The 142905-nt window shown below is 46.7% G+C and overlaps 1 protein-coding gene across 1 annotated transcript; it reads left to right on the top strand.

Moving 5' to 3' along the window:
• The first annotated feature begins 36174 nt into the window (after positions 1-36174).
• Positions 36175-118737, top strand: tacr2 (tachykinin receptor 2). The gene is made up of 4 exons (XM_069899500.1): positions 36175-36525; positions 68542-68736; positions 80131-80281; positions 118537-118737. Exons 1-4 carry the CDS (start codon positions 36245-36247, stop codon positions 118735-118737), a joined length of 828 nt encoding a protein of 275 aa, XP_069755601.1. The 5' UTR covers positions 36175-36244.
• The last annotated feature ends 24168 nt before the right edge of the window (positions 118738-142905 follow it).

Genomic DNA, 142905 nt, shown 5'->3' with positions numbered 1-142905 from the left:
TAGTCTCTCTGACTGATGTGGAAGTGGGCAGTCTCTCCACATGTTGGGTGAGTGGGTAGTGTCTCTGGGTGTTTTGGGGAGTTTGTGGACTCTTCAGGTTTTTTGGGACTGGGCAAACTCTCCGGGTGTTGGGGGATTGGACAGTCTCTCCGGCTGTTGGGGGTGTGGGCAGGCTCTCTGTGTATTGGGGGAGTGGGCTGTCTATCCGGGTTTTGGGGAAGTTGTCATTCTCTCCGGGTGTTGGGAGAGTGCGCAGTCTGTCCGGGTGTTGTGAGAGTGGGAAGTGTCTCAGCATGTTGGGGGAGTGGGCAGTCTCTCTGTGTGTCGAAGGATAGGACAGTCTCTCCAGATGTTGGGAGAGTGTAAAATCTCTCCTCGTGTTGGGAGAGTGCACAGTCTCTCTGAATGTTGGGGGAGTGTGCAGACTATCCAGTCATTGGGCCAGTGGGCAGTCTCTCTGGGTTTCATGGGACAGGGCAGTCACTCTAGATGTTGGGAGAGTGTAAAATCTCTCTGAATGTTGGGTGAGTGGGCTGCCTCTCTGAGTGATGGACGAATGAGCAGTCTCTCCGCGTTTTCGAGGAGTGGGCTGTATCTCCGGATGTTGGGAGAGTGGGAGTATCTCCAGGTGTTGTGTGAGTGGGCAGTCTCTTAGGATGTCGGGCGAATGGGCGGTCTCTCCAGGTGATGGGAGAGTGGACAGTTTCTGCAGGTGTTGGGGGAGTTGGCAGTCTCTCCGTATGTTGGGAGAGTGGGCAGTCTCCTCGGGTGTTGGACGAGTGATCAGTCTCTCTGCGTTTTGGGGGAGAGGGCAGACTGCCATGTATTCAGTGAGTCGGCAGTCTCTCTTGCTGATGGGGGAGTGAGCAGTCTCTCTGATTGATGTGAGAGTGGGTAGACTCTCCAGGAGTTGGGCGAGTGGGCAAACTCTCTGGGGTTTGGGGGATTGTGTATTCTCTCCAGATTTTGGGGGAGTGGGCAGTATCTCGAAGTGTTGGCGGAGTGGGCAGTCTCTCTGGGTGTTGGGGAAGTTGTCAGACTATCCAGGTGTTAGGAGAGTGGGCAGTCTCTCCATGGGTTGGGTGAGTGGGCAGTCCCTCTGCATGTTGGGAAAGTGCGTAGTCTCTCCGGGTTTTAGGGGAGTTTGCGGACTCTCCAGGTTTTGTGGGAGTAGGCAACCGCTCGTGGTGCTGGGGGAGCAGACAGTCTCTCTGGGTGTTGGGTGAATGGGCAGTCTCTCTGGCTGTTAGGGGTGTGGGCAGGCTCTCTGAGTGTTGGGGGAGTGGGCTGACTATCCGGGTGTTGGCGGAGTGTGCAGACTATCCAGATGTTGGGCGAGTGGGCATTCGCTCTGGGTTCTGGGGGACAGGGCAGACTCTCCAGATGTTGGGAGAGTGTAAAATCTCTCTGGGTGTTGGGTGAGTGGACTATCTCTCTGGGTGTTGTGGGAGTGGGCAGTCTCTCCGGGTGTTGGGTGAATGGGCAGTATCTACATTTGATGGGTGCGTGGGCAGTTTCTCCAGGTGTTGGGTGAGTGGGCAGTCTCTCCGGGTGTTGGGAGAGTGGGCAGTCTCTCCGGGTTTTGGTGGAGAGAGCGGTATTTCCAGGTTTTGGCAGAGTGGGCAGTCTCTCCGTGTGTTGGAGAGTGGGTGGCCTCTCTGGGTGTTGGGAGAGTGGTTGCCACTCCAGGAGTTGGGCGAGTGGGCAGACTCTCCGGGGTTTGGGGGATTGTGTAGTCTCTCCGGGTTTTGGGGGAGTGGGCAGTATCTCCAAGTGTTGGTGGAGTGGGCAATCTCTCTGGGTGTTGGGAGAATGGGCATTCCCTCCAAGTTTTGGGAGAATTGGCAGTATCTCCGGGACTTAAGGGAGTGGGCAGACTGTCAGTGTGTTGGGGGAGTGGGCAGACTCTCCAGGTGTTGGGAGAGTGGGCAGACTCTATGGGGTTTGGGGGAGCGAGCAGTCTCTCTTGGTGATGGGGGAGTGAGCAGTCTCTCCGATTGATGTGAGAGTGGGCAGTCTCTCTATGTGTTGGGAGAGTGGGAAATCTCTCCGGCTATTGAGGGAGGGGCAGGCTCTCCGATTGATGTGAGAGTGAGCAGTCACTGCATTGGTTCAGCGAGTGGGCAGACTCTCGTGGTTTGGGGGAACGGGGAATCTCTCCTGGTCATGGGGAGTGAGCTGTCTCTCCGATTGATTTGAGAGTGGGCAGTCTCTCCAGGTGTTGGGAGAGTGGGAAATCTCTCCGGCTATTGAGGGAGGGGCAGGCTCTCCGATTGATGTGAGAGTGAGCAGTCACTGCATTGGTTCAGCGAGTGGGCAGACTCTCGTGGTTTGGGGGAACGGGGAATCTCTCCTGGTCATGGGGAGTGAGCTGTCTCTCCGATTGATTTGAGAGTGGGCAGTCTCTCCAGGTGTTGGGAGAGTGGGAAATCTCTCCGGCTATTGAGGGAGGGGCAGGCTCTCCGATTGATGTGAGAGTGAGCAGTCACTGCATTGGTTCAGCGAGTGGGCAGACTCTCGTGGTTTGGGGGAGCGGGGAGTCTCTCCCCGTGATGGGCGTGTCCGATTGATGTGAGAGTGGGCAGTCTTTCCCGATGTTGGGAGAGTGGGCTGTCTATTGTCAGAAATACAGACAGGAGATTCTGTGAGCCAGATAGGTATGCCCACATGGTGTGCTGCCTCCCTGGTGCATGGGTGCGGGATATCTCAAATCGGGTCCAGGGTATTCTAAAAGGGGAAGGCGAACAGCCTGATGTCTTGGTACATGTGGGTACCAATGACATAGATAAAAAGGAGGAAGTACTGAAAAAGGATTACAGAGCTAGGACAGAAACTAAGAAATAGGACAGCCAGGGTGGTGATCTCTGGTTTGCTACCTGTGCCAAGTGCAACTGAGGACAAAAATGGAAGGTTAAGAAAAATGAATGTGTGGCTGAGGGGCTGGTGTAAAGGACAGGGTTTTGGCTTCTTGGATCATTGGGATCTCTTTTGGGGAAGGCATGACCTCTACAAGAAGCATGGGTTACACCTAAACTCAAAAGGGGTCAATATATTGGCAGCTAGGTTTGGTACAGCCATCGGGTGCGGTTTAAACTAATTTGGCAGGGGGGTGGGAACCTGTATGATAGGGCAAAGGACAGAAAAGATAAAACAGGAAAAGTTAGGTTAGGCAGTGAAAGTAAAAAATCAGAAAGAGCAAGGAGGGTGAAAAAAGCAAATCTGAAGGCTTTATATCTTAATGCAAGAAGTATTCGGAACAAGGTAGATGAATTAGCTGTGGAAATTGAGATAAACAAATATGATTTGATTGGGATTACAGAAACATGGGTGCAGGGTGGGCAAGCCTGGGAACTTAACATCCTGGGGTATACGATATTTTGGAGGGATCGGCAAGAAAGAAAAGGGGGTGGGGTAGTATTGATGGTGAGAGAAGGGACCGACACGATTGACAGGAAGGATATTAACTCAGAAGATGCGGAATCTATATGGGTAGAACTGAGGAATAGCAAGGGGCGGAAAATGTTAGTGGGGGTGGTATATAGGCCTCCAAATAGTAGTGTAGAGGTGAGGGAAGGCATTAAAAGAGAAATTAGAAAAGCGTGCAATAAGGGAACAGCTGTCATCATGGGAGACTTTAATTTGCATATAGATTGGACTAGTCAAATTGGTAAAAATACAGAGGAGGAGGAATTCCTTGAATGTTTACGGGACGGTTATCTAGACCAATATGTCGAGGAACCAACTCGGGAGCAGGCCATTTTAGATTGGGTCTTATGCAATGAAAAGGGGCTAATCAGCAATCTTGTTGTGCGAGGCCCTTTGGGTGGGAGCGATCACAATATGATCGAATTCTCACTCGACATGGAGAGTGATGAAATTAAAACCGAGACTAAGGCCCTGAATTTAAATAAAGGGAATTATGATGGTATGAGACGGGAGTTGAGTAAGATTGATTGGGTGGTATTTATGGGGGAGTTGACTGTGGATAGACAATGGAAAGCATTCACAGATCTAATGGAGAAATTGCAAAAATCGTTTATACTCGTTTGGCATAAAAATAAACCAAAAAAGGTGACTCAACCGTGGATAACAAGGGAAATTAGAGACTGCATTGGGTCCAAAGAGAGAGCATATCAACTGGCCAAAAAAAATACCGCAACCGAAGACTGGGAGCAGTTCAAGATGCAGCAAAGGAGGACAAAGGGATTAATCAAGAGAACAAAAATAAATTACGAAAGTAAGCTTGCGGCAAATATAAAAACCGACTGCAAAAACTTTTATAAATATGTCAAGAAGAAAAGATTGGTGAAATCCAGAGTAGGTCCTTTGCAGTCGGAATCAGGGGAATATATAATGGGGAATAAGGAAATGGCAGACCAATTAAATTCTTACTTTAGTTCTGTTTTTACAAGAGAGGATACAAATAACCTCCCAAGGATGTTGGGAAACATAGAGACTAATGCAAGGGAGGAACTGAAAGAAATCAGTATCTCTAAGGACATGGTCTTGGGGAAATTGATGGGATTGAAGGCAAATAAATCCAAAGGGCCTGATAATCTACATCCTAGGGTACTCAAGGAAGTGGCCATTCAGATAGCAGATGCTTTATGAATTATTTTCCAGAACTCAATGGACTCAGGATCAGTACCCATGAATTGGAGGGTAGCTAATGTTACCCCACTATTTAAAAAGGAGGGTAGAAAAAAAGCGGGGAATGATCGGCCTGTGAGCCTTACATCAGTAGTGGGCAAAATGATGGAATCCATTATTAAGGATGTAATAGCGGAGCATATGACTAGCAGAGAAGGGATCGGACGGAGTCAACATGGATTTACAAAAGGTAAATTGTGCTTGACAAATCTATTGGAATTCTTTGAGATGGTGACAAGTAAAATAAATGGGGGAGAGCCAGTGGATGTGGTGTACCTGGACTTCCAAAAGGCCTTCGATAAGGTCCCGCATAAACGACTGGCTTCCAAAATCAAGGCTCATGGGATTGGGGGCAAAGTATTGATGTGGATTGAGAACTGGCTGGCAGGTAGAAGACAGAGAGTTGGGATAAATGGCTCGTTTTCTGAGTGGCAGGCGGTGACCAGTGGTGTACCACAGGGATCTGTACTGGGACCCCAGCTGTTCACAATTTACATTAATGATCTGGATGAGGGGATTGGATGTAATATATGACACTTAACTAGGAGGTGTTGTGTGCACGGAAGAGGGGGTCAGGAAGCTCCAGTGTGATTTGGATAAATTGAGGGACTGGGCAGATACATGGCAAATGCACTACAATGTGGATAAATGTGAGGTTATCCACTTTGGTAATACAAACCGGAGGGCAGATTACTATTTGAATGGCAATAGATTAAGAGCTGGGGAAGTGCAGAGAGACCTAGGGGTACTTGTACATCAGTCTCTGAAGGCGAGCATGCAGGTACAGCAGGCGGTTAAAAAGGCAAATGGTATGTTGGCCTTCATATCAAGAGGGTTTGAGTATAGGAACAAGGATACCTTACTGCAGCTGTACAGGGCCTTGGTGAGACCACACCTGGAGTATTGTGTGCAGTTTTAGTCACCTTATCTAAGGAAGGATGTTCTTGCAATGGAGGGAGTGCAGAGGTGATTCACCAGGCTGATACCTGGAATGGCAGGAATGACTGATGAGGAAAGATTGCGCAAATTGGGATTGTACTCCCTGGAGTTTAGAAGATTGAGAGGGGATCTCATAGAGACATATAAAATTCTGGCAGGACTGGACAGAATGGATGCAGATGGGATGTTTCCAATGATGGGAAAATCCAGAAGCCGGGGCCATGGTTTGAGGATAATAGGCAAACCATTTAGGATCGAGATGAGGAGGAATTTCTATACCCAGAGGGTGGTGAATCTGTGGAATTCATTGCCACAGAGGGCAGTAGAGACAGGTTCATTAAATATATTTAAGAGGGAATTAGATATATTTCTTCAGTATAAGGGTATTAAAGGTTTCGGAGAGAAGGCGGGGACGGGGTACTGAACTTTAAGATCAGCCGTGATCTTGTTGAATGGCGGAGCAGGCTCGAAGGGTCGAATGACCTACTCCTGCTCCTATCTTCTATGTTTCTATGTTTCTATCTGGGTGTTGGGGGAGTGGAAATTTCTCTGGGTGTTGGCGAAGTGGGCAGTCTCTCTTGGTGTTGGGAGAGTGGGCAATCTCTCCGGCTATTGAGGGAGTAGGCAGTCTCTCAGAGTGTTGGGGTAGTGGGCTCTCTCTCCGGGTGTTGGGTGAGTTGTCACTCTCTCCAGGTGGTGGTAGAGTGCGCAGTCTGTCCGGATGTTGGGGGAGTGTGCAGACTATCCAGGTGTTGGGAGAGTGGGCAGTCTCTACGGGTTTTTGGGTAGTGGGCTGTCTCTTAGGATGTTGGGAGAATGGGAAGTCTCTCCAGGTGATGGTTGAGCGGGCAGTTTCTGCAGGTTTTGTGGGTGTTGGCAGTCTCTTCAGGTTTTGGGTCAGTGGGCAGTCTCTCCAGGTGTTAGGAGAGTTGGCACTCTCTCCGAGTGTTGGGTGACTCGGCAGTCTCACAGGGTATTGGATGAGTGGACTGTTTTTCCACGATTTGGGGGGAGTGGGCAGTATCTCTGTGTGTTGGGAGGGTGGGCAGTCTCTCCAGGTGTTTGTCAAGTGGTCCGTCTCTTCGGGTGTTGGGCGAATGGGCAGTATCTCCATTTCATGTGTGTGTGGGCAGTTTTTCCAGGTATTGGGTGAGTGGGCAGTCTCTCCGGGTGTTGGGAGAATGGGCATTCTCTCCAGGTTTTGGGCGAGTTGGCAGTCTCTCTGGGTTTTGGTGGAGTGGGTGGTATTTCAATGTGTTAGCAGAGTGGGCTGTCACTCCAGATGTTGGGCGAGTGTGTGGACTCTCCAGAGTTTGGGGGAGCGGACAGTCTCTCTGGGTGATGGGAGACTGAGCAGTCTCTCCGAATGATGTGAAAGTGGGCAGTCTCTCCGCATGTTTGGAGAGTGGGTAGACTCTCTGGGTGTTGGGGGAGTTTGCGGACTCTCCGGGTTTTGTGGGAGTGGGCAGTCTCTCTGGGTTTAGGGAGAGTGGTCAGTCTCTCCAGGTGTTGGTCCTATTGTCAGTCACTACGGGTGTTGGGAGAATGGGCAGACGCTCCGGGGTTTGGGGGGGTGGGCAGTCTCTCTCAGTGATGGGGGAGTGAGCAGTCTCTCCGATTGATGTGAGAGTGGGTAGTCTCTCTGGGTGTTGGGGGAGTGTGCGGACTCTCCGCGTTTTGAGGGAGTGGGCAATTTCTCCGGGTGTTGGGGGATTGGGTAGCTTCTCTGGGTGTTGGGCGAGTGGGCTGTCTATCCATGTATTGGAGGAGTGGGAAGTATCTCCGTGTGTTGGCGAAGTGGGCAGTCTATCTGAATGTTGTAGGAGTGTGCTGTCCATCCGGGTGATGGGTGAGTGGGCTGTCTATTAGGTGTTTGGGAAGTGGGAAGTCTCTCCATGTGTTGGCAAATTGGGCAGTCTCTCTGGGTGTTGGGGGAGTTGGCACTATCTCTGAGTATTGGGAGGGTGGGCATTCTCTTCAAGTGTTTTACAAGTGGTCAGTCTCTTTGGGTGTTGGGTGAATGGGCAGCATCTCCATTTGATGGGTGTGTGGGCAGTTTCTCCAGGTGTTGGGTGAGTGGGCAGTGTCACCGGGTGTTGCGAGTGTAGGCATTTTCTCCGGGAGTTGGGAGTGTTGGCAATATCTCCGGGTCCTGGGGAGTGTGCAGATTGTCAGGATGTTGGGGGAGTGGGCAGACTCTCCATGTGTTGGGAGAGTGGGTAGTCTCTCCAGGTAATGGGAGAGTGGGGAGTCTCTCCAGGTGTTGGACAAGTGGGGAGTCTCTCCAGGTGTTGGACAAGTGGGCAGTCTCTTCGCTTATTGGGCTAATGGGCAGTATCTCCATGTGATGGGAGTGGGCAGTTTCTCCAGGTTTTGGGGGAGTGGGCAGTCTCTCCAGGTGTTGGGCGAGTGGGTATTCTCTCCGTGTGTTGGGAGAGTGGGCAGTCTCTCTGGGTGTTGGGAGAGTGGGCAGTCTCTGTGGGTATTGGGAGAGTGGGCAGTCTATATGGGTGTTGGGGGAGTGGGCAGTCTAGCCGTGTGTAGTGTGAGTCGGTAGTCTCTCGGATGTTGCTGGAGTGAGCCGACACTACAGCTGTTGGGCGAGTGGGCCGTCTCTCCGTGCATTGAGAGAGTGGGCATTCTCTCTGTGTGTTTGGAGAATGGGCAGTCACTCCAGGTGTTTGGCAAATGGGTAGTCTCTCCGGGGGTTGGTCGAGATGGCATTTTCTCCGGGTTCTCGCGGAGTGGGGAGTCTCTCCAGGTATTCACTCCATGTGTTGTGCGGGTAGGCATTCTGTCTTGGTGTTCTCTCCATGTGTTGAGCGAATGGGTTGTCTCTCTGTGTGTTTGGTGAGTGGGCAGTCACTCCAGGTGTTGGGCGAGTGGGCAGTCTCTCTGGGTGTTGTGGGAGTGGGAATTCTCTCCAGCTGTTAGGAGAATGTGTAGTTTTTCCAGATGGTGGAAGAGTTTGGGAGGGTGGGCAGTTTCTCTGGGTGTTGGGAGAATGGGCAGTCTCTTCGGATGTTGGGAGAGTGGGCAGTCTCTTCGGGTGTTGGGAGAGTGGGTAGTTTCCCCCGGTGTTGTGGGAGAGTGCTTTTTCTCCGGGTGTTGGTTGAGGTGGCCAATCTCTCTGGGTGTTGGGAACGTGGGAATTCTCTCCAGGTGTTGGGGGAGTGGGCAGTCGCTTTGTGTGTTGGAAGAATGGACAGTCACACTGGGTGTTGGGTGAGTGGTCATTCTCTCCGGCTGTTAGGAGAATGGGCAGTATCACCATGTGTAGTGTGAGTCGGCAGTCTCTCCATGTGTTGGGAGAGTGGGCAGACTCTCCGGGTGTTGGGGGAGTGGGCAATCTCTCCGGAGGTTGGTCGAGATGGCATTCTCTCCTTGTTCTGGGAGAATGTGTAGTCTCTCCCGGTGTTCTCTCCGTTTGTTGTGCGGGTAGGCATTCTCTCCTAGTGTTCTCTCTGTGTGTTGAGCGAGTGGGCCTTCTCTCTGGGTGTTTGGTGAGTGGGCAGTCTCTCCATGTGTTGGGCGAATGGGCAGTCTCTCTGTGTATTGGGAGAGTGGGCAATCTCTCTGGGTGTTGGGACTATGGGCAGTAACTCCGGGTGTTGGGAGAGTCGGCCGTTTCTCCAGGTGTCAGGGAAGTGGGGAGCCTCTCCGGCTGTTAGGGGAGTGGCCAGTCTCTCTGTGTGTTGGGGTTGTTGGCAGTCTTTCCAGCTGTTGGGAGAGTGGGCTGTCTATATGGGTATTGGGGGAGTGGGCAGTCTAGCGGTGTGTAGTGTGAGTCGGCAGTCTCTCCGTTGTTGCGGGAGTGAGCGGACTTTACAGCTGTTGGGATAGTGGGCCGTCTCTCCGTGTGTTGGGTGAGTGGGCATTCCCTCTGGGTGTTGAGAGAATGGATAGTCTCTCCAGGTATTGTGTGAGTTTGCTGTTTATACGGGTGTTTGGGGAGTGGGCAGTCTCGCCATGGGTAGTGTGAGTTGACAGTCTCTCCCGGTGTTGAGGGAGTTTGCAGACTCTACAGCTGTTGGAAGAGTTGGCATTCTCTCCGTGTGTTGGGAGAGTGGGCAGACTATCCAGGTGTTGGGAGAGTGGGTAGTCTCTCCAGGTGATTGGGAGAGTGGGCAGTCGCTCAGTGTATTGGGAGAGTGGGTCGTCTCTCCAGGTCTTGGGAGGGTGGGCTGTCTATCCGGTTGTTTGGAGAGGTGGCAATCTCTCTGGGTGTTCGGCGAGTGGGCAGTCTCTCTGGGTTTTGTGCGAGTGGGCAGTGTCTTCAGCTGTTGGGAGATTGGGCTGTCATTCCGGTTTGGGCGAATGGGATTCTCTCCACGTGTTGGGGGAGTGGGAAGTCTCTCCGGGGTTTGGGTGAGTGGGCAGTCTGTCCATGTGATGGGTGAGTGGGCAGTCTCTCCATGTGATGGGCGAGGGGGCAGTCTCTCCGTGTGTTGGGTGAGTGGGAATCTTCTGCATGTGTTGGGAGAGTGGGCTGTCTATCTGGGTGTTGGGGGAGTGGGCAGTCTCTCTGGGTATTGGGGTTGTGGGCAGTCCTTCCTGCTGTTGGGACTGTGGGCAGACTCTCCGGGTTTTGGAGGAGTGGGCAGTTTATCTGTGTGTAGTGTGAATTGGCAGTCTCTCCAGTGTTGCGGGAGTGAGCGGACTCTCCAGCTGTTGGGGTAGTGGGCCATCTCTCCGTGTGTTAGGAGAATGGGCAGTCTCTCAGGGTTTTGGAGGAGTGGGCAGTCTCTCCAGGGTTGGTCGAGATGGCATTCTCTCCGGTTAATGGGGGAATGGGATGTCTCTTCAGGTGTTCTCTCCATGAGTTATGTGGGTAGGCATTCTCTCCTGCTGTTTTCTCCATGTGTTGGGTGTGTGGGCAATCTCTCTGGGTGTAGGGGGAGTGTGCAGTCTCACCTGGTATTGAAAGAGTGTGTAGTTTTTCCAGATGTTGGTAGAGTGGGAAGTCTCTCCGGGTGTTGGGGAGTAGGTATTTTCCAACGGTGTTGGGGGAGAGAGCTTTTTCTCCAGGTGTTGGTTGAGTGGGCAGTCTGTCTGTGTGTTGGGAATGTGGGCAGTCTCTCTGTATGTTGGGAGAGTGGGCAGTCGCTTTGGGTGTTGGAAGAAAGGACACTCTCACTGGGTGTTGGAGGAATGGGCAATCTCTCTGGGTGTTCTCTCTGTGTGTTGTGCGGGTAGGCATTCTCTCCTGCTGTTCCATCCGTGTGTTGAGCGAGTGGGCAGTCTTTCCAGGTGTTGGGCGAGTGGGCAATCTCTCCGGGTGTTGGGGGAGTGTGCAGTCTCACCTGGTATTTGGAGAGTTGACAATCCCTCTGTGTGTTGGGTGAGTGGGCAGTCTCTCCGGGGGTTGGGCGTGAGGGCATTCTGTCTGGGATCTGGGGGAGTGGGCAGTCTCTCCAGGTGTTCTCTCCGTGTGTTGTTCAGGTCGGCATTCTCTCCTGCTGTTCCCCTCATGTGTTGAGCGAGTGGGCATTCTTTCCAGGTGTTGGGCGAGTGGGCAATCTCTCCGGGTGTTGGGGGAGTGTGCAGTCTCACCTGGTGTTTGCAGAGTTGACAATCCCTCTGTGTGCTGGGCGAGTGGGTTATCTCTCTGGGTGAAGTGGGAGTGCAAATTCTCCCTGGGTGTTATGAGAGTGTGTAGTTTTTCCAGATGTTGGAAGAGTGGGTGGTCTCTCCGAGTGTCGGGTGATTGGGCTGTCTGTCCGGTTGGTTGGGAGAGTGCGCAATCATTCCAGGTGTTGGTTGAGTGGGCAGTCTCTCCAGGTGTTCGGAGAGTGGGTAGTTTCCCCCGGTGTTGTGCGAAAGGGATTTTTCTCTGGATGTTGGTTGAGTGGGCAGTCTCTCTGTGTGCTGAGCGAGTGGACAGTCTCTCTGGGTGTTTGGTGAGTAGGCAGTCTCTCCAGGTGCTGGGCGAGTGGGCAATCTCTCCGGATGTTGGGGGAGTGTGCAGTCTCACTGGGTGTTGGGAGAGTGGGCATTCCCTCCGTGTGTTGGGCGAGTGGGCAGTCTCTCTGGGTGTTTTGGGAGTGGGAATTCTCTCCGGGTGTTTGGTGAGTGTGTAGTATTTCCAGATGTTGAAAGAGTGGGAAGTCTCTCCGAATTTTTGGCGAGTGGGTTGTCTTTCTGAGTTGTTGGGAGAGTGGCAATCTGACCGGTTGTTGGTAGAGTGGACAGTCTGTCCGAGTGCTGGAAGAGTGGGCAGTCTCTTCGGGTGTTGGGAGAGAGGGCATTCTCTCTGGATGTTGGGGGAGTGTGCAGTCTCACTGGGTGTTGGGAGAGTGGGCATTCCCTCCGTGTGTTGGGCGAGTGGGCAGTCTCTCTGGGTGTTTTGGGAGTGGGAATTCTCTCCGGGTGTTTGGTGAGTGTGTAGTATTTCCAGATGTTGAAAGAGTGGGAAGTCTCTCCGAATTTTTGGCGAGTGGGTTGTCTTTCTGAGTTGTTGGGAGAGTGGCAATCTGACCGGTTGTTGGTAGAGTCGACAGTCTGTCCGAGTGCTGGAAGAGTGGGCAGTCTCTTCGGGTGTTGGGAGAGAGGGCATTCTCTTCGGGTGTTGGGAGAATGGATAGTTTCCCCCGGTGTTGTGGGAGAAGGCTTTTTCTCCGGGTGTTGGTTGAGTGGGCATCTCTCTGTGTGTTGGGTGAATGGCAGTCTCTCAGGGTGTAGAGAATAGGCAGTCTCTTCTGGTGCTGTTAGAGTGGGCAATCTCTCCATGTGTTGGGAATGTGGGCAGTCTCTCCAGGTGTTGGGAGAGTGGGAAATCACTTTGGGTGTTGGAAGAATGGTCATTCACACTGAGTGTTGGGTGAATGGTCATTCTCTCCCGGTATTGGGAGAGTGGGTAGTCTCTTTGTTTGTTGTGGGAGTGCGCATTCTCTCTGTGTGTTGGGGGGGCGTGGGCAGTCTCTCTGGGTGTTGCGCGAGTGGTCAGTCTCTCTGGGTGTTCAGAGCGTGGGCAGTATCTTCGAGTGTTGGGAGAGTGGGAAGTCTCTCCATGTGTTGGGAGAATGGGAAGTTTCTCCAGGTGTTTGGATAGTGAACAGTCTCTCCGGTTGTTGGGATAGTGGGCAGTCTCTCCGAGTGTTGGGAGAGTGGGCAATGTCTCCGGGTGTTGGGGAAGTGGGCAATCTCTCCATGCTTTTGGCGAATGGGCAGTGTCTTCGTGTGTTGGAAGAGTCGGCAGACTCTACATGTGCTGCAGAATGGGTGTGTCTTTAAGGGTTTGGGAGAGTGCTCAGTCTCTCTGGACATTGGGAGAGTGGGCGGTGACTTCGAGTGTTGTGGGAGTGTGCAGTTTTTCCCTGTGATGGGTGAGTGGGCAGTTTCTATGGGTTTTAGTTGAGTGGGCAGACCCTCCGTGTGTTGGGACTGTGGACAGTCTGTCTGAGTGTTGGGAGTGTGGGTAGTCTCTCCGAGTGTTGCGTTATTTGGCAGTCGCTATGGGTGTTGGGTGAGTGGCCAGTTTCCCCGCGTGTTGGGAGAGTTGGCTGTCTCTCTGTGTGTTGAATGAGTGCACAGTCTCTCTGGCTGATGGGGGAGTGAACAGTCTCTCTGGGTGTTGGAGGAATGGGCATTCACTCCATGTGTTGGGAGAGTGGCTACATCCTCCAGGTGTTGGGGGAGTGGGCAGTCTCTCTGGGTGTTGGAGGAATGGGCATTCACTCCATGTGTTGGGAGAGTGGCTACATCCTCCAGGTGTTGGGGGAGTGGGCAGTCTCTCTGGGTGTTTGAAGTGTGGGCAATCTCTCCAGGTGTTGGGCAAGTGGGCATTTTCTCCAGGTGTAGTGAGAGTGGGCAGTCTTTCCGGAAGTCTCTCTTGGTGTTGGAATAGTAGGTGGTGTCTCTGGGTGTTGGGGGAGTGTGTAGTCACTTTGGTTGTTGAGAGAGTGGGCAGTCACTCTGGGTGTTTGGTGAATGTGCAGTCTCTGTGAGTATTGGGAGAGTGGGCAGTCTCTCTTGGTATAGGGAAAGTGGGCGGTGTCTTTGGGAGTTGGGGGCGTATGCAGTTACTTTGGTTGTTAGGAGATTGGGCAGTCTCTCCGGGTATTGGGAAAGTGGTCAGTCTCTCCATGTGATGAGAGTGGGCAGTCTCTGTGTTTGTTGTGAGAGTAGGCAGTCTTTCCAGGTGTTTGGAGAGTGGGCAGTCTCTGTGCGTTTTGGGAGTGTGGGCAGTCTCTCCGGGTGTGGAAAGAAGGGGTAATTTCTCCGGGAGTTGGGGTAGCGGGCAGTCTCTTTAGGATTTGGGAGATTGGGCCGTCTCCCCAGGTGTTGTGTGAGTGGGCAGTATCTGCGAGTTTTGGCGAGTGGGCAGTCTCTCTGGGTGTTTGAAAAAGTGGGCAGTCTCTATGGGTGTTGCGCGAGTGGGCAGTCTCTCTAAGTGTTTGGAGTGTGGGCAGTCTCTTCGAGTGTTGAGAGAGTGGGCAGTCTCTCCATGTTTTGGGGGAGTGGGCAGTCTCTGCAGGTATTGGGAGAGTGGGAATTCTCTCTCAGTGTTGGGAAAGTGGGTGGTGTCTCCGGATTTTGGGGGCGTCTGCAATTACTTTGTTTGTTGGGAGATTGGGCAGTCTCTTCAGGTATTGGGAAAGTGGGCGGTCTCTCCGTGTGATGAGAGTGAGCAGTCTCTCTGTGTGTTGGGAGAGTGGGCAGTCTTTCTGGGTGTTTGGAGAGTGAGTAGTCTCTCCGTGCATTGGGGGTTTGGGCAGACTCTCCAGGTGTTGGGGAGTGGGCAGTTCCTCTATGTGTTGTGAGATTGGGGGTTGTGGGCAGTCTCTCCAGGTGTTAGGAGAATGGGAATCCTCTCCAGATTTTGGTAGAGTGGGCTGTCTCTCTGTGTGTTGAGAGAGTGGGCAGTCACTCCGGGTGTTTGGTGAATGGGCAGTCTCTGCGGGTATAGGGAGAGTGGGCAGTCTCTCTTGGTGTTGGGAAAGTGGGCGGCGTCTCTGGGTGTTGGGGGCGTGTGCAGTCACTTTAGTTGTTGGGAGATTGGGCAGTCTCTCCGGGTATTGGGAAAGTGGTCAGTCTCTCCGTATGATGAGAGTGCGGAGTCTGTCTGTTTGTTCGGAGAATGGGCAGTCTTTCTGGGTCTTTGGAGAAGGGGCAGTCTCTGTGCGTTTTGGGAGTGTGGGCAGTCTCTCCGGGTGTTGAGAGAAGGGGTAATTTCTCGGGAGTTGGGGTAGTGGGCAGTCTCTTTGGGATTTGGGAGATTGGGCCGTCTCCCCAGGTGTTGTGTGAGTGGGCAGTATCTCCATGTGATGTGAGAGTGGGCAGTCTCTGCAGGTGTTAGGAGAATGGGGAGCCTCTCCATGTTTTGATAGAGTGGGCTGTCTCTCTGTGTGTTGAGAGAGTGGGCAGTCACTCCGGGTGTTTGGTGAATGGGCAGTTTCTGCGGGTATTGGAAGAGCGGACAGTCTCTCTTGATGTTGCGAAAGTGGGCGGTGTCTCCAGGTGTTGGGGGTGTGTGCAGGTACTTTGGTTGTTGGGAGAGTGGGCAGTCTTTCTGGGTGTTTGGAGAGTTGGCAGTCTCTCTGTGCTTTTGGAGATTGGGTAATCTCTCCAGGTTTTGAGGATATGGGCAGTCTTTCCGAGTGTTGTTGGAGTGGGCAGTCTCTGCGGGTTTGGAGAAGTGGGCAGGTCCCCTGGTGTTGTGAGAGAGGGCAGTCTCTCCAAGTGTTGTGGAAGTGGGCAGTCACTCTGTGTGTTGGGAAAGTGGGTAGTCTCTCTGGGTGTTTGGAGAGTGGGCAGTCTCTCCAGGTGTTGGGGTAGTTTGAAGTCTCTACGGGTGTTTCGCGAGTGGGCTGTCTCTTCAGGTGTTGGAGCATGAGCAGTCGCTCAGGTAATTGGGTGAGTGGCAGTCTCTCCTGGTGTTATGAGAGGGGATAGTCTCTCCATGTGTTGGGGGAGTGGGCAGTCTCTGCGGTTATTGGGAGAGTGGGAAGTCTCTCTTGGTGTTGGGAAAGTCGGTGGTGTCTCTGGGTTTTGGGGACGTGTGCAGTTACTTTGTTTGTTGGGAGATTGGGCAGTCTCTCCAGGTATTGGGAAAGTGGGCAGTCTCTCCGTGTGATAAGAGTGCGGAGTCTCTGTGTTTGTTGTGAGAGTAGGCAGTCTTTCCAGGTGTTTGGAGAGTGGGCAGTCTCTGTGCGTTTTGGGAGTGTGGGCAGTCTCTCCGGGTGTTGAGAGAAGGGGTAATTTCTCGGGAGTTGGGGTAGTGGGCAGTCTCTTTGGGATTTGGGAGATTGGGCCGTCTCCCCAGGTGTTGTGTGAGTCGGCAGTATCTCCGAGGTTTGGCGAGTGGGCAGTCTCTCTGTGTGTTGGGTGAGTGGACAGTCTCTCCGGGTGTTTGAAAAAGTGGGCAGTCTCTCTGGGTGTTGCACGAGTGGGCAGTCACTCTGGGTGTTCAATGTGTGGGCAGTCTCTTCGAGTGTTGGGAGAGTGGGAAGTCTCTCCATGTGTTGGGAGTATGGGAAGTCTCTCCGGGTGTTTGGGTAGTGGGCAGTCTCTCTGGTTGTTGGGTTAGTGGACAGTCTCTCCGGGTGTTGTGAGAGTGGGAAATCTGTGAGGGTGTTGGGCAAGTGGGTAGTTTCCCTGGGTGTTCGCAGTGTGAGCAGTCTCTCCAGGTGTTAGGGAACTGGGTCGTCTCTTGAGGTGTTGTGGGAGTGGGCAGTTTCTCCATGTGATGTGAGAGTGGGCAGTCTCTGCAGGTGTTAGGAGAATGGGGAGCCTCTCCATGTTTTGATAGAGTGGGCTGTCTCTCTGTGTGTTGAGAGAGTGGGCAGTCACTCCGGGTGTTTGGTGAATGGGCAGTTTCTGCGGGTATTGGAAGAGCGGACAGTCTCTCTTGATGTTGCGAAAGTGGGCGGTGTCTCCAGGTGTTGGGGGTGTGTGCAGGTACTTTGGTTGTTGGGAGAGTGGGCAGTCTTTCTGGGTGTTTGGAGAGTTGGCAGTCTCTCTGTGCTTTTGGAGATTGGGTAATCTCTCCAGGTTTTGAGGATATGGGCAGTCTTTCCGAGTGTTGTTGGAGTGGGCAGTCTCTGCGGGTTTGGAGAAGTGGGCAGGTCCCCTGGTGTTGTGAGAGAGGGCAGTCTCTCCAAGTGTTGTGGAAGTGGGCAGTCACTCTGTGTGTTGGGAAAGTGGGTAGTCTCTCTGGGTGTTTGGAGAGTGGGCAGTCTCTCCAGGTGTTGGGGTAGTTTGAAGTCTCTACGGGTGTTTCGCGAGTGGGCTGTCTCTTCAGGTGTTGGAGCATGAGCAGTCGCTCAGGTAATTGGGTGAGTGGCAGTCTCTCCTGGTGTTATGAGAGGGGATAGTCTCTCCATGTGTTGGGGGAGTGGGCAGTCTCTGCGGTTATTGGGAGAGTGGGAAGTCTCTCTTGGTGTTGGGAAAGTCGGTGGTGTCTCTGGGTTTTGGGGACGTGTGCAGTTACTTTGTTTGTTGGGAGATTGGGCAGTCTCTCCAGGTATTGGGAAAGTGGGCAGTCTCTCCGTGTGATAAGAGTGCGGAGTCTCTGTGTTTGTTGTGAGAGTAGGCAGTCTTTCCAGGTGTTTGGAGAGTGGGCAGTCTCTGTGCGTTTTGGGAGTGTGGGCAGTCTCTCCGGGTGTTGAGAGAAGGGGTAATTTCTCGGGAGTTGGGGTAGTGGGCAGTCTCTTTGGGATTTGGGAGATTGGGCCGTCTCCCCAGGTGTTGTGTGAGTCGGCAGTATCTCCGAGGTTTGGCGAGTGGGCAGTCTCTCTGTGTGTTGGGTGAGTGGACAGTCTCTCCGGGTGTTTGAAAAAGTGGGCAGTCTCTCTGGGTGTTGCACGAGTGGGCAGTCACTCTGGGTGTTCAATGTGTGGGCAGTCTCTTCGAGTGTTGGGAGAGTGGGAAGTCTCTCCATGTGTTGGGAGTATGGGAAGTCTCTCCGGGTGTTTGGGTAGTGGGCAGTCTCTCTGGTTGTTGGGTTAGTGGACAGTCTCTCCGGGTGTTGTGAGAGTGGGAAATCTGTGAGGGTGTTGGGCAAGTGGGTAGTTTCCCTGGGTGTTCGCAGTGTGAGCAGTCTCTCCAGGTGTTAGGGAACTGGGTCGTCTCTTGAGGTGTTGTGGGAGTGGGCAGTTTCTCCATGTGATGTGAGAGTGGGCAGTCTCTGCAGGTGTTAGGAGAATGGGGAGCCTCTCCATGTTTTGATAGAGTGGGCTGTCTCTCTGTGTGTTGAGAGAGTGGGCAGTCACTCCGGGTGTTTGGTGAATGGGCAGTTTCTGCGGGTATTGGAAGAGCGGACAGTCTCTCTTGATGTTGCGAAAGTGGGCGGTGTCTCCAGGTGTTGGGGGTGTGTGCAGGTACTTTGGTTGTTGGGAGAGTGGGCAGTCTTTCTGGGTGTTTGGAGAGTTGGCAGTCTCTCTGTGCTTTTGGAGATTGGGTAATCTCTCCAGGTTTTGAGGATATGGGCAGTCTTTCCGAGTGTTGTTGGAGTGGGCAGTCTCTGCGGGTTTGGAGAAGTGGGCAGGTCCCCTGGTGTTGTGAGAGAGGGCAGTCTCTCCAAGTGTTGTGGAAGTGGGCAGTCACTCTGTGTGTTGGGAAAGTGGGTAGTCTCTCTGGGTGTTTGGAGAGTGGGCAGTCTCTCCAGGTGTTGGGGTAGTTTGAAGTCTCTACGGGTGTTTCGCGAGTGGGCTGTCTCTTCAGGTGTTGGAGCATGAGCAGTCGCTCAGGTAATTGGGTGAGTGGCAGTCTCTCCTGGTGTTATGAGAGGGGATAGTCTCTCCATGTGTTGGGGGAGTGGGCAGTCTCTGCGGTTATTGGGAGAGTGGGAAGTCTCTCTTGGTGTTGGGAAAGTCGGTGGTGTCTCTGGGTTTTGGGGACGTGTGCAGTTACTTTGTTTGTTGGGAGATTGGGCAGTCTCTCCAGGTATTGGGAAAGTGGGCAGTCTCTCCGTGTGATAAGAGTGCGGAGTCTCTGTGTTTGTTGTGAGAGTAGGCAGTCTTTCCAGGTGTTTGGAGAGTGGGCAGTCTCTGTGCGTTTTGGGAGTGTGGGCAGTCTCTCCGGGTGTTGAGAGAAGGGGTAATTTCTCGGGAGTTGGGGTAGTGGGCAGTCTCTTTGGGATTTGGGAGATTGGGCCGTCTCCCCAGGTGTTGTGTGAGTCGGCAGTATCTCCGAGGTTTGGCGAGTGGGCAGTCTCTCTGTGTGTTGGGTGAGTGGACAGTCTCTCCGGGTGTTTGAAAAAGTGGGCAGTCTCTCTGGGTGTTGCACGAGTGGGCAGTCACTCTGGGTGTTCAATGTGTGGGCAGTCTCTTCGAGTGTTGGGAGAGTGGGAAGTCTCTCCATGTGTTGGGAGTATGGGAAGTCTCTCCGGGTGTTTGGGTAGTGGGCAGTCTCTCTGGTTGTTGGGTTAGTGGACAGTCTCTCCGGGTGTTGTGAGAGTGGGAAATCTGTGAGGGTGTTGGGCAAGTGGGTAGTTTCCCTGGGTGTTCGCAGTGTGAGCAGTCTCTCCAGGTGTTAGGGAACTGGGTCGTCTCTTGAGGTGTTGTGGGAGTGGGCAGTTTCTCCATGTGATGTGAGAGTGGGCAGTCTCTGCAGGTGTTAGGAGAATGGGGAGCCTCTCCATGTTTTGATAGAGTGGGCTGTCTCTCTGTGTGTTGAGAGAGTGGGCAGTCACTCCGGGTGTTTGGTGAATGGGCAGTTTCTGCGGGTATTGGAAGAGCGGACAGTCTCTCTTGATGTTGCGAAAGTGGGCGGTGTCTCCAGGTGTTGGGGGTGTGTGCAGGTACTTTGGTTGTTGGGAGAGTGGGCAGTCTTTCTGGGTGTTTGGAGAGTTGGCAGTCTCTCTGTGCTTTTGGAGATTGGGTAATCTCTCCAGGTTTTGAGGATATGGGCAGTCTTTCCGAGTGTTGTTGGAGTGGGCAGTCTCTGCGGGTTTGGAGAAGTGGGCAGGTCCCCTGGTGTTGTGAGAGAGGGCAGTCTCTCCAAGTGTTGTGGAAGTGGGCAGTCACTCTGTGTGTTGGGAAAGTGGGTAGTCTCTCTGGGTGTTTGGAGAGTGGGCAGTCTCTCCAGGTGTTGGGGTAGTTTGAAGTCTCTACGGGTGTTTCGCGAGTGGGCTGTCTCTTCAGGTGTTGGAGCATGAGCAGTCGCTCAGGTAATTGGGTGAGTGGCAGTCTCTCCTGGTGTTATGAGAGGGGATAGTCTCTCCATGTGTTGGGGGAGTGGGCAGTCTCTGCGGTTATTGGGAGAGTGGGAAGTCTCTCTTGGTGTTGGGAAAGTCGGTGGTGTCTCTGGGTTTTGGGGACGTGTGCAGTTACTTTGTTTGTTGGGAGATTGGGCAGTCTCTCCAGGTATTGGGAAAGTGGGCAGTCTCTCCGTGTGATAAGAGTGCGGAGTCTCTGTGTTTGTTGTGAGAGTAGGCAGTCTTTCCAGGTGTTTGGAGAGTGGGCAGTCTCTGTGCGTTTTGGGAGTGTGGGCAGTCTCTCCGGGTGTTGAGAGAAGGGGTAATTTCTCGGGAGTTGGGGTAGTGGGCAGTCTCTTTGGGATTTGGGAGATTGGGCCGTCTCCCCAGGTGTTGTGTGAGTCGGCAGTATCTCCGAGGTTTGGCGAGTGGGCAGTCTCTCTGTGTGTTGGGTGAGTGGACAGTCTCTCCGGGTGTTTGAAAAAGTGGGCAGTCTCTCTGGGTGTTGCACGAGTGGGCAGTCACTCTGGGTGTTCAATGTGTGGGCAGTCTCTTCGAGTGTTGGGAGAGTGGGAAGTCTCTCCATGTGTTGGGAGTATGGGAAGTCTCTCCGGGTGTTTGGGTAGTGGGCAGTCTCTCTGGTTGTTGGGTTAGTGGACAGTCTCTCCGGGTGTTGTGAGAGTGGGAAATCTGTGAGGGTGTTGGGCAAGTGGGTAGTTTCCCTGGGTGTTCGCAGTGTGAGCAGTCTCTCCAGGTGTTAGGGAACTGGGTCGTCTCTTGAGGTGTTGTGGGAGTGGGCAGTTTCTCCATGTGATGTGAGAGTGGGCAGTCTCTACAGGTGTTAGGAGAATGGGCAGCCTCTCCAGCTTTTGGTAGAGTGGGCTGTCTCTCTGTGTGTTGAGAGAGTGGGCAGTCACTCCGGGTGTTTGGTGAATGGGCAGTCTCTGCGGGTATTTGGAGAGTGGACAGTCTCTCTTGGTGTTGCAAAAGTGGGCGGTGTCTCCAGGTGTTGGGGGCATGTGCAGTTACTTTGGTTGTTGGGGGAGTGGGCAGTCTTTCTGGGTGTTTGGAGAGTGGCAGTCTCTCCGGGTGTTGTGTGATTGGGCAGTCTCTCTGTGCTTTTGGAGATGGGGTAATCTCTCCAGTTTTTGGGGATATGGGCAGTCTCTCCGGGTGTTGTTGGAGTGGGCAGTCTCTGCGGGTATGGGGAAGTGGGCAGGTCCCCTAGTGTTGTGAGAGACGGCAGTCTCTCCAAGTGTTGTGAAAGTGGGCAGTCTCTCTGAGTGTTGGGGTAGTGGGCAGTCTCTCTGGGTGTTGTGTGAATGGGCAGTCTCTTCGGGTGTTGGAGAGTGAGCAGTCGCTCAGGTAGTTGGGCGAGTGGGAAGCTTATCCTGGTATTGTGAGATAGCGTAGTCTCTCCAGGTGTTGTGGAAGTGGGCTTTCAAGCTGTGTGTTGGGAAAGTGGGTAGTCTCTACGGGTGTTTCGCGAGTGGGCAGTCCCTCTGGGTGTTGCGAGAGTGGGCAGTCTCTTCGGGTGTTGGAGTATGAGCATTTGCTCAGGTAATTGGGTGAGTGGGCAGCCTCTCCTAGTGTTATGAGAGGGGATAGTCTCTCCATGTGTTGGGGGAGTGGGCAGTCTCTGCGGTTATTGGGAGAGTGGGAAGTCTCTCTTGGTGTTGGGAAAGTGTGTGGTGTCTCTGGGTTTTGAAGGCGTGTGCAATTACTTTGTTTGTTGGGAGATTGGGCAGTCTCTCCAGGTATTGGGAAAGTGGGCGGTCTCTCCGTATGATGAGAGTGGGCAGTCTCTCTGTGTGTTGGGAGAGTGGGGAGTCTTTCTGGGTGTTTGGAGAGTGAGTAGTCTCTGCGTGTGTTGGGGGTTTGGGCAGACTCTCCGGGTGTTGGGGGAGTGGGCAGTCTCTTTGGGAGTTGAGAGATTGGGTCGTCTCCCCAGGTGTTGTGAAAGTGGGCAGTATCTCCGAGTTATGGCGAGTGGGCATTCTTTCTGTGTGTTGGGTGAGTGAGCAGTCTCTCTGGGTGTTTGAAAAAGTGGGCAACCTCTCTGGGTGTTGTGCGAGTGGGCAGACTCTCTGTGAGTTGGGAGAGTGGGCAGTCTTTCTGGGTGTTTGGAGAGTGAGTAGTCTCTCCGTGTGTTGGAGATTTGGGCAGACTCTCCAGGTGTTGGGGGAGTGGGCAGTTCCTCAGTTTGTTGTGAGATTGGGGGTTGTGGGCAGTCTCTCCAGGTATTAGGAGAATGGGAAGCCTCTCCAGGTTTTGGTAGAGTGGGCTGTCTCTCTGTGTGTTGAGAGAGTGGGCAGTCACTCTGGGTGTTTGGTGAATGGTCAGTCTCTGTGGGTATTGGGAGAGTGGGCAGTCTCTCTTGGTGTTGGGAAAGTGGGCGGCATCTCTGGGTGTTGGGGGCGTGTGCAGTCACTTTGGTTGTTGGGAGATTGGGCAATCTCTCTGGGTATTGGGAAAGTGGTCAGTCTCTACATGTGATGAGAGTGGGCAGTCTCTCTGTTTGTTGGGAGAGTGGGCAGTCTTTCCGGGCATTTGGAGTGTGGGCAGTCTCTCTGTTTGTTGGGAGTGTGGTCAGTCTCTCTGGGTGTTGAGAGAAGGGGTAATTTCTCCGAGAGTTAAGGTAGTGGGCAGTCTCTTTGGGATTTGGGAGATTGGGCCGTGTCCCCAGGTGTTGTGCGAGTGGGAAGTATCTCTGAGTTTTGGCGAGTGGGCAGTCTCTCTGTGTGTTGGGGGAGTGGGCAGTCTCTCCGAGTTTTGGCGAGTGGCCAGTCTCTCTGGGTGTTGCATGAGTGGGCAGTCTCTCTGGGTGTTCGGTGTGTGGGCAGTCTCTTTGATTGTTGGGAGATTGGGAAGTCTCTCCATGTGTTGGGAGTATGGGAAGTCTCTCCAGGTGTTTGGGTAGTGGGCAGTCTCTCCGGGTGTTGTGAGAGTGGGAAATTTGTGAGGGTGTTTGGGAAGTGGGCAGTTTCCCTGGGGGTTGGCGGTGTAAGCAGTCTCTCCAGGTGTTAGGGAACTGGGCAGTCTCTCCAGGTGTTGTTGGAGTGGGCAGTTTCTCCATGTGATGTGAGAGTGGGAGTTGTGGGCAGTCTCTACAGGTGTTAGGAGAATGTGCAGCCTCTCCAAGTTTTGGTAGAGTGGGCTGTCTCTCTGTGTGTTGACAGAGTGGGCAGTCACTCCGGGTGTTTGGTGAATGGGCAGTCTCTGCGGGTATTCGGAGAGTGGACAGTCTCTCTGGGTGTTTGGTGAGTGGGCAGTCTCTCCATGTGTTGGGCGTGTGGGCAATCTCTCCGGGTGTAGGGGGAGTGTGCAGTCTCACCTGGTGTTGGAAGAGTGTGTAGTTTTTCCAGATGTTGGTAGAGTGGGAAGTCTCTCCGAGTGTTGGGAGAGTGGACAATCTGTACTGGTGTTGGCAGAGTGGCCAGTCTCTCTGGGTGTTAGGAGAGTGGGAAGTCTCTCCGGGTGTTGGGGAGTAGGTATTTTCCAACGGTGTTGGGAGAGAGAGCTTTTTCTCCAGGTGTTGGTTGAGTGGGCAGTCTCTCTGTGTGTTGGGAATGTGGGCAGTCTCTCTGTATGTTGGGAGAGTGGGCAGTCACTTTGGGTGTTGGAAGAAAGGACACTCTCACTGGGTGTTGGAGGAATGGGCAATCTCTCTGGGTGTTCTGTCCGTGTGTTGTGCGGGTAGGCATTTTCTCCTGCTGTTCCATCCGTGTGTTGAGCGAGTGGGCAATCTCTCCAGGTGTTGGGCGAGTGGGCAATTTCTCCTGGTGTTGGGGGAGTGTGCAGTCTCACCTGGTATTTGGAGAGTTGACAATCCCTCTGTGTGTTGGGTGAGTGGGCAGTCTCTCTGGGGGTTGGGCGTGAGGGCATTCTGTCTGGGATCTGGGGGAGTGGGCAGTCTCTCCAGGTGTTCTCTCCGTGTGTTGTGCAGGTTGGCATTCTCTCCTGCTGTTCCCCTCGTGTGTTGAGCGAGTGGGCATTCTTTCGAGGTGTTGGGCGAGTGGGCAATCTCTCCAGGTGTTCTCTCCATGTGTTGTTCAGGTCGGCATTCTCTCCTGCTGATCCCCTCATGTGTTGAGTGAGTGGGCATTCTTTCCAGGTGTTGGGCGAGTGGGCAATCTCTCCGGGTGTTGGGGGAGTGTGCAGTCTCACCTGGTGTTTGGAGAGTTGACAATCCCTCTGTGTGTTGGGCGAGTGGGTTATCTCTCTGGGTGAAGTGGGAGTGCGAATTCTCCCCGGGTGTTATGAGAGTGTGTAGTTTTTCCAGATGTTGGAAGAGTGGGTGGTCTCTCCGAGTGTCGGGTGATTGAGCCGTCTGTCCGGTTGGTTGGGAGAGTGCGCAATCATTCCAGGTGTTGGTTGAGTGGGCAGACTCTCCAGGTGTTCGGAGAGTGGGTAGTTTCCCCCGGTGTTGTGCGAAAGGGATTTTTCTCTGGATGTTGGTTGAGTGGGCAGTCTCTCTGTGTGCTGAGCGAGTGGACAGTCTCTCTGGGTGTTTGGTGAGTAGGCAGTCTCTCCAGGTGCTGGGCGAGTGGGCAATCTCTCCGGATGTTGGGGGAGTGTGCAGTCTCACTGGGTGTTGGGAGAGTGGGCATTCCCTCCGTGTGTTGGGCGAGTGGGCAGTCTCTCTGGGTGTTTTGGGAGTGGGAATTCTCTCCGGGTGTTTGGTGAGTGTGTAGTATTTCCAGATGTTGAAAGAGTGGGAAGTCTCTCCGAATTTTTGGCGAGTTGGTTGTCTTTCTGAGTTGTTGGGAGAGTGGCAATCTGACCGGTTGTTGGTAGAGTGGACAATCTGTCCGAGTGCTGGAAGAGTGGGCAGTCTCTTCGGGTGTTGGGAGAGAGGGCATTCTCTTCGGGTGTTGGGAGAATGGATAGTTTCCCCCGGTGTTGTGGGAGAAGGCTTTTTCTCCGGGTGTTGGTTGAGTGGGCATCTCTCTGTGTGTTGGGTGAATGGCAGTCTCTCAGGGTGTAGAGAATAGGCAGTCTCTTCTGGTGTTGTTAGAGTGGGCAATCTCTCCATGTGTTGGGAATGTAGGCAGTCTCTCCAGGTGTTGGGAGAGTGGGAAGTCACTTTGGGTGTTGGAAGAATGGTCATTCACACTGAGTGTTGGGTGAATGGTCATTCTCTCCCTGTATTTGGAGAGTGGGTAGTCTCTTTGTTTGTTGTGGGAGTGCGCATTCTCTCTGTGTGTTGGGGGGGGGGGTGGGCAGTCTCTCCGGGTGTTTAAAAAAGTGGGCAGTCTCTGGGTGTTGCGCGAGTGGTCAGTCTCTCTGGGTGTTCAGAGCGTGGGCAGTATCTTCGAGTGTTGGGAGAGTGGGAAGTCTCTCCATGTGTTGGGAGAATGGGAAGTTTCTCCAGGTGTTTGGTAGTGGACAGTCTCTCCGGTTGTTGGGATAGTGGGCAGTCTCTCCGAGTGTTGTTAGAGTGGGCAATCTTGTCAGGGTGTTGGGAAAGTGGGCAGTTTCTCCGGCTGTTGGGGGAGTGGTCAGTCTCTCCGGGTGTTTGAAGTGTGTCCAATGTCACCAGGTGTTGGGCAAGTGGGCATTTTCTCTGGGTGTAGTGAGAGTGGGCAGTCTCTCCGGATGATGGGGAAGTGGGAATTCTCTCCGTTTGTTGTGGGAGTGCGCAGTCACTCTGGGAGTTGTGTGAGTGGGCAGTCTCTTCAGGTGTTGGGGAGTGAGCAGTCTCTCAGGTAGATGGGCAAGTGGGCAGCCTCTCCTGGTGTTGTGAGAGAAGGCAATCTCTCCAAGTTTTGGGGAAGTGGGCAGTCTCTCCTGGTTTTGGGAGCATGGGCGGTTTCTCCGGGTGTTGGATGAGTGGGCAGTCTCTCCAAGTGTTGGGGGAGTGCACAGTCTCTCTGGCTGATGGGGGATTGAACTGTCTCTCCGGGTGTTGGGGGAGTGGGCAGTCTCTCCAGGAGTTGGGCGAGTGGGCAGTCTCTCCAGGAGTTGGGCGAGTGGGCAGTCTCTCCAGGAGTTGGGCGAGTGGGCAGTCTCTCCAGGAGTTGGGCGAGTGGGCAGTCTCTCCAGGAGTTGGGCGAGTGGGCAGTCTCTCCGGGTGTTACGCGAGTGGGCAGTCTCTCTGGGTGTTACGCGAGTGGGCAGTCTCTCTGGGTGTTGGTGGAGTGGGCAGTCTCTCTGGGTGTTGGGGAAGTGGGCAGTCTCACTGGGTGTTGGGGAAGTGGGCAGTCTCTCCGGGTGTTGGGAGAGTGGGCAATGTCTCCGGGTGTTGGGGAAGTGGGCAATGTCTCCGGCTGTTGGGGAAGTGGGCAATCTCTCCATGCTTTGGGCGAATGGGAGAACACCCGGAGAAAAAGCCTTCTCCCACTACACCGACGGAAACTATCCATTCTCCCAACACCCGAAGAGAATGCCCTCTCTCCCAACACCCGAAGAGACTGCCCACTCTTCCAGCACTCGGACAGATTGTCCACTCTACCAACAACCGGTCAGATTGCCACTCTCCGAACAACTCAGAAAGACAACCCACTCGCCAAAAATTCGGAGAGACTTCCCACTCTTTCAACATCTGGAAATACTACACACTCACCAAACACCCGGAGAGAATTCCCACTCCCAAAACACCCAGAGAGACTGCCCACTCGCCCAACACACGGAGGGAATGCTCACTCTCCCAATTCCGTGTGTTGGAAGAGTGGGCAGACTCTCCATGTGCTCCAGAATGGGTGTGTCTTTAAGGGTTTGGGAGAGTGCTCAGTCTCTCTGGATGTTGGGAGAGTGGGCGGTGACTTCGAGTGTTGTGGGAGTGTGCAGTCTTTCCCTGTGATGGGTGAGTGGGCAGTTTCTACGGGTTTTAGTTGAGTGGGCAGACCCTCCGTGTGTTGGGAGTGTGGACAGTGTGTCCGAGTGTTGGGAGTGTGGGTGGTCTCTCCGAGTGTTGCGTAATTTGGCAGTCTCTCCGGGTGTTGGGTGAGTGGCCAGTTTCCCCGCGTGTTGGGAGAGTTGGCTGTCTCTCTGTGTGTTGAATGAGTGCACAGTCTCTCTGGCTGATGGGGGAGTGAACAGTCTCTCTGGGTGTTGGAGGAATGGGCATTCACTCCATGTGTTGGGAGAGTGGCTACTTCCTCCAGGTGTTAAGGGAGTGGGCAGTCTCTCTGGGTGTTGTATCTTTGGACAGTCTCTGTGGGTGTTGGGGGAGTGAGCAGTCTCTTCGTCTGTTCTGGTAGTGCGCATTCTCTCTGTGTGTTTGGGTTGGGCAGTCTCTCCAGGTGTTGGAGGACTGGGCAATCTCCCCAGGTTTTCGGTAAGTTAACAGTGTCTCCATGTATTGAGGGAGTGGGGAGTCTCTCATGGTGTTGTGGAAGTGAGCAGTCTCTCTGTGTGTTGGGAGAGTGTGTGGTCTCTCCAGTTGCTGGGGGAGTGGGCAGTCTCTCTGGGTGTTTGAAGTGTGGGCAATCTCTCCAGGTGTTGGGCAAGTGGGCATTTTCTCCAGGTGTAGTGAGAGTGGGCAGTCTTTCCGGAAGTCTCTCTTGGTGTTGGAATAGTAGGTGGTGTCTCTGGGTGTTGGGGGAGTGTGTAGTCACTTTGGTTGTTGAGAGAGTGGGCAGTCTCTCTTGGTGTTGGGAAAGTGGACAGTCTCTCCGGCTGTTGTGAGAGTGGGAAATCTGTGAGGGTATTGGACAAGTGGGTAGTTTCTCTGGGTGTTCGTGGTGTGAGCAGTCTCTCCAGGTGTTAGGGAACTGGGTAGTCTCTCGAGGTGTTGTGGGAGTGGGCAGTTTCTCCATGTGATGTGAGATTGGGCAGTCTCTCCAGGTATTGGGAAAGTGGGCGGTCTCTCCGTGTGATGAGAGTGAGCAGTCTCTCTGTGTGTTGGGAGAGTAGGCAGTCTTTCTGGGTGTTTGGAGAGTGAGTAGTCTCTCCGTGTGTTGGGGGTTTGGGCAGACTCTCCAGGTGTTGGGGAGTGGGCAGTTCCTCTATGTGTTGTGAGATTGGGGGTTGTGGGCAGTCTCTCCAGGTGTTAGGAGAATGGGAATCCTCTCCAGATTTTGGTAGAGTGGGCTGTCTCTCTGTGTGTTGAGAGAGTGGGCAGTCACTCTGGGTGTTTGGTGAATGGGCAGTCTCTGCGGGTATTGGGAGTGGGCATCTCTCTTGGTGTTGGGAAAGTGGGCGGTGTCTCTGGGTGTTGAGGGCGTGTGCAGTCACTTTGGTTGTTGGGAGATTGGGCAGTCTCTCTGGGTATTGGGAAAGTGGTCAGTCTCTCCGTGTGATGAGAGTGCGGAGTCAGTCTGTTTGTTCGGCGAATGGGCAGTCTTTCCGGGTCTTTGGAGAAGGGGCAGTCTCTGTGCGTTTTGGGAGTGTGGGCAGTCTCTCCGGGTGTTGAGAGAAGGGGTAATTTCTCGGGAGTTGGGGTAGTGGGCAGTCTCTTTGGGATTTGGGAGATTGGGCCGTCTCACCAGGTGTTGTGTGAGTGGGCAGTATCTCCGAGTTTTGGCGAGTGGGCAGTCTCTCTGTGTGTTGGGTGAGTGGACAGTCTCTCCGGGTGTTTGAAAATGTGGGCAGTCTCTCTGGGTGTTGCGCGAGTGGGCAGTCATTCTGGGTGTTCGATGTGTGGGCAGTCTCTTTGAGTGTTGGGAGAGTGGGAAGTCTCTCCATGTGTTGGGAGTATGGGAAGTCTCTCCGGGTGTTTGGGTAGTGGGCAGTCTCTCTGGTTGTTGGGATAGTGGACAGTCTCTCCAGCTGTTGTGAGAGTGGGAAATATGTGAGGGTGTTGGACAAGTGGGTAGTTTCTCTGGGTGTTCGCGGTGTGAGCAGTCTCTCCAGGTGTTAGGGAACTGGGTAGTCGCTCGAGGTGTTGTGGGAGTGGGCAGTTTCTCCATGTGATGTGAGAGTGGGCAGTCTCTACAGGTGTTAGGAGAATGGGCAGCCTCTCCATGTTTTGGTAGAGTGGGCTGTCTCTCTGTGTGTTGAGTGAGTGGGCAGTCACTCTGGGTGTTTGGTGAATGGGCAGTTTCTGCGGGTAATGGAAGAGCGGACAGTCTCTCTTGATGTTGCGAAAGTGGGCGGTGTCTCCAGGTGTTGGGGGTGTGTGCAGGTACTTTGGTTGTTGGGAGAGTATGCAGTCTTTCTGGGTGTTTGGAGAGTGGGCAGTCTCTCTGTGCTTTTGGAGATTGGGTAATCTCTCCAGGTTTTGGGGATATGGGCAGTCTTTCCGGGTGTTGTTGGAGTGGGCAGTCTCTGCGGGTTTGGGGAAGTGGGCAGGTCCCCTGGTGTTGTGAGAGAGGGCAGTCTCTCCAAGTGTTGTGAAAATGGGCAGTCTCTGTTGGGGTAGTGGGCAGTCTCTCTGGGTGTTGTGTGAATGGGCAGTCTCTTCGGGTGTTGGAGAGTGAGCAGTCGCTCAGATAGTTGGGCGAGTGGGAAGCTTATCCTGGTATTGTGAGAGAGTGTAGTCTCTCCAAGTGTTGTGGAAGTGGGCAGTCACTCTGTGTGTTGGGAAAGTGGGTAGTCTCTCTGGGTGTTTGGAGAGTGGGCAGTCTCTCCAGGTGATGGGGTAGTTTGAAGTCTCTATGGGTGTTTCGCGAGTGGGCTGTCTCTCTGGGTGTTGCGAGAGTGGGCAGTCTCTTCAGGTGTTGGAGCATGAGCAGTCACTCAGGTGATTGGGTGAGTGGCAGCCTCTCCTGGTGTTATGAGAGGGGATAGTCTCTCCATGTGTTGGGGGAGTGGGCAGTCTCTGCGGTTATTGGGAGAGTGGGAAGTCTCTCTTGGTGTTGGGAAATTCGGTGGTGTCTCTGGGTTTTGAGGGCGTGTGCAGTAACTTTGTTGGGAGATTGGGCAGTCTCTCCAGGTATTGGGAAAGTGGGCGGTCTCTCCGTGTGATGAGAGTGCGGTGTCTCTGTGTTTGTTGTGAGAGTAGGCAGTCTTTCCAGGTGTTTGGAGAGTGGGCAGTCTCTGTGCGTTTTGGGAGTGTGGGCAGTCTCTCCGGGTGTTGAGAGAAGGGGTAATTTCTCAGGAGTTGGGGTAGTGGGCAGTATCTTTGGGATTTGGGAGATTGGGCCGTCTCGCCAGGTGTTGTGTGAGTGGGCCGTATCTCCGAGTTTTGGCGAGTGGGCTGTCTCTCTGTGTGTTGGATGAATGGACAGTCTCTCCGGGTGTTTGAAAAAGTGGGCAGTCTCTCTGGGTGTTGCGCGAGTGGGCAATCACTCTGGGTGTTCGATGTGTGGGCAGTCTCTTCGAGTGTTGGGAGAGTGGGAAGTCTCTCCATGTGTTGGGAGTATGGGAAGTCTCTCCGGGTGTTTGGGTAGTGGGCAGTCTCTCTGGTTGTTGGGTTAGTGGACAGTCTCTCCGGGTGTTGTGAGAGTGGGAAATCTGTGAGGGTGTTGGGCAAGTGGGTAGTTTCTCTGGGTGTTCGCAGTTTGAGCAGTCTCTCCAGGTGTTAGGGAACTGGGTAGTCTCTCGAGGTGTTGTGGGAGTGGGCAGTTTCTCCATGTGATGTGAGAGTGGGCAGTCTCTTCAGGTGTTAGGAGAATGGGCAGCCTCTCCAGCTTTTGGTAGAGTGGGCTGTCTCTCTGTGTGTTGAGAGAGTGGGCAGTCACTCCGGGTGTTTGGTGAATGGGCAGTCTCTGCGGGTATTGGGAGAGTGGACAGTCTCTCTTGGTGTTGCGAAAGTGGGCGGTGTCTCCAGGTATTGGGGGCATGTGCAGTTACTTTGGTTGTTGGGGGAGTGGGCAGTCTTTCTGGGTGTTTGGAGAGTGGCAGTCTCTCTGGGTGTTGTGTGATTGGGCAGTCTCTCTGTGCTTTTTGAGATTGGGTAATCTCTCCAGTTTTTGGGGATATGGGCAGTCTCTCCGGGTGTTGTTGGAGTGGGCAGTCTCCATGGGTATGGGGAAGTGGGCATATCCCCTAGTGTTGTGAGAGAGGGCAGTCTCTCCAAGTGTTGTGAAAATGGGCAGTCTCTCTGAGTGTTGGGGTAGTGGGCAGTCTCTCTGGGTGTTGTGTGAATGGGCAGTCTCTTCAGGTGTTGGAGAGTGAGCAGTCACTCAGGTAGTTGGGCGAGTGGGAAGCTTATCCTGGTATTGTGAGATAGCGTAGTCTCTCCAAATGTTGTGGAAGTGGGCTTTCAAGCTGTGTGTTGGGAAAGTGGGTAGTCTCTATGGGTGTTTCGGTGTTGCGAGAGTGGGCAGTATCTTCGGGTGTTGGAGTATGAGCATTTGCTCAGGTAATTGGGTGAGTGGGCAGCCTCTCCTAGTGTTATGAGTGGGGATAATCTCTCCATGTGTTGCGGGAGTGGGAAGTCTCTCTTGGTGTTGGGAAAGTGTGTGGTGTCTCTTGGTTTTGAAGGCGTGTGCAATTACTTTGTTTGTTGGGAGATTGGGCAGTCTCTCCGGGTGTTTGAGAAAGTGGGCATCCTCTCTGGGTGTTGTGCGAGTGGGCAGTCTCTCTGTGTGTTGGGAGAGTGGGCAGTCTTTCTGGGTGTTTGGAGAGTGAATAGTCTCTCCGTGTGTTGGAGATTTGGGCAGACTCTCCAGGTGTTGGGGGAATGGGCAGTTCCTCAGTTTGTTGTGAGATTGGGGGTTGTGGGCAGTCTCTCCAGGTGTTAGGAGAATGGGAAGCCTCTCCAGGTTTTGGTAGAGTGGGCTGTCTCTCTGTGTGTTGAGAGAGTGGGCAGTCACTCTGGGTGTTTGGTGAATGGGCAGTCTCTGTGGGTATTGGGAGAGTGGGCAGTCTCTCTTGGTGTTGGGAAAGTGGGCGGCGTCTCTGGGTGTTGGGGGCGTGTGCAGTCACATTGGTTGTTGGGAGATTGGGCAGTCTCTCCGGGTATTGGGAAAGTGGTCAGTCTCTACATGTGATAAGAGTGGGCAGTCTCTCTGTTTGTTGGGAGAGTGGGGAGTCTTTCCAGGTGTTTGCAGAATGGGCAGTCTCTCTGTTTGTTGGGAGTGTGGGCAGTCTCTCTGGGATATGGGAGATTGGGCCGTGTCCCCAGGTGTTGTGCGAGTGGGAAGTATCTCGGAGTTTTGGCGAGTGGGCAGTCTCACTGTGTGTTGGGGGAATGGGCAGTCTCTCCGAGTTTTGGTGAGTGGCCAGTCTCTCTGGGTGTTGCATGAGTGGGCAGTCTCTCTGGGTGTTTGGTGTGTGGGCAGTCTCTTTGATTGTTGGGAGATTGGGAAGTCTCTCCATGTGTTGGGAGTATGGGAAGTCTCTCCAGGTGTTTGGGTAGTGGGCAGTCTCCCCGGGTGTTGTGAGAGTGGGAAATCTGTGAGGGTGTTTGGGAAGTGGGCAGTTTCTCTGGGGGTTGGCGGTGTAAGCAGTCTCTCCAGGTGTTAGGGAACTGGGCAGTCTCTCCAGGTGTTGTGGGAGTGGGCAGTTTTTCCATGTGATGTGAGAGTGGGAGTTGTGGGCAGTCTCTACAGGTGTTAGGAGAATGTGCAGCCTCTCCAAGTTTTGGTAGAGTGGGCTGTCTCTCTGTGTGTTGACAGATTGGGCAGTCTCTCTGGGTGTTTGGAGAGTGGGCAGTCTCTCCAGGTGTTGGGGTAGTTTGAAGTCTCTATGGGTGTTTCATGAGTGGGCAGTCTCTCTGGGTGTTGCAAGAGTGGGCAGCATCTCCGAGTGTTGGGGAGTGGGCATTCTTTCTGTGTGTTGGGAGATTGGGCAGTCTTTCTGGGTGTTTGGAGAGTGAGTAGTCTCTCCGTGTGTTGGAGGTTTGGGCAGACGCTGCAGGTGTTGGAGGAGTGGGCAGTTACTTTGGTTGTTGGGAGACTGGGCAGTCTTTCCAGGTGTTTGGAGAGTGGGTAGTCTCTCCGGGTGTTGTGCGAATAGGCAGTCTCTCTGTGCTTTTGGGGATTGGGTAATCTCTCCAGGTTTTGGGGATGTGGCCTTCTCTCCGGGTGTTGTTGTAGTGGGAAGTCTCTGCGGATTGGGGGAAGTGGGCAGGTCCCCTAGTGTTGTGAGAGAGGACACCCGGAAAGACTGCCCAGTGCCCCAACACCTGGAGAGAATACGCACTCCACCAACACCCGGAGAGACTTCCCACTCTCCCAACACCCAAAAAGATTGCCCAATGCCCCAAAAGCCGAAGAGACTGCCCACTAAGCCAAAACACGGAGAAATTACCCATTCTCTCAATACTCGCAGAGACTGCCCACACTCCCAAAACCCGCAGAGACTGCCCACTCTCCCAACAACCAGAGTGACTACCCACGACCCCAACTCCCGGAGAAATGACCCCTTCTCTCAACACCCAGAGAGACTGCCAACACTCCCAACATATAGATAGACTGCCCACTCTCATCACACGGAGAGACTGACCATTTTCCCAATAACCGGAGAGTCTACCCAATCTCCCAACAACCAAAGTGACTGCACACGCCCCCAACACCCAGAGAGACTGCCCACTCGCCCAACACACAGAGAGAATGCCCACTCGCCCAACACACAGAGAGAATGCCCACTCGCCAAAACTCGGAGATACTGCCCACTTGCACAAGACCTCGGGAGACGGTCCAATCTCCCAACTACCAAAGAGACTGCCCACTACCCCAACTCCCGGAGAAATTACCCCTTCACTCAACGCCCGGAGAATCTGCCCACACTCCCAAAACCCACAGAGACTGCCCACTTTCGCAACACCCAGAGAGACTGCCCTCTCGCACAACACTAGGAGACCTGCCCACTTCCCCAAACTCGGAGAGACTACCCACTCCAACATCACCCGGAGAGACTGCCCACATCCCCAAAACCAGGAGAGATTACCCAATCTCCAAAAGCACAGAGAGACTGCCCAATCGCACAACACCCGGAGAGACTGCCCACTCTCCCAACAACCAATGTAACTGCACACACCCCCAACACCTGGAGACACCGCCCACTTTCCCAATACCAAGAGAGACTGTCCACTCTCCGAATACCCGCAGAGACTGCCCATTCACCAAACACACGGAGTGAATGCCCACTCTCTCAACACACCGAGAAACAGCCCACTCTACCAAAACATGGAGAGGCTTCCCATTCTCCTAACACCTGTAGAGACTACCCATAACCCCAACTCTCACATCACATGAAGAAACTGCCCACTCCCACAATACCTGGAGAGACTGCCCAGTTCCCTAACACCTGGAGAGACTGCTCACACCGCCAACACCCAGAGAAACTGCTCACTTCCCCAACACTCTCACAGATTTCACACTCTCCCAACACTCGAAGAGACTGCCCACACTCTGAACACCCAGAGTGACTGCCCACTCACACAACACACAGAGAGACTGCCCACTCGCCAAAACTCGGAGATACTGCCCACTCGCACAACACCTGGGGAGACGGCCCAATCTCCCAAATCCCAAAGAGACTGCCCACGACCCCAACTCCCGGAGAAATTACCCCTTCTCTCAACACCTGGAAAGACTGCCCACTCTACCAACATACAGACAGTCTGCCCACTCTCATCACACGGAGAGACTGACCCCTTTCCCAATACCCAGAGAGTCTGCCCAATCTCCCAACAACCAAAGTGACTGCACATGCCCCCAACACCCAGAGACACCGCCCACTTTCCCAACACCAAGAGAGATGCCCAGTCCCAATACCCGCAGAGACTGCCCATTCACCAAACACCCGGAGTGACTGCCCACTCTCTCAACACACAGAGAGACAGCCCACTCTCTCAACACACAGAGAGACAGCCCACTCTCTCAACACACAGAGAGACAGCCCACTCTACCAACACACAGAGAGACAGCCCACTCTACCAAAACCTGGAGAGGCTTCCCATTCTCCTGACACCTGGAGGGACTGCCCACAAACCCCAATCTGATAACACAGAGGAACTGCCCACTCCCCCAACACACAGAGAGTCTGCCCAAACCCGCCACACACAGAGAGACTACTCACTCTCCAAACACCCAGAAAGACTGCCCACTCTCATCACACAGAGAGACCGCCCACTTTCCCAATACCTGGAGACACTGCCCAATCTCCCAACAAACAAAGAAATTCCACACGCCCCCAAAACACGGAGATACCACCCACTTTCCCAAAACCGAGAGAGACTTCTCACTCTCCCAATACCCGCAGAGACTGCCCACTCCCCCAACACATAGAGAGAATGCCCACTCGCCAAAACTCGGAGATATTGCCCACTTGCACAACACCTCGGGAGACGACCCAATCTCTCAACTCCCAAAGAGACTGCCCACTACCGCAAATCCCGGAGAAATTACCCCTTCACTCAACGCCCGGAGAGACTGCCCGCACTCCCAAAATCCACAGAGTCTGCCGACTCTCGCAACAGCCGGAGAGACTTCAAACAACTCCAACAAACAGAGTGACTGCCCACTTCCCCAACACTTGGAGAGACTACGCTCTCTCACAATACCAGTATAAGCTTCCCACTCGCCCAACTACCTGAGCGACTGCTCATTCTCCAACACCCAAAGAGACTGCCCATTCACACAACACACAGAGAGACTGCCCACTACCCCAACACTCAGAGAGACTGCCCATTCACACAACACCCAGAGAGACTGCCCACTCCCCCAACACTCAGAGAGACTGCCCATTTGGGGGAGTGGGCAGTCTCTCCTTGTGTTGGGAGAGTGGGCAGTCTCTCCGGGTGCAGGAGAGTGGTTGGGTCTCTGAGTGTTTTGGCAGAGTGGGCCGTCTCTCCTGGTGTTGGACAATGGGTGGTCTGCACTGGGGTTCGGTTATTTGGTGGGTCTCAGTTGTCAATGCTAGTTCCTAAGAGTCATTGCTTCGGCCCGCTAAGAGCGTGGTCAGTGTTAGTCCAGCTGCTGAAGGGAAGGGGGTGCTGCGTGTGGAAAGCCAAGACTGAATCTCCTCCGCTGCGGCGTGTGGCCAGGATTGGACCCGGTGCGGGAAGAATTGGTTTTGCTTCTCTGCAGCCGCAAGGATATAGCTGCGGCTCTCCGTCTCCCGGATAATCGGGGCTGTTCCTCTGGGAGCCTGGATAACCTACTGGTTTGTTCCGAAGCCACGAAAGGTGCATGTTTGTTTCAAGAAGCTGGGTGGCTTTCTTGGAGGTGCCTTTTTTCGAGCTATCTCGCTCCAGGAGCCGGATGATAGAGCGGCTTTTTTCCGGGAGCCGAAATAGTTTGTTCTTGGTTCCGAGAGCGCGGGTCGGATGCCACAGCTGACGGGATAGTAGGTTGTCTCGGGATAGGGGCCGGGTTGTCCAGATAGTGGACTATTTTGACCAGGGACATTGTCCCAGGTGCCGGGACAGGTCCCAGGACAGCGGGTCGGGTTGACCCAGGTGCCGGGAGGGTGGGGTTGGCTCTCCCGGAACGGACGCAGCCTCGGGGTTGTGAGCTGATCCGCCACCCACACCTCCCGCGAAGCGCTCCGGGATGTTAGACCTTTTCTCCACCAGGAGTTTGGCACCGGATTTCTTGCAGCGACAGGAAAGCTCCGCGTCGCTTTGGCTTTGAAGGTTTGACCGTGCGGATGGAGGACGGGCTGAACGAGACGGCGCTCGGCGTCAACTGGACCCTGGGCAACGTGTTCGCCCAGCCGACCTGGCAGGTGTGTCTCTGGTCCATGGCCTACGCCGCGATCGTCCTGACCGCCTTGTGCGGCAACGTGGTGGTGATCTGGATCATCCTCGCCCACCGGCCGATGCGCACCGTCACCAATTACTTTCTGCTCAACTTGGCGGCGGCTGATGCTTCCATGGCCGCCTTCAACACCGCCTTCAACTTCATCTACGCCGCGCACAACGACTGGTACTTCGGCCTGCACTACTGCCGCTTCCAGAACTTTCTGCCCATCACAGCCGTGTTCGCCAGTATTTACTCCATGACAGCCATTGCACTGGACAGGTGAGGTTCGCGGGCTGCCCTCCGCCCCTGCTCGCCCGCAGTCCCCCGTCCCGAACAGAGGGGCCCGGCCCCAAAACCTGTCGAGTCCCTCCTCGAGGTTTTTTTTGGGGGGGGGGGTCTATTTCTCAGGGACAGAGCCCACCGCAGTGGTAGAGTAGGACTGAGCCGTCCATGACTTGTAACCGCGTTAGATCGGCGCTGAGTTACGGCGCCGCTCGCCGCGTTTGTTTGAAGGGAAGAGACCCCCATTCTGTGGCTCCAACCCAGTTGCCAAATTCAATGAAATTTCTCCTGCACATGGGAAACAGGAAAGTCTGCAGACACCACGCTGGGAGGAACTCAGTGTAGCAAAGATAAAGATCCATAACCGACCGTTCGGGCTTGAGCCCCTCATCAAGGTGTCCGTTTATTCCCGCCTGCCTAGAGGTATCCATCTGGAAGCCTCTAAAATGCTACCACCCCGGTAGTAAAATGACCCCCGTTCCAGGTACTTGCCCCTCTCACAAAAAGGCCCCACACATCGCCTCCAAACTTAAACAAGAAATCTGGTAGTGATGGTGCAGTGCACAGAAGTGCCGGGTAAACTCCGCAGCGTCCATCGGCAGTAAAAGGCAGCGGACATTTTGTCCGGATCCCCCTCTCGCTTTAAACGCATGTTCTCTTGTATATGAGTTTTACTCTTGGGGGAAAACCCCCGACTATCTATCTATCTATCATAATGTTATAAACTTCTCTCAGGCCTTCCGTCGCCTTCCACCCTCCCAGTCCTGCTAAATAAATTCTCATTGTACAGTTCCCACATTGCTTTCTTTAAAGGATCGGATTCTGCTTGTTAAGGGAATGGATACAGTTGTTGATGTCATCAGAGATCTCCCCATTCTTCAAACAACGCGGTTTCCCCTCTACCACATCAACTCGGCCCTCACCCGCATTCCCTCCCTTACTCGCACATCTGCCCTGGCCCCCTCCGCCCCCACAAGGACAGGATTCCTCTTGTCCTCACCTACCACCCCACCAGCCGCCGCATACACCACATCCTCCTCCTACTATGTGATCCCACCACATATCCTCCTCACCTCCCCTCTCGCCTTCTGCAGGGACGGCTCCCTCCACTCTTTGTCCACTCCACCCTCCCCACCAATCTTCCCTTTGGCACCTACCCCTGTGATGCTCCACTTGTGACCACACCTCCTCCCTCACCACTGCTCAGGGCCCCAAACAATCCTTCCATCCAAATGAAGCAATATTTCACTTGTGAATCTTTGCTTTGCTTGCCGCATTAGCCATCTCCCAGTGGCCATCCATTTCAATATCCCACCCCATTCCCTTTGCTGACATGTCTGTCCATGGTCCCATACACTGCCAGACTGAGACCACCCGCAAATTGGAGGAACAACACCTCACCTTCCGACTGGGCACTAATATCGACTTCTCTGGCTTTCGTTACCCCCCCGCAACCGCCATCCCCTTCCTCCAGCTCTGTCTCTCACCCTTTTCCCTGTCTCCTTTTGTACAGACATAACCAATTCTCACCTCTCCCCTTATCATATCCAATTAACCTTTTGTTGGTCCGGACTCCTCCCCCAGCCCTGAGATTTCCTGCTTCAGACTCGTTCCGCTTATTCCTTGAAGGACCCAGGCCCGAAAAGTCTCCAATGTATCTATGTCTCCTATGGGCGCTGAAAAAACCGACGGAGTTCCTCCACTATTTATTTTTATTGTGTCAATCTCCATTTCCAGGATGTGAAACTAGCCACCAGGCATTTCATCAGAAGGCTTGTCGGCCGTAATGATGATATTGCTATTCATATGGTCACAGAGTCACCAGGCAGAGGCCACGTTTAAAGGGAAATTGTGTCTGACAAATCTTTCCGGAGTAGTTTGTGGTTGTATTTCGCAGACCGGGGAAGTGTTTGTGGAAAGATACGACGCAGGAGATTAGAGTCCAGCATGGAAACTCCCCCTGCTGCTGCCAACCAAAATCCCCCCACTCAGAACTCAAACCTCCTGCCTGCGTTTGGCCCATATCCCTCGAAACAGATCCTACCCATGCATCCATCCACATTTTTGGAAACAGTCCCTGCCTCGGCCACCTCCTTCAGCAGCCCCTTCCATACACCCATTACCCTCTGAGTAAACAAAAACGTTATCCCTCAGTTTCAATTGTCCACCCCTCTTTCCCCATGTCTTCTGGCGACCGATTCTCCGACTGTGCGTGCAACTGACCGATTCCTGCCATGATTGTGTACACCTCGACATGATCGTCCCTCATCCGCCAAGGAGTAAAGCCCGAACCTGTTGGTTAAATACAAGGTCAGGATTATTGTCCCATTATGGCAAATAGAGTACGAAGGGCTCGCAGTCGCGATCTATTTTGCGAGTCGATTCCAACCGCAGTCCAAGGTAGAAGAGCCAGAGTCAATGTGCAGTGTAACGGCGAGGCAGCAGCAGGGCAGAGGGGATGGTGCCCAGAAGGAGCTACTGGACACGACTCAGAGAGAAGCAGTAGGTGCAGGAAGGAAGAGGAAGACCTGTTGTCATTGGTTGGCAGCGGAGCTGGGGAGAGCTGAAATCTTGCTAAAAGTATAATGGCCTTGAGGACAGGGTGTCTTGTTCCATCCAACACAGAGAATGCGAGAGAAGGACAGGGCTCGAACCCCATGAGAGCAGAATTCCTGTGGTACCGAGCTGGAGGCTTTTCCAGCACTGGCCGAATTTGTCCTGTCAGATGTTGCGCTAATGAGATTTAAAATGACCGAGGGGCCTCGTAAATGTAGCAAGCGGGGGGGGGGGGGGGGGTTGTGGGGTGGGTGTCAGCGTCCTGCCTGGATAATGATGGAAAGGGAGTTGAATGGGAATGAGGGGATCGGTGAAGTGGGGTAGGGGGTTAATGGGAGTGAGGGGATCGGGGATGTGGGGGAGGGGTGAATGTGGATCGAGGATGGGGGGGTTGGTGAATGGGAGTGAGGGGATCGGGGATGTGGGGGAGGGGTGAATAAGTGGATCGAGGATGGGGGGGTTGGTGAATGGGAGTGAGGGGATCGGGGATGTGGGGGAAGGGGTGAATGAGAGTGAGTGGATCGAGGATGGGGGGGGTTGGTGAATGGCAGTGAGGGGATCGGGGATGTGGGGGAGGGGGTGAATGAGAGTGAGTGGATCGAGGATGGGGGGGGGGGTGGTTGGTGAATTGCAGTGAGGGGATCGGGGATGTCTGTGTTCATTATGTAAATGCTGCCCCTGCGATGAATCAACCTGTTTCCAGTTCCCATCAACGGTTGTGTTTGCGGATCCGAAAGTGACGGATATTCGAGTCTTTGTGCGAGCGGCGGGTTCATGGTTGGTCGAACCGGGATCTTCACTGTTTCTCTGCACATCTGTCCGCAAACTATTTCAAACTATTCAATTCAATCGTCAGACAGTGGTTTCCCCGAACTGTACTGAAACAATCTCTCCTGCTCTCGCTCTGCCTATTACCATGTCCATCCACGTCTCGCTTAATTCATTTTGGCCTGAACCTACACCGAGGTGTTCCTTTTAACAGCCGGTTTAACTAGCACAGTCTCTCTGGGATGAGAAAGGAAACCCGAGCGGTCCCGGAGAGACGGGGTGAACTGCGCCAGCAGCCCCCGGGTCGGGATGGAATGTTGCTCCTTGCAGATGTTTGGTGCCAGCGCCAACTACGGTTCCCCCCGCCCGTCCGCTTCAACAAACCTCATCTCTCCCTTCTAAAGGGGCTTTGTTTATTTGTCACAACATGATTAGGGTTCTTCTGCGAGCAGTCCAGCAGGCTATCTCCAATATTTCCTGCAGCCATGTAAACAATTCGGTTCGCGCAGCACCAGCGAGTCAGCTTCGAATCCGGCGCTGCCTCTCCGGAGTTCCTTCATTCTACCCGTGACCTGCGTGGGGTTTCTCCGGATTCCCCCCACCCTGCAAAACATGCGGGATGGGTTGGCTAATGGCGGACTGCATGGGTTTCCTGGATCGGGGTGGGGGGGTGCTTCTGCCTTGCTGCATCGTACAATTAAGAACAATGTCTAGGAAGATCAATTAGCACGAAGGAAAGCGTCCGGGAGGCACTTTCAAATTGCAGCACTCGAGTCTCCCTCCTGGGAGCCGGGAGAGATTACTGGGTGGTGGGCGCCTCCACCTTTCAAATAGCGGCCGAACCTACCTGTTAAATCGCCAACCCGGCAATTTAGGAGGGTTCCCGCCCCTGCGATGACGCGCTGAGTGACGCGTCACTGTTCCTGTGTTCTTTCTGTTCCCTTTCAGTTTAAAGTTGCAGAGTAATCAGGTGAGCCATTTCCCCTTTCAAATCGGGGGCAGGACACCCAGGTAAGTTTCACTGCGTTCCCTGACTACCTCAGAGGTAGGTCTGGGACCCGGGTAGATTTTGACTGGACTTGCCTGGTTCGGCTCTTTCAAATAGCCCTGTACCTGGGTCTTTAACCTAGTAAATTGACCAGTTAACCACATTTTACAAAGCAATTTGAAAGGGCCCAGCACAACATGGACACACTCTCTCCTCCCTCTTCCTGCTCCATGCACTAACACCCTTAGGATGGTTTCCTCCCAGTAGTCACCCAGCTCCTCAATACCCCATAAGGTTGCTTCACACCTGCCCTTCTTGGTACAAATGGATCTTTTTTATCATTGTAACTTTGTAATCGTGCTCTTGCCCTTCTACTTTACACAGCTGCATAAATGTTAGGGTTGAATTGTTGGACTGCTCACTGAAGAACTCTTTTCACAGGACTGGGCACAATGTGATAAATAAACCTGAATAAAGACACATAAGCATATAACAATTACAGAACAGAAACAGGCCATCTCGGCCCCTCTAGTCCGCTTCGATTTGTGATCTCCTCAAGTCCCACTTACCTGCTCCCTGTCCATAACCCTCCAACCCCATCACATCCATTCACTTATTCGACTTTTTCTTAAATGACAAAATTGACCCTGCTGCAACCATCTCTTCCAGAAGATCTTTCCACTCAGCTACCACTCTCTGAGTGAAGAAGCTCCCATTCAAATTACTTCTAAACTTTTGCCCCCTAACCCTTAACTCATGACCCCTCATTCCAATCTCACCTACCCTCAAGGGGAAGAGCCTATTCACATCTACTCTGTCTATCCCCTCATAATTTTCAATACCTTTATCAAATCTCCCCTCAACAGTCTATGCTCCAATGAATAAAGACCCATCTAATCAGTCTTTCTTTGTATTCTAGATACTGCAATCCAGGCAACATTTTAATAATAAATCTTCTCTGCACCCTCCCTACCTTATTGATATCCTTCCTATAATTTTGGGACCAGAACTGCACACAGTATTCCAAATTTGGCCTCACCAATACCTTGAATAGTCTCAACATCACCTCCCAGCTCCTATAATCTATGTTTTGATTTATAAAGGCCAGTATACCAAAAGCCTTCTTCATCTACATGAGAATTCAAAGAATGATGAACCGTTATTCCAAGATCTCTCTGTTCCTCTGCATTCCTCAATACCCTCCCCTTCACTGCATATGTCCTGTTTTGATTATTTTTCCCAAAATGAAGTACTTCACACTTAACAGTATTAAACTCCATCTGCCATCTTTCAACCCACTCTTCTAAGCAGTCCAATTCCTTCTGCAGTCCCCAAAAACCATCTTCACTATCCACAACACCCCCTATTTTTGTATCCTCTGCATATTTACTAACTCAATTTACCACTCCATCATCCAAGTCATTAATATAAATGACAAACAACAAGGGACACGACACCAATCCCTGAGGCACACCGTTCATCACTGGCCTCCATCCTGACAGACAGTCATCCTCCATGACTCTGTGGCATCCACCTTCGAGCCACCGTTGAACCCATATGACTATCTCAACATTAATATCTAGCGCCTGAACCTTTCATACCAACATTCCATGTGGAACCTTACCGAAGACCTTACTGAAATCCATATAGATTACATCTACTGCTCTATCCTCATCAACCTTTCTAGTCACCTCCTCAAAAAATCAACAGAATTTGTCAAATGTGACCTTCCCCGCACACACCCATGTTAGATGTTCCTGATCAGTCCCTGCTTCTCTAGCTACTTATACATATTATCTCTAAGAATACGTTCCATTAGTTTACCGACCACCGACGTCAAACTTACTGGCCTATAATTGCTGGGTCTACACCTGGAGCCCTTTATAAACAGAGGAACCACATTTGCGACACGCCATTCCTGCAGCACCATGCCCCCCTCCAGTGACTGTTGAAAAATCACTGTCAGAACCTCCACTATTTCCTCCCTGACCTCCCTCAAGGTCCTGGGGAAAATCCCGTTAAGCAAACCCTGCCTACATTCTACAATATCTAGATCTCTTTGAAGCAACAAAAAGCATGGTAAAGTAGATAGAATATTGATGTGCAAAGCATCAACGTGCTGGAGCAGGTCAATCAGCATCCATAGGAAGTCAAGTGTCCAGGTGAGAAATTTTAGTTCCCCTTTATTTCCTATGGGAGCTGCATGACCTGCTGAGTTTCTCCAGCACGTTGATGCATTGCACTCCACCCCAGCACCTGCAGGTTTTCTTGTTGAACTCCAATGTTCTTGATTACCTTGAGTGAGGTGTCTGAAACCAAGGGTTATGGTCTCAGAATGAGCTTTGACCATTCAGGGCTAAGATAAGAAAATATGTTTTCACCCAGGACAGCCAGTAGCTCCCATTAAAATGGAAACCTCCTTGCTGATTATTCACTTCCAAAAACAATGTAGGAAAGAATCATCGGTCAGAACATGCAGAAAGGCACTGGGATGATCAGACGCAGCAGCAGACATTTGTCAATGCAAGATCATTGATAATTTGATAGATTTTTATGGAAGTGGCTAATTGGATGACAGAAATGGATTGTTAAAATTTTAAAAATCTATATATGGTGGAAACATGACAGAAGATGTTGGAAATACTTGGAAGATGTATGACAATTGTTTAATTGAAAAGCTTCTGGTAGGAGCTGGTGGCAGATCAGGCTAAATGCACGTTGGTGAGGGTGAAAGTGTAGATATGTCCCAGTGAGGATCAAAGGAAAGGCTGGAAGTCATAGGGAGGCTTTGTTTTTGAGGAATATTGGAAATTTGGTTAGGAGAAAAAGGGAGGTGTACAAGAGGTATAAAGAGCAGGGAGCTGAGAGTTTGAAGGAGGACTACAAGGAGTGTAGAAGGAATCTTAAGAAAGAAATTAGAAAGGCCAAAAAAAGGCACAAAGAGGCTTTGGCAGACAGAGTAAAAATAAATCCAAAGGGTTTCTATAGGTACATTAAAAGTAAAAGATTAGTGAGGGATAAAATTGGACCCCTTGTAGATAGCGAGGGTAGGCTGAGTGGGAAGTCAGAGGAAATGGGGGAAATTTTGAATGATTTCTTTGCCTCGGTATTCACTCGGGAAAAAAATATTGAACCAGTTGAAGTAAAGAAAAATAGTGGGGAGGTCATGAAGCATATAAGGATAACCGAGGAGGTAGTGATGGCTGTGTTGAAAAAGATAAAGGTGGATAAATCTCCGGGACCGGACAAAATATTCCCAAGGACACTCAGGGAGGCTTGTGAACAGATAGTGGGGCCATTAACAGAGATATTTAGGATGTCACTGGTCACATGGGTAGTGCCAAAGGATTGGAGGGTGGCGCATGTGGTTCCGCTGTTTAAGAAAGGGTCCAAATGTAAACCTGGGAATTATAGGCCCGTGAGTCTTACGTCTGTGGTGGGTAAGTTGATGGAAAGTGTTCTGAGGGATGGTATTTACAAATATTTGGAGGTACAGCATGGTTTTGTCAGGGGTAGATCATGCTTGACAAACCTGATTGAGTTTTTTGAGGGGGTTACAAAAAGGTTGATGAAGGGAAAGCTGTGGATGTTGTCTATTTAGACTTTAGTAAAGCTTTTGACAAAGTTCCCCACAGGAGGTTACGAAAAAAGGTGGAGGCATAAGGAGGTAGTGCAATGGATTCAGCAATGGTTGGATGGGAGGTGTCAGAGAGTAGTGGTGGAAAATTGTTTGTCCAGTTGGAGGCCAGTGACTAGTGGAGTTCCTCAGGGATCGGTCCTTGGTCCATTATTGTTTGTTATATATATTAATGATCTGGAAGTAGGGGTGGAGAATTGGATAAGCAAGTTTGCGGATGATACAAAGATTGGTGGTGTTGTGGACAGTGAGGAAGATTACCATAGATTAAAAGGTGATTTAGGAAGGCTGGAGGTGTGGGCTGAGAAATGGATGATGGAATTTAATACAGGTAAGTGTGAGGTGTTAGATTTTGGAAAGGCAAATCTAAATAGGTCATATGCATTAAATGGTAGGCTATAGAGATGTGCAGAGCAACAAAGGGATTTAGGAGTGATGGTAAATAGTACCCTCAAGGCTGATACTCAGGTAGATGGTGTGGTGAAGAAGGCATTTGGAATGTTGGCCTTCATAAATCGGAGTATTGAATTCAAGAGTAGGGAGGTTATGATGAAATTGTACAAGGCATTGGTGCAGCCAAATTTGGAGTACTGTGTACAGTTTTGGTCACCAAATTATAGTAAAGATATAAACAAAATAGAGAGAGTACAGAGAAGGTTGACAAGAATGTTGACAGGATTTCAAGGTTTGAGTTACAGGGAAAGGTTGTGCAGACTAGGGCTTTTTTCTCTGGAGCGTAGAAGATTGAGGGGGCACTTGATAGAGGTGTTTAAGATTTTAAAAGGGACAGACAGAGTAAATGTGGATAGGCTTTTTCAATTAAGAATGGGGGAGATTCAAACTAGAGGGCATGGTTTAAGATTGAAGGGGAAAATTATAAGGGGAACATGAGGGGAAATTTCTTTACGCAAAGGGTGGTCGGGATGTGGAATGAGCTTCCGGCAGACGTGGTTGAGGCGGGATCATTGGTTACATTTAAGGATAGACTGGATAGTTACATGGAGAGGAGAGGACTGGAGGGGTATGGACCGGGTGCTGGTCAGTGGGATTAGGAGGGTGGGAATTTGTTACGGCATGGTCTAGAAGGGCTGAACTGGCCTGTTCTGTGCTGTAAGTGGTTATATGGTTATATGGTTAAGCCAGTCTGGCGGACTGTAGCCCATGTGGGTCCCCCCGATTGCCCGCAGCCTGTGGTACGCAGAGCCCCTCGCTGGTCCACTTCCGTTTTCACCATCCAGTAGGGTTGTCTCCTCTGCTTCTCCTTCTCAGAGGGTGAGTGGGGAGGGGGTGTTCTCCCCATTTCTCGTGCCTTGCGCTGGTCCGCTGGTCCCCAGAGTCTGTTTAACCCTGTCACTCAGTTCCTCAAACCCCGGCCACATCCATGTAAATCTTTGCTCTCTTTCACTCTTATGACCATTTAACACTGTTAACCTGCTTTAAAAAGAACAATGGCAGCTTCTTCCTGCATTAGCCCTTTGCCTTGTTCCTGGCATCACTCACTAAATCTGCTTTGTACCTCTGCCAAGCCTCCAGATGAATCACACCTAGTGTTTTTTAGAAGCTTTGCATGTCATTCCCTTTCTACCCTGAGCCACATTTTATAAAGGTCCGTGTATGCTTTTATAATTCAAATAGAAAAGATAAATGCTGGATTCAGTCACTGGGTGAAGAGAAACAGAGCAAATGTTTCTGGTTGAAAGGTCTTTGTCAGAATAGTTTTGTAACAGTTTTTAAGATGTGTCTGATTTGTATTTGTAATCGTCTGACATGAGTTTTTACATTCTTTTTCTTTTTAAAATACTTAAAATATTGATTTTAATAAAGAACTTATACAAACAGAAAAAAAGGAACAATTCAATAAATTGATATAATCAGTTACACAGAATAAATAAATGTAACCATATAAATAAATATAACCATATAACCTTAACTCACATCCTTAAATCTTTTCTTTTTTTAAAATAATTTTAAATCTTATTTAAATCATTAACAATTAAACATCTAAAATATACAATGTTCCAAATATATATAAAAACGATTCTCAAAATATAAAGTATTGTAGCGTGTTGTGAGCGAGTGCAGCGAAGGGACTGAGACAACAGGCTGTGACTTGGTATCACAACTGGTTTATTTTGAATTCGGCCCGATCTCGGTCCCGCCCCTAATGTCCTGGTGCTTGCGTTCCGATGACGCAATCTTCCAGTCTGGACTGGAAGAGACGGTTTTGCGATGCACAAGCAGGACCGGTTCATCGTTATAAACATGTGTGTTGCCACACAATTCCCCCCTCCCCACCCACCCCGCCCCGAACCAGTACCAATGGTCTCGGGATATGTTGAGTGTGAGGTGTGCTGTTTCAGTGGCTGACCTCGACGCACTGGTTGGGGAGACTATACTGGCTGGGACAAGTCCACATGCGCTGGTTTTAAACGGTCCAGCATGAATACCTCCTCTTTGCCCCTAATGTCAAGGGTGAATGTTTTTTTTATTTAATTTTTTTAATTTTTCACACTATGAACCATATCAACCAAAATATGTACAAACGTTATTCATTAAATTTATGCAGTGGTCTTTTCTCCCCTTTTTTTTCTCATTTCCCTCCCTCCCCTCTACCCACCCCCTTCCAAAACCCATAAATATTCAGCATATATAATACAATAAAACCATAAAAGAATATCTTCACACAAAGGAAAATAAACAAGAAAAATTAGTCATCTATTTATTACGCACTGAATCCAGTTGTTTTGTCTTCTTATCATTTTCATTTTCATTTTAGGGGATGGAGGTTGTAGGCAACCTCTCTCTGATATGTTCCAAGTATGGTTCCCAAATTTGTTCAAATATTGTGACTTTATTTTTTAAATTTTAAGTTATTTTTTCCAATGGAATACATTTATTCATTTCCATGTACCATTGCTGTATACTCATGCTCTCTTTCATTTTCCAAGATGACATTATACATTTTTTTTACTATTGCTAAGGCTATCATAATGAATTTTTTTTGCACTTTATCCAATATGAGGCCTAATTCTCTACTTCTTATGTTATTTAAAAGAAATATCTCTGTTTTTTTTCATATGTTATTTTTTGTAATTTTATTTAGTATCTGATTTAATTCTTCCCAAAACGTATATACATGCCCAAGTTGCATATGATATTGTTCCCATTTCCTTCTTACAGCGAAAACATGTATCTGATAATGTTGAATCTCATTTTTTTTTAATTTTTGAGGAGTAATATATACCCTGTGTAACCAGTTATACTGTATCATGCATAACCTTGTGTTTATTGTATTCTTCATAGTTCCAGAACATAACTTTTCCCATACTTCATTTGTTATCTTTATGTTTAGATCCTTTTCCCACTTCTGGTTTATAGTTTATTTCATTTTCCTTATCTTGCAGTTTAATGTACATGTTGGTTATAAATCTTTTGATTATCATTATATCTGTAAACACATATTCAAAGCTGCTTCCTTCAGTTAATCTCAAGCTGTTTCCCAATTTATCTTTTAAATAAGCTTTCAATTGATGATATGCAAACATTGTACCATGAGTTATTCCATATTTGTACTTCAACTGTTCAAATGTTGATAAATTATTTCCCAAAAAACAATTTTCTATTCTTTTGATTCTTTTTCTCTCCCATTCTCTAAAGGAAAGGTTGTCTCCTGTAAAAGGGATTAGCAGATTTTGCGTCAATAGTAATTTTGGTATTTGATAATTCATTTTTTTTTCCTTTTTAAGTTGATCTTTTTCCATGTATTAAGTAAATGATGCAGTACTGGTGAGCTTTTATATTGCACCAGCTTTTCATCCCACTTATAAAGTATATGTTCCGGTACCTTTTCCCCTATTTTATCTAGTTCTATCTTAGTCCAGTCTGGTTTTTCCCTTGTCTGGTAAAAATCTGATAAATACCTTAATTGTGTGGCTCTATGCTAATTTCTACATATTGGTAATTGCAAATCACCATGATTATATTTCTCTGCTAATTTATCTAACGCTACCCTTGGATTCTTCCCTTTCCACAAAAATTTCCTTATTATTCTCTTTAGTTCCTTAAAGAATTTTTCTGTTAAAGGAATTGGTAACGTTTGAAATAAGTATTGTATCCTTGGGAACACGTTCATTTTAATGCAGTTTACCCTCCCTATCAATGTTAGGGGTAATTCTTTCCAATGTTCTAAGTTTTCCTGCAATTTCTTTATTAGTGGCTGATAATTTAGTTTGTACAAGTGGCTTAAGTTATTATCTAACCTGATCCCTAGGTATCGGATTGCTTGTGTTTGCCATTTAAACAGTGATTCTTTTTAAAATTCTGTATAGTCTGCGTTACTCATTGGCATTTTTCTCCATATTCCTTCAATTTCTTATGTAATCCTTTTACTGATACCTCTGGTTCTGTTAGGTATACTATGATGTCATCTGCAAATAAGCTGATTTTATACTCCTCCTTTATTTTTATCACTTTTATTTTATTTTCTATTCTTATCAGTTCTCCCAAAGGTTCTATTGCTAAGGCAAACATTGAGGGGGATAGTGGACATCCCTGTCTAGATGACCTACTTAATTTAAAGTGACCTGATACATATCCATTTACTGTTACCTTCACCAACAGTCCATTGTACGGTGCTTTAATTCAATTTTTATATTTTTCTGGTAGATTGAACTTCTGTAATACTTAAATAAGTAATTCCACTTTACTCTGTCAAAGCCTTTTTCTGCATCTAGAGCAACAGCCACTGTTGGCTTCTTATTTCCTTGAACTGCGTGGATTAGATTAATAAGTTTGCAGACATTGTCTGCTGTTTGTCTTTTCTTAATAAATCCAGTTTGATCTTCTTTTACTATTTTAGGTACACAATCGGTCAATCTGTTTGCTAATAATTTTGCTATTATCTTATAATCTGAGTTAAGTAGAGATATTGGTCTATATGATGCTGGTGTTAGTGGATCCTTCCCTGTCTTTGGTATTACTGTAATTATTGCTGTCTTACATGAATCTGGCAAGTTTTGTGTTTCTCCTATCTGGTTCATTACTTCCAGGAGGGGAGGAATTAATAAGTCTTTAAATGCTTTATAAAATTCTATTGGAAATCCATCCTCTCCTGGTGTTTTATTGTTTGGCAGCTTTTTAAATAAATCCTATACTTTATTTCAAATGGTTTTATTAGTTTGTTTTGTTCCTCCTTGCAATTTTGGCAGTTAAATTTTAGCTAAAAATTCCTCTATTTTATCATCTTTCCCCTCATTCTCAGTTTGATACATTTGTTCATAAAATTCCTTAAAATTTTCATTATTCTCTGTTGGATTATATGTAATTTGTTTGTCCTTTTTCCTTGATGCCAGTATCGTTCTTTTAGCTTGTTTTTTTTACGTTGCCAGGCTAATATTTTATGTGTTTTTTCTCCCAATTCATAATACTTTTGCTTTGTTTTCATTATGTTCTTCTCCACCTTGTATGTTTGTATTGTTTCGTATTTAATTTATTTGTCCACCAATTCTCTCCTTTTTGTTATATCATCCCTCTTTACTAATTCCTTTTCTGTACTTACTATTTCCCTTTCCAACTGCTCTATTTCCCGATTGTAATCCTTTTTCATCTTAGTGACATAACTTATTATCTGCCCTCTAATGAAGGCTTTCATTGCGTCCCATAATATAAATATGTCTTTCACTGATCCTGTGTTGATTTCAAAATATGTTTTAATTTGGCGTTCAATAAACTCCCTAAATTCCTGTTTTTTAAGTAGCATGGAGTTTATCCTCCATCTATTGCTAATAATAGGGGTGAATGATCTGATAGTAATCTAGCTTTATACTCAGTTTTTCTAACTCTCCCTTGCATATGGGCTGACAATAAAAGCATACCAATCCTTGAGTAAGTTTTGTGTCTACTCAAATAATATGAAAAATCCTTCTCTCTTGGGTGTTGCTTCCTCCATATATCCATGTTTCATTTCCTGCATTGATTTAACCATAAATTTAGCGACTTTATTCTTTTTACTTGTCTTTTGTCCAGTTTTATCCAACATTGGGTCCAAATTAAGGTTAAAATCCCCTCCTATCAATATATTTCCTTGTGTGTATACAAGGAAGCCTTCAAAAAAATATCCTGCATAAACTTTTGATCCTCCTCGTTAGATGTGTATATATTGAACGAATTCCAAAATTCCGAGTATATCTGACATTTTATCATTGCATACCTCCCTGCCAGATCTATTATTTCCTCCTCTATTTTGATTGGTACATTTTTGTTAACTAGTATGGCTACCTCTCTAGCTTTTGAACTATAGGATGCTGCCATTACGTGCCCCACCCAGTCTCTCTTTAGTCTGTTATGTTCCGCTTCAGTTAGATGCGTTTCCTGCACAAATGCTATATCTATTTTTTCCTTCTTCAATAAATTTAGTAGCCTCTTCCTTTTAATTTGGTTATGTATTCCATTAATGTTTATAGTCATATAATTCAACATGGCCATCTTATATCTTGCATACATCTCTTTTCCACCTCTTCATCACCTCCATCCCCCTTTTCTCCATTTTCATCTCTTAGTTTTCTCTTATTACACTTAATGTATGACAACACATTTAAGACATAAAGTACCCCTGCAGTTCCCACATTCACTAATACCTTAACCCTAAAAGTTCCCCCCCTCTCTGAGTTACCCCATATTCGTTGCCGGGGAACCACAACTCCCCTTTTCATTTGGATCGCAATCTTGTTCGCAGCGTCAACTGATTTTGCAGTGACGGTTAGTCCCCCTCCACCCAGCCCTCTCCAGAAAACTTTTTTTTAACACATATAACAAAGCTCTCTCTTCTTCCCCCCCTTACTCTCTTCCTTTCCTTCTCTTTTCCCTCTTTAGTTATTTACATATACATTGTTTTTACATCTTTATGTATACTTTATCGCCATTCTTCATTCTTGTTACAGCTCTTCATCTCTTCTCCTGTCCTGCAAACGTTCTGCGAATACTTGCACTTTCTCTGGATCTGAGAACAGTCTGTTTTGCTCCCCGGGTATAAATATTTATACTATAAATATTTTAAGCATGGCTGGATGTCTTAATATGAATTTGTAACCTTTTTTTTCAATAATTTTATCCCAATCCTTTGTTTCCTATTTCTCAACCAACCATCTATCCATGACAGCACTCTACCCCCGATACCATGCTCCTTGATTTAGATAACTAGCCTCCTGTGTGGGACCTTATCAAAGGCTTTCTGGAAGTCCAAGTACACCACATCCACTGGCTCTCCCGAGTTCACCCTCCTTGTTACGTCCTTGAAAAATTCCAGGAGATTAGTCAAACAAGATTTTCCTTTAAGGAACCCATGGTGATGAGCACCGATACTATTATTCCTTCCTAAGTTTCTGCTATTTCTCCTTTAATGATGGATTCCAATATCTTCCCCACCACTGAATTCAGGCTGACATGTCTATAATTTCCCGTATTCTCTCTCCCTCCCTTCTTAAAAAGCCACTCTCCAGTGTACAGGCGCTTCTCCCAAATCCAAAGAACTTTGGAAAATGTCGACCAGTGCTTCCACAATTTCTCTTAGCATCCTGGGATGCAGCCCATCAGGCCCATTTGGTCACAACCACCTGTTTCTGAATCTGGATATCCATCAGATTCTCTGTTTCCTTAGGTAATTTCACAAAGTCCCCAGATACTGCTTGACCCCTACCCCTTATCTGATCATAACCTATATCCTCCTTGGTAAAAACAGATGCAAAGTATTTGTTAAATTCCTCATCTAAGCACGTATCCTTGGGGTGCGCCTGTGTTGATGATCACTGAGGAGGAGATGTTGTTTCCAAGGCCTAGAGTTTGTAGCTTCTAGACCAGCACTGAGGGAATAATGGTATTGAAGACCAAGTTGGAGTTGGTGACGAGCAGCCGTGTGTATGAGTTGCTGTTTTCGAGGTGATCCAGAGCTGAGTGGAGAGCCAGTGATATTGCATCTGCTGTGGAGCGATTGTGACAATAGGTGAATTGCAGTGGGTCCAGATCTTTACTAGGCACATGTTAATTCTGGCCATGACCAGACTCTCAAAGCTTTTCATTACAGTAGAAGTTAGTGCTACTAGCAGCCCACGCTACTCTTTTTGGGATGTTTAATGTCCTTTTTAAGCTGGTGGGAACCCAGCAATGAGAGGTTAAAAATATCCGTGAACACTCCAGCTAGTTGGTTGGTCAGATTTTCAGTACCCAGCCAGATACACCATCAGGGCCTGATAGCTTATGAAGGCTCATTCTCTTGAATTAAGTTCTGACATCAAAGGGTCCTCAGCCTTTTCAGGGATTCTAGTAAGTACATCTTCATATTCCCATTGATAATTTCACCTTTCTCCTTTTTTAAGGGCCCAATTTTGGCCCTAACCAATTTCTTCCTTTTTACATACTGAAGAAGCTTTCGCTATCCCATTTTATATTACTTGCCAATTTACTCTCGTATTTCATTTTCCCCTCCCGAATGACTTTCTTAGTTTCTCTTTTGTTTTTTAAAGGCTTCCCAATCCTCTAACCTTCCACTCTGCTTTGCCATCTTATACTTATTTCTTTTGGACCTGATACTATACTTGACTTCCTTTGTCAACCACAGCTTCGTAGAGCCTTTCCTCCTCTTTGGGATGAATATATTCTGAATCCTGTGAAAAATGTCTAGAAATACCTCCCATTTTTTCCCAGTTGACCCCCTAGCTAGAATGTCCTTCCATTTTATTTTGGCTAGCTCCTCCCTCATAGCTGTATAATCATCCTTATTAAGCTGTAGCACTAAAAAAAATGTTTCTTCTCCCTTTCCATTTGCAGATTAAAAATAATCATACTATGGTCACTATTACCTAATGGCACCCCTACCTCAAGGTCCATTATTAACTCCACCTCATTGCACAGAATCAAGTCCAGAATCGACTTCCCCCCATAGATTCCATCACAAGCTGCTCCAATAATGTATCTCGAAGACATTCTATAAACTCACTCTAGTTTTCCCACACCTACTTGATTTTCCCAGTCCATTTGCAAGTTGAAGTCACCCATAACTACTGTTTTACTACCACTCTGACATGCCATTTTAAATTCTTTATTTATACTGATTCCCACATCTGAGCCACTCTTTGGAGGTCTGTATATGACCCCCATTATGGTTCTTTTGCCTTTGCAATTTTTCAACTCTATCTAAACAGACTCTACTCCACCTAATTCAATGTCTTTCCTTTCCAGCTCCTGAATTTCATTCTTCACCAACAGAGCCACCCCACTTCCTCTACCTAACTTTCTGTCTTTTCGATAGGATATATACTCTGGAACATTAATTTCCCAATCCTGTCCCTCCTGCAGCAATGTCTCTGTTACTCCGAAAACATCATATCCTCCAATGTCCATTTGCACCTCGAGCTCATCCATTTTATTCCTTATACTCCGTGCATTCATTCATATACAATACCTTGAAACTGTACCACCCTGCTCTCTCCAATTTGCTGCCTGACACCCTCTCTGAAACTCTCCTATCCTTCTTTGCTCCCTCCGGTTTTGAGATTTCAGTCTATCGGAGCTACTCCTATGTTCTTCTTCCTATCCATTTCCCTATCAGTCTGGTTCCCCATCCCCTGCCAATTCAGTTTAAAACATATCCAACAGCATTCTTAAACCTTACTGCAAGTATATTGGCCCCCTTTGGATTCAGGTGCAACCCATCCTTCCTGTAGAGGTCATGTCTCCCCGAGAAGAGATCCAAATGTCCATGAACCCGAAACCTTGCACCCTGCACCATTCCTCCAGCCATACATTTAACTTCCTAATTTTTTCATTTTGCCTTGTCCCGCATGCTGCACAGGTAGCAACCCTGAGATTATGACCCTGGAGCTCCTGCTTTCTAATCTCCATCCTAGCTCACGGTGCTCCCTCTTCAGGATCTCCTCCCTCAATTTGTCTATGTCATTGGTACCCACGTGTACCAGGACTGCTCTAGATTCAATTGTTACTAAAATATTTTGCTTGAGAAAAATTGTCATTGGCCCATTTCCTTTGGAGTTATGAAACTGTGCACATAACGAGTCAATGAAGTATGATCAAAACTGATTTTCAAATGTTTTATTCCCACTCACATGCCACCTTAAGCAATCCTTTATTAATCACAGGGCTCCGATGGCAGAGGGAATACTTAAAGTGGTATGTAAGTGGAAAGAAAAAGGTTGAGAACCAATGCTTTAAGGGTAATAGTTGACTTCTATGCAGACTTAATTTAAAGTCAGAAAACTGACAAATATGAGCAAATAAAGTGAATATGTTTGGAATAGAAACATCAGGATAAGATATAAACATTTACATCTACAAGTAAAGAAACCTTATGTTCGATTCCATTCCTATATATCCCTGTGAAATCTCTACTTTCCCAAAGAGCAAATTGCTAGGACCAGGTCAAAAAACAAAGGAAAAACTTGACGGGTACCCCACTGAAGCCTAAAGAGTTTTGATTGCTATAAATTAGTATGAATTGAGGCTGTAGGACATAAATATAATAATTTAATCCATTTAATAAAGCTTGGTCCAAAATTAAATTTTCACAAAATGGCAAATAAACAGTCCCATTCTACCCAATCAAAAGTCTTCTTGGCATCTAAAGAAAGAACACATTCGGGAGCAGAAGTAGAAGGTGAGTATAATATATTCAATAATCATTATATATTGAAATAAGAATAATGATTCTTAATAAAACCATTTTTTTCCTCAGAAATAATTAATGGTAAAATATTCTCTAATCTATGGACCAAAATTTTGGACAAAATCTTCAAATCCACATTAAGTAATGAAATAGGTCTATATGATGCACGTTCAACAGGTTCCTTCCTTTTTTAAAAATAAACCTCTTTAAAAGAATATGGAAGATTCCCATGTTTAAATGAATCATCCAACACAGAACTTAAATGAGGTACTAGCCAGTTGGAAAAAGATTTATAAAAGACAACTGGATATCCACCTGGTTCTGGAGATTTACCAGATTGTATGGAGGAAATTGCTAGTAGTATTTCCTCATGAGAAGTAGGAGCCTTCAGATTTGAATGTTTATTCTGAGAAAGTGTAGGCAGATTTAGACAATTCAGGAAATCCAACATTATAATTTTTTTTTAGCAGCCATTCCTTTTGGTTAGCTGGCTAAAAGTTTGCCAGACTTACACCATGAATGTAAATGTAAAATTGATTCTTGCTTTTCAATAATTGCTGTTCAGAATCAGAATCAGTATTTATTGCCATGAATATGTCATGAAATTCACATTTTGTGGCATCTTCATAATACAAAAATTCATATTATAAACATCTTACAATGGTTAAAATAATAATAACAATAATAGAGCATGAAAAGTCAGGCAGTGTCTTTGGTTCATTGATCATTCAGGAATCTGATGGCAGTGGGGAAGAACTGTCCTTGTGCCACTGAGTGCATGTCTTTAGGCTCCTGTACCTTTTCCCCGATGGTAGCAGAGTGAAGAGGGTATGACGTGGGTGGTGAGGTCTTTGAGAATAGAGGCTGTTTTTTTAAGACACGGGCTCATGTAGAGGTCCTCGATGGAGTGAAGTCTGGTGCCTGTGATGTTGCAGGCCGAGTTAACAACCCTCTGGAGTTTATTCTTTTCCTGAGAGTTGCCGCTTCCATATCAGGCAGTGATGCAACCGTGCTCTCCACGGTACACCTGTCGAAGTTTGTGTCTTTGGTGATCTACTAATCTCCTCAGGCACCTCACAAAGTGTAGCCACTGACGAGCCTTCTTCAGGGTTGCATTGACATGGAGACTCCAGGATAGATCCTGGAGATGTTGACATCCAGGAATTTGAAGTTCTTGACCCTCTGTACTACTGAGCCCTCAATGTGGACTGGTTCATGTTCTCCTGACTTCCTCCTGAAATCTACTATCATCTCCTTGGTTTTGTGAACATTGAGCACAAGATTGTTGTTACACCATTCAATGAGCTGACCTATCTCCTTCTGGTACGTTTCCTCATTGCCATTTGTGATTCTGCCGACAACTGTGGTGTCATCAGCAAACTTGTAGATGGCATTGGAATTGTGCCTGGCCACACATTTGTGGGTGTATAACAAGAAGAGCAGTGGGCTAAGCACGCATTCTTGGGGTGCGCCTGTGTTGATGATCAGTGAGAAGGGGAGGTTGTTTCCAAGGCCTAGAGTTTGTAGCTCCTTGACCAGCACTGAGGGAATAATGGTATTGAAGACCGAGTTGGAGTTGATGATGAGCAGCCATGTGTATGAGTTACTGTTTTCGAGGTGATATAGAGCTGAGTGGAGAGCCAGTGATATTGCATCTGCTGTGGAGCGATTGTGACGATAGGCGAATTGCAGTGGGTCCAGATCTTTACTTAGTTATGTGTTAATTCTGACCATGACCAGACTCTCAAAGCATTTCATTACAGTAGAAGTTAGTGCCACTGGGCGGTAATCATTGAGGCAGCCCACGCTACTCTTCTTGATGTTTGATGTCTTTTTTAAGCTGGTGGGAACCTAGCAATGAGAGGTTGAAAATGTCCATGAACAATCCAGCTAGATGGTTGGTGCAGATTTTCAGTACCCTCCCAGGTACGCAGTCAGGGCCTGATGGCTTGTGAAGGCTCACTCTTTTGAATGATGTTCTGACATCAAAGGGTCCTCAGCCTTTTCAGGGATTCTAGTAAGCAATGTTTGGTTCTTCTTTTCAAAGGGGGCATAGAAGGTGTTCAGCTCATCGGGTAATGAAGCTTCACAGTCATCTATAGTGTACCCCCTCATTTTATAGGCTGTAATGACCTGCACTCCCCGCTGTAGCTGGCGTGCATCTGCCTCTGTCTCTAGTTTCCTCTGGAATTGCCACTTTGCTTTAGAGATGGCCTTCCACAGGTCGAACCTGGACTTCTTTTAAAGATCTCGATCCCCGCCCTTAAACGCCCTTGTTCTTGCTCTCAGCTGGTTGTGAATTCTCTGATTCATCCAGGAACAACTGGTATGTGCGTCTGGGCACACACTCGTCCACGCAGGTCTTGATGAAGTCAATGACACGTGTTGCATATTCATTCAAGTCTATGGATGATTTCTTGAATATATTCCAGTCCACCGATTCAAAGCCATCCTACAGACACTCCTCCACCTCTCTTGACTATACTTTCGCCGTCTTCATCACTGGTGCTGTGGTCTTCAGATTCTGTTTGTATGCTGGATGTAGAAGTACAGCCAGGTGATCAGACTTGCTGACGTGCAGTCGTGGTCTGGCTCGGTGTGCATTTTTCATGGTGGTCGAGTGTATGGTTCCCCTGGTCTCACATGTGACGCGTTGGTGGTAGTTTGTCAGAGACTTCTTCAGGAAGTCTCCCACAGTGATCGGGAAGGCATCAGGATGTCCTGTCTCATGGCTGTTTATCACAGTGCTCAGTCCCTCCAGTGCCAGCCTGACAATAGCCTGGGGCAGAATGTACACTGCAACCAGGTTGATGGTGGTGAACTCCCTCAGCAGGTAGAATGGATGGCTCTTGATCGCCAGATGTTCCAGGTTGGGGGAACAGGACTGTCACATCGATGAATTAATGATGACACAAACATCACCTCTCCTGGTTTTTCCAGATGTTCAATCATCGCATTGGAGGTGCCTGGGAATGTCTGTGTTTAGACACGTTTCTGAAAAGCATTCCCAGATGTCTCTCTGATGTTGAAGTCTGGCTTGGAGTTCATCACATTTGTTCTCCAAGGACTGTACATTGGCCAGGAGGATGGTAGGGAGCGGAAACCTCAGGTCCCGGCATCTCAGCTTGACCTGTAGCCTCCCTCTGTATCCATGTGCTTGAGTCATCTTTACCTGGCTCATGGGCCCACTGCTGGAGTTGTTGTACCTGCTGGAGTTGTTGTTGTACCTGCTTGAGCTGTTTAAAACTCTGTTCAATGGGGTAAATAGAAAGAAGATTAAATTTCATTTTAAGTTTAACTCTCCTCTTATACACAACTGAACTTTTTATCTTGAGTGTATTGTGAATCAATTTGTTTAATCTGATTAATTAATTCCAGTCTTTCCTTATTTGTGTTCATATTAGCTGTATAAAGTGTTTTTTAGACACAAATGTCGGAAAAATCTGTGAAAAATTTAACATAAATTAACGTAATTACTCACCTTGTGGTCATTTACACTGCACGCCTTAAGTTCCTGTGCGTGTTATTCCCGGTGCTTTTACATGGAGCAACATGGTCTGAGTCATCAGCTGGATGTTGAATTCATGAGGTGAGTTTTGTGGTGTGATTTACACTGCAGGCTTCCCCCAAATAGTAGGGGTCCTGCAGGTTAAATCACTGTGCAAGAATTGGCTAAAAATTCCTGCACTTCCCTATTTAGACTGTCCGTGTAACGGCAAATTTCGTTGATTGTGCCATTACATGTCTGCAGTCTAAAAACCCGATAAGAAATAAGCTTGTCAGTAAATGGTTATATGGTTATAGTATCCCATCCAATCAGATAAGACATAATTGGGGAAGAATTAGTGAAAAAAACTGTATTTGTTTTTCCAAAAAATCATTGTCTGAGAGTAAGGTAGAATTAAAACGCCTCTTTGCGAAAGGAATGTCAGAAAAATTCAAAGACAAGACAACAGGAGCATGATCAGATATCACTATTCATTGATGTACCCATGATTTCAGCAGTGAAATCAATTGATTATCTATTAAAAAATAATCAACTCTAGAATAGAAACGATGCATATTTGGAAAATAAAAGAGTATTCTCTGTTAATAGCATATAAAAGAATGCCAAACATCTGAAATAGCAAAATTTGTTAAAAGGGAGTGGATTACAGCTTCAGATTTAGTGAGAACAGTTGGTCTAGAAGGAGAACGATCTAGAGCAGTTTTTAGACAACGATTAAAGTCGCCTCCCAAAAGCAATGAGTATTGGCTGGAAAAAATCTTTCAAAAATTATGGGCTCATCATATACATTAGCAAACACAACCATTTTATTATATAATTTAACTGTAATAATAAATGTAATGACCTTGTTTGTCTGATATAGTGTTTTGAAGATCAAAAAGAATAATTTGATTGATTAAAATAGAAACTCCCCTGATTTTAGCATCAGAAGAAGGATGAAAACATTGACCTATCTTTGTCAGAATTCCTAAAATGAGTGTCTTGGGGAAAAAAAAATGATATTTCCTTTAAATGCTTAATGTGGGTGAATGTTGTACAGTTTGATACTTAATTTGTTATATCATTGTTGATTCTTGGCCAGTACATCACCTCTCGTGCTCTTTTCTTACATTTTTCAATTCTAAGATGTCCTCCATGGATCCTTTTTAGCACCTCTTTTCTCGGACTCTTTAGGATAAGGATTTTGCATCCTTTGTAGATGATGTCTTCAACCTCTGATAGTTCTGCCCTGCAGTTCCAGTACTCTGAAAAGTCAGGTGAGCAGTCCTGCCTCATGTTGGGCCATCCATCCAAGATGTTTTTTCTCAGTTGTCTCAGTATTTCATCTTTCTTTGTCTCTGACTTAGTGAGCTCCATTTTTGCATCTGGTATGGGCTGTGAACTTGTGATCATGTCCACGAAGGCATTCATGTCTTCATCCATTTTTGTGTTTGCGGGGTCTCTCGTGTCAACAGCTCTAGACAACGTGTCTGCCATGTACATTAGCTTTCCTGGAGTGTATACCACATTCAGTGTAAAGCATTGCAGCCTAAACATCATTCTTTGTATTCTCAGTGGGCATTCATTTAATGGCTTTTGAAACAATGCAGTCAAGGGCTTATGGTCAGTCTCTACACTAATTGCTCGTCCTGACACAAACTGATGAAATCTTTCACAGGCGTATGTGATGCTGAGCAGCTCCTTTCCATTTTGAGCATATCGTGTCTCCGCATCAGTCATTGAGCATGACGTATACGCAATGGGTTGCCATTCATCATATTTTTGCTGAAGAACTGCACCGAGCCCACTATGTGATGCATCTGATAATATCTTGATGGGTCTTGCTGGGTCGTAAAGCCTCAGAACCGGTTCCTCTGTGAGCAGTTTCTTTAGTTCGCTCCATGACTTTTCATGTTCATGATTCCACCCCCATTCAATGTTCTTTTCTGTTAGTCTTCTCAATGGAGTCATCTTTTCTGAGAGGTTGGATATGAATTTATCCACATAGATGAACATGCCATTAAACCTCTGTACATCCTTTTTGCATTGTGGACTTGCACGTTCCCAATGGCGGACACCTTTCTGGGATCTGGTCTGATGCCCTCACTGCCAATAATATCTCCTATAAATGTTAATTCTGTCACCCCGAGCTGGCATTTCTCTCTATTCAGCTTCAGGTTTGCTTTCCTTTGTTGCTTCCAGCACTTTCCTTAGTCTCTCATCATGCTCCATTCTCGTGGTTTCCCCAGACTATGACATGACATCCATTGAGGTATCAACTCCGTCCAGGTCCTCATAGACCATGTGGATAGTTTTGTGATCCACTTCAAGAGCTGAGGCAATTCCGAATGGTCACCTTAGGAATCTGTATCTACCATTTGGCAAATGTGCATAGTCTTAAACTTGCTTCATCCAATTTTAACTGCCAAAATCCTGATGATGCATCCAACTAGCTGAAAAACTTTGCATTTGCAAACTGTGATATGATTTCTTCATGCGTCGGAAGCCTAAAGTGATCTCTCTTTATTGCTCTGTTTATAACTCTTGAATCCAAGGAAATTCTAAGCTTTCTATTCTTTTTGTCCACAACGACGAGTGAACTCACCCACTTCGTTGGCTCATCAATGTTCTGAATCACATTCAGTCTTTCCATCCTGTCCAACTCTGCCTTTAGTTGCTTTTGAAGCGCAAGTGGAACTTTTCTGCATGGATATATTATTGGTGGCACACGTTTATCCACTCTGATCATGTGTTCTCCTGGAAGACAGCCTACACCATGAAAAATAGGTCATTGTACTCTTTCATGAGTTCATCATAGACTGTCTCTCCTTTAGTTTCCACAGTGAGGACTCTTTTTACCAGGTTCAGTTTCTCACAGGCTATTAAACTTAGTATGGCCTGTACATCCTTTGGTACCACGATGAATGCTAGCATGTGATCTTTGTCCTTGTGTTTCACTTTGACCATGCATTCTCCTTGCACTGGTATATCAGTACCTGAATATCCTATCACCTTCACTCTTGTTCCATACATCTTTGGTCTGGGACTAATCTTCTTAAAATCAGTCTCTGATATTACATTAATTTGTGCTCCAGTATCCAATTTAACTGAAATGTAGATGTCATTCACTTTTAATCTCAACATCCAGTCTCTGTTTTCTTTCTTGTTTTAAGTCACAACATCTACTTAGAATTCCTCTATCTCCCTTTCATCTACTGCATGAACCTAACTTTGTGGCACTTGGTTCCTACAGCAAAGGGCAAATTGGTTGCTTTTGTTGCATATATAGTTTTACCATATGCTGCACACTTTTTTGGTAGGTGTTGTGTACCGCATTGATGATGACATGGCTTTAGATTGTCCCTTTCATTTTTGTTCGCTGGCCACACCTTTCTTTCCACTTTGGTGCACTTTTTGTTAAACGGTTTATGTCCATTCTTGCTCACTGCATCCACGTTGCAGCTAGTTTCACTGAACAGCTCTTTTGCCTGCAATTTTACAGTTTCTGTAGCCCTACAGAGTGCTATGGCATTTTCCAGGCCTAGATTTTGCTCTCTTAGCAGTCTTTCCCTTAGACTATTATCTGGAATGCCACACACAAGTCTGTCTTTTATCAGCGAGTCTGACAGTCCACCAAATTCACATGTTTTGCTTCTGTTTCTCAATTAATCACATATTGATCAATATTTTCTTCCGTTTTCTGTACACATGTGAAAAATATGTGCATCTCAAATGTCACGTTATGTTTAGGTATGAAGTATGCCTAAAACTTCCATTATTTTTTTCCAGTTTCATTTTGTCTCCTTCAGCGGCAAATTATACACCTCCAAGACTTCATCCCCCACGACATGTAAGAAAACTTTATCAATTATCCTGTCAGTTCTGACTGCCACTAAATACAATCCAAAATGCTGTTTGAATCTGTTCCAATTTTCAGCCACGTTACCTGTCAGCTGAAGTTTCACTGGTGGGTGCAATCCTTCCATTTTTCACTGTGTTAGCTTTTCTTCACTGATCAGTTACTGAATTTAGATTTTACCTTTTAAAGTATTTCCTTCAAATTTCCCTCAACTCACTTCTGACACCATGTTTTATCTTGTATTCATATGTAGAGTTCTTAGATAACACATGGATGAAGGAAAAGGTTCTTAACTTTAAAGTTGATATAAACAGCACCATGAGGCATCCCATGAAGTTGCAAGCCTCCATTATAGATCTTACATACTGTGTCTCCTGCTCTGTGTGTTAGCCCTCTGCTGGCAGCCAAGTCTAATCAAACAGTCTAATCTAACTATAATCAAGGCCTTTCTAGTGGCATGCAAACATTATCACTATCATTACAGTTACTGTTCAGGAAGGTCCTTGTTGGTTTCAGAGAGAGATTTGTTGCTTGTTGAACACACACAAACTGATTTCCTCCAATCAGTCACTTCAGAGTCTTGCCAAACAAACTTGCCCCATCCATCGGTTTTACAAATGATAACCTATTCTTCCAGGTCACTATAGAGTTCCTCTTGTGTCCCTTATTTCAGGAGAAACATTCTAGCCAGCCATTTCCTCTTGTAAGGACCGCAAGGACCACAACTCATCTTCAAAATGGCGTTTTTCAACAAACTGCCAGTTAACACTTTGCAGCTTAAACTGCTACTGTAGAACTGACCTCTCCCCCCTCCCACCCCCCCCTCTCTCTCTCTCTCTCTCTCTCTCTCTCTCAGAGAAGAATCCTGTTTGTTTTTTCCTCTCTCTGCTTGTAAAAACCAAAACCTCTCCCAAGTCTCCAAACCCTAAATGTCCAGCTTCAGCAAAGCTCTTGCATTTTAAATTTTAAATGAGATATCTTTTGTGAAGTGTTACTCTTTTTGTGACATGACCTACACTAACCCTTCTACAATCTATCTCTTTTAAAAACATATTTATATATAATATAAAATATAATATACCCCATAACAAAGTGAGTGGAGGCAAGTTTAGGGGAGATGTCAGAGGTAAATGTTTTCACTCAGAGTGGTGGGGGCCTGGAATGCATTGTTAGGGGGGGGGGTGGGTGGTGGTACAACAGGAACATTCAGAAAAAAACCCTTTGTTGGGCTCATGGATGTAAGAAAAATAGATTGTAATGGATATGAGGTAGGGAAAAATTAGATTGTTGTGGAGTAGCTTTACAGAGGTTGATGGGCAGAGGGCCCGGTACTGGGCCTTGATCCTCTGTGTTCTAATTCTGGAATAATATTGTAACCATTTGCATTGAATCTGTCATCGTTACTTAACAGATACCCCTGAGTGCAGTGTCCACAGATTGTGGATTTCAGTGACAGAAAAAAAATCACTGATGAGAGGGTAATGGTGAAAGAGTGAAACCTGACTGACTGACTGAAGCTCTTTGAGACAGGGCAGTTGATCTATTGCAGATTGAACATTTGGATCTTGATGGAATTTGATGACTGGAGACTGCGTTGAACGTCAGCGTCTGTTGCTTGAGAGGCCAGCTCAGCGCTGATGAACTGGAGACAGAAATTCAGGCAGAGCAATGTGTTGGAGGGGGACTTTTACCAAATGTTTTATTATGGGACTATAGCCGACCGCTACAAAGAAAGACACACACATACACACACAGTGTGGCAGCTAAGCTCACTGTTTTATTAGGGCTGGAAAGGCTGCTTTTATACTGTTCAAGTTCCCGCCGCTTTTGCTGATTGACTGAGTCATCCATATGAATAACCATAGCGGGTGGGAACATCCATGCATATGAAGGCCCTTCTTTCCCAGCCTGTTTCTGCTGAGTTAGCTGGGCAGATTGACCAAATCGATTTTAGGGCTGTTGGTCTGATGCTGCCCCAGCTTCTACCCCCCGCTGATTCATTGTCCTGGGAGTGACTTTAGTGATCTCTGTCCGCGTCAGCTGCCGCGCAATATTCCAGCCTGATCTCTACAATTGCAGCCGCCAAAGGACGCAGTCAGCCCCTGAAATCAAGTATTGCAGAACCAGTCAGTCATGAGAGATGGGGTAGGGGGTAGGGGGGGAAACGGGCCCTTTGGCCCATGATGCCATTACATTAAATCACATCTATCCTGCACATGATCCATCTCTCTGTTCCCGTCTATCTAAAAGCACTTAAACACAACCTTTACATCTGTGTCCACACCACTCCTGACGCACTCTGTCTGCCCTGCACAACTCCTTTGAACATTCCCCCTCTCACCTGATGCATGATTTCTGGTATGTGACAATTTTACCCTGGGAAAATAATTCTCATTGTCCATGCCTCACATAATTTTATAAACATCCCTCTGGTCTCCCCTCAGTCTCTAACGCTGCAGAAGGCAAGTATGGGGCTTCCTGAAGGCTTTCCAGTCTCTGCAGTCTTGCACATTCACAACAGGCCCTGGGTGGGAATAGACTGAGGGGTGAGTGAGTGGGCAGTGGGCAGTGGGATCAAGAAGACAGGGTTGTCCACTCACCGTGGGCACTGTGGGGTGGGTAAGTGGACACTGTGGGATGGGTGAAATTGGGCACTGTGGAGTGGGTGGGGACTGTGGGCAGTTCCCCACACTATGGGAAAGATGCAGTAGTGCTGGGCAGTGTGGTGAAAAGATTCCCCAGGTCTGGAATGGAGGGCTGGGATTGGTTTCACTGGAGGGTGGGAGATGGGGTGTGATAACATAGCAGTTTATAAAATTAGGGGCATAATTTGGATAGAGAGTCTTTTCCAAGGGTAAGCATCTTGGGTGGGGGGGGGCATTCTCAGGCCTTGTCCTTCCCGAAATGAGTTATTGTTCCCCCCCACCCAAACACGACACATGGAACTGCCACACGAAGGGCAAGTTTTTGCCCCCCCCCCCCCACAGTTACCACAATGCCCCCCATTTAGATTTGTTCTTATGCTGAATCTGGGTAAGGTTCTAAAACTATAGGACAAAGGTTGAAAGTGAGAGGGGAAATTTAACGCAGATCAGAGGGACAAGGGTGCGTTCATCTATAAAAGAATTGATGATGGTTGGGGGCAGAGAGTAGTCTTGGAGGGTAGTTTTTCATATTGGTGGCCTGTGAGCAGGGGTGTGCTACAGGAAATAATGCTGGGCCCACAGCTCCCTGTCAGGTAGATCCATGTTTTAGATGACAATCATCAGGTGATATTATTACTAGGTTTGCAAATTATACCAAAAGTGGGAGTATGGTGCAGAGTGGAGCAGGTTATTTAAAGCACAACAGGATGTTGATCAACTCGGGAAGAGGGAAAAGGAATGGCAGATGAAATTTAGCACAGATAATTCTGAATCAGGACTTGTATAATGAATGGCAGGTTGAACCGGGTGACCTCAGGATACAAATACATTAGGTCCCCGATACAGGTAGAGCAGTCTCTGAAGCAGGGATGAGGCACGCTTGGCTTCGTCAGGCGTGAGTTCAAGAGTCAGGGCATCATGTGCATGACGTTGGCCAGAAACCATGGGGTATATTGTGTGGTCATATGCTCCAGGGAGGTTGGGCTTACACTGGAGAGGGTGCAGAAAACCTTTGCAAGGAAGTAACCACATCTGGAGAGCTTGAATTATGAAGAGATAGGCTGGAGCTGTTTTCCTTGGAATGAAGGGTGACCCGATGGAGATTTATAAAAATCATGGAGTGTAGATATTAACAATCTTTTTTCCCAGGGTAGGAAGAGTAAGAAGACATAGGTTTAAGGTGAGAGGGGACAAATTAAAGGAGACACAGGTCAGGCATGGAGTGTGCTAAATGACTCCATGACAATAGTACAGGATGTGTGTGTGTGTGTGTGTGGGGGGGGGGGGTGGGCACTAGGAGACAAAGGGACAGACACTGTTCTCTTCAGCCACACTGTGAGTCCTGTACAATGTGTTTCCAGTGTTATGGACATCTCCTTGGTGTTGAAGAGGGACTGAGCAGGGAAGATTTGGTTACTATGGCACAAGTAGGAGCCGATGAGCCAAAAAAAAGAAAGATCTGGTTGAAGGATTCTGAGCAACCTTGACCCCAAATCTCACCTCTTCTGGTTGCTGCCTTTGGAAAGAAGGTTCAGAAGCCTGAAGTCCAGTCTAGCCCCTCCAGGATCCGGAACAGTTTTTGTTCCAAAGGCTATCAGGCTCTTGGACGTCCCCTTGTTCCACTAATGGTGGACTTCTCTAACACCACTGTCAGCATTATTGTAATGCCACCTTTTTTCTTGCACCATGGTAAACTGTAAATATCTATTGCTCCATGTATTTATCATCTCTCTAATTCAAGGTGTAGTATTGCAATGACTTTTTTCTGATGAAGTAGCTGTTTGGCTGCGGTAAGAGTTTCAGTGCATTGTACATTGCCCAATGTACATTACAATAAACACACAATCATTATTATCGCAAAGGTGATCACAACCTGCGTCATATGCAGATTAGCATTGGGTCAATGTGTGCCGAGAGTTGGATGCATGACTCGAGGATTTTGGAGTGGGTTTCGACTGCTGCGATTCTGGCACCAATGCTATGTGGGGAAAGAGAACCCATTCCATTGAGGATAAATAAGAACATCTGCAGATGTTGGGGTCAAGTGCAATACTCAGCAGGTTACACAGCAACCACAGGATGTGAAGGAGAACCAAAGTTCCGGGCCTGGGCCCTTGTCAGGTGTAAACAAGAACAGATTTGGGGAGGGGGGGAAGGGGAAGGTGATGAGGTGAGGTGAGGAAGGAGGGAGGAAGGGGCAAGGGGAGGAGCCCAGGCTAACAGGCAAGAGATCATCAGTGGATGCAGGTAGAAGGGTAGAAGAGAAAAAAGGTGAGAAGTGATAGGGAGGAGGGCGATAGGAGAAGGAAGGGACGGGAGCGGGTGGGTTTCAACTGAATCAGGCTGCTGCTTCGAAATGAATAACTAGTCTATAAGTTAAATGATGGTGCTGGTGGTGGGTTGCTTAGCTGAGGGGAAAAGTTAAAGAGATTCTGCAAGGCAGCTAAGCTGCTGAGGATAACCTCTGACTGGGAGGATATAAAAAAGAGCATTGTTTAATTGAAAGAGTGGGGAAATGGTACAAATACTGAACTGAGGCCATTCAAAACAAGGTAGGTGAATTAGTAACACAATGCATTCTATTTACCAATAACCAAAGCATCCAAAGTCACTCAGCTTTGGAATTAAATATTCCAGGAAACTGAGCCAGATTGATCCAGCATTGAAACCAACCCCCTCCCCTTCCATTCATCCACCACCCTCCGTGTAAACAAAAAAATTCCACACCTTGATGAGGGGCTCAAGCCCAAAACGTTGGTGATGTATCTTTATCTTTGCTACTGTTTGACCTGCTGAGTTTCTCCAGCATTTTGTGTTTTACTTCAATCACGATGGCTGCAGAGTTTTGTGATTTACCCTCAGAGTAGAAATTGGAGCAAAAAGCCAAGAATACCCTCTGTCCAATCACCTCTGGGCCAATACTCTAGCTTCTTTCCCATTTTGCATGTAATATGATAAAGGGCCCAGCCCCAAAATTTTGACGGACCATTTCTATCATTGGACGCTGTCTGACCCATTGAGTTCCTCCAGCAATTCCTTGTCTGCTCAAGGTTCCAGTATCTGCAGCGTTTGTGTTTCCCTGTGTTGATTAATCTTTGCATTTGTGGATTATGGAAGTAGGAAATGCTGTGTGACCCTTTGTAGAGCGTGTCGAAAAAACCAAAGACTTGTTGATCCAAACCAAGGCTTTTATTAACTAAAAGACTGGAGCATATCACAAGTAGGTTGACCAGTCCAGAATGACCTGGTCTGGCTAGGAGCAATCCTTTAAGACTGCCAGTAGGTGTGGCTACACTCTCAGCCAATCACAGTCATCCTACACTACCATCTGTACATATGTACATATACACATTGGTGACAGAATCTGTACTATCACACCCTTCTTCTGCTTTGCTACACAGGTACTTTGCCATCATCTACCCCCTGAAGCCGAGGCTGTCCTCTACCTCAACCAAGATAGTGATTAGCGTTATTTGGCTGCTGGCCCTGGCCCTCGCATTCCCACAGTGCTTCTATGCTCAGATAGAGCACTTGGGCAGCAGAGTGATCTGTAAAGTGGATTGGCCCGGGGATATTGGTGGACAACATCAGCTGACGTAAGAACCTGCTGACCCTCTCTTTACTAATGTTATCAGGTTCTTAAATGAACCTCTCATTGGTAAAATAATGATGTTCTTTCACTGCCTTAACAGTACTTTTCCCTATGCCTTGAATTTTGTCTGAAACACTACGCACTCTTTGACCCAGGGTAACTCTTCCCCCTGAACTTTTGTTTTGTCTTTGTTCTTATCTGCAGGTAGGGCAATAATAAAACAAAAGTTCAGAGTAAAGGTTTGAGTTAACTGCCTCAAGCAAAGCTTTTCACTGTATCTCAGTACATCTGATTCAATTCCTTTACCAGTTTGCCATTATCTTAGAGCTGCTATTTCACACTGGCTAATCAGTGATTGGCCATCCAGTGAACTGGTTAAAGAAGCCACTTTTGCCATTTACGCTGGACCACTGTTAACCGGTTCTCTGCATTCTTCCACACTTATCGCAAGGCATCCCTGGGGATAGGGGATTCTATCCTCTACTGGTGACATCTGAGTGATGTATCGAGTGATGGTGGACCTTCCCCAAATCCTGATCAATGTATTATGATCTTGTATTTAAACAAAATGAATCATGCCTAATTATTACATAATTGAGCATTAGGTACAGCACAGAACAAGCCCTTTGACCCCTGCTGTTGTGCCAACCTATATAAACCTTTATAAATTTATAAAAGACTGTGGAAAAGTGGTATAAAACATGTGGCTGCACAATCTATAAACACCGTGGGAAAATCCTAGTAGCAATAGCGCATAATTTATAAAGACTGTGGAAAAAGTGCAATGGCGGACCTGTCCTCCCAGTATGCACAGAGCACTCATGGAACTCTCTCTCTCTCTCTCTCTCTCTCTCTCTCTCTCTCTCTCTCTCTCTCTCTCTCTCTCTCTCCTGCTGCAACTTTCCCACAGTCCTTTAGACATTTATAAAAGTTTATCTAGGTTGGCAAAGTTTACAACTTTTTAATCTTTTGTTTCCTTCATGTTCCTGCACTCACGCAAAAATATCATTAACGCACCATTACTTTGTCCCAGGATAGTCCATGTCCCTTTCACACTGGACTAATAGCCACACAGTTGACACCAGGGATGTGACAACCTACCTGGCCAGTCCATCCCCTGTGTGATTTGATGTCTGTGTGCTGATTAAGGACCCTTGACCAGTAGATTGGCCGTTAAGACAAGGTGCCAGTGTGAATTGTGTTAAAAACACAGAAGAGCTGGAGAAGCTCAGCAGGCCTTGCAGGGTCCATATATAATTGGCGTTTTGAGCCTGACCCCTTCTTCAGGCAGGCACCTGAATTAAAAGGCTGGGGAGAAAGGGAGAATGTGCAGAGGGAAGAGAGCAGAACAACAAACAAAAAGTGTTATTTGGATATGGATGGGACACAGGAGAGAGGAAAGGTGAGAAGGGATTGGAGGACAGGGGTTTGTCTTTGCTTCTGTAGAAGCAGAGCTGGGGGAAAGTTGAGAGAGAGAGAGGGAGAGAGAGAGAGAGAGAGAGAGAGAGAGAGAGAGAGAGAGAGAGAGAGAGAGAGAAGGAGGGAGAAGGAGGGCTAATGGAAACCAGAGGTTGATATTAATGTCATCCAGTTGGAAGGTGCTCAGACAGAAGATGAGGTGTTGTCGCAGTCTGACAGTGCATGAGATCATGGAGAGACACTCCAGCAAGGGAATGGGGTGGGAAATTGAAGTGGGTAGCCACTGGGAGATCCCCACTATTATGGCAGACAGAGCCAAGGAGCTCAACAAAGTGATTTCCCAGTCTGCGCTCAGTCTCTCCAATGTGGAGGAGGCCACAACGGGAGCATCGGATGCAGTAGACGATCCCTGCAGATTCACAAATGAAGTGTTGCTTCACTTGAAAGGACTGTTTGGGGCCCTGAATTATGGTGAGGAAGGAGGTGTGGGTGTCAGTGGAACATTTCTTGCAGTCACAGCAGGTTGGTGCCAAGGGGGTGATTGGTGGGGAGGGAGGACAAGGGAGATACAGAGGGTGCGGTCCCTGCGGAAGACAGTGAGAGGAGGTCATGTCTGTGGTGGGATCACGCAGGTGGTGCAAATGGTGGAGATGAGATGTTGGATGTGGAGGCTGGTGACGTGGTAGGTGAGGACAAAGGGAATCCTGTTATATGTGGGAGAGGAGGGGGCCAGGACAGATGTGCAGATAATGGAGGATGTGGGGCTGAATTTATGGTGGTAGAGGGGAAGCCATTTTTTTGGAGAAGGAGAACATCTCTGATGATCCAGCATACAAGACCATCTTCGGAGCAGTTGCGATGAAGAGGGAGGAATTGGGAGAAAGAAATTAATCTTTAAATAAAGGATACAGGGTGTGAAGAGGAGTGATCGAGGTAGCTGTGGGAGTTGGTGTGTTTGTAGAAGATGCCTGTCGAGAGTTTGTCTCCAGAGAGATTGAGAAATGGGACAATGATTCTAGTGATTGTGCAAGTGAATTTGTGGTCGGGGTGGAAGTTGGCAGTAAAGCAGATAAAGCCGATGAGTTCTTCATGGGTGCACGAGGGAGCACCAAAGTAGTCATCGATGTACTGGAGGAAGAGTTGAGGGCCCTTGTCTGCGTCTGCTTATAGCATGGATTGCTCCATGTAGCCAACAAAAAGGCATGCGTAGCTGGGGCCCAAGTGGGTACCCATGGCTACTCCTTTGTCCTGGAGAAAGTGGATGAGTCAAAGGGGATGTTATTGAGGATGAGAATCAGTTCTGCCAGCCAGAGGAGGGTGGTGGTGGAGGGGAACTGGTTGGATCTATTGTTGAGAAAGAAACTAAGGACTTTGAGGCTTTTGGTATGGTAGATGGGGGTGTATCATGATTGGATGTCATGGTAAACACGAGGCTGTTGAGAGAGTCAAACCCATCAACTTTCACAGCTACCTCAACTACACCTCTTTACACACTGTCACTTCTAAGGATTCCACTCCTTTCTCTCAATTCCTCCATCTCTGTTATGTCTGCTCCTAGAATTAGATTTTCCATGCTAGATCATCAGAGATGTCCTTCAAAAAACTTGGCTTCCCCTCTACCAGTATCAACTTGGTCCTTACCCACATTTTCTCCATTGCCTGCATATCTGCCCTGGCCCCCTCCGCCTGCACACGCAACAAGGACAGGATTCCCCTTGTCCTCACCTACCTCCACACCATTCACCTCTGCCATTTATGCCACCTACACGATCCCGCCATCAGACACATCTTCCCTTGTCCTCCCTCTCCGCCTTCCGAAGGGACCACACCCTCACGACTCCCTCGCCCACTCCTCTGTTGAAAGAGCTAATGTTTCACAGTATCCATGAACTCATTGCTCGAGGTGCATCTGACAAGAACTGGATATAATGCTTAAATAAATCTAACTACAATCAGGCACTCTGCTCAAGGTGGCTTTGTTCAGAATTGGACCAAATGCTCAATGCTCAGAAATGGATTAAGTGCTCACGTTAGCCTGGCCAGAATTGCAACAATTGTTCACTATGGATGTGACCAGGAGAGATCATAGTGCCCAAGCTCATTGTGGGTGCTCTGAGGGTGCAGTACAGTGGTAAACAGGAAATTCTGCAGATGCTGTGATTGTAGTTCAATGCACAAAAATGCCTGAGAAACTCAGCAGGAGTCACACAGAGTCTATACGAAGTAAAGGTTAACTAACGTTTTTGGACCTGTGCCCTTCGTCGAGGTATGTGCAAAATGTAAGCCGGTCTGCTGAGTTTTATCATCACTTTGGGCATTGACATAGATCCAATATGCAAGGTGGGTCGGGATCAGTAATGGTCATAATCCTTCACAGACAGAGATTCGGAGAAGTTTTTCAGCGCGAGTGGAATTTGTTGCCGCAATGGGGTGTGGGAGCCAACTGAGTGGGGATAGTTAAAGTGGATGTTGATAGGTTCTTGATTAGTAAGGTACCAAAGGTTATGAGGAGAAAGCAGGAGACTGAGGTCGAGAAGAAAAACACATCAGTCACGATTTGAATGGTACAGCAGACTTGGTGGGCTGAATGGCCTGGTTCTTTTTTATATATAAATCAAGAGATACAGCACGGTAACAGGCCCTTTTGCCCCATGAGCCTGTACTGCCCAAATACACCAATTAACTCACATAACAGAACACAAGTGGTTTCAGAGTGTCATGCAGCATGGAAACAGGCCCTTCAGCCCAACTCCGACCAAGGTGCCCATCTGGGATAGTCCCATTTGCTGGCATTTGCCCTATATCCTTCCAAATCTTCCCAATCAATGTATCTGTCTAAATATCTTTGAAACATTGTAATTCTACTCATCTCCACCACTTCATCTGGCAGCTTTATTCCATATACCCACAACCCTCTGTGTGGAAAACTAGCCCTTCTGCACCCTTTAACCTTAAATCCAATGCCACCCTGAGAAAAAGACTGTGGCCATTCACTTTATTCTAACCCCTTGTGATTTTATAAAACCTCTTTAAGGTTACCCCTCAGCCTCCTTCGCTCCAGGGAAATCAGTTCTGCTACTTAAGCCCTGCAGTCCAGGCAACATCCTTGTGAATCTTTCTCTGCACCCTTTCTAAGAACAATATCCTTCCAAGAGCTGGGTGACCAGAACTCCACATAATGCTGCAAGTGTGCTCTCACCAACGTATCACACAGCTACAATATGATGTCCCAATTCCTGTGCCCTGACTCCTAAAGACAAGTGTGCCAAATGTATTCTTCATCGTTGTATATCTGTCCAACTGTGAAGCTACTTTCAGATGATTTAACTCCCAGTCTCTCTGGGCCCTGACACTGTGCATGTCCTGTTTCTATTAATTTCCCAAAATACAACACTTGTCTGGATTAAACTGCATCTGCCATTCCTTGTTCCTCTTTCCCAAGCTGATCTTGATCCTGCTGCAGTCTTCGACAACCTAATTCACTGTCCACTATTACGCCAACTTTGGTGCATTCCACAACTGGCTAATCATGCCATCTGCTTTCTAATCCAAATTATTCATGTACATGACAAACATCAGTGGGCTCAGCACAATCTTTTCAGCACACATCACTGGTCAGGGGCTTCCAATCTGAAAAACAACCCTCCACTACCTCCTCTGACTCCTAATGCCAAGACAATTCTGTCCCTCATTGGTGAGCTCACCCTAGATCCCATGTGATCTAAACTTCCAGACCAGAGCTGCAATGTAAGGCTTCATCCAAGGCCTAGATAATGCCCACCTAGACAACATCTGCAGCCCTTCCCTCACCAGTCCTGTTGGACACCTCTTCAAAGAGCCAATCAAATTTGTGAGACACAACTTCCCAATACACAAAGGCTCAGCTCTCTATCCCTAATCATTTACTCAAGACTGAAATGTCAAAAGCTTTTTATTCCTTCAGATTCTGCGCGTGACCTGCTGAGTTTATTCAGCACATTTGTGAACTGCACTAGACCCCAACAGATTTTCTGACTTCTATCCTTGATCAGTCCCTGCCTTTCCAAATACAACTGGATCCCATCTCTCAGAATCCTGTCCAGCAACTTCTCCATCACTGGCCTGCAATTCCCAGGGTTTTTTTTAACGACACAGTACAGTAACAGGTCCTTCCATCCCTTGAGCCCAGACCATCCAAATATACCCATGTGACCAGTCAACTTACCAACCTCTTATGTACTTGTAATGTGCGAGGGAACCGGAACATCCAGAGGAAACCCACGCAGACATGGGGTCATCGTACAACATCATGGGTTCAAACCTGGGTTGCTGGCATCGCGCTAACAGCATCGCTACCCTTGTCCTTGCAGCCCTTTGTTAATAAATGCAGTAACATTGCCCACCCTCCAAGGCCAACAGGGATATAAATATTTCTGCCCCAGACCCCAGCAATTTCTTCGCTAGTTTTCCACAATGTCCTTAGTCAGGCCCTTGGCATTTATTCCCCTGTATACGCAGTAAGACTGCCAGCGCCTCCTCTTTAGTCACGTAGATATATTTCATTGCTCTGACCTTTTCTGGTTATGTCGTTGGTACTGATGTGTATAATGAAATTTGGCTGCTCACCCTTCCTCATGAGAATGTCTGTGGCAGATTAGAGCCATCCTTGACCCTGCTACCTGACTCCCTCATAGCCACAGAATCTCCTGACTGTCCCCCTATTGTCTCCTTTCACTGCAGCTCTCCTGATCTCCACCCTTCCTTGTAGCACAGCAGGGACCACAGACCTGGGAAAAGGTCAACACCCACAGCAATATCCGGGACGATGTACTTGTTACTAAGAGTGAATTGCAGAAGGGAGTTCAGCTGCTACAGGTCACTCTGCCTGTACTTTGGCCTGACCATTTCACTAAAGCCCACCTCTACAATGCTCTTGGAATCCAGAGCAAGTCCAGGATCTGCTCTGGCCACTGGGTGTGGTCAGCCAGGGTCCCCAGCTGGAAGTGTTTCCAGTCACCAAGAATACTCAAAGTCTTCCTGGACTCCCACATTCTGCAGGAGGAGCCTACAACTGTCCTGACTGCCACCCCTTAACCGTAAGAGGACGTGGGAAAATAGAACTGCTGGATGGGCAGAGGGGGTACTAATCAACCAGGCTCTGATAGTTTTAATATCAGCGAAGGTTTTTAGTGTAGTATTGATATGACACGACGTGACACATGTAGTGTGAGTGTAGTTTTAGTATTAGTGTTGTGTTAATGATGGCTAAATGGAGGACTGGAAGTGAGGGAGGTCCTCTCCAAACATCTGAAGGACGGCCTGTTATATGAGATGCTCATCTGTAGGCTCAGGGACCTAGATTTGACACGAGGTCTGCCAGATTGTGAGGGAGCTGGTCTGTGTGCTTGCCCTTAGTTTGAAGACCACTGTAGTAGATTTTCCCGCAGTCTTTTATACATGGTGTGCATATGTCTTAATGAATTGATCGCTTTTTTCCAACCCGCTTTTATAAATTGTACGTGTATGTGCTTTATTCCCGCTATGATTTCACTGGCCTGCAAGTACATAAAATGACTCTTGGGACACTTCCACATAGCGGAAAAAGGACGCAAAAACTTGGGATTTCATGGTCCACTGAGAACGGCTCATCCGGTATTTCAACTCAGGTCATTTAGCAGGTTGGCAGTGTGAAAGGGGCATTCACACGAACAGGTGACCCGCTCATCATCATCATCATGACCCATCCCTTCACAAGTGAAGATGAACACGGTGCCTTGTAGCTCTTCTGTCCTCACAGAACTTTTGTTCTGTTTTACATGGAACTTTAGGCACCATGTGCCTGGACAAGGATGGAAGCGAGTGCTTGGCCAGGACAAATGCCTCCCTCTGGGTCCCACGCCACTGGGCTTGGCAAAGTGCAAGGCACGACAGCCAGAATGACGTGGGATTGCCCCGTGTTCCAAGACCGTGCTCACTGGATGTTGTCCTTACGGAACCTTCGCCCACTGAGTTTGTTGCTGCTGGCCCCTGCTGCCAAACTGACATGTGCTATATGCCCATAGCTGGGGCCATTTCCAGGTACTGACGGCTGGGCGAGCCGAGCCTGGGGATTTGAAGTCAGAGTCACCTTCTCCTAGCCTTTGCCTGAAGAGGCAAAACCTGCAAGGCAGCAGGTGGTTTGAACCCACAGATATACCATCCAAGAGGAGGGAGCTCCATCCGTAACTGAATCCTAGTCCAACTCCTTCCTGCCCTCGTCCTGCTCCCCGGCTAAGTACCCAGTAAATAGCCAGGTTCTACTTAGCTTCAACAGCTCTTTGCAAATCTTCCCACTGGGAATAGCCCACCTAAAGCCTTTATCAACTTTGGGCAGTTCTTTCATTCTGGGATACCCAACATATTTAATCGTTGTACAGCCTGTGCTGATCTTCAGCAATGAATGCAAGTCGTTGCTGATGAGGGTATCACACCATCTGTGACTTTCAATGACAAAGGGCAGGTTGAAAATGATGAAATGCCCATTTCAATCTGTCTTCACAGATCCCTGTCAGAGCAGATGTTGCGGGGACATGACAGACAAGCTGTGAGGATAATAGGATAGTATTTACTGGGGAATTAAAACTTCCCTAATATTGACTGGGGCACCTATAGTACAAAGGGCTTGGACAGGATGGAATTTGTGTGTCTGAGAGAGCTTCTGCAAACAATACATTGAGGCCCCTACCAGTAGGGACACAACACTGGACCACCTCTTTGGGAATGAAGTAGAGCAAGTGAATGAAGTTATCGTAGGGGAGCACTTGAGGTCTGTGACTCTAACTCCATTAACTTTAAAATAGTTAGGGAGAAAGATGGGATGGTCCAACAAGATAAAGTCCTTAATTGGAGCAAGGCTGATTTTGGCAGAAACTTGTTGGGTGATTGGGAGAGAATGTTTGCAAGTAAAGGGATGGCTAGAAAGTAGAATGTTCTTCAGGTGAGATAGCTAGAGTTCCTGTTAGGGTGAAGGGCAAGGCTGGTATGTTTTCAGGAACCTTGGGTGATGAAGGAGGCTTGCATCAAAGTTTAGAAATCCGGCTCAAGTGAATTCATCGATGGGTAAGAGGGAAATCAGGAGGGCAAAAGGAAGTCATAGGATGGAGCTGGCATGCAGAATAAAGGAGAACTGTGAGATATTCTCCAATATATTCAGAGTAAAAGGGTGGCTTGAGAGAATTGGTCCGTCTTTGTGTGGAGCCACAGGAGATGGAGGGATTTTGAATGAAAACCTCATCAGTCTTCACTGTGGAAGAGCTCATGGAAGCCAAACAATTGGAGTTGCTGAACTACATTCGAACTCTGCAGGAGGAGGCCTCTGCAGCCTTCCAGCGTTTTAAAGTGGACCTGTCCCCAGGAACCGTTGAAGCTCGGGAGGAAATTGCAGAGACCCTTGCTGAGATACTTTCACCATCTTTGGCCTTGGGCAAAGTGCCGGAAGACTGGAGCTTGGCTCATGTTGCGCAGTGATTTAAAAAGGGCGGTAAGGTCAAGCCAGCCAACTACAGGCCAGTAAGCTTAATGAGAGTGGTTGGAAAAGTTCTGGAGAGGATTCTAAAGGGCAGTATCTACCGGTATTTGGAGGTAGTCAGTATGGATTTGCCCATGGTAGATTGCATCTCACGAATCTGTTAGAGTTTTTTTCAAGAGGTGACCAAGAGGGTTGATGACAAGGTCCCACATGGCAGGTTAAATCACCTGGGATCCAAGGTGACCTGGCTTGTTGGATTCAAAACTGGCTTAGTGGATGGTGGCAGATATATTTTCTGATTGGAGGCCTGTATCCAGTAGTGCGCCACAGGGGTCGACGCTGGGTTATCTATGTTTACGATTTGGATGGCAACTTGCCAAGTAAGTTCGTGGATGACACCAAAACTGGTGTTGTAGTGGACAGTGTGGAAGAAAATACAAGATTACACAGGATCGAGATGAGTTGAGAAGGTGGGGCCAAGCAGTAGCAAATGGAATTTAATCCTGACGAGTGTGAAGTGTGCCACTTTGATATGACAAATCAGAGCAGGACTTACACTGTGAAGGATAGGGCCTGAGCGTGGTGCAGAACAGAGAGACTTCGGGGTACTGGAGTATAGTTGCCTGAAAGTGGTATCTCTGGTGGAGAAGGCGGGATATGGAGTTCCAAAGTTTAGAACTCATAATTCAGCTGTACAGGTGTTGGTGAGATGGACCACTCTTAAGAGTATTGTGTACAGTTCTGGTCACCCAGTGACAGAAAAGATGGCCATAAATAGGAAGGGGTGCAGATATTCACCAAGATGTTGCTGGATCTGGAGAGTTATTGGGAGAGATTGGATAGGCTGGGTCTTTATGTCCTAGAGCAAAGTTGAGGAGTGACTTTATGAAGGTTTATAAAACCATGCAGGGGATGGAGAATCCTCACTGGCCTTTACCCAGGGTAGATTGATTCTAGAACAAAAGGCATAGGTTTAATATTAGAGAGTTAAGAGTGAACTGAGAGGCAATTTTTTTTTCACCCAGAAGTGAAAATACTCCTTACTAATCACAGAGAACCTATGACAGAGGGATTACTTATGGTGGTCTTTGAGTGGAAAGTTTGCCAACCACTGTCCTAGAGGGTTCGTTTGCCAACATTATATTGGTGTCTGACTGTATTTCCATGGCTGCCTTGCATTCCCCTACTGCCAGTCTCTGGGGAAACTCAGCACTGGCCACTTCTTCACTGTTATTGACTCCAAAAATATTCCCTTCTTTTGACAGACAAATTGAAGAACACCTGCACCTTGTCATGACTCCTGGCATTTAGGATATGACTGGCCTGTGATTGACTGACCATTTTCTACTGCTTCACCAGTCTAGATTTTTGACTATTCATTTCCATTCAATTTTCCATCACCTTTGATAGGTTCCCGAATGACTGGTCTGGAAGGTCAGATTCCATGTGATCCATGGGGAACCGGCTAAGTGGCCGTTTCATTGGAGACAGAGGGTGGTAGTAGAGAAGAGGGTGATAGTGGAGGATTGTTACACAGATTGGAGGTCTGCAGCCAGTGATGTGCCACAAAGATTGGTGGTGGGCCCGCTGATGTTTGTCATCCATATTAAAAACTTGGATGACATGGTTTGCAAGTTGACACCAAAAATGGTGGTACACTGCACAGTGATGGAGGTGATCTAAGGTCCAGATGAACTGGAAAAGTGAACAAAGGAATGGGAGATGGAATTAAACATGGACAGGTTTGAAGTGGTGCTCTTTGGTTGGTTGAACCAGGATAGTATTTACTGTGAAAGGGAAGGCCCTGGGGAATGTTGCAGAATTGGAGGCACAGGTGCATAATTCCCTGAAAGGGTGAGCACAGGTAGATGGCGGGGGGGGGGGGGGGGGGCAAAGAAGGTATTTGGCCTGCTTGCTTTTAGTAGTCAGGCACTGAGTACATTTAGGTTACAAGTGTGCAGGGCGCTGGTGAGACGGCTGTCGAAGTATTGTGTTTCCTCCGACTGTTCAAAACATGCATAATGGGGTGTAATTGGGTGGCATGGGACTTGTGGGCCAAAATGGCCTGTTATTGTGCTGTATGTTTATATTTTTTTAAAAATTGGGCAGACCTATAACTACATCAATGGCAGAATGTACAAGAGTTGAACCTATGAGTCACAATGAGCTCAGAGAAATTTTCTGGAACTTATTCAAAGGGTTTTTACTGGCTGCCTTTGTAACTTTTGCCATAATGAGACTACAATGCAGACAGGCTTGATGTCTTAAAGTAATAACCATTGTTTGCAACTGGTATTACATGGATGGTAATCGGGACCACAGGCCAGACCCGAATGGGATCCATAAATTAGATTCCTCATTTCTGACCAATCGGCCAGTTTCCTATCCATTCCCAGTGTCCACCCACGATCCCCAATTAGTAACTTGAATTTCGAGATGATTCCTTTGTAATCGTGAACCTTTGACATCTCTATTGACTATTGTGTGTTGCAGGTACCAGCTTGTGGTGATTGTGTTGATTTACCTCATGCCATTGATGGTGATGGGAGTCACATACACGAAGGTGGGGATAACACTGTGGGCCAGCAAAATACCTGGAGACTCAACGGAGAGATATCACGAGCAGCTGAAAGCAAAACGAAAGGTCCGTGGCAAAAGCTCATCATTTATTAGTTGGAGATGAGTGTCATGTAGCCATTCATAAACCAGCAGCTGACCCTTGTTCTGTGGTGGGGATCAGGACCAACACCTGTTGGCCAACCTGATCTCTGAGCTACCACAGGATCGTTGAAAGTGATGAGGGTCACAAAGTTATGCCCCAAACAGCAGTCCTTCGCCACAACGTATCCATGCAGAGCATGTTGGTCTTCTGGGATGGCCCCATTTTCCTAACCTTGACCTGTATCCTTTCAAGTTACCCCTGTCCATTTATCGAGGCAAACGTATTTTGAATGTTGTTCTTGTACCTCCTTCGACAACTTCCTCTGGCAGCTCATTCCAGATACAGACCACCCTCTGAGTGAATAAGATGCCCCTCAGCTTAGATCCCTCTCACCTTAAACCTCTGTCCTCCAGTTCTAGGGGAAAAGACAATGAGCATTCTCTTAATCCATGGTGCCCCATGGCTTTAAGGTCACCTTTCAATCTCATCCACTCTAGGGAATAAAGTCCCAGCCTATCCTACCTCCCCCTATAACAAACCCTCCAGTCCCAGCAACATCCTGCATGCTGGTGATTGTTGGCTTAAGCTGAACTATGGGGCGGCATGGTTGACATAGTGGTTAGCGCAACACCTTTACAGTGCCAGCGATCAGGACCAGGGTTTGAATCCTGCACTGTCAGTGAGGAGTTTGCACGTAAATCACCTCTCAATTGTTTGTGCTGTTTCAATAAATGGTTGAGCAAATAAACGTTGTTTGCTGTGAAATAGCCCAGTTGCCCGGTCCTGCCTGCTTCCAACTTGACTGCTGGCTGAAGAACATCAGAGATAATGTTCATCATTGCTATTGGACCTTACTAAGATTTACATTGTTGGCACAAACTTTAGCAAGGCCATTGGCAGTGCCCTACTTGGTCCGGGAGGTTAGAAGATCTGGGATTCAGGCCAGCTTGAAATTTTAGGTCAAATATTTGCCTAGAGTTAGGTATCACAGACTGTTTCAGGAGGATTATTCCTCAGATTAGAGTCCACGAACCAGTGATTGATGTGCTGCAGGGGTCAGTCCTGGGTCCACTGTTGATTGTCATCTATATGAACGATTTGGATGCCCACATAGTTGGAATGGTTAGAATGATAGAACCATGGAACATGATAGCATAGAAACAGGCCCTTCAACTCATTTAGTCCATTGTGAACAATTTATTCTGCCCAGTCGCATTAACCTACACCCGGACCATAGCCCACCATCCCCCTTCCATTCATGTACCTGTCCAATCTTCTCTTAAATGTCAAAATTGAACCCGCATTCAGCACCTCCTCTGGCAGCTTGTCCACACTCTCATCACTCTCTGAGTGAAGAGGTTCCCCTTAACCTTCCCCTTTTAACATTTCACCTTTCACCTTTAACCTATGTCTTCAGAAGAAAAAGCCCGATTGTGTTTATTCTGTCAATACTCCTCATAATTTCATATACCTCCATCAAATCTCCCCTCATTCTCCAGTGCACCAGGGAATCAAGTCCAAACCGATTCAACCTTTCCCTACAACACTGCTCCTCGTCCCAGTAACATCCTTGTAAATGTTGGTATGTTTGTGGGTGACACCAAAATTAGTAGTATAATGGACAGTGAAGTGGGTTATCTAACATCACAACAGAATCCAGATGAACTGGGAAGGTGAGCAAATGGAATTTAATTTGGACAAGAGCAACACTTTGTTCTTTTTTCTTTGGCTTGGCTTCGCGGACGAAGATTTATGGAGGGGTAAATGTCCTCGTCAATTGCAGGCTCGTTTGTGGCTGACAAGTCTGATGCGGGACAGGCAGACACGGTTGCAGCGGTTGCAAGGGAAAATTGGTTGATTGGGGTTGGGTGTTGGGTTTTTCCTCCTTTGTCTTTTGTCGGGGTGGGCTCTGCGGTCTTCTTCAAAGGAGGTTGCTGCCCGCCGAACTGTGAGGCGTCAAGATGCACGGTTTGAGGCGATATCAGCCCACTGGCGATGGTCAATGTGGCAGGCACCAAGAGCTTTCTTTAGGCAGTCCTTGTACCTCTTCTTTGGTGCACCTCTGTCTCGGTGGCCAGTGGAGAGCTCGCCATATAACACTTTGTACTTATGCAGTAAAAGGCAGGGAATGTGTTGCAGAATAGAGAATCCCAGGGGTACACATTTCCCTGAAAATGTCAAAACAGATTGATAGACAAGGTGGTGAGGAAGGTGCACACTCCTTGGCTACACCTTCCACTGTGCTGACCAGACGCTGGCATCTGGAAAAACCAGGAGAGGCGATGTTTGTGTCATCATCAATTCATCGTGGTGCACAGATGTGACAGTCCTGCTCCCCCAACCTGGAACATCAGGCAATCAAGTGCCGGCCATTCTACCTGACGAGGGAGTTCACACCATCATCCTGGTCACAGTGTCCATTCTGCCCCAGGCTAACATCAGGCTGGCACTGGAGGAACTGAGCACTGTGATTAACAGCCATGAGACAACACATCCTGATGCCTTCTTGATCATTGTAGGGGACTTCAATCAGGCCAACTTGATGAAGTCTCTGACAAACTGCCACCAACACGTCACAAGCGAGGCCGGGGAACCAATACACTCGACCACTGTTCCAATGCCATGAAAAACGCACACCGAGCCAGACCATGACTGCACTTCAGCAAGTCTGATCACCTGGCTGTACTTCTACACCCAGTGTACAAGCAGAGACTGAAGACCACAGCACCAGTGGTGAAGACGGTGAAAGTATGGACGAGGGAAGTGGAGGAGTGTCTGCAGGATGGCTTTGAACTGGTGGACTGGAACATATTCAACAACTCATCCATAGACTTGAGTGAATATGCAAAAGGTGTCATTGACTTCATTGAGACCTGCGTGGATGAGTGTGTGCCCACACACACAAACCGGCTGTTCCCCAACCAAAAGCCTTGGATGAAGCAGAGGATTTGCAACCTGCTGAGGGCAAGAACAAGGGGATCAAGATCTCTACAAGAAGCCCATGTACGGCCTGCGGAAGGCTACCTCTAATGCAAAGTGGCAAGCTAGAGACAGATACATGCTAGATATGGCGGGTAGTGCAGTCCATTATAGCTTACAACACGAGGGCGAACACTATAGATGCTTCATTAGCCAATCAACTGAACACCTTCTATGCCCCCTTTGTGAAGGAAAATCCAACAGTGCCTTCGAGAATCTATGTAAAAGCTGAAGACCTTGTGAAATCTGTCTCTGAGGCCAACATCAGAATATCATTCAAGAGGCTGAACCTTCACAAGGCCTCAGGCCCTGACAGTGAATTGAAAATCTGCACCAACCAACGAGCCAGAGTGTTCACAGACATTTTCAACCTCTCATTACTGCAATCAGAGGTTCCCACCTGCTTCAAAAGGGTACCAATTATTCCGGTGCCCAAGAAGAGTAGAGGGAGCCGCCTCAATGACAAACTTCTGCTGTGATGAAATGCTTTGAGAGGTTCGTCATGGCCAGAATGAACACGTATCTAAGCAATTTACCTATCAACACATATCACTATTTTTCCACTCACCTCTGGACCACCTCAAACTGCAAGACCCTGCAGAGGATGGTAAAGTCAGTGGAAAAGATCATTGGGGCTCTCTTCCTACCATGAAGGACATCTACAACACTTGATGCAGGCAAAAGGCAATAAACATTATGAAGGACTCCACACACCCCTCACGTAAACTGTTCTCCCTTCTGGCATCTGGCAAGAGGTACCATAGCACTCGGGGCTTTACATCCAGTTTTTCAGGCTCCTGAATTCCCAGAACATTTGTGGATAGTGAACCACAGACATTTACTGTATACGTAATAATATTTTACGGTGGCCAGTGGAGAGCTCGCCATATAACACGATCTTGGGAAGGCGATGATCCTCCATTCTGGAGACGTGACCCATCCAGCGCAGCTGGATCTTCAGCAGCGTGGACTCGATGCTGTCGACCTCTGCCATCTCGAGTACTTCGACGTTAGGGATGTAAGCGCTCCAATGGATGTTGAGGATGGAGCGGAGACAACGCTGGTGGAAGCGTTCTAGGAGCCGTAGGTGGTGCCGGTAGAGGACCCATGATTCGGAGCCGAACAGGAGTGTGGGTATGACAACGGCTCTGTATACGCTTATCTTTGTGAGGTTTTTCAGTTGGTTGTTTTTCCAGACTCTTTTGTGTAGTCTTCCAAAGGCGCTATTTGCCTTGGCGAGTCTGTTGTCTATCTCATTTTCGATCCTTGCATCTGATGAAATGGTGCAGCCGAGATAGGTAAACTGGTTGACCGTTTTGAGTTTTGTGTGCCCGATGGAGATGTGGGGGGGCATGGTAATCATGGTGGGGAGCTGGCTGATGGAGGACCTCAGTTTTCTTCAGGCTGACTTCCAGGCCAAACATTTTGGCAGTTTCCGCAAAGCAGGACGTCAAGCGCTGAAGAGCTGGCTCTGAATGGGCAACTAAAGCGGCATCGTCTGCAAAGAGTAGTTCACGGACAAGTTTCTCTTGTGTCTTGGTGTGAGCTTGCAGGCGCCTCAGATTGAAGAGACTGCCATCCGTGCGGTACCGGATGTAAACAGCGTCTTCATTGTTGGGGTCTTTCATGGCTTGGTTCAGCATTATGCTGAAGAAGATTGAAAAGAGGTGCACCAAAGAAAAGGTACAAGGACTGCCTAAAGAAATCTCTTGGTGCCTGCCACATTGACCACCGCCAGTGGGCTGATATCGCCTCCAACCGTGCATCTTGGCGCCTCACAGTTTGGCGGGCAGCAACCTCCTTTGAAGAAGACCGCAGAGCCTACCTCACTGACAAAAGGCAAAGGAGGAAAAACCCAACACCCAACCCCAACCAACCAATTTTCCCCTGCAGCCGCTGCAATCGTGTCTGCCTGTCCCGCATCGGACTTGTCAGCCACAAACGAGTCTGCAGCTGACGTGGACTTTTTACCCCCTCCATAAATCTTCGTCCGCGAAGCCAAGCCAAAGAAAGAAGAAGAATAATATTTTAATATTTCAATGTGCTTACCTTCTATTCTAACTTATATTTATATAAATATTCTCCATGGTCCTGGAGAAATGCTATCTCGTCTTTACCATGCGAGCATAGGATGAATGATAAATAAAGGTGTCTTGACTTGAAACAGCAACTCATACATACAGCTGCTCTTCATCGACTATAGGTCAGCCTTCAATACCATTATTCCCTCAGTACTGGTCAACAAGCTCCAAACCCTGGGCCTCTGTCCCCACTCCTGCAAATGCATCCTTATCTTATAAGAAAACCATAGTCAGTACAAATTGGAAATGACATGTCCTCCTCACTTTCGATTAACACAGGCGCACCTCAAGGATCTATGTTTAGCCCACTCCTCTACTCACTATGATTGTGTGCCCAGGCACATTTCCAATGCTACTTATGAATTTTCGCGGTTGTTGGCAGAATCACAAATGGCAATGAGGAAGCGTACAGAAGAGAGATAGATCAGCTCATTGAATGGTGCCTCACCAACAACCTTGCACTCAACGTTAGCAAAATGAAGGAGGTGACTATGGACTTTAGGAGGCAGACAGGACTAGTTCTCATTGAGGGCACAGTGATGGACAGGGTAAAGAACTTCAAATTCCTGAGTGTCAACATCTCTGAGGATCTGTCCTGGAGCCTCCATGTCAATGCAATCATGAAGAAAGGTAATCAGTGGCTATACTTTGTGAGCCACCAATTGTCCCCTTGGTAGCTACCCCTATGACTACAGGAGATGCTCCACTTGTGCCCTCCTCCCTCATCACCATTTGGGGCCCCAAACAGTCCTTCCAAGTGAAGCAACATTTCATATGAATATACAGGAGCCATCTACTGCATCTGGTGCTCCCATTGTGGCCTCCTCTACATCGGAGAGACTGGATGCAGACAGGGAGATCACTTCATCGAACACCTTGGCTCTGTCCGCCGGGCAAGAGTGGATCTCCCAGTGGCCACCCATTTCAATACCCCACCCCATTCCCTTTGCTGACATGTCTGTCCATGGTCTCATGCACTGCCAAACTGAGACCATCTGCAAATTAGAGGAACAGCACTTCATCTTCCGACTGGGCACCCTCCAAATGGATGGCATTAATATCAATGTTTCTGGCTTTCATTAAACCCCTTCCCCCTCACTTCCTCCCAGCTCCTTCCCCCAGCTCTGTCTCTCTCCCTTTTCCCTGCCTCCTTTTGTACAGACATAATCAATTCTCACCTCTCCCTTACCCTATCCAATTTGATGGTCTGGATTCCTCTCCTAGCCAACACTGTCCATATTCTGCTATTTCCTGTTATTTTACTGATTCTGCTTATTTCTTGAAGAAGGCCCCAGGCACGAAACATCGGCAATATATCTTTATCTCCTACGAATGCTGAAAGACCGGCTGAGTTCACCCAAAATTTCAGTGTTTTAAATTCTTTGTGAGAAGATTCAGTATTTCACCGAAGACTCTTGAAAACTTCTAAAAGTATACCGTGGAAAGCATAATGGCTGGTTGCATCACTGCCTGATATGGAGGCACCAACTATCAGGACAAGAATAAATTCCAGAGGGTTGTTAACTTCGCCTGCGATATCACAGACACCAGACTTTACAGCATCGAGCACATCTACATGAGGCAGTGTCTTAAAAAAAACGCCTCTAACCTCAAAGAACTCACAACCTAGGCTATGGGCTCTTCACTCTGCTACATGAGCATAAAGGTGAACACTCAGTGTCAGAAGGACAGCTTCAGCCCCACTGCCATCAGAATGATCAATGAACAAAAGACTGCCTCATTTTGACGTTTTGTGCACTATTTTCATTTATTTTGTTGGGTGGTTTATATAAATGTTTGCTCAGCGATGCTACTCAGATTCAGTTGCACATGCCTTCATTGGCTGAAGCATTGAATATGAATTTCAATTTACAATCATCTGATTGTAGAACTAGAAGAAACAGTGTTTCTCTGGACCATGGTGCAGAAAATTCTGTAGACAACGCAGATGAAGTAAAAACACAAAATTCTGGAGAAGCTCAGCTGGTCAAAGAGGGTACTTTATGTAGCAAAGGCAGGAGATGAGAGGTGAGCCCTTCATCAAGGTGGGAGAAAATGCCGGAAAGAGTCTGAACAAAAGAGTGGAGTGGGGAAGGAGGGTGGAAAAGGCAGGAGATGAGAGGTGAGCCCTTCATCAAGGCAGGAGAAAATCCCGGCAAGTGTCTGAACAAAAGACTGGAGGGGGAGAAGGAGGGTGGTAAAGGCAGGAGATGAGAGGTGTGCCCTTCATCAAGGTAGGAGAAAATGCCAGCAAGTGTCCGAACAAAAGAGTGGAGGGGGGGAAGGAGGGTGGCAAAGGTAGGAGATGAGAGGTGAGGCCTTCATCATGGTAAAAGAAAATTAAATCAAGTGTCTGAACAAAAAAGTGGAAGTGGGAAGAGGGTGACATATGCAGCAGATGAGAGGTGAGCCCTTCATCAAGTTAGGAAAAAATGCCGGCAAGTGTCTGAACAAAAGAGTGGAGATGGGAAGGAGGGTAGCAAAGGCAGGAGATGAGAGGTGAGCTCTTCAACAAGGTGGGAGAAAATGTCTGAACAAAGGAGTGGAGGAGAGAAGGAGGGTGGTAAAGGAAAGAGATGAGAGGTGAGCCCATCATTAAGTTATGAGAAAATGCCGGCAAGTATCTGAACAAAAGTGTGGAGGGGGAGAAAGAGAGTGGTAAAGGCAGGAAATGAGAGGTGAGCCCTTCATCAAGGTAGGAGAAAATGCCAGCAAGTGTCTGAACAAAAGACTGGAGGGGAAGAAGGAGGGTGGTAAAGGCAGGAGATGAGAGGTGAGCCCTTTCATCAAGTTAGGAAAAAATGCCGGCAAGTGCCTGAACAAAGGAGTGGAGGAGAGAAGGAGGGTGGTAAAGGAAAGAGATGAGAGGTGAGCCCGTCATTATTTAGGAGAAAATGCTGGCAAGTGTCTGTACAAAAGAGTTGAGGGGTGGAAAGAGGCTGGCAAAGGCAAAAGATGAGAGGAGAGCCCTTCATTAAGGTAAGATAAAATGCTGGAGTGTGTCTGAACAAATGAGTGGATGGGGGAAGGAGGTTGGCAAAGGCAAGAGTTGAGAGGTGTGCCATTCATCAACGTAGGAGAAAATGCCAGAAAGTGTCTGAACAAAAAAGGGGAGGAGGGGAAGGAGGGTGGCATATGCAGGAGATGAGGGGTGAGCCCTTCATCAAGTTAGGAGAATATGCCGGCAAGTGTCTGAACAAAAGAGTGGAAGGGTGGGGGAAGGAGGGTGGTAAATGCAGGAGATGAGAGGTGAGCCCTTCATCAAAGAAGGAGAAAATACAAGCAAGTGTCTGAACAAAAGAGTGGATGCGGGAAGGAGGGTGGCAAAGGCAGTACATGAGAGGTGAGCCCTTGATCAAGCTAGGAGAAAATTCCAGCTAGGGTCTGAACAAAATTGTGGAGTGGGGAGAAGTATGGTGGCATTGGCAGCCATGAGAAGTGAGACCTTCATCAAGTTAGGAAAGATGCCGACAAGTGACTAAAGAAAAGAGTGGAGAGGGGGAAGGAAGGTGGTAAAGACAGGAGATGAGAGTGAGCCCTTCATCAAAGAAGGAGAAAATGCATGCAAGCGTCTGAACAAAAGAGTGGATGTGGGAAGGAGGGTGGTAAAGGCAGGAGATGAGAGGTGAGCCCTCCATCAAGATAGGAAAAAATGCCGGCAAATGTCTGTACAAAAGAGTTGAGGGGTGGAAAGAGGCTGGCAAAGGCAAAAGATGAGAGGAGAGCCCTTCATCAAGGTAAGATAAAATGCTGGAAAGTGTCTGAACAAAAGAGTGGATGCGGGAAGGAGAGTGAGAAGTGAACCCTTCATCAAAGTAGGAGAAAAAGGCGGCATGTGTCTGAACAAAAGAGTGGAGGGGGGAAGGAGGGTGGCTAAGGCAGGATATGAGAGGTGAGCCCTTCATCAAGGTAGGAGAAAATAGCGGCAAGTGTCTGGGCAATAGAGTGGAGATGGGGAAGGAGGGTGGCAAAGGCAGGAGATGCGAGTTGAGCCCTCCATCAAGGTAGGAGAAAATGCCGGCAATTGTCTGTACAAAAGATCGGAGGGGTGGAAAGAGGGTGGCAAAGGCAGCAGATGAGAGGTGAGACCTTCATCAAGGTAGGAGAAAATGCAGGCAAGTGTCTGAACAAAAGAGTGGATGTGGGAAGGAGGGTGGTAAAGGCAGGAGATGAGAGGTGAGCCCTCCATCAAGATAGGAAAAAATGCCGGCAAATGTCTGTACAAAAGAGTTGAGGGGTGGAAAGAGGCTGGCAAAGGCAAAAGATGAGAGGAGAGCCCTTCATTAAGGTAAGATAAAATGCTGGAAAGTGTCTGAACAAAAGAGTGGATGCGGGAAGGAGAGTGAGAAGTGAACCCTTCATCAAAGTAGGAGAAAAAGGCGGCATGTGTCTGAACAAAAGAGTGGAGGGGGGAAGGAGGGTGGCTAAGGCAGGATATGAGAGGTGAGCCCTTCATCAAGGTAGGAGAAAATAGCGGCAAGTGTCTGGGCAATAGAGTGGAGATGGGGAAGGAGGGTGGCAAAGGCAGGAGATGCGAGTTGAGCCCTCCATCAAGGTAGGAGAAAATGCCGGCAATTGTCTGTACAAAAGATCGGAGGGGTGGAAAGAGGGTGGCAAAGGCAGCAGATGAGAGGTGAGACCTTCATCAAGGTAGGAGAAAATGCAGGCAAGTGTCTGTACAATATAGTGGAGGGGGAAGGAGTGTGTTAAAGGCAAGAGATGAGAGGGGAGCCCTTCATCAAGTTAGGAGATAATGCCATCATGTGTCTGTACAAAAGAGTGGAGGGGTGGAAAGAATCTGGCAAAGGCAAAAGATGAGAGGTGAGCTTTCATCAAGGTGGGAGGAAAAGGCGGCAAATGTCTGAACAAAAGAGTGGAGGGGGAAGGAGGGTGTTAAAGGCAGTAGATGAGAGGTGATCCCTTCATTAAGGTGGGAGAAAATGTTGGCAATTCTCTGACAAATTAATGGAGGAGGGTAGGAGAGTGGTAAAGGAAGGAGATGAGAGGTGACCCCTTCATCAAATTAGGAAAAAATGCTGGCAAGTGTCTGAACAAAAGAGTGGAGGTGGGAAGGAGGGTAGCAAAGGCAGGAGATGAGATGTGAGACCTTCATTATGGGTGGAGAAAATGCCGGCAAGTGTCTGCACATAAGAGTGGAGGTGGGGATTGAGGTTGGCAAAGGCAGGTGATGAGAGGCGACCCCTTCATCAAGATAGGAGAAAATTCCGGCAAGTGATTGGACAAAAGATTGGAGGGCTGGAAAGAGGGTGATAAATGCAGGAGATGAGAGGTGATCCCTTAATCAAGGTAGGAGAAAATGCTGGCAAATATCTGAACAAAAGTGTGGGGTGGGGGGGGGGGAAAGGAGGGTGGCAAAGGCAGGAGATGAGAGGTGAGCCCTTCATCAAAGTAGGAGATAAGGCCAGCTACTGTCCGAACAAAATCGTGGAGGGTGGGAAGGAAGGTGGTAAAGGCAGGAGGTAAGCACTTCATCAAGGTAGGATAAAATGCCGGCATAATCTGAACAAAAAAATGGAGATGGGGAAGGAGGGTGGCAAAGGCAAGAGATGAGAGATGAGTCCTTCATCAAGGGAGGAGATAATGTCAGCAAATGTCTAAATAAAATAGTGGAGGTGGGAAGGAGGATGGTAAAGGTAGGAGATGAGAGGTGAGCTTTCATCAAGTTGGGATAAAATGCCTGCAAGTTTTTGGACAAAAGAGTGGAGTTAGGGAAGGAGGGTGGCAAAGGCAGGAGATGAGAGGTGAGCCCTTCTTCAAGGCAGTAGAAAATGCCGGCCATTGTCTGAACTAAAGAGTGGAGGGTGGAAGTAGGATGGTAAAGGCAGGAGATGAGAGGTGAGCCCTACATCAAGTTAGGAGATAATGCCATCAAATGTCTGTACAAAAGAGTGGAGGGGTGGAAAGATGCTGGCAAAGGCAAAAGAGAAGAGGTGAGCTTTCATCAAGGTGAGAGGAAAAGGCGGCAAGTGTCTGAACAAAAGAGTGGAGGGGGAAGGAGGGTGTTAAAGGCAGGAGATGAGAGGTGAGTCCTTCATCAAGGTAGGAGAAAATAGCGGCGTGTCTTTGCAAAAGTGTGGAGGTGGGGAAGGTGGGTGGCAAAGGCAGGAGATGAGAGGTGAGCCCTCTATCAAGGTAAGAGAAAATTAAAGCAAGTGTCTGAACAAAAAAGTGGAAGGGGGGAAGAGGGTGGACCACTTGGTTCGGCTGGGAGTTGGAGGAGGAGCTTGGAGAGAGTCGGGCTGTGAATCAGAGGAGGAGGAGCTTGCTGAAAGTGAGGAGAAGGTAAGCTATTAAAGTCGAGGGGCTTACCGGGGCTTGGGCCTACTTGGTTCGGCTGGGAGTTGGAGGAGGAGCTTGGAGAGATTCGGGCTGTGTGTCAGAGGAGGAGGAGCTTGCTGAAAGTGACAGGGTTAATTGGTCAAGGGGCCAATAAAAGGAGTGAAAGGGGTGGGAGCGGCCAGCGAGCAGTGGCTCAGTGAGTGAGTGGAGCGGTGAAGGAGTGAAGCAGTGAAGGAGTGAAGGAGTGAAACAGTGAAGGAGTGAAGGAGTGAAGGAGTGAAGCAGTGAAGGAGTGAAACAGTGAAGGAGTGAAGGAGTGAAGCAGTGAAGGAGTGAAGGAGTGAAGCAGTGAAGGATTGAAGGAGGAGTGAAGGAGTGAAGGAGTCAAGCAGTGAAGGAGTGAAGCAGTGAAGCAGTGAAGGAGTGAAGGAGTCAAGCAGTGAAGGAGTGAAGGAGTCAAGCAGTGAAGGAGTCAAGCAGTGAAGGAGTCAAGCAGTGAAGGAGTGAAGGAGTGAAGGAGTGAAGCAGTGAAGGATTGAAGGAGGAGTGAAGGAGTGAAGGAGTGAAGCAGTGAAGGAGTGAAGGAGTGAAGCAGTGAAGGAGTGAAGGAGTGAAGGAGTGAAGCAGTGAATCAGTGAAGGAGTGAAGGAGTGAAGGAGTGAAGGAGTGAAGCAGTGAAGCAGTGAAGCAGTGAAGCAGTGAAGCAGTGAAGCGTGAAGGAGTGAAGCAGTGAAGGAGTGAAGCAGTGAGACTTCCTGGCTTTGGCTTATCTGGCTTCGGCGAAAGCAGGCAAGGAGAAAAGGTAAGCTGAGTTATTTGCCTTCGTATTCAGAGTCATGCCAGTAGGGTTAGTGCTCTGTACTGGGTGTCAAATGTGGGAACAATGGGTGACCTCCACCCTCCCAAATGGCCACATCTGCACCGAGATGCAGTTACTAAGGGACCGAATTAGGGATATGGAGTTGTAGATTGATGACCTGCGGCTTGAAAGGGAGAGTGAGGAGTTAATCGACTCAACTTTCAGGGCGATGAATACTCCAGAACCCGTGTCAGGTAAGTGGGAAACCGTCAGGGGGGGAAAGAAAAACGCGAGAAAAATGGAGAGCACACCAGTGACTACCTCACACAGCAACAGTTATGTTGTGTTGGATTCTGTTGAGGGAGATGACCGGACAGAAGATGGCCATGGGCACCAGGTCAATGGCAATGAGCCTGGCAGTGTGGTGCAAAAGAAAAGGAAAAGGAGAAATGCAGTAGTTATTGGGGACTCCATTGTCAAGGGTACAGACAGGAGGTTCTGTGAGCCAGATAAGTATACCCGCATGATGTGCTGCCTCCCTGGTACAAGGGTACGAGATATCACAAATTGGGTCCAAAATATTCTGAGAGGAGAGGAAGAGCAGCCTGATGTCTTGGTACATGTGGGTACAAACGACATTGACAAAAAAAGGGAGGAGGTAATGAAAAGGGATTACAGTGAGCTGGGACGAAAGCTGAAAGACAGGAACGCTAGGGTGGTGATCTCGGGATTACTACCTGTTCCAAATGCAAGTGATGAAAAGAATGTAAGGATAGGAAAATGAACATGTGGCTGAGGTGCTGGTGTATAAGGCAAGGATTTGGCTTCTTGGATCATTGGGATCTCTTTTGGGAAAGGCATGATCTTTACAAGAAGGACGGGTTGCACCTAAATCCAAAAGGTGTCAACATTTTGGCAAGTATGTTTGGTACAGCAGTGGGGCAAGGTTTAAACAAATCTGGCAGGGGTATGGGAACCAGAGTGATAGGGAAAAGGGTAGGGAAGATAAAGTAATGGCCAGGAAAAGTAAAATAGGAAAAGTAATGTTGGGAGGAGAAAGTAAAAAATCAGATGGTGCAGTGAGTTTTCGGGTCAATGATAGTGTTAAGAAAATTACAAAGAAAAATAGTGGGCAGAAAAATCAAAAGAAAAGGTTACAGAAGTCACTAGATATTAAAAGGACAAAGAGCATAAGGGCACTTTATCTGAATGCCCGCAGTATTAGAAATAAGGTTAGTGAACTTGAGGTGCCAATCGGTACCCATGCCTATGATTTGGTAGCCATCACGGAAACATGGCTACAAGGTGACCCTAAATGGGAATTAAACTTTCAAGGGTATCAGGTGGTGCAAAGAAATAGACAGGATGGTAAGGGAGGTGGAGTTGCACTCTTAATCAAATATGAGCTCCAGGCAGTAGTGAGGAATGATATAAGATCTAAAGAGCATAATGTTGAGTCCATTTGGGTAGAGATAAAGAATATCAAAGGGAAAAAAATTATTGGTGGGTGTTATCTATCGCCCACCAAATAACAATAGTTTGTGGCACAGGAAATAAATAGAGAGATAAGTGAGGCATGTAATAATGATAAGGCAGTAGTCATGGGGGACTTTAACTTCCACATAGATTGGGAAAATCAAGTTGGTCGTGGGAGTCTAGAAGAGGACTTTATAGAATGCATCCGCGATAGCTTTCTTGAGCAGCATGTTAAGGAACCTACAATAGAAAATGATCTCCTGGATCTAGTGTTGTGCAATGAGATAGATAGAGTAAATGATGTAATAGTCAGAGACCATCTGGGAAATAGCTCATTCAGATGGAAGGGGAAATAGTTAGATCTAAAACTAATATATCATGCTTAAACAAGGGTGACTACCATAGGATGAGGGAGGAATTGGGCAGAGTGGACTGGGAGCACAGGCTAATTGATGAAACAGTTGAGGAACAGTGGAAGATTTTCAAATAAATATTTTGTAATGCTCAACAAAAATATATTCCGGTCAGGAAAAAGGGCAGCAAGAGAGGGAAAAATCAACCGTGGTTAACAAAGGAAATAGAGAGTATAAAATTGAAGGCGCAGGTGTACAAAGCTGCAAAGAGCAGTGGGAAACTGGAAGATTGGGAAAACTTTAAGAGACAACAAGGGGTTACAAAGTGGGTAATAAGAAATGGGAAAAAGGATTATGAAAGTAAATTAGCATAAAATATAAAAACAGAAAGCAAAAAATTTTATAAATATATAAAATGGAAGAGGGTGGCCAGAGTTAACATAGGACCCTTGGAAGATGAGAAAGGAAAACTGGTAGCAAAAAATGAGGAAATGGCCGAGGCATTAAACAAATATTTGTGTCAGTCTTCACAGTGGAAGACACGTCCAGCATGCCCAAGTGCGGAGTTAAGGATGCAAATGTTGGGGAGGGCCTTGATAAAATAGTTGTTACAAAGGAAGTAGTGATGGAGAAACTAATGGGACTAAAGCCAGACAAATCACCTGGTCCTGATGATATGCATCTAAGGGTTCTGAAGGAAATGGCAGAAGTTATAGTTGATGCATTGGTGGTCATATACCAAAATTCCTTGGATTCTGGGCAGGTCCCAGCAGACTGGAAGACAGCAAATGTCACGCCACTTTTTAAGAAGCGATGTAGGCAGAAGACTGGAAATTATCGGCCAATTAGCTTGACGTCTGTAGTTGGAAAAATGCTTGAAGCCGTCATTAAAGATGAAATAGTGAAACTTTTGGAACGTTAGGGTTCAATCAGGCAGACACAGCATGGTTTTAGAAAGGAAGATCTTGTTTGACAGATTTGTTAGGATTCTTTGAGGATATAATGGGTGTGGTGGATAGAGGGGAACAGGTTGATGTTGTATATTTGGATTTCCAGAAAGTGTTTGATAAGGTGCCGCACAAGAGACTTCTCAATAAGTTACAGGAAAGTGGAGTCCGGGCAAGTATATTGGCCTGGATTGAAAATTGGTTGTCTGACAGGAGGCAGAGAGTCGGGATAAGTGGGAGTTTTTCATGTTGGCAGAGAGTGGTAAGTGGGGTGCCGCAGGGGTCAGTGTTAGGCCGACAACTGTTCATCATTTACATTGATGACTTAGAGGAGGGGACAAAATGTGGTATAGCCAAGTTTGCGGATGACACCAAATTGAGTGGAAGAGCAAATGTAATGAGGATGTGGAGAGTCTGCAGAGGGATATAGTTAAGCTGGATGAGTGGGCAAAGGTCTGGCAGATGGAGTACAATGTCAGTAAATGTGAGGTTATCCACTTTGGCAAGAAAAATAAAAGAGCTGAATATTATTTAAAGGGTGAAAAACTACAGCATGCTGAAGTGCAGAGGGACTTGGGAGTGCTTGTGCATGAATCGCAAAACGTTAGGTTGCAGGTGCAGCAGGTTATTAAGAAGGCAAATGGAATGTTGGCCTTCATCGCTAAAGGAATTGAATTCAGGAGTAGGGAGGTAATGTTGCAACTGTATCAGGTACTGGTAAGACCGCACCTGGAGTACTGTGTCCAGTTCTGGTCTCCATATTTGAGGAAGGATATACTGGCTTTGGAGACTGTCCAGAGGAGGTTTACGAGGTTGATCCCTGGGATGAAGGGACTTATGATGAAAGATTAAATCGTCTAGGATTGTATTCGCTCGAGTTCAGAAGAATGAGAGGAGATCTTATAGAAACATATAGGATTATGAAGGGTATGGATAGGATAGATGTAGGAAGGTTTTTTGAGCTGGCCGAGAAACTAAAACGAGAGGACACAGTCTCAAGATTCGGGGGAGTAGATTTAGGACAGAGATGAGGAAAAATAGTTTTTCCCAGAGAGTAGTGAATGTTTGGAATTCTCTAACCAGGTAAGTGGTTGAGGCTGCCTCATTAAACATATTTAAAATTCGGTTAGATAAATTTTTACATGATAGATGAATTAGGGGATATGGGGAGAAGGCATGTAGGTGGAGTTAGGTAATAAATTAGATCAGCCATGATCGTATTGAATGGCGGAGCAGGCTCGATGGGCCATTTTTGGCCGACTCCTGTTCCTACTTCCTATGTTCCTATATGCAGGAGATGAGAGGTGAGCCCTTCATCAAGTTAGGAAAAAATGCCGGCAAGAGTCTGAACAAAGGAGTGGAGGGGAGAAGGAGGGTGGTAAAGGAAAGAGATGAGAGGTGAGCCCGTTATTAAGTTAGGAGAAAATGCTGGCAAGTATCTGAACAAAAATGTGGAGGGGGGGGAAAGAGAGTGGCAAAGGCAGGAGATGAGAGGCGAGACCTTCATCAAGTTAGGAGATAATGCCAGCAAGTGTCTGTACAAAAGAGTTGAGGGGTGGAAAGAGGCTGGCAAAGGCAAAAGATGAGAGGAGAACCCTTCATCAAAGTAAGATAAAATGCTGGAAAGTGTCTGAACAAATGAGTAGATGGGGGAAGGAGGTTGGCAAAGGCAAGAGTTGAGAGGTGAGCCCTTCATCGTTAGGAGATAATGCCAGCAAGTGTCTGTACAAAAGAGTTGAGGGGTGGAAAGAGGCTGGCAAAGGCAAAAGATGAGAGGAGAGCCCTTCATCAAGGTAAGATAAAATGCTGGAAAGTGTCTGAACAAAAGAGTGGAGGGGCGGAAGGATGGTGGTAAAGGCAGGAGATGAGAGGTGAGCCTTTCATCAAGGAAGGAGAAAATAGCACCAAGTGTCTGAACAAAAGAGTGGATGCGGGAAGGAGAGTGAGAAGTGAACCCTTCATCAAAGTAGGAGAAAAAGGCGGCATGTGTCTGAACAAAGGAGTGGAGGGGGGAAGGAGAGTGGCTAAGGCAGGATATGAGAGGTGAGCCCTTCAATAAGGTAGGAGAAAATGTCGGCAATTCTCTGACAAATGGGTGGAGGAGGGTAGGAGGGTGGTAAAGTAAGGAGATGAGAGGTGAGCCCTTCATCAAGGTAGGAGAAAATAGTGGCAAGTGTCTGTACAAAAGATTGGAGGGGTGGAAAGAGGGTGGCAAAGGCAGCAGATGAGAGGTGAGCCATTCATCAAGTTAGGAGATAATGCCATCAAGTGTCTGTACAAAAGAGTGGAGGTGGGAAGGAGGGTAGCAAAGGCAGGAGATGAGAGGTGAGCTCTTCAACAAGGTGGGAGAAAATGTTGGCAAATGTCTGAACAAAGGAGTGGAGGAGAGAAGGAGGGTGGTAAAGGCAGGAGATGAGAGGTGTGCCCTTCATCAAGGTAGGAGAAAATCCCAGCAAGTGTCTGAACAAAGGAGTGGAGGTGGGGTGGAGCGGGAAAGGAGGGTGGTAAAGTCAAGAGGTGAGAGGTGAGCCCTTCATCAAGGTAGGAGATAATGCCGGCAAGTCTCTGTATAAAAGAGTGGATGGGTGGAAAGAGGGTTGCAAAGACAGGAGATGCGAGGTGAGCCCTTCATCAAGTTAGGAAAAAATGCCGGCATGTGTCTCAACAAAAGATTGGAGGTGAGAAGGAGGGTAGCAAAGGCAAGAGATGAGAGGTGAGCTCTTCAACAAGGTGGGAGAAAATGTTGGCAAATGTCTGAACAAAGGAGTGGAGGAGAGAAGGAGGGTGGTAAATGAAAGAGATGAGAGGTGAGCCCATCATTAAGTTAGGAGAAAATGCTGGCAAGTATCTGAACAAAAGTGTGGAGGGGGGGGGGAAAGAGAGTGGCAAAGGCAGGAGATCAGAGGTGAGCCCTTCATCAAGTTAGGAGGTAATGCCGGCAAGTGTCTGTACAAAAGAAGTGTCTGTACAAAAGAGTTGAGGGGTGGAAAGAGGCTGGCAAAGGCAAAAGATGAGAGGAAAGCCCTTCATTAAGGTAAGATAAAATGCTGGAGTGTGTCTGAACAAATGAGTGGATGGCGGAAGGAGGTTGGCAAAGGCAAGAGTTGAGAGGTGAGCCCTTCATCAACGTAGGAGAAAATGCTGGAAAGTGTCTGAACAGAAAAGGGGAGGAGGGGAAGGAGGGTGGCATATGCAGGAGATGAGAGGTGAGCCCTTCATCAAAGTAGGAGAAAAGGCCAGCTACTGTCTGAACAAAAGCGTGGAGGGTGGGAAGGAAGGTGGTAAAGTGAGGAGGTGAGAGTGAGCCTTTCATCAAGGAAGGATAAAATAGCACCAAGTATCTGAACAAAAGAGTGGATGCGGGAAGGAGGGTGGTAAAGGCAGGAGATGAGAGGTGTGCCCTACATCAAAATAGGAGAAAATGCTGGCAAATGTCTATACAAAAGATTGGAGGGGTGGAAAGAGGGTGGTAAAGGCAGGAGATGAGAGGTGAGCCCTTCATCGTTAGGAAAGATGACGACAATTGACTAAACGAAACAGCGGAGTGGGTGAAGGAGGGTGGCAAAGGCAGGAAATGAGAGGTGACCCCTTCATCAAGATAGGAGAAAATGCCGGCAAGTGATTGGACAAAAGAGAGGAGGTGGGGAAGGAGGGTGGGTAAAGACAGGAGATGAGAGGTGAGCCCTCCATCAAGGTAGGAGAAAATGCTGGCAAATGTCTATACAAAAGATTGGAGGGGTGGAAAGAGGGTGATAAATGCAGGAGATGAGAGGTGATCCCTTCATCAAGGTAGGAGAAAATGCCAGCAAATATCTTAACAAAAGTGTGGAGGGGGGGGGGGGGAAGGAGGGTGGCAAAGGCAGGAGATGAGAGGTGAGCCCTTCATCAAAGTAGGAGAAAAGGCCAGCTACTGTCCGAACAAAAGCGTGGAGGGTGGGAAGGAAGGTGGTAAAGGCAGGAGGTGAGCACTTCATCAAGGTAGGATAAAAGAGCAGAAAGTGTCTGATCAAATGAGTGGAGTGGGGAAGGTGGGTGGCAAAGGCAAGAGATGAGAGGTGAGACCTTCATTATGGGAGGAGAAAATGCCGGCAAGTGTTTGCACATAAGAGTGGAGGTGGGAATTGAGGTTGGCAAAGGCAGGTGATGAGAGGCGACCCCTTCATCAAGAGAGGGGACAATGCCGACAAGTGATTGGACAAAAGAGTGGAGGTGGGGAAGGAGGGGTGTAAAGGCAGGAGATGAGAGTTGAGCCCTCCATCAAGGTAGGAGAACATATCGGCAAATGTCTCTACAAAAGATTGGAGGGGTGGAAAGAGGGTGATAAAGGCAGGAGATGAGAGATGAGCCCTTCATCAAGGTAGGATAAAATGCCGGCATTGTTTGAACAAAAGAGTGGAGGTGGGAAGTAGAGTGGTAAAGGCAGGAGATGAGAGGTGAGCCCTTCATCATGGTAGGTGTAAATGCTGGTAAATTACTGAACAAAAGAGTGGAGGGGGTGAAGGAGGGTGACAAAGGCAGAACATGAGAGGTGAGCTCTTGATCAAGCTAGGAGAAAATTCCAGCAAGGGTCTAAACAAAAAAGTGGATGGGTGGGAAGTATGGTGGCATTGGCAGACATGAGAAGTGAGACCTGCATCAAGTTAGGAGATAATGCCGTCAAGTGTCTATACAAAAGAGTAGAGGGGTGGAAAGATGCTGGCAAAGGCAAAAGATGAGAGGGGAGCTTTAATCTAGGTGGGAGAAAAAGGCAGAAAGTGTCTGAACAAAAGAGTGGAGGGGGGATGGAGGGTGGCAAAGGCAGGAGATGAGAGGTGAGCCCTTCAGTAAGATAGGAGAAAATGTCAGCAATTCTCTGACAAATTAGTGGAGGAGGTTAGGAGGGTGGTAAAGGAAGGAGATGAGAAGTGAACCCTTCATCAAGGTTGGAGAAATTGCCAGCAAGTGTTTCAACAAAAGTGTGGACAGGGGGTAGGAAGGTGGTGAAGGTAGGAGGTGAGCCCTTCATTAAGGTAGGATAAAATACCGGCAAGTTTCTGAACAAAAGAATGGAGGTGGGGAAGAAGGGTGGCAAAGGCAGGAGATGAGATGTGAGCCCTACATCAAAGTAGGAGTAAATAGCGGCAACTTTCAGGACAAATGCGTGGAGGTAGGGAAGGATGGTGGCAAAGGCAGGAGATGAGAGGTGAGCCCTTCATCAAGGTAGGAGAAAAGGCTGGCAAATGTCTGAAAAAAAGAGTGGAGGTGGGAAGGAGGGTAGTAAAGCAGGCGATGAGTGGTGTGCCCTCCATCAAAGTAGGAGAAAATACCTGCAAGTTTTTGGACAAAAGAGTGTAGGTGGGAAAAGAGGGTGGTAAAGGCATGAGATGAGAGGTGAGTCCGTCATCAAGGTAGGAGAAAATGCCGGCAAGTGTCTGAACAAATAAGTGGAGGGGGGAAGGTGGGTGGCAAAGGCAAGAGATGAGAGGTGAGCTTTCATCAAGGTGGGAGAAAAAGGCGGAAAATATCTGAACAAAAGAGTGGAGGGAGGAAGGAGGGTGTTAAAGGCAGGATATGAGAGGTGAGCCCTTCAATAAGGTAAGAGAAAATGTCGGCAATTCTCTGACAAATGGGTGGAGGAGGGTAGGAGGGTGGTAAAGGAAGGAGATGAGAGGTGAGCCCTTCATCAAGGAAGGAGAAAATGCCAGCAAGTGACTGAACTAAACTGTGGAGGGTGGAAGGAGGGTGGTAAAACAGGAGGTGTGCCCTTCATCAAGGTAGGAGAAAATGCCGGCAATTGTCTGAACAATATAGTGCATGTGCGAAGGAGGGTGGTAAAGGAAGGAGTTGAGAAGTGAACACTTCATCAAGGTAGGAGAAAATGGCGGCAAGTGTCTGGCCAATAGAGTGGAGATGGGGAAGGAGGATGGCAAAGGAAGGAAATGAGAGGTGAGCCCTTCATCAAGGAAGGAGAAAATGCCAGCAAGTGACTGAACTAAACTGTGGAGGGTGGAAGGAGGGTGGTAAAACAGGAGGTGTGCCCTTCATCAAGGTAGGAGAAAATGCCGGCAATTGTCTGAACAATATAGTGCATGTGCGATGGAGGGTGGTAAAGGCAGGAGTTGAGAAGTGAACACTTCATCAAGGTAGGAGAAAATGGCGGCAAGTGTCTGGCCAATAGAGTGGAGATGGGGAAGGAGGATGGCAAAGGCAGGAGATGAGAGGTGAGCCCTCCATCAAGGTAGGAGAAGATGTCGGCAAGTGTCTGAATAAAATTGTGGAGGTTGTGAAGGAGGGTGGTAAAGGAAGGAGATGAGAGGTGAGCCTTTCATCAAGTTAGGTAAGATGCCTACAAGTGACTAAACAAAGGAGTGGAGTGTGGGAAGGAGGGTGGTATAGAGGTGAACCCTTCATCAAAGTAGAAGAAATTGCCAGCAAGTGTTTGAACAAAAATGTGGAGGGGGGGGGTAGGAAGGTGGTAAAGGCAGGAGTTGAGCCCTTCATCAAGATAGAATAAAATACCGGCAAGTTTCTGAACAAAAGAGTGAAGGTGGGGAAGAAGGGTGGCAAAGGCAGGAGATGACAGATGAGCCCTACATCAAAGTTAGAGAAAATGCCTGCAAGATTTTGGACAAATGAGTGGAGGTAGGTAAGGAGGGTGACAAAGGCAGGAGAATGGAGGTGAGCCCTTCATCAAGGTAGGAGAAAATGCCGGCAAATGTCTGAACAAAAGAGTGGAGGTGGGGAGGAGGGTGGTAAAAGCAGATGAGAGGTGTGCCTTACATCAAAGTAGGAAAAATGCCTGCAAGTTTTTGGACAAAAGAGTGGAGGTGGGAAAGGAGGGTGGAAAAGGCAGGAGATGAGAAGTGAGACCTCCCTCAAGGTAGGAGAAAATGCCGGCAAATGTCTGTACGAAAGATTGGATGGGGGAAGGAGGGTAGTAAATGCATGAGATGAGAGGTGAGCACTTCATAAAGGTAGGAGAAAAGGGCAGAAAGTGTCTGAACAAATGAGTAGAGGGTGGAAAGGTGGGTGGGAAAGGCAAGAGATGAGAGGTGAGCCCTTCATCAAGTTCGGAGATAATGCCATCAAGTGTCTGTACAAAAGAGTGGTGGGGTGGAAAGATGTTGGCAAAGGCAAAATATGAGAGGTGAACTTTCATCAAGGTGGGAGAAAAAGGCAGAAAGTGTCTGAACAAAAGAGTGGAGGGGGAAGGAGGGTGGTAAAGGCAGGAGATGAGAAGTGAGCCCTTCATCAAGATAGGAGAAAATGCCGGCAAATGTCTGCACAAAAGATCGGAGGGATGGAAAGAGGGTGGTAAAGGCAGGAGATAAGAGGTGAGCCCTTCATCATGGTAGGCGAAAATGTTGGTAAGTTACTGAACAAAAGAGTGGAGGGTGTGAAGGAGGGTGGTAAAAGTAGGAGGTGTGCTGTTCATCAAGGTAGGAGAAAATGCCGGCAAGTGTCTGAACAAAGGAGTGGAGGGGAGAAGGAGGGTGGTAAAGAAAAGAGATGAGAGGTGAGCCCGTCATTAAGTTACGAGAAAATGCCGGCAAGTATCTGAACAAAAGTGTGGAGGGGGGCAGAGAGTGGCAAAGGCAGGAGATGAGAGGTGAGTCCTCCATCAAGGTAGTAGAAAATGCCGGCAATTGTCTGTACAAAGGATCGGAGGGGTGGAAGGAGGGTGGTAAAGGCAGGAGATGAGAGGTTAGCCCTTCATCAAGGTAGGAGAAAATAGAGGCAAGTGTCTGAATAAAATTGTGGAGGGGGTGAAGTAGGGTGGTAAAGGAAGGAGATGAGAGGTGAGCCCTTCATCAAGTTAGGTAAGATGCTGACAAGTGACTAAACAAAAGATTGGAGCGGGGGAAGGAGAGTGGTATAGAGGTGAACCCTTCATCAAAGTAGGAGAAATTGCCAGCTAGGGTCTGAACAAAATTGTGGAGGGGGGAGAAGTATGGTGGCATTGGCAGCCATGAGAGGTGAGTCCTTCATCAAGTTAGGAAAGATGCCGACAAGTGACTAAAGAAAAGAGCGGAGCGGGTGAAGGAAGGTGTTAAAGGCAGGAGATTAGTGCTGAGCCCTTCATCAAAGAAGGAGAAAATGCTGGCAATTGTTTTAATAAAACTTTTGAGGGGGTGAAAGAGGGTGGCAAAGGCAGCAGATGAGAGGTGAGACCTTCATCAAGGTAGGAGAAAATGCAGGCAAGTGTCTGTACAATAGAGTGGATGGGTTGAAGGAGGGTGGCAAAGGCAGGAAATGAGAGGTGAACACTATCAAGGTGGGAGAAAAGAGGAGAAAGTGTCTGAACAAATGAGTGGAGTGGGGAAGGTGTGTGGCAAAGGCAAGAGATGCGAGGTGAGCCCTTCATCAAGTTAGGAGATAATGCCATCGTGTCTGTACAAAAGAGTGGAGGGGGAAGGTGGGTGTTAAAGGCAGGAGATGAGGGGTGAGCCCTTCATCAAGGAAGGAGAAAAAGCCGGCAATTGTCTGAACAAAATACTGTATATACAAAGGAGGGTGGTAAAGGCAGGAGTTGAGAAGTGAATCTTCATCAAAGTAGGAGAAAAAGGCGGCAAGTGTCTGAACAAAAGAATGGAGGTGGGAAGGAGGGTAGTAAAGTCAGGAGATGAGAGGTGAGCAGTTCATAAAGGTAGGAGAAAAGGGCAGAAAGTGTCTGAACAAATGAGTGGAGGGCGGAATGGTGGGTGGGAAAGGCAAGAGATGAGAGGTGAGCCCTTCATCAAGTTCAGAGATAATGCCGTCAAGTGTCTGTACAAAAGAGTGGTGGGGTGGAAAGATGCTGGCAAAGGCAAAATATGAGAGGTGAGCCTTTCATTAAGAAAGGAGAAAATAGCAGCAAGTGTCTGAACAAAAGAGTGGATGCGGGAAGGAGGGTGGTAAAGGCAGGAGATGAGAGGTGAGCCCTGCATCATGATAGGAGGAAATGCCAGCAAATGTCTGCAGAAAAGATTGGAGGGATGGAAAGAGGGTGTTAAAGGCAGGAAATGAGAGGTGAGCCTTTCATCATGGTAGGCGAAAATGTTGGTAAGTTACTGAACAAAAGAGTGGAGGGGGTGAAGGAGGATGGTAAAAGCAGGACGTGTGCTCTTCATCAAGGTAGGAGAAAATGCCGGCAAGTGTCTGAACAAAGGAGTGGAGGGGAGAAGGAGGGTGGTAAAGAAAAGAGATGAGAGGTGAGCCCGTCATTAAGTTACGAGAAAATTCCGGCAATTATCTGACAAATAAGTGGAGGAGGGTAGGAAGGTGGTAAAGGAAGGAGATGAGAGGTGATCAAGGTAGTAGAAAATGCCAGCAAGTGATAGAACAAAAGTGTGGAGGGTGGAAGGTGGGTGGTAAAAGCATGAGGTGAGCCCTCCATCAAGGTAGGAGAAAATGCCCTCCATCAAGGTAGGAGAATATGTCTGTACAAAAGATTGGAGGGGGCAAGGAGGGTGGCAGAGACAGGATATGAGAGGTGAGTCCTTCATCAAGTTAGGAGAAAATGCCGGCAAGTGTCTGTAAAATAGAGTGGATGGGGGGAAGGAGGGTGGCAAAGGCAGGAGATGAGAGGTGAACACTTCATCAATGTGGGAGAAAAGAGCAGAAAGTGTCTGAACAAATTTATGGAGTGGGGAAGGTGGGTGGCAAAGGCAAGAGATGTGAGGTGAGCCGTTCATCAAGTTAGGAGATAATGCCGTCAATTGTCTGTAGAAAAGAGAGGAGGGGGAAGGAGAGTGTTAAAGGCAGGAGATGAGAGGTGAGCACTTCATTAAGGTAGGAGAAAATGTCGGCTTTTCTCTGACAAATGAGTGGAGGAGGGTAGGAGGGTGGTAAAGGTAGGAGATGAGAGGTGAGCCCTTCATCAAGGTAGGAGAAAATGCCAGGAAGTGACTGAAATAAAGAGTGGAGAGGGGGAAGGAGGGTGGCAAAGGCATGATATGAGAGGTGAGCCATTCATCAAGGTAGGAGAATATAACGGCAAGTGTATGGGCAATAGAGTAGAGGTGGGGAAGGAGGGTGGCAAAGGCAGGAGATGAGAGGTGAGCCCTTCATCAAGTTAGGTAAGATCCCAAAATGTGACTAAACAAAAGAGTGGAGCGGGGGAAGGTGGGTGGCAAAGGCAGAACATGAGAGGTGAGCCCTTGATCAAGCTAGGAGAAAATTCCAGCTAGCTTCTGAACAAAATAGTGGAGGGGGGAGAAGTATGGTGGCATTGGCAGACATGAGAGGTGAGCCCTTCATCAAGTTAGGTAAGATGCCGACAACGGCAAGTGTCTGGGCAATAGTGTAGAGGTGGGAACGGAGGGTGGTAAAGGCAGGAGATGAGAGATGAGCCCTCCATCAAGGTAGGAGAAAATGCCCTCCATCAAGGTAGGAGAATATGTCTGTACAAAAGATTGGAGGGGGCAAGGAGGGTGGCAGAGACAGGATATGAGAGGTGAGTCCTTCATCAAGTTAGGAGAAAATGTCGGCAAGTGTCTGTAAAATAGAGTGGATGGGGGGAAGGAGGGTGGCAAAGGCAGGAGATGAGAGGTGAACATTTCATAAAGGTAGGATAAAATGGCAGAAAGTGTCTGAACAAATGAGTGGAGGGCGCAAAGATGGGTGGCAAAGGCAAAAGTTGAGAGGTGAGCTTTCATCAACATTGGAGAAAAAGGCGGCAAGTGTCTGAACAAAAGAGTGGAGGGGGAAGGAGGGTGGTAAAGGCAGGAGATGAGAGGTGAGCCCTTCAATAAGGTAGGAGAAATTGTCGGCAATTATCTGACAAATAAGTGGAGGAGGGTAGGAGGGTGGTAAAGGAAGGAGATGAGAGGTGATCAAGGTAGGAGAAAATGCCAGCAAGTGATAGAACAAAAGTGTGGAGGGTGGAAGGTGGGTGGTAAAAGCATGAGATGTGCCCTTCATCAAGGTAGGAGAAAATGGCAGAAAGTTTTTGAACAAATGAGTGGAGTGGGGTAAGTTGGGTGACAAAGGCAGGATGTGAGAAGTGAGCCCTTCATCAAGGTAGGAGTAAATACCGACAAGTTTACGGACAAAAGAGTGGAGGGCGGGAAGGAGGGTGGAAAAGGCAGGAGATGAGAGGTGACCCTTCATTAATGTAGGAGAAAAGGCCAGAAAAAATCTGAACAGAACAGTGGAGAGAGTGAAAGAAGGTTGGCAAAGACAAGAGATGGGAGATGAGTCGTCCATTCAGGTAGGAGTAAATGCCAGCAAATGTCTGTACAAAAGATTGGAGGGGTGGAAAGAGCGTGGTAAAGGCAGGAGATGAGAGGTGAGCCCTTCATCATGGAAGGCGAAAATGCTGGCAAGTTACTGAACAAAAGAGTGGAGGGGGTGAAGGAGGGTGGGAAAGGCAGGACATGAGAGTTGAGCCCTTGATAAAGCTAGGAGCAAATTCCAGCTAGGGTCTGAACAAAATAGTGGAGGGGGGAGAAGTATGTTGGCATTGGCAGACATGAGAGGTGAGTACTTCATCAAGTTAGGAAAGATGCTGACAAGTGACTAAAGAAAAGAGCGGAGTGGGGGAAGGAAGATGGTAAAGGCACGAGATTAGTGCTGAGCCCTTCATCAACGTAGGAGAGAATGCCAGCAATTGTTTTAATAACACTTTTGAGGGGTTGAAGGAGGGTGGCAAAGGCAGGAGATGAGAGGTGAGCCCTTCATCAAGTTCGGAGATAATGCCATCAAGTGTCTGTACAAAAGAGTGGAGGGGTGGAAAGATGCTGGCAAAGGCAAAAAATGAGAGTTGAGCTTTCATCAAGGTGGGAGGAAAAGGCGGCAAGTGTCTGAACAAAAGAGTGGAGGGGGAAGGAGGGTTTTAAAGGCAGGAGATGAGAGGTGAGCCCTCATCAAGGTAGGAGTAAATATCGACAAGTTTACGGACAAAAGAGTGGAGGGCGGGAAGGAGGGTGGAAAAGGCAGGAGATGAGAGGTGACCCTTCATTAATGTAGGAGAAAAGGCCAGAAAAAATCTGAACAGAACAGTGGAGAGAGTGAAAGAAGGTTGGCAAAGACAAGAGATGGGAGATGAGTTGTCCATCCAGGTAGGAGTAAATGCCAGCAAATGTCTGTACAAAAGATTGGAGGGGTGGAAAGAGCATGGTAAAGGCAGGAGATGAGAGGTGAGCCCTTCATCATGGAAGGTGAAAATGCTGGCAAGTTACTGAACAAAAGAGTGGAGGGGGTGAAGGAGGGTGGGAAAGGCAGGACATAAGAGTTGAGCCCTTGATAAAGCTAGGAGCAAATTCCAGCTAGGGTCTGAACAAAATAGTGGAGGGGGGAGAAGTATGTTGGCATTGGCAGACATGAGAGATGAGTACTTCATCAAGTTAGGAAAGATGCTGACAAGTGACTAAAGAAAAGAGCGGAGTGGGGGAAGGAAGATGGTAAAGGCACGAGATTAGTGCTGAGCCCTTCATCAACGTAGGAGAGAATGCCAGCAATTGTTTTAATAACACTTTTGAGGGGTTGAAGGAGGGTGGCAAAGGCAGGAGATGAGAGGTGAACACTTCATCAAGGTGGGAGAAAAGAGCAGAAAGTGTCTGAACAAATGAATCGAGTTGGGAAGGTGGGTGGCAAAGGCAAGAGATGAGAGGTGAGCCCTTCATCAAGTTCAGAGATAATGCCATCAAGTGTCTGTACAAAAGAGTGGAGGGGTGGAAAGATGCTGGCAAAGGCAAAAAATGAGAGTAGAGCTTTCATCAAGGTGGGAGGAAAAGGCGGCAAGTGTCTGAACAAAAGAGTGGAGGGGGAAGGAGGGTTTTAAAGGCAGGAGATGAGAGGTGAGCCCTCATCAAGGTAGGAGAAAATACCAGCAAGGGACTGAACGAAAGAGTGGAGGGTGTAAGGAGGGTGGTAAAAGCAGGCGGTGTGCCCTTCATCAAGGAAAGAGAAAATGCTGGCTATTGTCTGAACAAAATACTGTATGCAGAAAGGAGGGTGGTAAAGGCAGGAGTTGAGAAGTGAATCTTCATCAAAGTAGGAGAAAAAGGCAGCAAGTGTCTGAAGAAAAGAGTGGCGGGGGGGAGGAGGATGGCAAAGGCAGGAGATGAGAGGGGAGCCCTTCATCAAGTTAGGAGATAATGCTGTCAAGTGTCTGTACAAAAGAGTGGAGGGGTGGAAACATGCTGGCAAGGTGGGAGGAAAAGGCGGCAAGTGTCTGAACAAAAAAGTGGTGGGGGGGAGGAGGATGGCAAAGGCAGGAGATGAGAGGGGAGCCCTTCATCAAGTTAGGAGATAATGCTGTCAAGTGTCTGTACAAAAGAGTGGAGGGGTGGAAACATGCTGGCAAGGTGGGAGGAAAAGGCGGCAAGTGTCTGAACAAAAAAGTGGCGGGGGGAAGGAGGGTGTTAAAGGCAGGAGATGAGAGGTGAGTCCTTCATTAAGGTAGGAGAAAATGTCGGCATTTTTCTGACAAATGTGTGAAGCAGGGTGGTAAAGGCAGGAGATAACAGGCGAGCCCTTCATCAAAGTAGGAGAAAATTCCGGCAATTGTCTAAATAAAATTTTGGATGGGGTGAAGGAGGGTGGCAAAGGCAGGAGAAGAGAGGTGAGTGCTTTTTCAAGGTAGGAGAAAATGGCAGAAAGTGTCTGAACAAATGACTGTAGGGGGGAAGGTGGGTATCAAAGGCAGGATGTGAGAAGTGTGCCCCTCATCAAGGTAGGAGATAATGTCGGCAAGTATCTAAATAAAATTGTGGAGGTGGGGAAGGAGGATCCAAAGGCAGGTGATAACAGGTGAGCCCTTCATCAAAATAGGAGGAAATGCTGGCAATTGTCTAAGTAAAATTTTGGAGGGTGGAAGGAGGGTGGCAAAGGCATGAGGTGAGCCCATCATCTAGGGAGGAGAAAGTACCGGGAAGTATATGGACAAAAGAGTGGAGAGCGGTAAGGAGGGTGGCAGTGGCAGGAGATGAGAGGTGACCCTTCATCAAAGTAGGAAAAAATGCCAACAAGTGTCTGAACAAAAGCGTGGAGGGTGGGAAGGATGGTGGTAAAGGCAGGAGGTGAGCCCTTCTTCAAGGTAGGATAAAATGCCGGCAATTGTCTGAACAAAAAATGGAGATGGGGAAGGAGGGTGGCAAAGGCAAGAGATGGGAGGTGAGCTTTTCATCAAGGTAGGAGAAAATGCCGGTAAGTATCTGAAAAAAAGAATGGAGGGGAGAAGGAGGGTGGTAAAGGCTGGAGATGAGAGGAGAACATTTCGTAAAGGTAGGAGAAAATGGCAGAAAGTGTCTGAACAAATGAGTGGAGGGCGCAAAGATGGGTGGCAAAGGCAAAAGTTGAGAGGTGAGCTTTCATCAACATGGGAGAAAAAGGCGGCAAGTGTCTGAACAAAAGAGTGGAGGAGGGAAGGAGGGTGGTTAAGGCAGTATATGAGTGGTGAACCCTTCATCAAGGTAGTAGAAAATGCTTCAACGACTGTTCCGGTTCCATCAAATATACCAACACCTCGTCCGCAAACAAATTAATTTTATATTCTTAATTCTTAACCCTCATGCCTCTATTTCATCATTTTGTCTAATAACCTGAGCTACTGGTTCAATAACCCTACACAACTAGGGCTGGTGACAATGGGCAGTCCTGTTGAGTTGAATGGGTCAATTTAAATGGTAAAGAAATATGTCCATTTGTCACCACCCTAGCAATTGGGTTTATATAAACATCCTTAACCCAACCTATGAAAAAAGGGCTGAATTTAAATTTCTTTAACACTTTAAATTTAAAAATCCCACTCTACCTATTTGAAGCTTATTCTGCATCTAATGCAACCACCATTGCTTTCGATATGTGTTGACCAAAGTAATTATTCATAATATATTTTTTGATGTATTTCTATTCTTAGTAAAAGCTGTTTGATCAATGTGTAGCAATTTGGGGAAATATTTAGCATGTCTATTAACTCATACTTACGCTATAATTTTATAATCCACATTTAATAAAGTGTCTATCGGAGGACACTTTTAATGAAACTCTATCTTTTTTTGGAATGACAGTTATTAAAGCACTTAATCTTAACATTCTGGTATCTTCTGATCTTCAGTAACTTGATTCAACACTTCTCCAAACACATTAGAAAAATCATCATTAAAAAGTTTATAAAATTCCACAGGGAATCCATCATCCCCTGGGGATTTCCATTCGGCATTTCCTGAATAGCTTCCTTAATTTCAAAATCTGTAAATGGAGATTCCAGATCCTGAACATCATTTCCATCTAGTACTGGTAACTTTAATTTAGATAAGTAAGAATCAATAGAGCCATTATCCTGTTTCCCCTTAAAAATATATAATTTTTGATAAAATGAATAAAACTGATTATTAATTTCCTGAGGCTTTTAAGTTATTATTGAATTCTCCTTAACAGCATTAATAGTCCGAGACAATTGTTCGGCATTCAATTGCCAGGCTTATGAGCTCTTTCCCCCAACTCATAATAATGTTGTTTAAATCAATTAATTATGCGCTCAAGCTGATAAGTTTGTAAAGTATTATCATGTAATTTCAACCTCTCTAATGCAACTTTTTAAAATCTTCTTTTACACCTTTCTGAAAATCTTTCTCTAACTCAGCAATCTTATTTTCTAACTCTAAACTTTCTACCATATATTAACTTAACTTTCGTAGAATAACTAATGATCTTCCCCCTCAAATAAACTTTTAAAGCATCCCATATTACAAAATGACTATCCACAGAATTAATATTTTGAGTCAAAAATAAAGAAATCTGATCTTTAACAAAAGTAACAAACTCTGGTTTCTTCAATAATATTGCGTTAAACCTCCATCTAAACGACGGATGTACTACCTCTGAATTTTCACAAGAAAAAAGTAATGATGAATGATCTGATATAACTCTACTTTTATATTCAGCTCATAATACTCTACCTTGTAAATTTGCTGATACCAAAAGTAAATCAATTCTAGAAAACGAATCATGTCTCAAAGAATAAAAAGAGAAATCTTTCTCTGGATTAACTTTTCTACAAATATCCACCAAATTTAAATCTTTCATTAACGCATTAATTTATGTTGCCATCTTTGATTTCCTTATACTTTTTGGATTTCTGTCCAATAAAGGGTCGAGAACACAGTTAAAATCACCACCAACTAAAACATTTTCATTAGCTTGAGTTAACAATAAAAAAGCTTCTGAAATAAACCACTCATCATCTATATTAGAAACATAAAGATTCAACAAAGTCCACGATTCAGAAAAAATTTTACAGTTCACTCTTCATACTCTGCCAACATACCCCTCTGAAGATTCCAATTCAAAAGGTAAATTTTTATGAATCAAAATTGCTACTCCTCTTGCCTTAGAATTAAAAGAAGAAGAAAAAACATGACCAACCCAATCCCTTTTCAATTTCAAATGTTCTTTCTCAGTTAAATGTGTTTTTTGTATAAAAGCAATATCAATTTTCATTTTTTTAATTTAAGCCAATATTCTCCTTCTCTTAATTGGATTATTTAACCCCTGCACATTAAAAGTTGCAAAATTCAATTGAGACATCTTTTTTAACTACTAATATATTTACACACTATAAAATAATGCTCCCCTTCCAGAAAAGAAAAACACCCTCAAAAATTTTTTTAAAAACAAAAAAAAAGCACCCAAAGGTAGTAATACCCTAAAAAACTGGGTGTGGTGAACCCACTAGTGGCAGATGACTATCAAAGTTTTTCAGTATCATTCACCACTCCACCCTCCCCCCCTCAGCCAGATACATATTAATTATTTAATCAAACACAATCAAATATAATCATATATTCAGCCGAATTATTCCAAGCCCAACGACTGCTCTGGATCTTCAACATCAAGAAGACTTTGTGTCATCTCTTCTTTCTTTCCAATCTTTCCATACTTTCCATTCCCATGTCCATTTCCATTTCCGTTTACTCTCCTCTTAGGAGATAACAGAGGAGAAGATCAATTTCTTCGCAATTCCGGCAAAGAATTAGCAAAAACCAAAGCATCATAATCATTCTCAAAAAATTGTGATTGAAAATTTGCATAGAAAACCTTCAAAATTGCAGGATAATGAAAAACAAACTTGTAGCCTTTTCGCCTCAAAACATCTTTAGCCATATTAAATTCTTAGTCTTCTAATAACCTCTTGACTCAAATCAGCATAAAAAAACACCCTATTATGTTGAACCATTAATGGAGATTGATTCTGTCTTGCATTCTGCACTGCATATGAAAAATAATTTCTCGATCTTGATAGTTTAAACAACGAATCAAGACTGCTCTCGGTGTTTGTCCTGGAAGTGGTCTTCTTCTCAGAGCCTTATCCAATTCCAAACCTTCAGGGAAAAGCTGGATCCCAGCACCTCTGGGATCCAGTGCTTAAAACATTTTATAGGATCATCACCTTCAATATCCTCTGGGAGACCAACTATTTTCACATTATTCCTCCGACTTTGATTTTCCAACGAATCAATCTTCTTCATTAAATCTCTTTTCTGAATCCCCCAATCTACAAAAGAACCTTCCACTTTTCCCATTTTTTCTCTATTACGTTCTACCTGAGTTTGACACTCAGAGAAGGTTGTTTCAATTTTCTTAAAATTATCTTGCACTGTATCAACTGATTTTATACATTTATTAATATCACTTTTAACTAGTCATTTCTTGTTTCACAGTTGACATTTCATCACACAAAGTATTCATTTTTATTTTCATCTCCATAAATTCTTGATTCATTTGAGGTGATATTTGTTTTGACATATTATGCATTTGTTGCATTTGAAAAGCAATCCCTTCCAAAACAGTGAACACTGAATCCAGTCCAGATTTCACTTCCACTTTTTGAGATTCACCTTCTTTAACTGCAAGCTCCTCCTCCTGGACGAATTCCAATAAGGTAAGTTCCTCTTCTTCCTCAGTCATCGTAGGTCCTTTGACAGAATGGCTGCAGGTCTGGACACCTGACACCGGCACCCCGACTTCTTTGGGACGCCAGTGTTTGGGGTCCCCCACAACTCCGACTTTCTCCAGCTGCTCTTGGACCCATGATGCCACACGCAGGTCAGGCAAGGCCATCGGATGCGCAGAGGCGTCCTCCAATCCTACCTTGCGTGCCACCAGTACCCCCAGCGAGGTCGCGGGTTTGCTGGTTCCCTTATCGGCTGTGTCACCCGCGCACACAACCTCACGTGAATGCAGGTCAGCAGTGGCCGAACTCACCAATGTTCCAACAAGTGTCTGAACAAAAGAGTGGGGGGAGGAAGGAGAGTGGCAAAGGCAGGAGATGAGAGTTGAGCCCTTCATCAAGGTAGGAGAAAATGCCGGCAAGTGTTTGAACAAAAGAGTGGAGGGGGGGAAGGAGGGTGGTAAAGGCAAGAGATGAGAGTTGAGCCCTTCATCAAGGTAGGAGAAAATGGCGGCAAGTGTTTGAACAAAAGAGAGGAGAAGGAAGGAGGGTGGTAAAGGCAGGTGATGAGAGGTGTAGAGCAGGAATGAAAGGGATGACTGGGTGGGTGGAAGAACTGAAAAGAAGGAGTGGGAACAAAAGGCGAACAGGTTTAGTGGGAAGCAGTAAAGACAATGTTCATGCCAGGTGACTGGAGAGTGCCCAGAGAGACCCCCTACTCTTTTGCCCAGACGCCTGTTGGCATTCTCTCATACTTTGAGTAAGGACTCAAGCCTGAAATGTCAGTGATGTATAAAGGACACTGTTTGACCTGGCGTCTTTGTGTTTTTACTGCACCACAGTGCGCAGACACAAGGCCTAGCACATAATCATCACATATATATCTAAAGATATTAAATAAATAAATAGATAGATTTCTATAAATATTATGGAATGGTTTACCCAGCTACAGGAAACTGTTCATCAATCTCACAGCCTGAGGAAAGAACCTATTTCCCAGATTTTGATCCTCCTCTACCTCCTTCTTGTTGGTAATGGGTCAAAGATAGGGTGTGTTGGATGGTGGAGGTCCCCAACAATTCTTTGAGCCCTAAATAACCAACGCTCCCAGTAAATGTATTCAGAAGTAGAAAGCAAGACCCCAAGTGATCTTCTCAGTGTTGCTGTGTCCAAAATATTATTTAGATTACACTTGAAAATTGCGTGCTGTTCTGGTCACCTCACAATAGGATGGGTTGGGTAGAGGGCATGTGGAAGAGATTCACTTGGATGTGACCTTAATTGGCAGGCTTGTTATGAGGAGAGATTAGATTGACAAAGTTTGCTTCTAATGCAGGGAAGGAGACTGGGATGGAATTGTGGGGGCACAGATTGGGTAGTAAGCTGGTTTTTGTTTCCCAGGGTAAGAATGTCATGCACCCCTCAGGTTCCCATTAAACCTCTCCCCGCTCACATTAAACCTATGACCTCTGGTTCTCGATTCCACTGCTTGGCAAAGGACTCTGTGCATTCACCCGCTATAGGTCTGGATCAGAAATATGGAGGAACAGACTCCCCATATCTGAATTATAACTCCAACAGCACTCGGGAAGCTTGACATCATGGACATCCATGATGTACCAGAGAAAAGCACCTTTCTTGGAGAGACTCGGCCTAGATAGCCAACTTGGCCGGCAGAGGCGAGTTGGGCCGCAGGGCTTGTATAACTCCATGTCCCTGAACAAGTCTCAAAACTGTATGATTTAATTGGGGATTAGTTGGGAAAGAGGGCATTGAGTCTGAGCTAAGCCCTCAGTTGCCTGGGCTCAAGGTGCTGGAATGTTTTGTACCTTTCATTCCTCCCTTAAAATGCAGCTTTTTGATCAAACGCTCATACATCTGTCCCAATATCACTTTGAGTCTTTTTATTTTGACTCGATTGTTTTGTCTCTGATTATGCTCTTGTGAAGTAATGTGTTAAAGATGCTATATTTAATTATTAATATATCACTGTTTATCATGAGCCTTTAATATATAAACATCCAAATGTTTACCTGAACTGAGGTGAGTTTAGTATCGGACCAGGTAGTATGAACCACCGCAGCCATACACAAATGTGCAGGAGAAACCCAGAAATGAATTGCTCCATTATAAACCACCCCTTTTCTTCAGTATACAAACTGTAATGTCTCTGTGTTACTTGGGAGGCTTCTTAAATAACTTAATGATGCAAGATTCAAATAACAGAAGAGACTTTACTTACTGATGTCTTTCACCATCTCAGGAAACCGCTCTCTCTTACACACACACACACACACACACACACACACACACACACACACACACACACACACACACACACACACACACACACACACACACACACACACACACACACACACACACATGCCCCACAGTGGGGCTCTACAGTTACTACAGTGGGATGGTGAATTAGTTCACATTATCCTGACTGTATAACATCCCTCCTTCTCAAGATAAAGAAAAATTTAGTGTTCTTGATCACTTTCTTTCCAGTGCAACTTAAGTAACTGAACTTGTGCACTAGTTTATTTACACAACTATTTTAAAATAGTTCTTATCGATATCGCACTGGCAGCAGAGGTTCCTTCACCATCTTGTGGATTTGGCTGCAACCATTGGGCTCTGTGTTGCTGGTACATGTGTAGGTGATGGAGCTTGTTGGGCTTCACCTGACAACGGCTGTGTTGATATTTCAGTATTAGTGGTTGTGGTCTCTTCATTTGATACCTCACTTGATATTGGTGTTGCCAGCTTTGCTGGTATTAAAACTTTCTGCTTCATCACATCTTGTGTCAGCCAGATGTGAATTCTATTCCTCCTTCGCTGATTGCCAGAGTCTGTCTCAACAATGGATGATCTTGGTGTCTCAGCTTCTCTGATGACCTTTGCTGGGGTCTATGTTTTCAACATCGGCTCTTAAACACGCAGATGCTGCCCTCTGAAGATTTCAGGCACTATTTGTGCATGTTTGTTGTAATGCTGGCGTCCTTCTTCTCACGTGTCAGCCAGTCTTCTTCTAGTTTCCTCCTGGTCTTCTGGAGGGTGTATTTTGCTTGGCAGAGTTGTTTTATATCTTCTGCCATTTAGAAATTCTGCCAAGGACTTCATGTCAGCCCTTAAAGATGTTGCTCGTAATGATAGAAGAGCCAGGTCTGGGTCATCTTTTGTTTCCCGACACTTAACTAGTGTGTGTTTCACAGTTTGCACTTTTCTTTCAATGAACCCATGACCTTTGGGGTAGTACGGGGATGATGTAGTCATAACAAACCCATACTCTGCAGTCAGCTTTCTGAATTCTTTTGACGTGAACTTTGTTCCATTGTCACATATTACTTGCTCAGGTATTCCTTGTTCAGCAAGGAGCGCTCTAATTTCTGAGGTGATATTTGATGCTTTTAGGTCTTTCACCCTTTTGACAAATGAAAACTTAGAGTAGTGACAGGCTACTATTAAATACCACTCTTGATTCTCAGTGAACAAGTCTGCTCCCACTGTGTGCCATGGCCTCGAAATAATTTCCTCTTTTTGTTGTGGGCCTCAGTTGATCATTTTGGAGATCTGTCATAATTGACAGAGATCAACTGCAACTCCTGGCTGCTGTCCAGACCTAGAATTTCTGGCCCGTCGGCATCTACCACATAGAACGTACAGAGGATGATCTTTCCCTTATGGCAGCCATTGATCTTAGCTCTCCCTAGCTGCTTGATCATGGGTCCACCATAAGCTGTTAATGTGACATTTGCTGTTTCCAATGCACCATCTTTTGGATACCCTTTTATTATGTTCTCTGGGAACATCTGTGGTAGAGTCTGAGTGGAAAGGCATTGCTTTGTGATCCAGTATCTAGCTTTACCTTTAAGTTAAATATCGTAGGCTTGTTCTGGATTGGCCTCTGTATTTGGATCCTTGTGTGCAACTTGCTTCCTTCTTTCATCTCACCCGACATCTTGTGAAGATGCCCACTATCTGGGTGTCGGAGTCATCATTGTTGATTCCTTTTATGTGGTAGATCTTCTTATCTTTCTTTCTTCGTATTACTGTTTTCTTCATACCAGATTTGCACATCTTCACCCAGTGGTTTGCTTTACCACAGGTTCTACTTTCAGAACTGTATACGGGGCATTTGTTTCGGTCATCGAAAGGGTGTTGTCTGCCATACTTCCTGTAGGTCTTGGGAGTTTGCACTTTTCTGATTGTGTTCTTTATAGCATCAACCCTTCCTTCCCTTTGTTGTGGGTGGGCCTGCATAGATAGAGATTTCATTTGCATCCTCGTGGCTTCTAAGGCACAGGCTGTGTCTATATCTTTGGTCAGTTTCAAGCTATCCTTCCCTATAAGAGACTTTTGCACTTAGGGATGGGCATTCCCCCATATTAGTTGATCAGCTAATCTTTCCTCTATATCCTTAAATCTGCATTTTGCAGCAACAATTTTTAGTCTAATGAGGAAGTTATCAACAGTCTCATCAGTCTCTTGCATTAAGCCTTGAAATTCATAGTGTTTAATTCTATGATTAGACTAGGGTTCAGGGTGAGAAGCACTTTGCAAATATCTGCTCGGGATCATTTTTCTCCACCTCTGTAAGCTCCCAGCTTTTAAATAAGTCAAGGCCTTGCTCCCCTGTCCAGACAAGTATATAACTGACCTTCTCCTCTGCTGTTGCATTTTTAAAATAGCTTTTGAATGCTAAATTTCACTTCTGCTGAAACTTTTTTAAATGATTCAACAAAGTCTTCAGCCTCCTGTCCATCACTTACAATCAATTGTGTGGCTTTATTCTTGTTCTTTTACACCGTTGCCACCATGTTACATCTGTTAAGTTACTTGGGAGGCTTCTTAAATTACTTAGAGTTGTGAGATTTTGTTAACAGAAAAGACTTTACTTACTCGTGCCTTCCACCATCTCAGGAAAAAAACTATTCACACTCTCATATACATATACATATGCCCCTCAATGGTGCAATACAGTTATTACAGTGAGAAGGGTGTATTCTTATGCGATTACAAATTAGTTCACATTATCCTGACTCTATAACACAAACCAAAGCAGTGAGATTGGACCTCAGATGGTTGGCATCCCCAATAACCACTGTAATTTTCAAAAGATCAGTAAAGCTTATTGATAACTGCTTAAAATATCATTTGAAGAACAGTTTTTAACAATTTTACCTTCAAAGCATCTTTCCAAGAGTTCTGGTAACCTTTTATCTTTTCTAAGTAAAAATCAGAATTATGTAGAGAGAAATAAAATAATCATGTTTTCTTTTTAATTGTGCTATTGATTTTTTTTCCCCAAAGTTGTCCTGAATTTTATCCTGGAGCAATTCCACAAGGGCGGTGCAGTTGATAAAATCCCGTTGGTGCAATAGCGGAATCTTTATAGCATTAATTAAGTTTACAACTCATTGGAATCTCTTTTTATTGAAGGTTGTGAAGATGATGATTATTGTGGTTTTGACCTTTGCAATTTGCTGGTTACCCTACCACCTGTACTTCATCCTTGGGAGTTTTATTGAAGACATCTATTTTGAAACCTACATCCAGCAGGTGTACCTGGGAATATTCTGGCTTGCCATGAGCTCCACCATGTACAACCCCATCATTTATTGCTGCCTTAACAAACGGTGAGTGCAACGGAGAGCCATTCTGGTCTAGTGGGCACCATTCTGGTCACCCACCTGTGGGATTCAGTTGGAGGTGGTGCAGAGAAGGGTTGTGAGGAGGTTACTAGGGGCTGGGCTAGGAGGTGCACTGGAGGGCTGGGGACTTTTCTCCATGGAGTGAAAGAAGCAAAAGGGATATCTTACAGAGGTTTGAAGGATCACAAAGGGCATAGATAAGGAGTAGAATCGCAGGCTTTTTCTCAATCTAAAACCAGGCAGAGATTTAAGGGAAGAGGGGAAGGATTTAAAAGGGGTCCAGAGGGGAACCTTCTCCACACAGAGGGGGGTGGGCAGATGGAACGAGCTGCCAGAGGAAGTGGTCAAAGCAGGGACAATTGTAACATCTTAAAGGCATCTTCACAGGTACAAGTTGAGCCAAAGGCTCTACTGCAGCACTCAATGACACTCCAAGTTATAAAGTACTGCAGCTCAGAAAAATGAGTTTACTCAGGTCATGTAATGCTTTTTGGCCTTCTGTGCGCCTAGAATTCAGTGGCTGGGCTGATGGGGACAGGAGAGAAGCACAAAGGCCTGCAGACGCAGTGACTTTAGTAAAAAGGCACCAAAATGCTGGAGGAACTCATTCCATAGCAGACCGTGATGCAGCCGGTCAGCACATTTTCCACCACATCTCTGTAGAAGTTTGCCAAGGTTTCTGATGTCTTATCAAACCTCCGCAAACTCCTGAGGAGGTGCAACTGCTGACGTGTTTTTTTCATGATTTGTGTTGGGTCCAGGAAAGGTCCACCAAAATAATGTCTCCCAGATATTTAAATCTGCTCACCTTCTCTACTCTTGATCCCCCAATGATCACAGGGACGTAGAATCTTCCTAAAATCTGCAATCTGCTCCTTGGTTTTGGTGATATCGAGTGAGGTTGTTGTTAGTACATTATTGAGGCAAGTTTTCAATCTCCCTCCTGTAATATTTTGCAACCTCAAGAACACAAATTAAAATGGAAGAAGTTAAGAATGTCAACATTACTAGATGAAGAGAGACCAATACCCAGAGAGTTCACCTTTCATTCTAAATCAGAGATGGGAAAGCAGAATTGGAGTTGTTGACACCTCACCAATCACTTCTTATCAATTCATTCACATGGGACACAGGACACCATACACAGTACACACATCTACACAGTTCACAGTACAAAATATGGACATCCAGACAGATCAAGGTGCATACATCCACATAGCACATCTAGCACATCCACACAGGCCACTGGGCACACCTCTACACAAGTCAACACACAGTACACACATATACATCGTAAACAGCATGAATATCTTTTTAAGATGTTTTTATTGAAGTTTACAATAATACAAAAATTAGTACAATTATATATTGAAATATATATTTAAAAAAAAAGAAAAAATCCCGGTTATAGTCTGAATATTTAGACAGTACGAGGGGAATATTGCATCAGTGATATTGGGAATCGGAAACCCAAACATCATTGGACTCTCCACAACATGCTGAATTCACCAGTGCATCTTTCCATTTCTGAGAGGTTGCATCCCAAATTAGGAATAAGAGGAGAAGTCAGGAAGGACTTCAAAGGACCATAAGGATGTGGAATAATTGACATAAATGGGATAGAGAAAAAGAGTAAAACAGAGATTGATTTAAAGAGCTAAAGTGTACATTACATCCATTGCAAAATGTTTTCGAGTTTGCTGTTTATGCCAAATTCCACCGTGTGTTCAAGCAATGGGTTTCCCTCAAACTGTGAAGAGCCAGGACTGATCTGGAGGAAAAAAATAGGACATTAGGTCTCTCTTCAACTTCCCAAAACAATGCATGGGGGGTGATGGAGGCAGCTGGTTAAGGGCATGAGCCCTTCATCGGGGTTGGCGAAGAGTGGGCTGATGGGAGGGTGGTGAGGAAGGGAAGGGAAGGGGCTTGCAGGAAGGGGGAAGAAGCTGAGAAATGATGGGTGCAGGGGTAGAGAAAGAAACTCCCTGCTGGGGGACTGGTAGGCTAGGTAGCAGGGAAAAGGCATCAGAGGGTCGTGAGAGGATGGAGGGAGGGCGTGACTGCATGCTCCTCTGTGTTCCTCCAGCACTTTCCGGCAGACTCCTGCACCTCCCCAAAGAGTAGTGTTCTTGGCTCTGTTTTCAGATTCCGCGTCGGATTCAAGAGAGCTTTCCAGTGCTGCCCTTTCGTGCAATTCAGCAGGCGTGATCACCAAGAGTTAACAAAGGCAATGAACTTCCGGATGACTCGAAGCAGCACGTACACCAGCAGCCCAATGGAGACGATGATGAGCAGTCACACCAGTACCAATGGGGAAGAAATGGAGGAAACGAGGGGAGAATTCGTCCGCGGCCGAACAAATCTGTGATCTACGTCATGCCCCATGTGGAACGGCCGACCCCCGAGAAGATGCAGGAAGCACAATTCCCACGTGGATTCACCCCTTTATACCAAACGCGGACAGCGGGCGTGGTGCCCAATTCTGCATTCTCCAGTCCTGCTTCAGTGCTCACTCCCTTTGGTTGCCTTGCTCTGTTGTCCCAATTCCCTCATTTCCCCAGTCTCCATTTCCAGTCCTTTGGCTTCCACACAGAATGGACAGCGGGGGTGGGGGGGGGTGGGGGGATGGGGTATCTCCCTGCATTTGCTGAATGACCTTCAACAGATCTTTGATGGATCGGAGATGGAACGGGCAAAATTCCCATGCCCGTGGGCTGAGTGCTCATAGATTCTTGATAGGTCTTAGCATCCTGTATAAGGGAGTATGGGCACTCCCCAAGCTGAGCTAGTAGTAGTTTTAACATCTCTTCCTCCGATGCCCCATCAACCCCCACATAATTTAAAAAACACCTCTGCCGCCGGCCGAAGTGCGTGCTTGCTCCAGAAGATCTGGGGTCCAGTTCCAGACTGTCTGGCTTAAGCACTTGGCTGAACCTAAGCCTCCGATTCAGTGGCTGGGGGCGGGGGCGTGTACCAAGTCTGATCCCTTCCCCGTGCGGCCACTTAGTCCTGGGGAAGTTTGTGCCCCCTCTGGGGAGTCAGGGTTAGTTGGGGACGTCTCAGGGGCAGCAACCCGTCCACGCAGTCCTGGCGGTAGATCGTGATCAGGAAGGCGACTTGCCATGCGCCTTCTGCCCGCGCTTGTCGCGATCCTTGATTATAAATCAGGAACCCAGGTTGTTGCATGGCCGGTCCCAGTTCCGCTGAATTAACTAACAGGCGGGGCTCTTGGCCATTCTTTACCTGTTCCGAGATACTTCTGTCCCTCTAGTAGTCTGCGGTAACTGGGTCAGTCCCTCTCTCCCTCACGATTTCGGACCCGCAGCTCTCCATCTGGTCTGTACTCGGTTGCACATGCGTGGGAGCCATCTCCATTTCCAGGTCTTTAAATTGGGTTTTGGTGGAGTCAGGAGTGTGGACAAGGGGAGAAGTAGCTTCCATCCTGGTTATATATTAGTCTATTAAATTGATGGTGACTAACATCAACCACATGAGACAGAGTGCAAGTTAAACGTTAGTTTTAATAGACTAATATATACAGCTAGGTCTTGCCTCTGTGCAAGTCTAGGTTAGAATGGAGGAACATGAGCTCTGATCAGCTTTATATACAACGTCGTCAGGTGGTGGCCCCTGGTGACCTAGTGGTCATATCACACACTGACCCATCCCCGACTTGGTTCCTGGTCCTTTGATCATCGCTCCTGAGCTTGGTTTTCCAGTAGCAAAAATAAACTGCGGACGGGGGATTTTCTGAAATAATGATGGACAATTTGGGAACTAAAGCAGCATCCAAAGAGAGAGAGAGAAAAGCACTCTGCATCTCAGCTCCATGAACACCTCAGAGCAGAACTAAGACTTAGAAATGAAGACGCTTTCAGTTCAAGTTTCAGCACGTTGTCATGTGTAACAAGGCCCAGTGAGAAAGTTTGCTTTGTGTACAATCCACCTTGTCAGCACCTATGTAGTACAGCCGTTCAAAAACATGTTACAGAGATACTGAGCAGGATCCATTTGAACAGAACAAGGGCAACATTATTTGACTGGTAATGAAGCTCGTTCACGAGTCTGATTACGGAGGGAAAGAAACTGGATTTCAATGGGCATAGAGGGGGAGGGAGGGAGAGGAGAAGAAGTGTGCCCACTGAATGAGACAAGTGGTGGTACTGCTAGCTGAGAGAGTGCTGTGGGTGGGAAGAAGGTCCACAGTGCTGGAACCATGAGATACATTCTGGAGAAGTATGCAGGTGTTGGAACTGTGAAATAATAAACCGGCAATACTGGCTCATTTTAGTCCAAACTGGAAAGGATTGTTGTTTGAAATTGTTAAATTTGAGTCCAGGTGTGTTCCCTGTTGGGGTATGATTTGGTGTTTCTGATATTGGTGTTGGACTCCATTGGAATAATGTAGATGTTCAAAGCCATGGAGTGGGGGAGTGTAATGTGACAGAGCATATATGTAACTGGAAGGTCGCTTCAACCTTGTGATCTGTGTAGATGTGCATGGCAGGGCAATCATCCAGCCTGTGTTTGGACATCACATCTTGGGCCAAAGGAAAGTACAGTGAAACACAAAGACTGCAGAGGCTGGGGTATTGAGCAAGCACAAGAAGCTGTAGGGACTCAACGGGTCAGGCAACATCTGTGGAGAGAAATGGGCAAACATTTCAAATCTTTCCATAAAGGGTTCCGGCCTGAAACTTTCACTGACCATTTCACTCCACAGATGCTGCCTGACCCATTGAGTTCCTCCAGCTTCTCGTTGTTCACTCCTTCTCTCCTCCCTTTCTCTCTCTCTCTCTCTCTCTCTCTCCCACTCTCTGTCTCTCTCCCTCTCTCTCCCATGTCCTACTCTCTCCACTTTCTCCCTCTCTCCCACCCCACCCACTTTCTCCCTCCATGTCCGCCTCCCTCCCTCTCTCCCACTCTTTGTCCCTCTCCCTCTCTCTCTCCCATCCCACTCTCTATTCCTCTTTCCCACCCCACCCACTTTCTCCCTCCCTCTCTCTCCCTCCTTCCCACTCTCTCTCTCTCTCTCTCTGTCTCCCCCTCCCTCTGTTCTTCCTTTGCTTCTTCCCCTTCTCTCTGTCCTCCTTTCTCCCTCTCTTTCCCTCTCTCCCTCTCCCACTCTCTTTTTTTCATCTCCTCCTTTTCCTCTCTCCCCTCCTCCCCCTCTCTCTCCTTTCCCCTCTCTCTCTCCTTTCCCCTCTCTCTCTCCCTCCCTCACTGTTCCTCCCCCACTTTCCTTCCCCCTCTCTCTCTCTGCCTCTCTCCCTTTCTCCCTCTCATTGTCTCTCTCCTTCCCTCTCTCTTTCCTTCTCCCTCTCCCTCTTTCTTCATTTTCCCCTCTCCCCACATCTCTCCATCTCTCTCTCTCTCACTCAAGCTATCCGAAATGTCACACCCCACACTAGTCCCACATGCCTGAGAGTGCCCAGTTATTTTGAACATTGCAGTAGTCCCTCTCCCAGTTGCTCATTCCCCATACACACTACCTTTGTGTAAAAAAAGTTACCCCTCAGTTTCCTGTTAAATCTTTCCCCCCCTCACCTTAAACCTCTGCCCTCTGGTTACTGATTTCCTGGTTCTAGGCAAAAGACACTTTCTGATTTATTCCTCTCGTGGATCTCACCTCTATGAGATCACCCTTCATCCACCCCCTAAACACCAAAGAATAAACCCTCGCCACTCCCTGTAGCTCAGCCATCTTTCCTGTAGCAATACTCCAAATGGGGCTTATCCAACATCTTACACACCTTCCTCCTGACTAGCTCAACGTCATCCTTCCTCTCACTGGGTGCCCAGAACTGCTCAGTATTCTGAAAATGGCCTCACCAACCTCTTGTAGAGGCTCTTCCTGGAGTTAACCTTTTATTGTCTGACTAAAAGAAATGTATACATGATTTACTTCTATTTTTGTCTGCAATAAGGCAAAAAAGTGTTGCCCTAACAGTAGGGGAAGGAGAGTCCCTTCAGAGACACTGAGTGTCCATGGGTTCACCTCTGGCTCCTGCAGTCACACAGACTCCAATTCAAACCATCAGCAAGCAAGAGCTCCAGATCGAAGCCTCCGATGTGGTCAGGAAGCATTCACTGTCCAAGGCCCTTCGGGAGCCCTTCTTGCCCTCAGCACCCTCTTGAATCCTGGTTCTGATACCTGGCTCCCATGAGCCAGTCGCCAACAGCCCACAGCCTGTGCGAGTCCTTCGATCACAAATCAGCAACAACTTGTGTAGGCCCTTCAGTTGCTGAGCTTCTTGCTGGTCCGCTACCATGGTTACCATCCTGCGGGGTTGTCTCCTACGCTTCCCCTTCTCAACGGGGTCTTGTTTTCCTCATTTCTGGTGACCTACACCGGTCCACTGCTCCCCCAGAGACTGCAACCCTCCCTCAAGGTCCGCTGCCCAGCATAGTCACCGTCATGCTGGGCGCAGACCCTGACATTACAGGATTTGAAGTCTGTACGGAGCTGTTGACTTTAGGCCCAGGTGGTTGGACCCTGCAGGGCAGCGCCGTATCTCCGCTCCTCCTCGCCTGGTTGGCATGCCGCTACAGCAGCTCCAGCAGCATCAACATTTCTTTTGCTGCTTAAAAGAGGAGTCAAGAGAGTGGAACATTAAATGATATTGAACTCTGGCCACAGCAGTGACAGAGACCTCCCAGTAGCCAGGACTCCCACAACTCACGTCTGTCCATGGCCTTATGTCTCACCAAGACAGAAATTGGAGGAGCAACACTTGATTTTCTGTCTGGATGGTATGATATTAACATCAACTTCTCTGATTTCTGCTAACCAGCTCTCCTCTCCCACCCCTCACTTCCCTTCCCCCCATCAGCTCTCCAACCCCTTCCCTCTCTGTTCACCCAACCACCCCTCCTCCCCTTGCTTGCCGCTATGCCATCCCCCACTGTAATGGCACTGATTTACCACAACTTACAAACAAATAAAGAATGCACTCACTCATTTCTTTCAGCTCACTATGACTTTCCCGCAAACACAACACTGCAGCCTTCAAATCCCCAAACACCACCCAGCCGAACCCCTCTGACCTTCTCATTGGCTCGCTGCCATACGGGTGATCCCGATGCTCACACTCTCCTCCTCCTGCGTCCAAGATCCATCACCCATACACTAACGCTTAATGCACCCCTACGTACATGCTGTTACTCCTGCGTGCCACACCACTTACGCCATTAGTGGTGGCCGGCACTGCTCCCAACAAAGGTAAGTACGCGACACCTCCTCCTGCCTTTGCCACCACGCCTCTCCCCTTACTCCAGACTGCCCGCCGACATTTTTCCGTAACCTCGATGAAGGGCTCAAGCCAGAAACATTGCTTACATCATTTTATCTTTGCTACTGTTTGACCTGCTGAGTTTCTCCAACGTTGTGTTTTTATTTCAACTACGGGTGCCCGCAGAATCTCGTGATTTACTACAACCATTTTATTCGAGTAGCTGCATGTGGATGAGATCCACTGACTTTTCATTGAAATATTCAGGATGCCCAGCTATGCCATAATTGCTTTAAAAGGAGCTGTGTGACCTATTATGCAATCAACAAAAACAGGAAAAGAAAAGAATACAGAGTAAAAACATGCTGGCTATAATCCCCTCCCTCCCATAAAAAATTAGTAAAGAAAGAAAGTCCCAAAGAAAAGAGAAGAAGAAAGAGAGAAAAGAGAAGGAGGGATTTAGCCCACAAATTTCCTGTTTCAAAATTTACCCGGATCTCAAGGGGATGTTAGCCTGGGTCTTGTGGATGATATAGGGCACAATTAAAGATTTGCACCTACATATTGTAGATATGGCTGCCACATTTGTAAGAACATGTCCTACGTATTTCTTAGCTTATAGGTAATTTTGTGAAGGAGGATGCAGTTACGCTTCTCTGCATTCCAACGGGCTGCACCCAGATGGGAACGAGACTTCCAAGGAACCGCTGAACGTTTTCCGACCACTGCCAATGTGATCTTAACAAATATTGTTTGATGTTGGGACCTCGTTTTAGGCCTTAACACTGGCAATATTCCCCAGTAAGAATAGTTCTGGGTTCCGTGGAAATTGAATGCCCACAATTCGCTCTAAGAGGTTCCCCAGATCTACCCTAACTTGGAACATGTTCAAGTTGGATGTAAAAAAAGTTCCTATCTCCTCACCACACCAAAAGCATTGGTCGCAAATGATGCTTTTAATTTATTTAATTTTTGGGGTGTGAGATATGACTGGTGCAAAAAACATTATGTCGCACCAATCTGTATCTTACATTTATTGTGTTTGCCATACAGTCCCGACGTGAATCAGACCAGTTTTGATCACCAATACTGATATTTAAGTCTGATTCCATTTCTGCCTAGAGTATTGTACCCCCTGTTTGAGTGTTTATGTTTGAAATACATTACTGAAGTAAATTTCTTTGTGTTTCCCTTTCGAATCAGAGTCCCACATCTCTGAACTTTGGTAGAGTCCTTGTTGGGCCCAATTTATCCTTTAAATATGCTCTTAACTGACAATAGCAGAATGTTAGCAAGACCAAACTTGTTCGAATGACAGTGTGACCTATTGTTGTTCCCATTTTGGGACTTATGTATTTGGTGTTTAAAGTTATATCCTGTTCTGTACATTCCTGAAGATAATATATGTAAATATGAGAAAGAAAGAGCCTATGCTAATCAGTACCTTTCATGACCTTAGAATGTTGCAAAGCTCTTTAGAGTTGGAAATATAGTCTCTATTGTATGAAGTTGGAGATGATTGTAATAACCATGATGCCATTTTGAATTTTGTATCCTTGGGCACTGGGGTTTATAAATCAATGTGCCTTTAATCAAATAATGATGTACGATTTATCATATTTTTCATTTGTGTTCAGTGATTACTTTGGCTATTTGCTTCTGTTTTGGTGGCCACGGCGTAGCAGTTACTGCAACACTGTTACAGCGCCAGTGACTGGGACCTGGGTTTGAATCCCATGCTGTCTATAAGGAGTTTGTACGTTATCCCCGTGTCAGTGTGGGTTTTCCCCGGGGGCTCTGGTTGCCTCCCACTGTTCAAAACATACTAGGGGGGGGGCATTTGTAGGTTAATTGGATGTAAATTTAGTAGCATGGACTTGTGGACCAAAAGGGCCTGTTACCATGCTGTATGTGTAAATTATTATTAAAAATTCAGTTTTGCCTTTGACGTTGCTACATTTCACTCAATTAGCAAAGGTGATAAGCTGAATCAGGTCATCAAATGATTTCTCTGTCTTTCTCTGCTCTGCCTTCCTGTTAATGGGCTTCCAAGCTCCAAGATTATGAGCAAAGGAGAGTCAAAAATGCATCGCGTTAAATGACATTGTTATCCCAGGAGCAGAATGCAGTAAAGGGTTAGGGTCACAGTTCTACAGCACAAAAACAGGCCTGTCGGCCCAGCTTGTCCCTGCTGACCCAGCTGGGCCTGTCTCACCACGTTCCGCCCACGTCCCCAACCCTTTCTTGCATGTACCCCTGCCAATACCTTTGGAACATTACAATGGTCTTTGCCCTTCCTCCATTCGCTCATTCCATCTTTTTCATGAAGGAGGTTTCCTTCTTTCCCCTCTCACTTAATCTTTCCCCTCTCACCTTTTATTTTGTTTGAGATTCCCCTACCCTGGGGTAAAAAAAAGGCTGTGACTATTTACCTTATCTATACCCCACATGAATTTCACATACATCTATAAAGTCCCTATTTAGCCTCCAATAGGAGGCCAAAAGAGGTTGTAGATAAAGTAAAACACAAAAGTCCGCACACACCGTGGATGAAGTCAAAACTCAAAATGCTGGAGAAACTCAGCAGAAGTGCCCTTTAAAGGTAATGGTTCGATTATTGTCCACATAATACTATATTTAGAATGTAACATACATGAAATTCCACCGTAAGGCAGACAGAGAGTCGTCACTTAGTCTCATAGAAACCTACAGCCCCTGGTATTCCTGGGCAGTCTCCTCTCCAAGTACCAACCAGGCCTGAACCTGCTTAGCTTCCGAGATCAGACAATCAGGCATATTCGGTATGATGTAGCAAGATAAAAATACATGACCAATGTTTCGGGTTTGAGCCATTCCAAAAGGTGTGGAAAAATGTCGGCAGGCACCTGGACAAAAAGGTCTGGGGGGGAGGCGAAGGTGGAGGAGCATGGAGGTAATAGGTAGAGAAGGGAGGGAGGGCACAGCAGCAGGCAGGGGGAGGGGAGATGCTTGGGTGAATAGAGAGAGAAGGGGGTGAAGAGCTGGCGGGGGAAAGGAAGAGAGGGGGAGAGGAGAGCAGGTTAGCAGAAACCAGAAAAGTCGACGTTCATACCATCTGGCTGGAGTGCGCCCAGATGGAAAATCAGGTGTGGTTCCAATTTACGGGTGGTCTTGGTGGGCCAGTACATGAGGCCACGGACAGACATGTGGCCATGGGAGTGGGACGCAGAACTGAAGTGGTTGGCCCCTGGGAGGTCCCTGTCACTGAATCATTTTGAGAGTGGAAGGTAGAGCATTTGGAGGAGGTGAGGTTGGAATACGAGGGGGGGGGGTGAAGTTGAGACGGTTGATGTCTTGGTGGCAGTTCGAAATAAAAAGGTCCAGAGTGGGCAGCTGGCCAGGATGAGGAGAAAGGCTTGAAGTGGGAGAAGGCATCTTGGGTGGGTGGGGGGGGGTGGAAATAAGCCCGAAGACAGAGGCAAAAGATGAAGAGTTTGGCACTGCGGCGGGCACGGAACTCATTATGGTGTGGGCAGAGCTGGACGAAGGTAAATCATCGACAGAGGACCGAGCGCTCCTTCTCGGAGAGGGGAAGGTCAGCGGGGATAGTGAAAACCAATCAGAGGTCAGCAAGTTGGAGGGCGTGGGCAGAGGTGGAGGGTTAGGGAGATCAGAAGATGGAGATGGAAGGAGAGAGGTTGTGGGGGAGGTCAGGGGGGAGGAGGAGGAGAGTAGCAGTGGTTGTAGATGAGTTGAGAATTTATTGTCATATACATGAGATACAGATGCAATGAAATTCTTGCTTGCTGGATCTACACAACAGTGAATCCCGTAAACTCAATACGTCACAAGGGAAACTAAATATAAATGTAAAAGGGTGGACAAATAAACCTTCCCAGATGCAGTAGTACACATTCAGCACAGTTCCAACTGGAGCTGCGTTACGGTAGTTCAGGAGGTTCAAGAGCTCGATAACTCTTGGAAATAATTGTCCTTCAACCGAGAGATGCTGGATTTCAGGTTGAAGGTAGTAGGAGGGGGGTGTGGACCATGTCACAAGATTGTTCAAAGTCAAGGAATGTTGCAACTGGGAGAGAAGGCGGCTGTTGTCGGAATGTCTGAGAGCAGGGTCGAAGGCTGCCCTCCACATCTTTTCCAGCAGGGAGCTGGAAGCAGGGCAAATCACAGTCGGTGCACCTGAAGCTTCCTCTTCTGTTGGCTCATTGCATAAGCAGAGATAAGCTGGAGGGTGTCCATGGGCCAGGCAGCTCCCACAGACAGAAAAGGACCACAAGCGCTTTGGGTCGGGACATTTTTGTGAAATCCTTCCTCGGCCCACTCTTCGCACGACCAATTACACCTTGAAAAAAATAGGCTCAAACAAACCATGTTTGCTTTCCACATGAACGTTAAAAGTGCATTTACCCACAACAGCCTTGCATTCCCCATATCATCTTCCCTTATTTACCCAGCCAATCTAATCTCGACTGTTGACATAGTTTCTGCCTCAGTTGCGAACCCTGTTTGGGACCTGAGGATGAAGTTTCTCCTGTTCTGGATTTGCATGTATCCACCCCTCAACTGTAGGGTTCCATCTCGATTTTAAAGCAACAAATCTAAATAGGAACTTGTCCGGCTTGCAAAGAGGAGGATAAAACACTCAGGGACCTATTGACAGTCAGGGTGCATAGCTGTGTCACCACCCATCTAGTGACAGGGGGCTGGTCAGGGCAAGACTGCAAGAAGCGACTCCAGCAACCCTTCCTGCTGCCTCGCAAAAGCAGCCGATGTTTTAAAGAACTCATCTCCCTCACCTACTTCCAGCCCACGGCCACACTCTTTTCACCCTCCTACTTGGGGAAGCAGATTCACAGGCGTAAGATGACACATCATCAGGTTCAACAATAATTTCTTTCCTGCCATTATCAGATGACTGAAGGAGCCTCACACGGGGTGAAGGAATGCTCCAGCCGATCTATTTCATTGCACTGCATTTTCACTGCACACTCACTGGACTGCTCACAAAATTACCTTTCTCAGGGTACCTTGGCACACATGACAATAAACTGGAACTTGAGAACATGAAACAAACTTGTTTCTCTGCTGTAAAACTCCACAATTTAGTTTTAGGTTTTCGATGGAAACAGGCCTTTCTGGCCCATGGGCCTGCACTGCCCAGATACACCCATGTGACCAATTAATCTATGAACCCCATTCATCTTTGGAATGTGGGAGGAAAGTGGAGCACCCGAAGGAGAACTACGTGAACATGAGGAGAGCATACAAACTCCTTACACTCAGCGATGATTCGAACCCCGTGCGGTAATAGCATTAACTGCTACATTAACCATGCTGGTCATGAATAAAATTCACCATATGCAGATCCAATGGAGAACTAAGTGGGGATATTAACTTTCTGAGATTGGAATGATGCTCATGAGCATATTTGTGCAGATTTGACTGTACCACTTACAAATTCAGATTTCAGATTCATTGTCAGAGTTCATATGTGACATTCACATACAGCCCTTTTTCCTGCGGGTGCAGCAGAATTACCACTAATTGGTAGTGCAAAAAATAAACTGTATGCAATGTAAACATGTAAACAAACAAAGAACTGTAAACAGGTAACGAATGTAAGCAAACTGACTGTGCAATACAGGGAGAGCAAAAAAAATCAATCAAGTGCACAAGTAAGAGTCCTTAAATGAGTCCCTGATTGAGTTTGTTGTTGAGGAGTCTGATGGTGCAGGGGGAGCAGCTGATCCTGAACGCTGGTGCGAGTCTTGTGGGACCTGTACCTCTTTCCTGATGGCAGCAGCGAGAACAGAGTGTGTGTGTTGGGTGATGTTGGCCTATGAGTGATTGCTGCCCTCCGACAGCAGCGTTCCCTGTAAATGTTCTCAATAGTGTGGAGGGTATTGCCTCTGATGTCCTGGGTTGTATCCATTACATTTTGGAGGGCTTTATACTCAGGGGTATTGGTGTCCCCACACCAGACCATGATGCAGCCGGTCAGCACATTTTCCACCATACCTCTAGAAATTTGCCAGGGTTTCTGTTGTCATACCAAATCTCTGCAAACTCCCGAGGAAGTAGAGGTGCTGATGTGATTTCTTCATTGATGCCATTGATGTGTTGGGTCCAGTAAAAATCTGCCAAGATGTTCACTCCCAAAAAACTAAATGTACTCATCCTCTCAACCTCTGATCCTCCAATGGTCATTGGATTGTAAACCTCTGGCTTTCCTTTCCTGAAGTCAACAATCAACTCCTTATTTTTGGTGACATTGAATGCAAGGTTGTTGTTGGTGCACCGTTCAGCCAAATTTTCAATCTCCCTCCTCTACACTAACTCATCCCCTTCCTTTATACAACCCACTACTGTGGTATAGTCGGCAAATTTGTAGATGGTGTTATTGTCATAGCGAGCTGCACAGTCATAAGTGAAAAGTGAGTAGAGCAGGGGCCTAAGAACACAGCCCTGTGGTGGTCCGTACATACAGTACTGTAACCTTGAACAGTCCACATACACAGCAAAGCTCAGGATGAGCTATGGGGAGGGGGGTCTGTACGGTTACTATGATAATGATGAGAGAGGAGAATTATTGTCATATACATAAGTGCAATGCACAGATGTTCAAACATTCTTACTTCCTGTAGGAATAACAAATATGAAAGGACTGATAAATAAATATCCACAGTCACAGTTAGAGCAAGTAGAAAGTGATGTTTCAATAGCAAATCAGGTCTTTTGGTGGTCCCGGAGTTTCTGGGTTAGAGTGACATGGGGAGATTCGAGAGCCTGACAGCAGTTGAGAAACAATCTGTTCTTGAGTCTGGAGGTGCCATTCCCCTGGACACACTAACTGGAAGCGGTGTTCAAGTTTATTGTCACACACACCATACTAGAGCGAACAAGCCCATCTTTCTTGAAACAGCCTAGCATGGCACAGAGTGACAGAGAGAGATCGGTTAGAATGGAGCAAAGGCAGCATTGTTTGACCAGCATGAAGTTCCTTCAAGCGTCTGCTGACAGTGGGCAAGAAACTCTTTGAAGCTGGTGGTGCGTGATCTCAATGGGAGGTGGGAGCGTGATCGGGGTGGGGGGGGGGGGATTGAGTCATTTAATGCGTTGGCAGTAGAAAATGTAGATGTAGTCGATGGGGGGGGGGAGGGAGGAAGGGTTGTATGATGGGCAGAGCTGCATTCATCACTCCATACTGATTCATTCCGAAATAGGCAGAGCAGTCCCTGATACAGCCTCACAGGATACTATTAGAGTCATTAGCCGCTTTCAGGTGGAATATCTGGCAAAATGCGGCTCCGGAGCCAGCTGCAGGAGTGTGTAAAGCGACATTCAGGTGGCAGCGCTAAAGGTGCTGTTCTGGCACCTGAAAGGTCCGCAACGGGGAGAGGCGCTGCAAAGCGAATGCCAGCTCCTGTCGACTGTGGCCGTAGACCTGCCCACTTTCAGGTGCCCAGGGGAACACCCGGAAGCAGAGAATATGCCTACCCGAGGAGAGTTGGGTAAGTGCTCCCCGGGTCAGCGTTATCTGCTTTCAGGTGGCCTCCCAACAGCTACATTCGGGTATTTTAGGCGGCTTTACTTTGGGGTATTCTGGCTTCTGTCTCACAGCACCAGAGGGTGGATCCTGATCTTGGGGATTGCCTGCACATAGTTTACATGTTCATTCCGTGTCTGTGTGGGTTTCCGCCACACTCTCTGGTTTCCTCCTAAGGCCTCCCTGCCTGTCTGGAACATTGTGGATTGTGGAGGGTAACGTAACCTTTCCATCTGAAACTTATTCAGAAGTCGCGTCACCTGCCAATCACCGGCCACCTATTAGTGCACACCTTGTAGTTGGCTCATTTAAATTACTTAGCGTCATTTTTGGCCAGATGCCCAGCTCAGAACTGTATAAAACATCGATGCAGAGCACATTTCTTTCTCTCTGCCTCGTGTCCAAACCCCGGACAGCGTTCCACGCCAGGTCGCTACTATGGACATGGCTGGAAGAGTCGCGGGTAAGGTGTGAACTACACTCAAGATCTGTGATAGATCAGTGCTTGCAGAGTGCTGCACCCCCGTTGGTACAGGGAACCAGGAGTGTGTGTGAAAGTCCCTGTCTGTAGAGCATGTACACATGTGTGAGCGTGTAAAAGATAGGCAGCCGCTGGTGTCGGAGTCCAACCTGGGTCCAATGTGAATGTCTATACATCAGGGGCGGGCAACCTTTTACCATGCATGGGTTGGATGATGTGTCATTGGTTGAACGGCGGGCCACACTGATGCCACCAATTCACGCATACACGTGAATTACCTCACAAATAAAACTTACAGTAAACCAATTTATTTAGCAATATAAAAGAGTCAAAATAAAAAGTTCTGCCTTTTAAAAATCAAATGAAATTGCCCCACTATCTTTCATCATCCTGTGTCTCACTTTCGTGAACTACAAACATCTATAAATGTTGGACCATTTGCTCTGCACATATGCTTCGTTACCTCCAGGACACTGGCGCAGGGGAGAATAGGCATTGCAGTTCCAAGAGGCAATTGTTTTCAGAACAACATGGCATTAAAACTCCTGTATAAAGTCTGGTAGTTTCTGGTTGACCCTGGACTAAACACAGTACAGGGTTGCTGTTACAGAGTGAGTGGGGGGAGGGGGGGGTCAGAGTCCTTTAAATGGAAGGGAAGGTGTGACAGGTAGGAGCTGTTCTTTGCTTCCATTCAGCTGAGAACACCAGGAGGTCAACAGTTGAACACATTTTAATGCATTTATTACGTGGGTTAAATTATCGTACTCACGACCAACTAATTCACTAATTTATAGCAATCTATGCCTTTCAATCTGCAACGTGGCACTTATCAAGGATTTCCGTTAAGTCGTTTATTATTTGATCTGGTGATAGAACCATTGGTTCTATTTGAATTTGTGAGTGTAAAGACATCTTGAGATCCCTTACTTTTCATTTCAGATCCAGTTGCCTCCCCCACCCCCCCCCATATGATGTAATTACTTCCTCAAATCAGCCAATTTTCAGGATATAAATTGAATGTATATAGTGAACTCCGACAGCAGTGTATGATGACTCTCCTTTAAAGATTGTTAAAAATTAATTTACCTCTTTTGATGTTACATTTATCAAGAATCATAAACATCTTTTTATTTTATTTTATTTTCCAATATTTTTATTACATTGAAATTATGTTAAAATTCCAAAAGATACATTACAATTAAATCATATCATTTCATGCAAGGTACTCCACATTTTAATCAAATTTTAATTATATTGTATTGATATTGTTATGAACTAACAACCCTTTTGACTATTTTTGGGATGAAAGGGACATTGTTAGAACGAACACAATAATGGAAAATTCACCAGGCAATGGTAAATACAAAATAGTTTTTTTAAACTATTGACATAACATTTCTTTCTTATTTCTATATTTACATAACTCCAAACCTGACTTGCACTATATGCAAATGTAAATGTCTGTGTGTGTGTGTGTGTGTGTGTGTGTGTGTGTGTGTGTGTGTGTGTGTGTGTGTGTGTGTGTGTGTGTGTGTGTGTGCGCGTTTGTGTGTGTTCACAATTTACATTAATGATCTGGATGAGGGGATTGGATGTAATATCTCCAAATTTGCAGATGACACTAAGCTAGGAGGGGTTGTGTGCACAGAAGAGGGGGTCAGGAAGCTCCAGTGTGATTTGGATAAATTGAGGGACTGGGCAGATACATGGCAAATGCACTACAATGTGGATAAATGTGAGGTTATCCACTTTGGTAATACAAACCGGAGGGCAGATTACTATTTGAATGGCAATAGATTAAGAGATGGGGAAGTGCAGAGAGACCTAGGGGTACTTGTACACCAGTCTCTGAAGGCGAGCATGCAGGTACAGCAGGCGGTTAAAAAGGCAAATGGTATGTTGGCCTTCATATCAAGAGGGTTTGAATATAGGAACAAGGATATCTTACTGCAGCTGTACAGGGCCTTGGTGAGACCACACCTGGAGTATTGTGTGCAGATTTGGTCACCTTATCTAAGGAAGGATATTCTTGCAATGGAGGGAGTGCAGAGGCGATTCACCAAGCTGATACCTGGAATGGCAGGAATGACTTATGAGGAAAGATTGCGCAAATTGGGACTGTACTCGCTGGAGTTTAGAAGATTGAGAGGGGATCTCATAGAGACCTATAAAATTCTGGCAGGACTGGACAGAATGGATGCAGATGGGATGTTTCCAATGATGGGAAAATCCAGAACCCAGGGCCATGGTTTGAGGATAATAGGCAAACCATTTAGGACCGAGATGAGGAGGAATTTCTTTACCCAGAGGGTGGTGAATCTGTGGAATTCATTGCCACAGAGGGCAGTAGAGGCAGGTTCGTTAAATATATTTAAGAGGGAATTAGATATATTTCTTCAGTATAAGGGTATTAAAGGTTACGGAGAGAAGGCAGGGACGGGGTACTGAACTTTAAGATCAGCCATGATCTTGTTGAATGGCGGAGCAGGCTCAAAGGGTCGAATGACCTACTCCTGCTCCTATCTTCTATGTTTCTATGTGTGTATAATTAAAGTCCCACTCTGAAAAATCAATCTTTAAAAGTTCAGCATCATTTTAGTCTTGCTTGAAGGTCTTAAATTCTCAGTTTAGAAATAATTATAAAGCTCTTTTAAACATTATGTCTTTGGCTTTTTTACTCACAATATGGCTATTTTCTTTCACAACAAATTCACAAACCCAGACAAGGGTTAAACAAATGTGGTTATCTACTTTCACAATTCAGCCACAAAATAGAAAAGTTTTACATGAAATGGCCATGCACAAAATTAGACCAAGTAGAAATCTGTTTTCTTTTCCAAAGAAACAGCAAAATAGTCTTCCTTATTTCAAAAGCCACTGATTCTGTGCTCTCATTTTCCCAGGAGTAACACACAACAAACAGCACCAATTTTGGTTACTGTAACTCAGCTCTGTCTTTCACAAGGTTTCAATCCCCATGTCATGGGGGTTTTGACTTCTGTACTCTCCAAACTGAACTTTTCCAAAACTGAACTCAAAGTGTCTGAATTTGGAAATATATTTCTCCAAATCATGTTACTGTTACATCATCAATGAAGTGAGTCCAAATCTTGGAAACTACATGACCATCAGTTTTATTTCTACCAAAATACTGTTCCTCTTTCAAAACCATTTCATATCGGGGGAGGGTGATAGGGATTAGTATATGTATTGTTTTCTATGTATAATTCATAATTTATTGAATGTATTGTGGTTTAAAATTTTTAATTAAAATATTCAAAATAAACCATTCCATATCCATAACAACCTCTGTCCTCATCTCTGTTAAAGAGGCTTGTGGCTTTGATTAAAAACAGATGGCTTCCTTCAGCAGTTCTTGAATAATTAAGACCCACTTTAAATCCATTAGCTCAGTCTGTCCAAGACACTTCAGCTCCAAGAATGAACACTCTTCTCAGAAAACAATGGTTCTCTTATAAATGTGCTGTGACCTGTGTGTGACCCTGTACCCACCCACAGCTATCATACTAAGAACACAGATACAATATTTTAACTCTAATTTATTTTACTAAGACATTTTTATGAAAGGAATATCATTTAACACTAAATTAAAGATGGCAGAGGTCGACAGCATCGAGTCCACGCTGCTGAAGATCCAGCTGCGCTGGATGGGTCACGTCTCCAGAATGGAGGACCATCGCCTTCCCAAGATCGTGTTATATGGCGAGCTCTCCACTGGCCACCGTGACAGAGGTGCACCAAAGAAAAGGTACAAGGACTGCCTAAAGAAATCTCTTGGTGCCTGCCACATTGACCACCGCCAGTGGGCTGATAACGCCTCAAACCGTGCATCTTGGTGCCTCACAATTTGGCGGGCAGCAACCTCCTTTGAAGAAGACCGCAGAGCCCACCTCACTGACAAAAGGCAAAGGAGGAAAAACACAACACCCAACCCCAACCAACCAATTTTCCCCTGCAACCGCTGCAATCGTGTCTGCCTGTCCCGCATCGGACTTGTCAGCCACAAACGAGCCTGCAGCTGACGTGGACTTTTTACCCCCTCCATAAATCTTCGTCCGCGAAGCCAAGCCAAAGAAAGAAGAAAGGTTAACACAAATCTGTTACAATATTTTATTATTAAAAAAAGGAAAATCTAAACCCACTACCAAGAAAGAAGCTGTTTGGCCAAAAAAAATGAAAAGGAAGTGGATTAATCACAATGAGGAGACACATCCACATAAAAATGAGATAGTTTGACTTTGGACATGTGAGCCCTATGGACTACGAGAGAGTGGCGAGCACATAAAGAATTTCTTCAGAAATTAAAAGCTGTAGGTCCTGTTCCCTGGCTTTCTAAATTTTAGCTGAGGGAGCCTCTCTTATTCCCAACAACATATCATTAATGTTAAATATTGAACCATTATAGAAAGGTTGTAAATTAAAAATTACGTCAATTAAATTCTTACCAGTCCTCTGAGGAAGTGTATGTAATTAAGATCATAAAATATCTCTAATGAAAAAAATGAGTATTTAGTAGAATGTATTTAACTGAAAGTTGTTCAAAAGAAACGAGACTCCCCTCAACAACTAAATCTTTAAAATATTTAATGCCCGATCTATACCAATCTTTAAGAGTTACATCAATTATGGAAGGTTTAATGAAATAATTTTTAAAAATAGGACCCGAGAGAGAAAATCTCATGAAACAAAAATGTTTTCTAAATTGTATCCAGATCCACTGGACAATTAGTTAATTTATTTAGAGATATAGGAATTAAGGATCCAAGAAGAGAGAGCATTTTGTAATAGAATGAGATTCCAGAGATATCCATATTGAACAGTCTCCACAGTTATTTTAATATAACCAAAACGTAAGGTTTCATATATTGACTGCCCAATAATAAAACCTAAAGTTTGGTAAAGCTAAACTTCTATTCTTTTTAAGTTTTTGAAAGTGGACTTTATTTAGGTGAGGATGTTTATTCTTCTATATATTAGAAATAAGGTTGAGTTAAGGGAATCAAAAAAAGACCTAGGAGTAAAAACAAGCAAAGCTTGAAAAAGGTATAAAAATATAGGTAATATTGTAGCATGTGCACTACGTGAAGTGTGGAGTAAGAATGACACACACATAGTCGAGTCGAGGTCGAGGACTGATTTATTGCTCTGCCAGCTCTGTTTATATTCACTCCCTGCCTCTGACAACAGGAGTGACGTCTTCGCAGTACCGGCCTCCGAATGGCCGGCATTCCCGCCATTGCCCAATGTTTCCTGCCATGAAGGAGGTCACATGGAATGAAGGCCATTGGTCCTTTCAGGGCCCTCGTGATCACAGCATTTGCCAGCCATTTTGTGAAGTGAGTCGCGACTTGGTTCGTTGGCTGCTACAATATATTCATTTTAATAGAGCTGATTTGACTAACCATCTTTTTAAGAACAATTATCTTGCTACATTCAAACAAGTGAAGAATTCCTGACCCAATTGTCACTTTTGTTCATAACTTTAGTTGGCCGTATAAATTCTATTAAAATGAATATTCTACCTACATTTTTATATCTTTTTCAATCTGTTCCAATATTTGTTCCTAAATGAAGTTCTTCTACAGAGATCTAAGAAAGATGGTGGGATGGCTCTGCCTAACTTTAGATTTTATTACTGGACAGTTGGTATATGAAATCTTACATTCTGGTCTTTTTTCATAATAATTTTGACCGCCCATTTTGAGTATTAATGGAGCTGAATTCTCCCCCCAAAACGTTCGAATTTAATGGTTCTTGGCTCTTCACTTCCATTTTCAACTATGTTAATAGATAATCCAATTGTTAAACATTCTGTGAGAATTTGGGCATAGTTTAGAAAACATTGTGCATTTCAGAATTTCTCTTTCAAGCCCTATCGGATCCAACCACTTTTTTCAACCTTCTCTACATGAGGCTACTTTTCAAAGATGGTGCAGAGAGGGTTTTCAAAGTTTTAGAGATCTCTTCATTGATGGATATTTTGCATAATTTGAGGAGCTTTCTCCTAAATTTAACCTGCCCAGATCTCAATTTTTTTCCTTATTTACAAGTCTGGCATTTTCTTGAATCATAATTATTTGATTTTCCAGAAGAGTTTAATCAAATTTTGTAGAGGATTTCTTTAATACCTTCTAACAAATCTATTATTTATGAGAAATTGTTGGACTTAAATCAGACTTTGTTAGTTAAATTTAAAAATGGTTGGGACAGGATTTAAATTCGACTCTATCAGTGTGGATTGGGACACATTTCTTAAGTTGGTTAATAGCTCTTCATTGTTTATTAGAATTCATAGAGCACATATGTTTCAGGCTAAACTGTCTTGATTTTACTCCGATATCAGTCCCTGTTGTGATACATGTAATTCATATGTTCTGAACTTGTCCTAGTCTAGAACAATACTGGAGAGAGGTTTTCTATACTTTGGCAAAACACTTATTTTTAAATTTTTTATTTTCCACACTATAAACCATATTGACCAAGATACATACAGACATTTTTTCTCTTGAATATATACAGTGTCATTTTCTCCCCCTTTTTCCCCCTCCCTTCCCTCCCTCCCCCACCTCCTTCCCATTTATTTGAAGTTCAAACTATAAGATACATTAAACCCGTTAAACAATGTTGTCACTTAATAAAAATAAACAAGAAATTTTACTGAGTCAGTTCTTTTCATTATCTTCTCCTTCTGTCATTTTAGGTGGAGGAAATCCATGGTAAGATTTCTCTATTGTATTTCATGTATGGCTCCCATATTTGTTTGAATATTGTGATGTTATTTCTTAAATTAAATGTTATTTTTTCTAATGGAATACATTTATTTATTTCTATGTACCATTGTTGTATTCTCAAGTTGTCTTCTAATTTCCAGGTTTACATAATACATTTTTTTTGCTACAGCTAGGGCTATCATAACAAATCTTTTTTGTGCTCCATCCAAATCGAGTCCAAATTCTTTATTTCTTATATTACTTAGGAGGAAGATCTCTGGGTTTTTTGGTATATTGCTTTTTGTGATTTTATTTAATATCTGGTTTAGATCTTCCCAAAATTTTTTCACTTTCTCACATGTCCAAATTGCATGAATTGTTGTTCCCGTTTCCTTTTTACAGTGAAAACATCTGTCTGATACTGTTGGGTCACATTTATTTAACTTTTGAGGTGTGATGTATAGCCTGTGTAACACTTTAATGTAGATTTAATGCCAAATCCCTTGGTGGCCCTCTTCAACACCATGGGAGGGAATGATTCTTCACTGCTTCTGGTTCAGAGTCGTGCTATCTCTTTTGGAAAGAGACGTGGGATTTTACTTAACTGGAAGGATGCTGCCCCACCTACTCTGGTTGCTGGAAATCATGTTCTGTTTAAACATGGAAAAGTTTCATTGTTCAGTTAATAAATCAGATATAAGATTCCAGATGTTGTGGGAGTCATTCATGAGTCACTTTCTTGCCTTAATATAATTAAATTGTTCATCGTACCTTTTCCATGTCCTTTCTCACCACTTTTTTCTACCCTCATTTTTATTTTAATGTTAATCATTTAAAACATCTGGCAATGCAGTCAGGCAGGGGGTTTGAGTTTTCCTTTCATTTTGTCTCCCCTTTTTACTATTTCCTTTCCTTTTCATTCCTCTTTATGTTATTAGTTATTTTTTAATAAAAATATAGAGCACTTGGAATGAGGAATATGGATATGATCTACAACTTGTGCATGTTTCTGCTAACTGGTTGTTTTACTAATCTTGTATAACTACCCTTATCATTGTATTGAATTGTATGACCCGTATTAGTTCATTATTAAAATCTATAAAAATATTTTAAAAAGGAAAAGACCTATCTTGGAAAAGAATCTTCTCAACAGAAATATGGCTCACGAGAGCGAGATCACACACCACCAGATTCAAGGACAGATTCTTCCCCACCACTCGGAAAAGAAGCCTCACGTTAATAACATGGTGACAATGTGCCCCACACTACTCTACGTGTGTCCACTGATCACAATACTATGCTCCACACTTTGCGGTTCTAGTGCTTCTGATCTAATAATCAGATCTGGATTAACTCCACATTAATGTGGAAATGATAGCCTGCCCTTGACCCTTCTCTTGGCTGCCGTGGAGTGAAAGGTAAATGTTTTCATTGCTGATATCATGGAGTGCTCTGTGATTTTGATTGAAAAGCAAAGCTATTGAACGTCATTTAGTCCACTGTAAGGTCAACAAATTGAAAGGGTTCACATAGTCAACTGTTTTCAGCATGTTAATGAACTGAAGTACTGGGGTCTGTTGTTCCCCGAATACTTATGACCCAATTTTCCAGGGGCAGGCACTGTGCTAGATGTAGAGGACAGCTCATTTTACAATAGCCCACCAACATTGCCTGCTTTATTAAAAATAAAGCACGCGCTGAATGCAGAGAACAAATCATACCAGAGGACACAGGGTTAAGGAGAGGGTAGGGAAGTTTAAAGTAGTTAAAGGAATTGAAGTGATAACTCAATTGTGGGAGAAACTTAGCAGGACAAACAATGTCCTTTATCAATTTTAAATTTACACATACTGCACGGTAGCAGGCCCTTTTGAGTCCATGACACCCAAGTGACCCACAAGCCCAGTACATTTTGAAGAGTGGGAGGAAGCCAGAGCCCCCGGGGAAAACCCACGCAGACACGGGGAGAACGTACAAATTCCTTACAGACAGCGCGGGATTTGAACTCCAGTCCTGATTGTTGGCGCTGTAACAAGGTTGCACTAACCGCTGCGTTGACCATACAAAGTTAAAGGTTCATAATCAACATTTCAGCCTTGAGCCCTTTATCAAGATATGAACAAAGTGTAGGTAGGCGCCTGAACAAAATGGTCAAAGTTATAGGAAATGC

This window comes from Narcine bancroftii, chromosome 10 (assembly GCF_036971445.1).
Source record: "Narcine bancroftii isolate sNarBan1 chromosome 10, sNarBan1.hap1, whole genome shotgun sequence".
NCBI lineage: Eukaryota > Metazoa > Chordata > Chondrichthyes > Torpediniformes > Narcinidae > Narcine > Narcine bancroftii.
Note: the sequence above shows the minus strand (reverse complement) of the source record. Positions and strands in the feature narration are given on the sequence as shown.

Bases quoted from the DNA above. Each gene is read 5' to 3' on its own strand.
- tacr2 (XM_069899500.1), top strand. From the start codon at position 36,245: ATGGCCTACGCCGCGATCGTCCTGACCGCCTTGTGCGGCAACGTGGTG. The intron at 36,526-68,541 runs GTGAGGTTCGCG...TTTGCTACACAG, and splicing joins ACAGCCATTGCACTGGACAG to GTACTTTGCCATCATCTACC. The intron at 68,737-80,130 runs GTAAGAACCTGC...TGTGTGTTGCAG, and splicing joins GGTGGACAACATCAGCTGAC to GTACCAGCTTGTGGTGATTG.